General features: G+C 35.7%; 1 protein-coding gene across 1 annotated transcript; it reads right to left on the bottom strand.

The window, feature by feature from the left end:
- Window positions 1-17490: 17490 nt before the first annotated feature.
- Window positions 17491-99405, bottom strand: LOC145669698 (uncharacterized). Its single transcript, XM_081737991.1, has 9 exons — window positions 99270-99405; window positions 95396-95480; window positions 88209-88377; window positions 75697-75864; window positions 69198-69325; window positions 53678-53765; window positions 43300-43583; window positions 40710-40853; window positions 17491-17764 (listed from the first exon to the last, which is right to left on the bottom strand). The coding sequence occupies exons 1-9, from the start codon at window positions 99374-99376 to the stop codon at window positions 17546-17548; spliced, it is 1392 nt and encodes a 463-aa protein (XP_081594117.1). The 5' UTR covers window positions 99377-99405; the 3' UTR covers window positions 17491-17545.
- Window positions 99406-115160: the final 15755 nt, after the last annotated feature.

Below are 115160 nucleotides of genomic sequence, written 5' to 3'. Positions count from 1 at the left end.
TCATAATTCGAATCAGCAATGAAAACAAAGACGAAAGAGATGACACTCGCAGATCAGTGTTGCATACTTTTTGAGAAATATTGTAAAACATATGTCAAATTTAAACGCCTTTTACACACACAAGGAATGAAGTAGTAACTATTTGTGCACATTAAATGAAATACTGGGAAGAACTCTTTAAAATGACTTCAAGTTTAGAAGGATCAGTTAAACAGTGTTGCCACAACAGAAGAGAGAAAAATTGAGTTTGGAAATAGTGCAATAACTTGGAAAAGGTCCCTAGTACAGTATAGGTTTAAATGCATAGAAGAAATCAGTATGTCATAAGGAGCATTGTCATGTTTATTTGAGATCGATAAGTCAAGTACTTACCAAGATATTCGGTACTCTGTAAAAGCTGAGAATTTTGTGCTGTACAAGATGGTAACGCTGTTTCAAAATTCCCTTTTTTCCTTCAGCGTTGGAGAAATCGTGAAGAAATTATTAAAATGAAATAAAACATTAAGCAATGGACATACAATGAAATGAAACCCATTTGAGTCCTTGAAGGGACTAATTAAACGTAATGTGAATATAAATTGTTCTTGAGTTAGCAATACCAATTCAAATTTTAACAGGATGGTAGAAATACGTTTACGAGATTTACCTAATAGCTATTTCGTGCAGTGAATATACTTATTCTCGTGCAACTTTAGGGGAGTAATATCGAAACAATTCAACATTATCTGTAAATATTACCGACTTGTTATTATTTCTTTTTTAAACACGAATGAATGAAATAAGTAAGAGTGTTCCAATTGAAGTAATACAAAGGATGATTTGCGAGCACAATTTCTTTGGCTGTATTGTAGCTGTTAGGTGTAGCCAAGTGGTGTAATCAAGATAATTATTCACTTTCTTCGTTTGCACGTCTAAGAGGATCATTCCGAAGCATTGTTCAAGAAATTGTTCATACAAAAAATGCAAGAAGTCATTATAACTGTTATGCCGATGATCACTAACAAAATGCTAAATATTGCTTTGCGTTGACGTAACCCATATCGGAATAGTTCCCCAAGTCTTTGGCATCATCCATCAGGTCACGAAACAAATTTCTTTGTGTGGTATACTTTGTACAGATGAACTCTCACTAAAGTCATTGGCCCTAACTGAGTATTTTTTTTTATTTATTATTATTTTGCTACCATATTATAAATCGCTACAAAGGTTAGCTGTATGAGTTGTAGCCTATATGCACCAATGAAATAGGCATTTTTTTCTGGAAATACCTAATTATATGTACCATAAAATTCGTGTATTTTTTAAATTTCTACTTTGCCGCCGTTTCAAACTGCACGTTATCTTTTGTATTTGTCAGCTCATTTATTGAATGTTTAGTTACAAATCATCGAATAAGTTTGAAACGCGCTACTGCCTTTCATGTGAAGCTCGACATAATGTTTTAAGTACATTTTTAGGAAGATTTCTCGTGCAGCTTTACTTTTGCCGTACAACTCGAAATAATTGTTCAAACATTACAATTCTTTACAAATTCCTTCTTACTGTTTACTAAATGATTTGCGCTGGCCGACATGGAAACATGTCAAATGGAATAGTTAAATTTCAAGGGGACCATCATAATCAATTGTTGAAAAATTAAAATTCTTCTAGGATTTGCGTGTAAATACGGCGTCCAGATGTATGCATAAAAACTGCAATGCAAAAAACAAGAAACAACCTATGCTAGTAGGCCACTAAAAAGCACGAATACAATCTAACCGAGTCACGGCAGGGCGAAACTGAAGGGCATCTCTAGAGGGGGAGTTTCAATAATACTTGTCACGGTTTCATACTTGTAGCGTTCCACTTGTAAACATAAAATACAACTAATGTACACTGTGCACAAATACAGCACCGGTGTAAAATATTCATTCATTCATTCATTCATTGTTTATTCATTCGTGTCGTACATTATTAGTCAGAGACCAGTACATAGGACTTGTCAAATAATAATAAGACATTTCAATATAATTGATTTACATTATTTTACAAACTATCACCCAAGTATTCATTAATATGATAATACATTTTGTTACACAAAAAATTAAATAGTTCATTTTTGAAATTTCGTATGTTTTTGATATTCTTCAAATAACTTGGGAGCTTATTAAACAACTTAGCGGACATAGGAAGAACACTTCTTTTGGTGCACGCATAGTTTTGGTATGCTGTGAATATGTTATTCTTTTGTCGTGTGTTGTATGAATGTACATCGTCAACATGAAGAAAACTACTTTCATTTCTCTTTACATATATGATACTTTTGTATATGTACAGACAAGGCACAGTTAAAATTTTATTTGACTGAAAGACCCTTTTGCATGAGGACCTTGGTGATAGATTAAAAATAGATCTTATTGCCTTTTTCTGTAGACGAAAAGTAGTAACACTGGAATAGGAGGCTCCCCAGAAAATTATTCCGTAATTTAACAATGATTGAAACTTACCATAGTACAATAACAGCAAAGTTTCTTTTGACACTGAACCACGTAGTCTATAAATGACAAAACAGATACGACTTAATTTGCTGTTTAGCTCAGTAATATGTGCATCCCATGTAAGCCTATTGCTTATTGTTACACCTAAAAATTTAGTGGATTTTGAATAGTCTACATCAGTTGAATTTATCACAATGGGTGGTACTGTTCGAGGTGTACATGAATAATGAAAATTTAGTGCTTTTGTTTTCTTTGCATTTATCAGCAGTTGATTCTGAGATGTCCATTTTATCAAACGCTCCACAGTTTGTTTTAATTTACTTTCTAGTTCAAGTGTATTGTCCGCTGTTACTATGACATTTACATCGTCAGCATATAGTACAATATGTTGGGGATACATATATTGAACAAGATCATTTATGTAAAATAAAAAAAGAATTGGCCCAAGAATTGAGCCTTGAGGAACACCAGCAGAGATAGTAGCAGTTGTGGATGAAAATGTGACTTGTTTATTGTTAATTATTTTTTGTATTTTTACTACTTGTTTTCTGTTTGTCAGGTACGAGCAAAACCATTCATGTACTACACCCCTAATACCATATTTCTGGAGTTTTGCCAGTAGAAGAGAATGTTGAACACTGTCGAATGCCTTGGAGAAATCAACAAATAAACCTACTGCATATTTTCCCTTATCAAGTACTGTAGAAACCTCTTTAATAAAGTTAAACAACGCTGTATCAATTGATTTGTCTTTTTGGAATCCATGTTGAGAAGACGAGATTAGGTTATGGCAGGATATAAAATTTCTCAAGCGCGATAACATTAGTGATTCAAAAATCTTCGAGAAAACAGACAAAATAGAAACAGGCCTATAGTTTTGAACATCATAAGTATTTCCTTTTTTGTGCAAAGGTATAACTTTTGCAGTCTTCAATCTGTCGGGGAAAACGCCTGATTCAAATTATACATTTACAAGAAAGCATAGTTGTTTCACTATTAAATGCGCACTCTTTTTTATAATTAGGGATGGGACTTCATCTATACCTGCAGAACGGGTACTAGAAAGCCTTTTGATACAGTCCAACAATTCTTCTTCAGTTACCGGAGTTACATACATACTATGTTTGTTGCATGGAATATTTGACTCTACAGCGAGATCCAACTTTCCAAGTGGTAAATTAGTATTAAGAAAATACTGATTAAAGACTTCAGTAATGGCAGCAGGATCAGCAAAAGAATTATTTCTATAATTAACTTGTGATATTTCGCGCATTGGAACAGTCTTTGATGAATTGTTTATTACGTTCCACGCACCTTTCATTTTGTTTTTATATCCGTGTATTATAGTGTCATTGTGGATTCTTTTGGCTGTTCGAATAACATTCTGATATATTCTTTTGTATGTTTTTATATGGGAAATAACTTTAGCTGGTAAATTAACACAGGTTTTCTTAAGTTTATGATAATATATAAGCTTTTGCTTTGAAACTTTTATTCCTTGCGTGACCCACTTTTTCATGTTATTAAAATCTTTCCGTAACTGTAATGGAAATGCTATGTTAAAATTATGTAAGAAAACATCAACAAAATAATTGAATTTGTCATTAGCACTAGGTAAGTCGTACAAGGGATTCCAAGATTCACGAGATAATAGAAAACAAAAATAATTTATATTTTCCGTTGAAAATGATCTGGTTGTTCTCGTTATCGGTTTCGGACTTCCCTTCACTATTCTCTCGGTAGGTATTCTACAATAAATGGCTTCATGATCAGAAAATCCAAGTTCAGTAACTTCAAACAAACATTTAAGATTATTTTTTGGAATAATAATTTGGTCGATAGCTGTCTTTCCTTGACGAGTAGGTACGTTAATAATAGTTTGTAGTTCGTATAAATTTAACATATCTTGAAACTTAGATTTATCAGTTGAATTCTTTAACCAATCTATGTTTATATCCCCACAGATAACTACACTACTAAATTTTCTACGTAAGTTCGCTAGAAGTTTCTCAAAATTTTTAAAGAAAATTCCTAAATCACCAGAAGGGGTCCTATAGATACACACAATACAAATATTTAACTCTTGAAGTTTTGATGCGACTACCTCACAATGCATTTCGACGCAAAAATTCCGAACGTCAATCTCAGTTGCATGTATATAAGAGCGGGCAAAAATTGCGACACCACCTCGACTTTTTATTGTACGAGAGTAGTGAGTAATAATATTAAAACCGTTTAAACTAACCATATTAACGATATTTGCATCTAACCAGTGCTCACATATACAAAGAAGCTGTACATTTGAGAAGTCGCTTTCCAACAATACCTCCAGAAGATCAATTTTGTTCCCTAAACCTTGCACATTATGAAAAAGAAGGTGTAAAAAGTCAGTATTTCCTACCATAAAAAATCATCGGATAACATCTTACGCATTCTCTTCCGTCGTTCTATCTTTTGAGCATTTTCAGTTATGTTATTACAATCTTCTGCTTTATAGATTGAACTACTTGCCCTTTGTATTAAGCTAATCCTATCAATATGATCTACTCCTACACTACCACACTCTACGTTAATATTGGAGTATGTATCAAGTGTCTTGCATACGTTATTGCTACCGTCTCTTACTACAGGTGCTAGACTTTCATTATTGTTTCTAATACAACCATCATTTATATGCACTCACTTATTTTATCCCTAGTAAAGTACTCGTAAGAATTTTACACTATACTCTGCGCCACCCGAATTGGCGCGTGGCATCAACCAATAAACTCACAGTGCACTGTTACTAAACCTTCAGGGAGGAATCAAATCATTCATAATTAATTGTGTTCATATTTATCGACAATTATGAATGAATAGGTTCCTCCCTGAAGGTATAGTAACAGCGCACTGCGATCTTGTTGGCTGATGCCACACGACAATTCGAGGGACGCGAACTATAGTAATCTACACTTGTAAACATAAAATACAGGTGTATTACTTTGTATTTAACTCTATCGCTTCCAGAAACTAGTTTCTTATGTCTTTTCATGCAAAATACGGACTTTTACCTGTAAATCTTTCAAAATTTGTTGCGCCAAAAGTAAAAAAGCACCATATTTACTATAAATTCAAAGGTAAATAAATTGACCAAAATGCAAGTACTAGCAAGTAGTAAGACTGGCGTAATGTACTATACACTGGCTCACGCACAACAATGCGTGATATGTTTGTAATATAGTGCTGATGGGATTCACTAAAATTTTACTTAGGTGTTTTTCTCTTTCTTTTTGTCCTTGAACATAAAATATGAGTTAGGATACGTAGGTTGGCTTTGGTTAACTTAGTTTAGTATACATTTAGTAAACTCCTTGTATGATACTGCAGCAAACGCAAAAATTTGTGAATTTTTCATTAATATCACAAAAATCATTGGTTCAAGTTTTCTCTTACATACACAATTGCTAGGTCGTAATTACTGAATGTCTTAAAATGTTTTATACGGCATCATTCTGCAGTGAATTGTGTTAACGAAATTTAAAATATGGCTTTTTTTTCGATTATCGGTATGCAATAATAATAATTATTGCATCGTTTCTGCGTTCGTTTGCGATTGGCAAATTTTGCGAACATTATTACGAAATTAGACTCATATACTGTTATTTAGCGTGGCACATAGACTGTTATTTGTTATGATACGAATAGCTTCTAATGTTTGCAATTAGTATTTAGATGTACCGCTACGTACAACATTATGTCCTAGCAACTGTTCGGAAAATTTTTTGCAATATATTGTAGGACAGTCACTTCGAAAGTTCTGCACACTGAAAGATGTTATGCAAGCTAATAATTTATTGTACAAAATATCTTTACAGGCGTTCAATACAATCTTCATACTTGTTTATTACAACTTCCCAACATTTGGCAAATTCTGTATTCTGGATAGGGCACCTTAATTGTTGAGGTGTCTGAATACTCGGGTCACCTCACTGAAAGCTTCACCAATCGAATCAAAACGTTTTCCACAGAGTGTTTCTTTTAATTTGGGAAACAATTCAAAGTCCGGTGGACTCAAATCAGGACTATATTGGGAAGGAAAGTATTTCCCATCCATACTTGTTAAATGTCACTGTTACTTGTAGAGCAGTATGCGGCCTTGCATTATCGTTCAGAATACACCAGCTGCAAGAATGTCGGGCTTTCTTTCAATACTTTTCGGACGCAAAACATTTTGCAGAAACAGCTTGTAATATACGCCTGGTATAGACGTCCCCTATGTCACTCTATTGTAGCCATCTCTCCATTCGTATCATACGCGAAGATCATCGTAAGTATAACGTTTGATTGTTGCTAGCAGAATTTCTTCGGGTGTGAAGAGTCTGAACTCTTTTAATGTGACGACTGAAACTTCAGTTCTGGTTCAAACTCTCGTATCCAGGTTTCATCAATTGCAACAGTCGTTTGAAAAGCTGATCTCCTTCTGTTTGATAACGTTGAAGCAATTTTTCTGCGATTCTTTTGCAACATGCTTTCTGCTATTTACTCAGATCATGCGGAACCCATCTCGTCTTCATTTTCAGCTTTTCAGTAATAATTCTGTAAAGTGAAATGACATATTTTGGTCTCATATGCAATTTTCTTACATATTTTCGTCGACCCTCTATCAAAATGTCATTCACAATAATCTCAGGAATGTAGTCTGTTCCAGTTGATGGCGTTTCACATCTTGAGGTGTCCGCAATGATTACACGACCTTCACGGAAACGAGCTGAGCACCGAAATACAGTGCTATGATCCACTACACTATTTCGACAAACCTCCCGCAAAACATTGTAAATTTTAGTTGAATTCTTTCCACATAGAGTTTCGATGTTGATACAGGAACGCTTATCATCATGTGTAACCCAACCTCAGTCAGGTTCACCACTGAATTTCTCACAACACAGCTAAGCAAACCAGAAAACACAGAAACAATCATCAAGCCCAAACTCTGACCCACCACAAACCTAAAAGTGACTCAAACGGTCGTGCATAGGCTGTGTGCAAGACTTTTAAAATGACCCTCGTACTTATACCTGGACCCTCTCATTATGTAACGGTTTGCGTCAACACAAAGCGAAAATAAGCATTTCGGTTTTACTTTCACGTGGTGACATGTTTGTTTTCTACGGACACAGTTCCACGTTTGCTTATCCTGAACTCCAAAATATGTTACATCATAATGGCCACGTAGCACAGGATGGTGCTTGTCTCTCTCCCTTGTCTTCCTTTACGCGCATATACACTGTCGCTGAAATGCCTCCTCCATACGGACAAAAGCCCGTGTGAGTTTGCAACTTCGTTCAGTTCAAATAGATGAAATGATAGTTTCTAGTGACCACCATGCATGGGTTTGTACGTACTTTTCCGAGAATAATTGCTTTTCAGACATATCATTTTGCAGTATATCATAATTCTGTATTCAATTATTGTGAACCATTGTACAAAAAACAAAAGATTTTGATTGAGTTATAATAGGAAAATACTGTGGTTAAACCTTCTTAAAGTTAAACTGCGAGGGCACGGTTGCTCAGTAGTACAGCACTTACCTTTGGTGCGTGGGGTCCCTGATACGATTTCCGATCCAGTAAGTTTGCGGTGAATAACATCATGTCCATGGGGTTGTCGGGTACTCTCGCTTTCTCTCACATTCTCATCCCATTAATTCTTCTATCAGTCACTTGCCTTAATCATTGTCTCCCTTAGCCTAAATGGCATAAACGTGGGACGTTATACAGAAAGTTACGCTGCGCTAAGTAATACGATGTCATATATAATTTGCAGAAGAACTATGGGATATTCTTTACACAGTATGTTTACACTATTTTGTTTACAAGCATACCCACCTCTGCTAACGCGCCTGGTCCCTATAGACACCTTGATTTTCCACTACTTTGGCCCAGCCCTTACTTGGGTAAATACTTACTTGTTTTTTGTGGCCATCCAGCATAGATTTGATTTTTTTTAACACTCTATTCTTTTACTCGTCAACTCACTACGGATCCAACCGTTCATGGACCCACCAGGGGTAATAGTATACAACAGTGCCTCATGATCTGTGCGCGTGGATACTTCCTACTGTTGCACTACGTATAAAAATGATTTTATTACATTTAGAAGTAGTAAGAAGCATCCACGTGCACGTGACATGCGACATGTGTTTCAAATCCCCCACATGTACTCATACACTACGTACAAGGGCACATTATTATTCTTCGCATACCATAAAACACAACGAAACGCAACGCAAACCGACGTACATTTTATTTTATATTACTCAGTAATTAAATGAAAGTCGCATTTTTACCTCATTTTCAAGTTCCTATATCCTCAATGAATAATCCTTAAAAGACTGCACTTCGTGAGTCCTCGCTAAATGATGAGGCACTCTCGTATACTATATCCCCACCAGGTTCTCCGTTTCCGATCACATACATTTCCTGTTTTTAATGGACATCTAACAGGGGTTGTTTGGTGTTTGTTCCATTATAGCTTTTATGGCATATTTCTACGTGCTGTACTTTTACTCGTAACGTTTGGGTCCTCATAAGGGAATCGGCACCTATGAATCCATAAATGCAACTCACTTCTTAAAAGCAATTTATACATTATTTGTAGTTAATTTCGTGGTGAATGAAATACATAATAAGTTGTGTATGGTCCCCTAAAATTGGTCAGTATGTATAAATATTGGATGATCTGAAAAATTTTGCTACCATTTAAGAGAACTTAGCCTATGCATTTTCAATTCAAATTTTACAACTATTAATATCTACGTTTTATTGTCTTTTTCAACTTATATTCAGGAGAAAGAAATTAAATTAAAGAAATATATGTTTATGATGAATAAGAAACAATTATTTGTAACATACAATACAAAATTCATGAAACAGAAAAAAATATTCTGTTTCCTTATTTTAAATATTTTGCTTTAATTCAGCATGTCACAGAATATCTTGTTTCACAGATTAGTACTTTAATATTTCTTCAAGGCAGAGGGAAAAAAGGGAATTTTGAAACAGCGTTACCATCTTGTACAGCACAAAATTCTCAGCTTTTACAGAGTACCGAATATCTTGGTAAGTACTTGACTTATCGATCTCAAATAAACGTGACAATGCTCCTTATGACATACTGATTTCTTCTATGCATTTAAACCTATACTGTACTAGGGACCTTTTCCAAGTTATTGCACTAATTTCCAAACTCAATTTTTCTCTCTTCTGTTGTGGCAACACTGTTTAACTGATCCTTCTAATCTTGAAGTCATTTTAAAGAGTTCTTCCCAGTATTTCATTTAATGTGCACAAATGGTTACTACTTCATTCCTTGTGTGTATAAAAGGCGTTTAAATTTGACATATGATTTACAATATTTCTCAAAAAGTATGCAACACTGGTCTGCGAATGTCATCTCTTTCGTCTTTGTTTTCATTGCTGATTCGAATTATGATATTAAATTTAGGTCATTCCATTTAAAAAATCATAACTTTATATTGGGTTAGCAACACTGTTCACCTAGTGATGTTATCCAATACATGGATAGATGTCCCCCTTCCTGTAGTTGCTTTGTGCACAGTTTCGCTTCTCTCACTCTCTTAGTTCCTCTGTTATAAAGGTGGGACATTATAAATGGTGCACCCGGTATATATATATATATATATATATATATATATATATATATATATATATATATATATATATATAACAGTTTTATATATACCTAACACGGAGGTAATTTGAAATTAATACTAATTTGGCCACTTGTTAACGGTTCCAAGGTCAGGGTGCCTTCATGTCTCATATCCAGCACCGTAAGACGGGGGGGGGGGGGCACTTTGCACATCACGGGTTACTTTGCACAAAATATGAAGAGAGTTTCACAGAACTCCGCCGGCAAAACTATGAATAGTAAAGAGGAAGTTTCAACTGCCACCGTAAGATAGAACATCTAACTGTATTTTGGCTATAATGTTGCCGGTTAACATCAGTTCTAATTACATTGTTGTTGTAGAGGGTTCATTGTTGTAGAGCTGTGGAAAGCAGTCACTGTAAAGGCCGCCAAAAATTGAAAGATAACAAGTACAAAATTTTCCGTTAAAGTTAAATCAGTTTCGTAAAATACTACTGTGTATAATTTGACTATGATTCAATAGTTGAAATTGAAATGTGAAACGTTTTAAAGTCACAAAAAGTGAAAACTGGAAGAAGGTGGTTTCAGGATCTACTTTTGGTTACTATTCACCGTTCCCGAATACCGCTTAGATAGGAAATTTTTACTACTGGAACCTCCTGCATTCTAAATTTAGGTAAATTTCCTTTTTAGGAAGATGCTGGAATGAATTTATTGTTGGGAAATAAATTGTGAACAGTGGCGGATCCAGAAAAGTAGTTTGAGAGACTGCATTCACAAAGACTACTTTCGGGGTGCCTGCAGCTTATACGCATAGGATTGACTAACATTATATGTTTTTTTAGAAAAAGAAATCACGCAATTTGAATGGGACTTGAGCCTGAAAGTCCCAAATCCCGTACATCTTCTACTGATAGCGGTTGAGATGATATTCTTGGATATAAAGAGCAACCAAGGCAAATCAGTTCACAGAGATTCTTTCTGTTTTTGAGTTGCCATTTTTGTGAAAGATGCTAAACTATGAGAACGTAGCTCCTATGTCGGTACCAGAAAATATATAATTTTCTTTACAAATATCGATAATTCAAACTAAGTACTGATATCGGTACCATCATTCTAATATCAATGTTTGTAGACGCATGCAGTTTTGCCTAGAAAGTAAAATGTATAAATACTGAAGAGAAAACATTGCACAGAAAGGTTATGTTCGTATGCTGTACATTCTTTTGCACAGCAACCCCAGCTATGGGGTTACTTTGCACCAAAGTTTATATTCCAATAACAATGGTCATTCTGAATGTTTACTACTGCGCATACATAAATGTTTTCCTTATATATCTAGCTATTATATGTTTAAAACTCATTGTTCTAAATCATTACGTTTGTAAGTTACATGCGGTTTTCTTTAAAATTGCTTAAATCTAGTGCAGAGTAACTCCGTCTTACGGTATTTGTTTTTACATTCCCTCCATAATTTAGCCATTTACCATAGTATAGGAAATGATGTGAATTATCTGAAAGCAATGTGCCAATTTATGGTGTGCAACCATGCAAGTCTCCGAGGCATTCTTTTCTTCAGGCTAGCCATTTGACCCTAGCCATTGAATCTAAATACATGTCTCTGATTGGTTGCAGTTTACGATTGTGCAAACCTTTTGGTGTATGTATTGTGCATTATAGTAGTAGAAGAAAATTGTTATTTTGTTGAAATTGAAGAAGAAAATGGAAAAAGTACCTGAGGTTATATTTATATCAATCATGGAGGTCAAGGTGGAACGAAACATTCTTTCTCCTACTACTACTACTACTATTACTGCTACCGCTACTACTACTTATATTATTTATTCGTATAGCAAAACTGCATGCGTAATGTAAATAAATCACTTTTTTGAGTATTATTTTAATCTCATTTTAATGAAGAAGTGTTACGAAAATTAAAAATATGAACATTCATTTCGCCGGGTTTGAACCCACGCCAAAAGCGATCAATATTACTAGCCCTTTGCGCTATCATGCTTAGCCACAACAACCAACAGCAGCAGGCGTTTGATTTCTGCTATATGTCTGCTATGTACCTAGAAAAAATAACCAACTAATCAGAACCACAGATTTAGCTCCTATGGCTATGTTCGAGTGTTATTTAAAGATATACGTCTCCGAGAGTAGAGCAAATTATATTTCTGAAATATACTTAAGTAAACGTAAGAACCTTTTGTAACCTAGGAACACTAATAATGAAACAATGATAATATATTTTTATCTGACCTTTGACGATCATAATACCGTACAAATACATAATTCAACACATAAGGTGTGTATTATTTTGTCACAAATACCGTATTTTCCCGCTAGATTATTTATGTCTTTATTAACCGTCGCTGATGCGCCTTCTCCCTAAGGGACATCAGCGTGCAACTCCACTCCTGAGCTCCTACTCTCTAAATTTTAGCTAGCATTCTTGCTTTTGAGTTTAAATATGGTATCAAGTTGATTAAGTTCTTGCGTAACAAATTTTACGTAATATGTATACTTCAGCTCTCATGAAATGAGTCTAACGAAGGGCATAAAAAGTCTAAATCGCACTGAAAGAATTGTGGACAGGTGTTTTCAGAAAATAGCTAGAATATGCATAGAAATTGCTAAATTGGCTATTCCCTTGCAAAATAAAAGCTAAATCTATAGTTAACAGTACACTTGAGTACGAGAAACATTTCGTAGTTTTTTCTCTTTTTGTATATCGCAACGTACTGTAGTTTCCTCGTGATATTAATTAATAAAATAATTTCACCCTTAAGTGACACTTCAGCTAATGTAAATGTAACAATAGTTGAAATAATATTGGTTACTTTATTTATATCCTTAGCTTGGAAATATGGGGGTGACATTCATGAGCTAAAAAACGTGAACAACGTCTATGAGAAAATAGATAATAATATAAAATTGTTTTAAAATATCAATCCCAAATAAAAATGATTTTATCAAAGCAAAAAATAGGAAAAAAATAAAGTGAATAACACATGAAATCTTTAAAAAATAACATTAATTATAAACTAATTAAATTAGAAAGCTTTGCCCTACTAAGATGATTTTTTAAAACATGTATTAACAATATAATTATATGATATTGTTAATATTATTATCAGGAAACAGACAATCTGTCCACTTACAATTTCCAGTACACAAAGTTGCATTAAGTTATAAACGAACATACATAATATAAAAATGTAAATTAAATGACAAACCAAAGAACATAAAATAAATTAGACATGCAAAACATTAAAACCTGTCATAGATAAAGAGTTAACCGAAATATAAAAAATGATGTACAAAGAATTAATGCATTACATAATATACGAAATTCCAGGCAACACTGTGCTGTGCAATATGATATAATTGAACCTTCATATAACAGTACTTGATGGTAGATGTGGCTACCGTGGAACGGATTAACTATTTAAGATTAAAAAAAACACTTTTTCCATAATAGGAGCAGAGGGGAATGGTTTAAAAATACAAGCTGCATTTCCCCGCTGAATTGCTAAACTGAATCTCTGTATTAAAAATTGTTTGCTCCGCGGATCTCCTGTTTTCACAACAAGCTGTGAACCTATTTATTTCACTAGATTCTTTGTCTCTTTGCTGAAAACATGCATTGTTTCAACAGCAAAGGAAATGGAAAAAACGGTCCTCTTTTAAGCATTTATATTTTAAATGTTTTCGTCTGCACGCTGTTTCTGCCGCACTTCCAGCTTCCTTAGATGTTGATACGATATGAGAAGCTGCAAAAGTATCAACACAAGTGACATCCCATACTAGACATTGCCCATTTTCCCAGGGGATTAACGTGATGCCATCTGGTCTTTTCCCATCATCCCTTGATAAACCTGATGGTTCTAAAATTGAAGGCACGTCTATGCTGGCCAAAACACGCTTTAGGATATCATTTAATTCAGCGTGACGGGACACTCTGCCTGCGCTTTTGGGAAAGCTCAATGGATGCAAACACTTTTCATTGACTTGCTCCCGACAAATGCATGTAAATTTTTTTACGCATGTTCATGCCAAGGCGTAGAGCAACACAAAGACGAAAAGAATTGTTATCCATGAAAGTTCCAACATTCCTCGATGGAATTGATTGCAACCATGCGCCAGATTCTTTTTCTAGTAAGACCTTAAAGCGAACTATATCAAACACATTTTCCAAAAATAACTCTTGTTCAATAATTGATTTTAAGATTATTTTGTTCCAGCTTTTCTGTACTTCCAATGTGGATGGTATATCTTGTCCAAATAAGAACTAGGATGAATTAATTCAAGTATAAACAACAAAGAATGGTTATAAACATATTGAAGATAAAAAATTAAAATTATAGTAGTAGGAGGATTCTTCAGTCACACAATAAAGGAATATGGAAAATAATTAAAGAGCACAAAATACCAACGCATATTACCCTTATAAATAGCATAATCTATGAGGGCGTAAATATGACACATGCAAAGAACATAGCAATATAATTTAATAAATATTTCACAAATGTTGGTTAATCTCTTATTAAAAATAAATGAACTAGTAAAACTAAGTTAACGGAGTTAAAACTTTAAAAAATGTAAGTAATTGACATTCCTAAAACCGATAACAGAGAATTAAACAAAGATCTTAATAAAACAAATGAAAACTTGAAATTCGACTGGGACTGATGAAACATCTAACAACTTGGTGAATGATTGTTACGAATACTTAATTAAACGATTGTATTATATATCGAAGATTTCTTTCTCCATAGGCACGTTTCTTGATAAATTGAAAAATTTCAAAATTAAACCGCAAAGGCAATGAAACAGAAAACTATTGATTAATTACATTGCTACATAAAATAGCTTAAATTCTGGAGAAAACAATGTTGAATCAGGGTACTGTATTTCATTTACAGGCACTCTATTTTATCCAATGCATACCACGGTTTCTTAAAATGTAAATCCAGTTATGCAGCCATCTTCAACTTTCTTGAACTTTGTAGGAAGTTTCTGGATACGAAATAACTCTGTATTGGAATATCTTTAGATGTAATAAAAGCCTTAATCGTAACATATTACTAGAGAACTTTTTGCTGCTATGGTTATTAATGACCTAGTAAATAAATAATTTGATTCACACTTTAATGATCGGAGGCAAGTAACTGAAATACAGACATATTCAATAATATTTAATATTGAAAATCAAAATTGAGTATCAAGTGAATCGTTGGGTACAATATGGATAAATTCTAGGGTCACTTCTCTTTCTTCGTTACATGAACGATCTTTCTGAAAATTTTCACAGCTCATATGCGACTGTAGATGAACCTTAACATTTCATACAATAATACAACTACAACAATAGTAAGTATAGATATTTAAAAATTATACATGTAAAAGTTGCTACCCTTCTCGGAGTTTAAAATATCTAATAAATACAAATAGGAACCGCATATGGAATATGCAAGAAGTAGGGTGGAAAACTGTGTTATGTAATTAGATGTGTGGACACGTAAAACATATAAGTGTATATGTTACTAAAATTTTCATTCTATAAAAAATATAGCTTGGTGATCTGGAGAACTACGTCTACACCTAAAACCATCTTATTATCACTAGGCTACAGATGAAAGTGGTACAGATACTAGTAAGAATAGATCGGAACTCTTAATGCAGAAGAATTTTTAAAGTTTTTAAAATAATGGCTCTCGATGTGTTTGCTTGAAACACTAGCATATATATATATAATACTAACAGTGAATTTCTTGTCAACCAGTTTATTCATAAATGTCGTGCAAGAAGTAAAGGAAGCATGCCATCTATATACCTTATTATGTAACTCTTAAAGATATTCGACTAAATATCTTTCTACACTTTGAACAAATGAGTTTATACATCTATATGGATTACAAAACTTGACTTATGCCCGAATCCTTATTACACGTCTGATACACGGGATTCCCAACTATATGTGCTAACATATGCCTTCTTCTTATCTAATATTGTTTACGACATTTCTTTCAGTTCGAAAACCACACGTAAAGTTTCTCAATTTCAAACACTGCGTGTTTTCTCAAACTTGATGTATAACTGAATTCCCTTCCATAATCGTGAGTCTATAAGATTAAGTATCTATATGTACGGTACTAACATACTAAAACGAACAAATTTACCGTTAACACAGTTACTAGAGATGAAATGGTAACGTTATTAACTTTTATTCTAAATCTTGTAAATTTCATAACATAGAAAATTAGTATTACTTAATGACTCAATTCTAACAGGGGGCGCGGTGGCTCAGTGATAGAGCGTTCACCTCCGATGCTTGGTGTCGTTCGTTCGATCCCAGACCGCGCCGTGTGGACTTCGTGGTGGACAAAAACCGTGCTCGTGGTACTCCCGTTTCCTCCCACTTTCTTCATTTCACTCATTTCTCATCATCACCGTCTCCTTTAGCCTAACCGGCATAACCGTGGGACGTAAAACTTAAAGATTTCATTTCATTTCATTTTCAATGCTAACAGATTTACGATTCAACAAATGTTGCACTGTAGCGATGAATGCTGAATTGACAAATGTTGCACTGTAGCACTTTCTCCCTTGTTCGGATCCCCGTACCTGTTTCGTCTAACGAATGCGCTATCACTAGCAAGTGGATTGAAACCAGGCCAACGAAAGTAAGCTCCACTTAGTAGAACGATTTTTGGCCAATTGTTAATCGCGTACTTATCATCCGACTTATTCCGGATGATTCTTCTGGATCGAGGATCGGACAGTTCCATCTTACTCGTTTCTGTTTAGTGTGTGAAGCTAGCAGTCCGTATTGTGTAAAATAAATGTCCCACTAAATATTTGTCACATTCTTGTAGAATTTCTAGAATACTCAGACCTCAGGGAACATTTAGGGCTATATATAATTTTAATCAGGCTTCGAGGAATAATGCGGTTTCTAGCAAATGTGTTCTCACTTTCGTTCGTGAGATTGATATAGTTAAATACTCTGATGTTTCATCATTATACTTCTACAACTTTTTGTTATATGATCCTGTTATTCCTTTTTGACTTACTTCAAGATGTATACTTTATATTTTTATTTATTTTAAATTTTTCACCTTTCGTGAGAACTTTGTTCTATTTTTTATTTCTTTTAGCATCTTATATGTGATGTATTTACACATCGCTTTTACGTTTAATTTTTAATTTCGGAAGCACAGAATGTAATGCTCATTAGCCATTTCGTGACGGTGACAAATATGCCCCGTTACTGACATCCCCATTAAACAAATAGTAATCAATCAATCAACTGTACGTAAATCTCTTCCAACAAAATTACAGTAACAGCTACTAATCTCGAAATAATTTATTATTTTAATTACACAGAGAAGAGAAGAGATATTTGTATTTTAATAAATGCAAGTTCTGCTTTCTCCCGTACGGATCCTAGACATTTTCCTTAAAACACTTAATGTGACTGGCCAATGAGAGGATCTCTTACTAATCCAGGAAAGGTCACTCTTCGTACCAGCTTTCTCGATGCAAGAAAGTAACTCAAGATCTCTACAAGGACCTTTTCCTTTAGGGATTTTGTAATTATGTAATATTGTCTGCATCGTTAATGGAACCTGCAAGAAATATCATTATGAGTACATTTACAAAACATTAAAAGTAATTTAATTAATAGAACCATAATAAACAAAGATAGTAACCTAATAAAATAAACAAATAGGAGGTTCGCAAATTACTGAAAGGTTCGATTCACTAGGTAACTTATATGCAGGGGTGTAGCCAGCAGTTTTATGCAGGAGAGGCCCGTCGTTTTGATGGGGGCCAGCTACAATGTACAAAGTCCAAAACAATTGTGTTGAAGCTAATGTTTTTAAGGCCTGAAACAACCGGTAAATTCTGGTTTCCTTCCGAAAAAAATAAAAACAGATTATTAGCTTATTATTATTATTATTATTATTATTATTATTATTATTATTATTATTAGCAGTAGTAGTAGTAGTAGTAGTAGTAGTAGTAGTAGTAGTAGTAGTAGTAGTAGTAGTAGTAGTAGTAAATTATCTTGCAGTAAGTTTTTATTATATTTAACCAAGAACTACTGCCTCGCACCAAACGTTATACTTTTGTGCATAACTATTTCAATTTAAGCCCTTGTATTATGCACAGAACCTATCTATATAAGACTGATTTTCTTTGGAACTTCACTTAATTTCTTTAACATCTCCTGGCAAAAATGTTTATTTATTATTCGTGACTAAAAAATATAATTACTTTATTAACAACTGTATCTCACTTCCTGTTTCACACCAAGTAGGGAAAGAAAACGAATGAAATCCAAACTGAAAAATCGAATAAATATGGTGTTTTTCACCAAATTTTTCATCTTATAAAAATATGTTTTTGCCGTAATATACTTACAAATCAGTTTAATATCATTGTTTTATGGCAGTATTTATAGTACCTTGTTAAAACGTTTATCTTCAAACTGCCAAATAATAATAGCAGTAAATTCCGTAATCTGCTGTCATAAAAAATACACCATACTATTTTTCGATCGGTATGGTAAAACAATATTTTTCCATACTATTTTGCCGTAAATTATTAACTATATGTAAACTTTGTTATTTTTAAATGACTCAAGCGAGGTGATTTTATGATGTTTTAAAAGCTGGTCATTTGGAAGTAGGGCAGGAAATCATTTGGGCGCCTGGCCCCGATCGGACCCCGTGGCTACACCCCTGGTTTCATGATTCTGGTTTCATGATACACTTTAAGAGAAAGTCTTATATAACCTAACGGTATCTGCTGAAACCGTTTCTATACAATTCAAATATAGAAGATAAAGTAAACTAAAATATAATAGTTGAATTGTAGTTATGATTGCGAAAAGAACAAGGACGCCCATCAGGGAGGCAAGATGGGGCGCTTGCCCCCCTCTAGAGGAAATTGTACTTCGAAAGATTGAAAACCCAATAGATTTTTAGAATAGGTTCAGCGAAATTTGAGACTGCATTTGAAATGTCGCTTATACTTGACCCCCTGAAAACCACAACATGGGCGCCCTTGGAAAAGAAGGAAGAATGCTCGTATTATTCTGTGAAAAGTCTAAACTGTATAGATTTTCTTAACAAGGTGTCAGATCTGTCTGCTACGAAATATTTATTTCCTAGTCTCTATCATTACGTATATCTATATAATAACGTATTACATAATTATACATAATTATTATGTATATCTTTATAACTACAATATTAGCGTACAGAAATTTTACTTTGAGAGACTGCAGTCAATGTTTCTCTTTTTCTTTTAAAGTCATTTTATATCAAGGATTTCACACAGTTTTCTGTGGAAAATCACAAGCAATCTTTCTATTTGCCTTTAGGAAAGTTTCACACCATCATCAGATTACGGGGCATTAGGAGTTTGATTTAATTGGTTTTTCGGCATCTAAGGCCATGTTGGTTCGTCATGTATGAAGGATGACGTCTCTCGGCGATCACACTACCTGGGAAATCAGAAAGAAACAAAGGAATGTGAAAGAAAAGACACGGTCTGGGTTCATTGTTAGTTATTATTCCGCATTTGCTTGGTGTGAATAAAGTAAACCCAGTAAAACATTACTTAGAATGGATGATCAGAAGAAGCTTTTACATTTTAGCAATCGAGTGTTCCCACAGGAAATCGAACCTGGGACCGCTCCCTACAAAAACGAAAGGCATCCTACTCACAAAATAAACGACTTACACAAATTAGGAGTTACATAGTAAATCACGAAAATTACTACTACTAGCGCATATTAACAGGTTTCTTATTTCCGTCTTTGATATCGACTGCAGTATTCAATGACAATTATTATATATTTTCCCGTATAAATGTGAATATATACTAAAAATAATTTATAGTTAACCAGTATGTTTTCATACTTTTATACGTAGAGTCCTGCTCTGATTTACCTAGGTAAAATATCGCAACCGCAAATAATTGATAGCAGATACATATACAGCTTGTTAGTTCTTTGACAATTATGATTTCAATTATAGTAGTTAACGTAACACTTTTAATGCTTCTTTTAAATTCTTGTCAACATACGTATTATACCATATTATATGATATCAATCATATTGAAGTTAACTATAAAAGTTAATCGTTTTCTAAAGTGTTTCTTTCAGAAAAAATGTTCCGGGGGGGGGCACACTTAGTATTCGGAAGGAGACATCGGGGGGCACTCTCACAGCTCCGAGAGTAATGCCTCCCAAAACATGTCTGGAAGAAACACTGATTACAATGGTTCTATAATCATTAATTACTATATTTGCACGAGTATAAAAGCACTGTTCGAATGAAAACACCAGCTAAAAATTTGTGTCGGTTTTAAGAATCAATTTACGTATTACGTGAATGTATGTACCTTTTATAGGATCAGTATAGAAAACTCTATGCAGCTACCTAACCAAATATTCATTCGCTGCAACATCAGTGCCTTCTTACATGTAGTTTGCTTATTGGACTTCAGCATCGTTTGTCTACATCAAAGCTACGTGAGACTTGGATTTACTGTTATAGAAGACTCGGAACTTTCATAATGTATACAAATTTCAATGCTCTCTCACCCGAAATCTTACTGGGATCAGATGCACCAAAGGTGAACACGCTACCCACTAGAATGGGATAGGCGACTTGTTAAAAGTACCTTTGTAGATAGACTTATCGCTATTATTGATCAATCCAATAATAACAAATTAATCAAAACAAGGTTCTTTTTGGAATATTCCTTTTTGTTCAAATTTTTCATTACTTTACAGGTTCTTTTCTAATTACACGACGCGACGCTGCATCTGATATAATTGTCACGTGAAAGTAAACAATTCTAATACATAATTTGCCTTCCCTTCTGCTTAATTAGTTCAATTGGAGGACTTTATATAGATCTGCAAGTTTCAAAAATAGTTTTACACTCATTGTCATTAAACCCCACGAGATTCAAGCTATAGGGTTGCTGTGAACAGTTCAGTAATGCTATTCTTATTTTGCAAGTAGCCGACAAATTCTCGATAGCGTTAATTTCTCACGAATTGCCTCACCATTGCAGCACACGAATATTGTTCTCACGCATTGATTAGAATTCCCACACTTTTCTCAAAGTATAGCAAGTAGTCTAATGTTACTGAAGTAACCTATCATTATCTTGAAACTTCTTCTGTAGTCTAATATAAATAAAATAAAGAGTTTGTTTGTGTGCTTGTCTATCTGTGTGCGGCGTGGGACTAGACAAGTGAACCGAGAGTTACCAAAATTTGGTCGTGGGTACTTGGTCCAGGCCCCAGATCAAGACGAAGCGGTTTGTTTTTCAAATTTCGAACCAGGAGGTCTCAGGGGGGGCGTTTACCAGGACCGCCTGGGAACCAGCCTAGAGTTGCCAAATTTTGGTCACGGATACCTTGGTCCAGACGCCAGACCAAGGTGAAGGGTTTTCTTTTTTTAAATTCGAACCAGGGGGTCTCAGGGGGCTTTTACTGTGACATGTAAAAGTAATAGAAAATGACCGATATTAGTGTCGAATTCATACTTTTCGCGGTCGCTGAGATGAGTGGTGAAACTGCGATTGCATTAACTTCTAAATTTACCCTATTTGGCTGCGGGTCGGGGGTCATCGGGGAGGATATTAAGACATGTAAAAGTAATCCAAAATGACCGATATTAGTGTCAAATACATAGTTTTCGCGGTAGCTAAAATGAGTAGTAATACTCCCAAAGACGCTGACCTCCAAATACAGCCCCCTTGCGAAGAATGGGTATATTCAGCTAGCACACTAATAAGATCTGATATACACTATGAGTTAAATCCTAGGAAACATCTCACGATATTTCCTACACTCAAAATCTTTACGTATATGGCACAAACGTGTAGGATTTCCCACGAGATATGTCGTAATATTTTTTTTTCAAAGATAAATCCTAAGTTATTTCCTAGGATTTATCTCATAGTGTATAGCATGTCTTACTTTCCTTCTCAATGTCGATTTATTTGTTCCTGTTCATCATTGTATCAATGGCATTAATGGTCCCGGTCCTTAACGAGTGAAACATTCCAAAATCATCTTTAGATGTTTCACTATGTGGCGCAAATATGCTTACTTTATTGCTTCGTTGGACGATCAAGTGCACCTATTGAACTGCTTTCCCATGGATTTCAAAGGGCTTTCGTTAAAGAATACGATCATTCTCCAGCCCTCTACTGTCTACTTACCATGGGAAGGAGCCCAAACGAGACGGTTTTCCGCATGTGACCTGTGAGCAGGTGTTTCTTTCGAGATTTTCTACTTTTCCTTGGAACTGCAGTAAGCCTGCAGCATACATTTGATACATCTAGATTTAGTCCCTTTGGCCTCAATTTCCGACTTAAATCTATTAGTGCAAGAGTTAGGTTGGGTTTACTTTTAAGTTTTCCTGAAACGAATTCGGTTATCACGAGACAATATTGTTTTCGTACCACATCTTTTCAGATTGTGTGAAATACATTCAATCTGTTTGCACTGTTTAGTAATGCGATTTATCATGGATATATGAACAGAACGTTCTGCAGCAAATTTTCTTTACATAATGGAAGCGTTCTCCGTTAACATTACAATCGCATTGCGTCTCCTAGGACACGTGTTCATTTATGAATCTAAAACTGAAGAAGTAGAGAAGTGATTGTAGTCGTGTAGAATCAGTGTTGAATTCAGACATTTACACCCGGGGGGGAATGTCAACTGCTCGGGGGAGGGTTATTTTTCTGTATTTTTTTTCAAGAAAGCAGCATATTTAACAATTCCATTCACATACACATCTTACCTAATATTGAGACTAATTGCTGATAAATATTCAATGAGATTATAATTTTAAGAAAACAATCGTTTGATTTCATCTAAAACATTAAATAAAGACTGGCAAAAATAGTTTACACTAAACTTTAACTGCTATTTACAGTAACTATTTTTATTATTTCCTATATTCAGTAATTACTGTTTGTTACTAATATAAAAATTTTTAAAAAGATTTAAATTAACTGAAATATTTTTTCTCCTAAAACAAACATACTTAGGAATATCTTAATAAAAAGTTATCATTCTTTCTCACACTTCTGATTCTAAATCAAACATATTAGCCTTGGTTTTTTCAATGCATATACATCAATAGTTTAGTTGACGAAATCTTCAGTAGGATTAGTGCCGTGTCGTGGAAAATCAGCGCTTGGCGCGAGAGTATACGACGGCATCCCCGTATATATGAGTGAGGTCGACAGACCAGCCGCCAAAGGTGGGAAAATTTTAAAAAGTAAACCCTGCTTTTCCTTGATTTTGAGCACTTTTCATTACTTTTTTCCTTTCATTTTATATATGTCCACATGTATTTCATTCCTCTGTTTTTCTTTCCTTCTTTTCTTTTCTTTTTCCCTCCCGAATTTTTCATCCCTTACTTCGGCGCCCGGGGCCGTCGCCCCGCTTGCCCCTCCCCCATGGAACGGCACTGAGCAGGATCTTGGCCACCTTCAATAGCAATCTTTCACTTATATACCATTATCATATTGATAAATTCTATATAAGTCTCTAATCCAGGAGAGATAACTGTTCCTCCCTGATCCCTCTAAATGACGCCCACTGAATCTCACCCTTTAACTGAATTATTTTTAATTAAAGAAAGATGTGTTTACTTTAACAATCGTAAAACACATTTACGTCTGTTACTTCCGATGCGAGAAATGGGATTTAGGCGCCCTATTTCAAATAATGTAGGAACTGTATATTTTCAAGAACTGAAGTCTGCTGACATGAGAGATTATATGGAATGATCGAAAGATCTTCCCTATCTTTCCTTTCGTATCTCAACCTGTGCTAGTGCTACCTACTAATATATAATATAGGGCGAGAGTATAGTACCTACTAAAATACAAACCTTTCTTCAACAGTTAACAATTTCATGTTCTGCCAAACTCAGTCATAGCGTTAAGAAATACAAGTTTTATTCACTATTTGGTATTCTATCTTAGATGTTACATGTTAACATTTATATAGAATGGGTCTGCGTCATTTATATGTATATTGAGAGATCGGATTTCGTCTGCACGTACACGGAAAGAAAAGCAAATAATTGGGTGAAGTAATTTCTACATTTTGTGACTGAAATTTTGGGAGTTTCTCCGGGGGGGAATGAATTTTCTTCGGGGGGGAGATTCCCCCCCGGGCTACCCCCTGAATTCAACCCTGTGTAGAATCTACACAAAAGCAGCTTGCTCATCCAAGCAACAATCAAGAACTGAGCAAACAATGCACAGAAAAAGAGGAAGATAAGAAATGTTGTGTAATACATTGCTGCTGCCTATTGTAAAACTATGGAACAATAAATATAAAATGAACACTGTTTCTATCAATTCACAAGACACTGTACATCTATCCATTCTAAAAAATATATATTTTGCTTTAACTTACGTACAGTCTTATGAATCGAATAATTAAAAAAAAATCAGCAATAGAACCATACATTCCCATGATTCTCAAGTTACTGTTTTCGTTTTATCACCCTATTTTGACACCAAATAATCAAATAATGACTATACTTTGTAATTTAGTAATGATGTTATGTCAAACCTCATTCACCAACACTGATGTTTGACTTGTATTTTTGTACAAAAACGTAATATGCGGTTATAAACGACTGTCAAGAATTATGCCCTTACATTTCCAAAGAGGGCGCTTATATTCCAGTAAATACGGAAGTTTTTTTTTCTGACTTACAATTAAAATGTTTAAGTAATTTTAGTTCGTAAGTTCATTTTATATATCGGATGCCGTTTATTGAGAAATGAAATCTAAAAAAAAGAACTAATATTCTGCAACAAAATGAGTCTGCGTAAATATTTAAAAACTGGAAAAGGGTGCGTAGCTCAAGAAAATACCTTGGGTAAAATGAGAGGAAACGCAGGGGACACCGTTACCCCACTTCTAGAACTATCTATGGCGTCACCAAACTTTCTAAAAAAATTACAATGGGCAAAGATAATCGTTGAGGACGGCGTGACGTCATATTCCCCCTATCATTTCAGATCCACTTTTACGCCTGGAGAATATAATATATAGATAAAACTACCGATAATGATAGAGTGACAAGTAGATTCTACTTATGAACGTTAACCCAGTAATATTGATACAACTACCAGTGACTGCAAACGTAAGGAAAAATCCAGTCCAGGAAAACTAAATCATGAGTTTGAAATGCATATTGATTCGAAGTAATAGAATCTGGCTTTGACATATGTAAATAGTATGCGAATGTTCGCCGTCTTCGTCAGCAGGTGTTTTGCTTTTGTGCACGCAACACTTAATAGTAAAAAAAAAAAAAAAAATGGTTGTACCTCTACATATGTCTTATTATTATTATTATTATTATTATTATTATTATTATTATTATTATTATTATTATTATTATTATTATTATTATTATTATTATTATTATTATTAAAATTCACTTAATTTTATATTTTCATTTACGTTATTAAAATTATGATAGTATTGTATATCATTGCTATTAATGTGTGTTCTTTGCAGAGGAGTAGAGATGGAAAATTATGCTATTGAATGGGCGGCAAATAGACTAGGGATGGCCTTGATTCCAATATAATAGAAATTATCAACTGCATCAGATTCAAAACAAACGGCATACCTTTCACGCCATGACAACTCATTTTTAATCAATTTTATCGAGAATTTCCCATGGAGTTTTACTATCAACCATATCAACTTGTTCGGTTTGATGCACTCTAACGTTTGATACGTGTCTTATTTTTGGTAAGTTTTACTGTTAAATAACTATGAAAAAATAGTTAAGTATAATTTTGGTCTGTATCGTATTAACAACATCTTATACTGTCACGTTCCTAAAGCCATAATGTAAAGCTTGATAAGTGTAAAGCCATAACGTAAAGCTTTAGTATTAGTTTCAAGTTAATAGGTGGAATGATAATCGTGCAGCATTAATTTTTAGATTAGTATAAAACAACGTTTTCTCGAAAACGACGCATGAGGATTGACACACAGTCATATTTTTTAGATGAACAAGATATATTGATTGCATATTTCAATATGTGTTATTCTAATTATTAAATGCCCCATTTCAAGCCCTCCTTTTTCGGTAAATGCGAACAATATTGGAGAAATGTTTAAAGGAACATTAGTAGGATGGGGACACTTGCGGGTGTTTTTTTCCTACTGCGCATGCGCAAACCCTCGACGCTGATTGGCTGGCGCAGGTCACGTGACCCCGCCACGCCCCTTGACGCTGATTGGCTGGCCACGCCCCCGGCCACGCCCCTTGACGCTGATTGGCTGGCGTCGGCCACGCCCCCGGCCACGCCCCTTGACGCTGATTGGCTGGCGCAGTTACACCCCCTGACGTTGATTGGCCACGCTCTTTTATCACCTCCTATCTACTGCGCTGACTGGCTGGCAGCGGACCCCGCCCCGTTTACCCCGATTGGCTGGCGCAGGACCCCCACCGATTGGCTGGCACCGGACCCCGCCCACTTAACGGCGATTGGTCACGCTCTTTTATGACCGCCATTTTAGGAGTACCGCGCTGTTTGGTCGGCGCCGGGCCCCGCCCACTGGACTCACGTACCGCGCACATGCCACATTGCAGTGGAGAATACGAACACATAGCAGATTGATAACACAGCAGAGCTAAAGCAGATATTACACAGAGACTACGAACACATAGCAGAAATTACATAAGACTAGCAGAGCTAATAAAAGACTATGGCTTATTTAACATAACATAGCAAAGATTCGTTCCCTTTTATGAGCACTCTTTTTAAACATAGCAGAGAATAATGGGGGTGTATTCGCCCTCCATTTTGAGACCAATCTTTTGACCTACTGCGCATATGCGCCAAACTGTTCCGATTTCGCCGTTAAAAAATAACAACACACACACACACACACACACACACAGCAGACCGCAGATTGTTCCAGTTCAGGAGCAGATTACGGTTATGCGCAGAAACAAAAAATAAGACATAACACCCCCGTTCTCTTTTACGAGCACTTTATAGCAACATAATAGAGCAGAGAATAAAAAAATAACAACACACACACACACACACAGTTGATTGCTTATGCGCAGTAAAATTAAATTTCCAATTAATTACACATTGCACGCATGCGCAGAAAAATTGCACTAGACTACAGACTGTTCCAGTTGCAGTGCTGGTTCCGGTTATTCATTCCCTAAATAACATAGTATACACCCACGCTTGGTTGCGTATGCCAAATCCAATTTAGTAGAAATAACACGCATGCGCAGAAACATTTATATTTCCGATTCGACCATGCTGGTAAAGAATACCACACTTATTTCTACCTGGGTCTTATAGTTTATGTGAGATACGCCCTTTCTATGACAATTTTAACCGATTTGGATGAAACTCGGTATACAGGGGTTTTCGGCCATGCTGATTACGAATATTATATTTATTTCTACCTGGGTCTTATAGTTTATGTGGGATACCCCCTTTGTATGACACTTAAAAACCCAATCACTCGTAAACAAAGCCACATATCGAGGTCGTGTCTCCACATCTAGTAATTGGTCATTAGGTACTACAAGTTCCAAAATAATGACCATCGAGGTCAAAGTTCAAAATGCTAAAAACCTAATAACTCGAAAACCGAGCCAAATATTGAGATGGAGTTTCCAAATCTAGTAATTGGTCATTAGGTACTACAAGTTCCAAAATAATGACCATCGATGTCAAAGGTCAACATACTTAAAACCTAGTAACTCGAAAACGGAGCCACATATTGAGATGGTGTTTTCAAATCGTGTAATTGGCCGTCAGGTACTACAAGTTCCAAAATAATGACCATCGAGGTCAAAGGTCAACATGCTTAAAACCTAATAACTCGAAAACAGACCCACATATTGAGATGGTGTTTCCAAATCTGGTAATCGGTCATCAGGTACTACAAGTTCCAAAATAATGACCATCGATGTCAAAGGTAAAATACTTAAAACCTAATAACTCGAAAACGGATAAATATATTGAGATGGTGTTTCCAAATATAGTAATTGGTCATCAGGTACTACAAGTTACAAAATAATGACCATCGATGTCAAAGGTCAACATACTTAAAACCTAATAACACGAAAACGGATACATATATTGAGATGGTGTTTCCACATTTAGTAATTGGTCATCAGGTACTACAAGTTCCAAAATAATGACCATCGATGTCAAAGGTCAACATACTTAAAACCTAATAACTCGAAAACGGATAAATATATTGAGATGGTGTTTCCAAATATAGTAATTGGTCATCAGGTACTACAAGTTACAAAATAATGACCATCGATGTCAAAGGTCAACATACTTAAAACCTAATAACACGAAAACGGAGCCACATATTGAGATGGTGTTTCCACATTTAGTAATTGGTCATCAGGTACTACAAGATCCAAAACACTGACCATCGAGGTCAAAGGTCAACATACTTAAAACCTAATCACTCGAAAACGGACCCACATATTGAGGTCGTGTTTCCACGTTTAGTAATTGGTCATCAGGTACTACAAGATCCAAAACACTGACCATCGAGGTCAAAGGTCAACCTACTTAAAACCTAATAACTCGAAAACGGATCCATATATTGAGATGGTGTTTCCAAGTCTGGTAATTGTTCATCAGGTACTACAAGATCCAAAACACTGACCATCGAGGTCAAAGGTTAACATACTTAAAACCTAATTACACGAAAACGGAGCCACATATTGAGATGGTGTTTCCACGTTTAGTAATTGGTCATCAGGTACTACAAGTTCTAAAATAATGACCATCGAGGTCAAAGGTTAATATACTTAAAACCTAATAACTCGAAAACGGATCCACATACTGAGATGGTGTCTCCACATTTAGTAATCGGCCACCAACTACTACAAGTTCCAAAATAATGACTATCGAGGTCAAAGGTTAACATACTTAAAACCTAATAACTCGACAACTGAGACACATATTGAGATGTTGTTTCCAAATCTAGTAACCGGTCATCAACTACTACAAGTTCCAAAATAATGATCATCGAGGTCAAAGATCAACATACTTAAAACTTAATAACACGAAAACTGAGCCATATATTGAGGTGCTGTTTCCAAATCTAGTAATTGGTCATCAGGTACCACATGTCCCAAAATAATGTCCACCGAGGTCAAAGGTCAAAATACTTAGCAAAGATATGCCATTTTAGCTAGCTGAGAATTTAAAGAAACAGAGGGAACCTACTCAATTTTCTATCAACGAGAAATGCCATTTCATCTACCTCAGAATTTATGTGCCTTTTTGTGCTAAGGTGTGTTTTAACTCCTCCTGACTAATTAAATAAACGAAGGAATATTGTACCAATGAGAAATACCATTTTTTTCTAGACCATGTTCTAATATTTAAACAAACGAAGGGGTGGATTTGAGTGACCTATTCAATTTTGCACCAATGAGAAATAACGTCCTATTTTAAATAAACAAACAATCGGATAAATTTAACCGGCTCAGAAGTGTACTATTTAGACAAACGAAGGTCTCTTGAGCGAGATTTCCAATTTTGTAGCAAAAAGGACTATTTTCTAACTAACTCAGAATTTCATTTCATTTTGTAATACTCAAATTTGGATGGAGTGTTTAGTTTTGTACGAACCAGAAAAATTTGATTGGATTATTTCCTTATGTACCAACTGGGAAAAGTGAAGGGCCATTAATCAAATAAATGAAGGAATAAATGTGTGTGACCTATTCACTTTTGTACCAAGCAAAATAAGAAAAAGAAGTGAAGAACGAATAAAAATTGGAGCACCAGCGACAAAAAAGAAACCGAAGAAGGAATAAATTTGGGTGACCTATTCAGTTTGCAGAATCAGCATTCTATACTTTTTTCTGCCATTCATTGGGGCTGTCCTATTTCTTTTTGTGACAACGAGATCATTTTTAACCGACTTAGAATTTGTACCAAACAGAAAAGAGGAGCTACACGATTAAACAAAACAATCAATTTTTAACTAGCTCAGAATTTCTAAACCATGTTGTACTATTTAAACAAACGAAGAGATAAATGTGTGTGACCTATTCACTTTTGTAACAAGCAAAATAAGAAAAAGAAGTGAAGAAGGAATAAAAATTGGAGCACCAACGACAAAAAGGAAACCGAAGGAGGAATAAATTTGGGTGACCTAATCAGTTTTGTACTAAGCAGAAAAAGCGAAGAAGGTAAAATTTAAATCACTCAGTATTTATGTACATTTTAGTACTATTAAAATAAACGAAGGAATAAATTTGGGTGTTCTACAGAAGAAAACGGAGAAGGGCCATTTTATTTAATTTTGTAATACTCAAAATATACAAAGATATAAATTTGTGTGACACATTCAGTTTTGTACTAAGCAGAAAATTTGTTGGCTTTTTTAGAAAGACCATTTTATCTTTTGTATTCAGATTATCCGGCTACTTTTTGTGCTCTAAAATAAACAGAGGAAAAACAAAGAGAGACCATTTTATGTGCCTTTTGTAATGAAGAAACAAATTTGAAGGAGGTTCATTTTAACTAATCCTGCTGCGAGTAGATCAATCAGTACATAGTAAAAAAAATAAAACAATATGGCATTATTGCGACTTTCATTTTCGAATACATACGGATTAAGCCACTATGGCAAAAAATACTACTCTCTCCTTATGCTTATTTGGAGCAGACGTAAGAGCACCAAGCATTAGAAACCCACTAGTAGGGCGTCGATTCAGTAAACTCTACATCTAGTAAAAGAAAACGAACCGATAATTTTGAGACAGTTCCATATGGGTAAATACAGTATTAGTAGAAACGATAGTTTTTAATTAAGTAGAGATAAGGAGAGAGTGAAAAAAATGGAAAATTAAATTTTAAATCATTATTATTATTATTTTAGAGGTCAAAAGGAAGAATAAATGAATTTGAGTGACATATGTACGGAATTTAGTTTTGTACCGGGCAAAAAAATTGAATGGAATATTTTATTCTGTATAAGCTGGGAATTTAGTGTTGTACCATTGTATCAATTTAAGTATTTTGTACTATTTAGTACCACCGAGAAGGTGTAGAATATTTAGTTTTGTACCAAGCAGAAATTTGTTGGCTTCTTTATTTTGTATTAACGACTAAAACCTTTAACACATACATGGTTGTGTGCATTACAATGGCCGAAGTTTTTCATTTCCCTGTGGTACAACGTAATGGTCGCCCAGCTTATTCTAGGTCTACAGTTAGATATTTTCGATTGGATAATGGTATACACCCACGTTTTGTTGAGCACAATGCCCACTATAACGATGTGGTAGACAATTATTTGATGGATAGATATTTGTTTAATAGTCGATATAACAAATGGTATATGATAGAATTTGTTAAGCATTTATCGCAGGTAGATATTAAGATAGACTTTTTGTCGTTGGTTACTCGTTTAACCGCACACAGTTCTCTTTTCCAATCAGCTACCTTTTTTGCCATGAAAACTAAGGGTAATAGTTATACTGTGACAGCTTTCTTTCGCTATGGGGGAACGCAGGACACTTTGGATGAGTTATTAAAGTTTTGGAATCATGTGTGCGAGTTCAGGCCAAGTATCCAGATTGCGGATTTACTTGGTTGCTTTACACGATGTGGTAAAACTGGCCTTTTTGCGGTATCTCCTGATACCTATCTGTTGGACCTCGCGGTATTTGGAAAGTTGGTGAAAAAGAATAACAAATGTTTTTTCTCACAATAAAGCTATACATACAGAATAATCCATTATGGCAAAAAATACTACTTTCCCCTTATGCTTAGTTGGAGTAGACTTCGATAACAAGAACGATACATTGTGTAAGAATTTCCAATTAATAGCGGTATTGCACTGTACTTATAATAGTCTGTAATAGTGCAGTTTATTTTTCGAGTGAGAGTAGGTTTAAAGGTGTATTTTAGTCTACCAGCAATAATGATCTCTAAGAGAGTTATTAGGTAAAGATAACAATTACACCGCCATTCTTCGAACACATTTATACGATCCAATTTCTCAGATTTAAACAAAGAATGACCATATTCTGCTACTCAAACAAACGAAGGAATAAGCTCAGAATTTCTATACCTTTTGTGCTATTCAAATAAACGAAGGAGTAAACCTATTCACTTTTATACCACCTTTTAGTTTTGTACCATCCACAAAAAAGGGAAGAAGGATCATTATAACAAGCTCACTATTTTTAAACCATTTTGTATTATTCTATTTCATTTTTGTAACAACCAGAAGAAGTGAAGATGATACATTTTATACCCTTGTGGTGTTACATTTTGTATATGTTTGTAATATTACAATACTACAGATTGATCCATTTAACAGTTCAAGTTCTTCTATTTTTACACAATCAAATGCATATGCTACAGTGGGCTCAGTGTTCATTTACAGAATTAAATAATTGTTTATCTTTCTCTAAAAACATTTCTACTATTTTGTTGATATAATAATCACACTCTGTAATGTATTCATATACCAGATTAAATTTTTTCTCCAAAGTATAAGTGTTCTTAATATTACAACCCTTAAAATGCTTCTTTATATAAAGTTTATAGATTTTTTCTTTCATTTCACGTTTAATTAAGATCGTCCACACCTTTTGCAATAATTCGTAATCATGCTGCAGCAAACAGTTGTGATCTTTTTCATTCTCGTTATGTTTAGAACATGCTTCACATAATAATACTGAATTTGGTGTATACTCATTAAATAATTGTATAACACATGTATGACTAATACTTTCACTAGTACACTCGCACTCATTAGCTTCCAGTTCAAAACAGGTAATATTTGAAACACTGTCATCATCACTTTCCGGGAGTATTTCATCATTATATCTATTATAGCGTCTAAAATAATACACTTCTTCTATTTCTTGTGTTGGATATATAATTCTCACTTTATCACATAATTCATCTGGCAAATCGGGGTCAGACGGCTGGATTAACAGTATAGGTTTCTCGTTTTCACGCTGAATTTCTTTTTCTCTAGGTGAAACATAAACAATCTCCATGCTAGTCATTTTTCTGCTCTTCAGCAAAAAACAAATCAAATAAATAATTTTATATATCTACAATACAAGCATTCTATGCATTCTCCATGTTTAATAATATGTTTCAAGCAATATAATGTATGTTATGTAAGCATCATAATGTATGTTCTATTATTTCCAAATATACCCCATAAATTTATATTCCATTATAATAAAATACATAAATTCAAAAATATATATTTGCCTTTTTTTGACTTAGACGAGGAAGGAAAGTCTATAAATAATTGAATCGTTGAACAATAGGCAGTACCTTAGCAATACAAATGTTAGGTAACGCGTTCGTAACGTTGTTTAAATATCTGCAGCAACATGGAACTTTTAAAACTTATCTTACTTTGATATGATCTCTTCTTCTGCTGTGATCAAAAATGGCCATGCATGATGTTTCTTCTCTTTTTCTTTAGTACGTAAATAACTATGGAGTCTGTTCTACACAATTATGACGCAATTCAGGTTTGTTAAATCTTACGTTGAAATATTTTATAAGCCTTACTTAGTGACGGGAGAGGCAATTTAAATTGTTCTCTGGAAGACACAAAAATAATACAAAATGTAGCATCACAAAGGTATAACATACTGAGCTTTTCTTCTGATTGTTACAAAAATGAAATAGACCACCCGTAATACAAAATGGTATAAAAATACCTAGCTTGTTATAATGAACCTTCTTCCCTTTTTTTCGTGCTTTTTCTGCTTGCTATAAAAGTGAATAGGTCAAACAAATTTGTTTTTCTATGACTGGTACAGAAAGTAGACCTTCTCCGCTTTTTTAATTGCAAACAAAATTTATTCATTCTTCAATAGGCTAGTTACCATTGATCTTCTGTGCTTAAGCCACTCAAATTTTTCTTTCCTTTTTCTGCTTGCTATAAAAGTGAATAGGTCACACAAATTTATTCCTTTGTTTGTTTAAATAGTACAACATGGTCAAGAAATTGGGTAGACCAAAAACACAAAAAGCTATAACATGCTGAGCTATTTAAAATGGTATTTCCTTGCTTTTTCGATTTGATACAAATTTTACAAAAGGCATAAAATTCTAAGCCAGTTAAAAATGGTTCTCGTTGGTACAAAAGGAAATAGGACACCCCAATAAATGGCACGAAAAGTATAGAATGCTGATCCTTCTTCTCCTTTTCTGGTTAGTACAAAGTGTTAATTCTTTCCTTTTTTCTGCTTGGCTAGTTAAAATGACCCTTATTTGATTTTCTTCTGATTGGTACAAAAAGTAGTACAAAATGGTATAAAGATCTGAGTTAGTTAAAATGGTTCTTCTTTGCTTTTTTCTGGTTCATACAAAGCTAAATACTCCATCCAAGTTTGAGTAAAATGGCTCATGTTCGCTTTCTCAAATTTAGCCCTTCGTTTTGTTTAAATAATACAACATACTTAAAACCTAATCACTCGAATGCTGATTCTGCAAACTGAATAGGTCACCCAAATTTATTCCTTCTTCGGTTTCTTTTTTGTCGCTGGTGCTCCAATTTTTAATCGTTCTTCACTTCTTTTTCTTATTTTGCTTGGTACAAAAGTGAATAGGTCACACACATTTATTCCTTCATTTATTTGATTAATGGCCATTCACTTTTCCCAGTTGGTACATAAGGAAATAATCCAATCAAATTTTTCTGGTTCGTACAAAACTAAACACTCCATCCAAATTTGAGTATTACAAAAAGAAATGAAATTCTGAGTTAGTTAGAAAATAGTCCCTTTTGCTACAAAATTGGAAATCTCGCTCAAGAGACATTCGTTTGTTTAAATAGTACACTTCTGAGCCGGTTAAATTTATCCGATTGTTTGTTTATTTAAAATAGGACGTTATTTCTCATTGGTGCAAAATTGAATAGGTCACTCAAATCCACCCCTTCGTTTGTTTAAATATTAGAACATGGTCTAGAAAAAATGGTATTTCTCATTGGTACAATATTCCTTCGTTTATTTAATTAGTCAGGAGGAGTTAAAACACACCTTAGCACAAAAAGGCACATAAATTCTGAGGTAGATGAAATGGCATTTCTCGTTGATAGAAAATTGAGTAGGTTCCCTCTGTTTCTTTAAATTCTCAGCTAGCTAAAATGGCATATCTTTGCTAAGTATTTTGACCTTTGACCTCAGTGGACATTATTTTGGGACATGTGGTACCTGATGACCAATTACTAGATTTGGAAACAGCACCTCAATATATGGCTCAGTTTTCGTGTTATTAGGTTTTAAGTATGTTGACCTTTGACCTCGATGATCATTATTTTGGAACTTGTAGTAGTTGATGACCGGTTACTAGATTTGGAAACAACATCTCAATATGTGTCTCAGTTGTTTAGTTATTAGGTTTTAAGTATGTTAACCTTTGACCTCGATAGTCACTATTTTGGAACTTGTAGTAGTTGGTGGCCGATTACTAAATGTGGAGACACCATCTCAATATGTGGATCCGTTTTCGAGTTATTAGGTTTTAAGTATATTAACCTTTGACCTCGATGGTCATTATTTTAGAACTTGTAGTACCTGATGACCAATTACTAAACGTGGAAACATCATCTCAATATGTGGCTCCGTTTTCGTGTTATTAGGTTTTAAGTATGTTAACCTTTGACCTCGATGGTCAGTGTTTTGGATCTTGTAGTACCTGATGACCAATTACCAGACCTGGAAACACCATCTCAATATATGGATCCGTTTTCGAGTTATTAGGTTTTAAGTAGGTTGACCTTTGACCTCGATGGTCAGTGTTTTGGATCTTGTAGTACTTGATGACCAATTACTAAACGTGGAAACACGACCTCAATATGTGGGTCCGTTTTCGAGTGATTAGGTTTTAAGTATGTTGACCTTTAACCTCGATGGTCATTATTTTGGATCTTGTAGTACCTGATGACCAATTACTAAATGTGGAAACACCATCTCAATATGTGGCTCCGTTTTCGTGTTATTAGGTTTTAAGTATGTTGACCTTTGACATCGATGATAATTATTTTGGAACTTGTTGTACCTGATGACCAATTACTATATTTGGAAACACCATCTCAATATGTGGGTCTGTTTTCGAGTTATTAGGTTTTAAGTATGTTGACCTTTGACATCGATGGTCATTATTTTGGAACTTGTAGTACCTGATGACCAATTACTAAATGTGGAAACACCATCTCAATATGTGTATCCGTTTTTGTGTTATTAGGTTTTAAGTATGTTGACCTTTGACATCGATTGTCATTATTTTGGAACTTGTAGTACCTGATGACCAATTACTAGATTTGGAAACACCATCTCAATATGTGGGTCTGTTTTCGAGTTATTAGGTTTTAAGTATGTTGACCTTTGACATCGATGGTCATTATTTTGGAACTTGTAGCACCTGATAACCGATTACTAGTTTTGGAAACACCATCTCAATATGTGGGTCTGTTTTCGATGTTGACCTTTGACATTGATGGTCGTTATTTTGGAACTTGTAGTACCTGACGGCCAATTACTAGATTTGGAAACACCATCTCAATATGTGGTGCCGTTTTCGAGTTATTAGGTTTTAAGTATTTTGACCTTTGACATCGATGGTCATTATTTTGGAACTTGTAGTACCTGATGACAGATTACCAGATTTGGAAACACCATCTCAATATGTGGGTCTGTTTTCGAGTTATTAGGTTTTAAGTATGTTGACCTTTGACCTCGATGGTCATTATTTTGGAACTTGTAGTACCTGACGCCCAATTACACGATTTGAGAACACCATCTCAATATGTGGCTCCGTTTTCGAGTTATTAGGTTTTTAGCATTTTGAACTTTGACCTCGATGGTCATTATTTTGGAACTTGTAGTACCTAATGACCAATTACTAGATGTGGAGACACGACCTCGATATGTTGCTTTGTTTACGAGTGATTGGGTTTTTAAGTGTCATACAAAGGGCGTATCCCACCTAAACTATAAGACCCAGGTAGAAATAAATATAATATTCGTAATCAGCATGGCCGAAAACCCCTGTATACCGAGTTTCATCCAAATCGGTTAAAATTGTCATAGAAAGGGCGTATCCCACATAAACTATAAGACCCAGGTAGAAATAAGTGTGGTATTCTTTACCAGCATGGTCGAATCGGAAATATAAATGTTTCTGCGCATGCGTGTTATTTCTACTAAATTGGATTTGGCATACGCAACCAAGCGTGGGTGTATACTATGTTATTTAGGGAATGAATAACCGGAACCAGCACTGCAACTGGAACAGTCTGTAGTCTAGTGCAATTTTTCTGCGCATGCGTGCAATGTGTAATTAATTGGAAATTTAATTTTACTGCGCATAAGCAATCAACTGTGTGTGTGTGTGTGTGTTGTTATTTTTTTATTCTCTGCTCTATTATGTTGCTATAAAGTGCTCGTAAAAGAGAACGGGGGTGTTATGTCTTATTTTATGTTTCTGCGCATATGCGCAGTTGGTCAAAAATTGGTCTCAAAATGGAAGGCGAATACACCCCCATTATTCTCTGCTATGTTTAAAAAGAGTGCTCATAAAAGGGAACGAATCTTTGCTATGTTATGTTAAATAAGCCATAGTCTTTTATTAGCTCTGCTAGTCTTGTGTAATTTCTGCTATGTGTTCGTAGTCTCTGTGTAATATCTGCTTTAGCTCTGCTGTGTTATCGATCTGCTATGTGTTCGTAAAGTGCTCATAAAAGGGAACGGATCTTATGTGGCATGTGCGTGGACGGTGATCCGGCGCAGGCCGATCTGCGCGGACCGTGCGCGTGGCCGGCCAATCAGCGTCAAGGGAGGCGAGGTCCGACGCCAGCCAATCGGCGTTAAGGGGGTGGGGTCCGGTGCCAGCCAATCGGGGTGAGTCCGGTGCCAGCCAATCAGCGGGGGTCCGCTGCCAGCCAGTCAGCGCAGTAGATACTCCTAAAATGGAGGTCGTAAAAGAGCGTGACTAATCGGCGTCAAGGGGCGTGGCCGGCACCGACCAATCAGCGTCAGGGGGCGTGGTCGGGGCGTGGCCGACGCCAGCCAATCAGCGTGAGGGGGCGTGGCCGGGAGCGTGGCCAGCCAATCAGCGTCAAGGGGCGTGGCGGGGTCACGTGACCTGCGCCAGCCAATCAGCGTCGAGGGTTTGCGCATGCGCAGTAGGAAAAAGAACTCCCCCAAGTGTCCCCTATCTACTACATTACTAAGATGACCTTACTAACATGAACAGTGAGAACTATTGAAAAATAAAAAGTGGCTTAAAGATTTTAAAAGCGGGATTTCTCTCCTCCTAACGGAAACTTGTAAAAATTGCTGACCTCAATATATTTGGTCTAGGATATAATTCGTGCGGGTGGACAAGAGATGGCGCAACGAACGGAGCGTCCCACAGTTCCGTGTATCCACACATGTGTTGCAAACCCCTGTCATCGCGTATCGTTCGTAGTATAGGGCAGTGGATTAAAGCGTCAACAACACCAGTTTGTAGTTAAGTGAACATGGCGCAATTTGTGCCTGATAAAGTGTTTTTGCGGGGTGTCCTGCTGCATTACTTTAACATGCAGAAAAGTGCGACTGAAAGTCATCGTATTTTGGTGGAAGTGTATGGTGACCATGCTCTAGCTGAGCGAACGTGTCAGAAGTGGTTTGCACGGTTTAGAAGTGGTGATTTCGGCTTGGCAGACCAAGAGCGAGCTGGACAGCCAAAAAAATTTCAAGACGAAGAATTGACAGCATTGCTCGAGCAGGATTCGTGTCAAACGCAGGAACAACTTGCAGCAGCATTAGGCGTTGATCAAACAACAGTCTCCAAACGCTTGAAAGCCATGGGAATGATTCAAAAGATGTCACATTGGGTTCCACATGAATTGAAAGACAGACGTTGAAAGACGAAAAACCATTTGCGAATTGCTGCTTCAACGACAGAGCAGAAAGGGGTTTCTGCATCGAATTATTACGGGTGATGAGAAGTGGATCCATTACGAGAACCCTAAACGAAAAAAGGCCTGGGTGAAACCAGATGAACCAGGTCCATCACAACCAAAACGAGATATTCACTGTGCAAAGGTTATGCTGTGCATATGGTGGGATATGAAAGGTGTGGTGTACTATGAGCTGCTGCAACCGGGTGAAACTATGAATGGAGAACGTTATCGACGACAATTAATGCGTTTGAAGCAAGCTCTGGCCAGAACACGACCAGAATGGGAGAACAGACATGATAAACTTATTGTTCAACATGATAACGCTCGCCCACATGTCGCAAAACCGGTCAAAATCTATTTAGAAAATGTCGGATGGGAAGTTTTACCCCACCCGCCGTATTCACCAGACGTTGCTCCTTCGGACTACCACTTGTTCGATTGCATGAACAACGATTTGATTGGACAGCGGTTTACTTCTTCAGAAGATATCGAAACATGGGTCTCTGACTGGATCGCTTCCAAGGATGAGGACTTCTTTCGCCACGGAATCCGTACATTGCCTGACAGATGGGCGAAAGTGGTGGCTAGCGATGGACAATATTTTTCTTAAGGTATTTATGTATTTTGTGTTTGTACTACAGCTTCAATGTGTGCGTACCAACCGCACGAATTAATTCCTAGACCAAATAGGAAGTAACTATTCTTTTAAGTATGGTCGGTATTTTCTACTAACAACTTTATCAAACTTTATTATCTTCTATTATACTACCCTTTAACATTTTATCTATATATTAAAATGCTAGAAAAGCTTTGTATGTTTGTGCCAAATCCTTTTGACAATGAGATCTCGAAAACCACAAAAAAAAAAAAAAAAAAAAAAAACGTGCCGTTTTCACTGGTGGATTCCAAATTTTGTGTAGGTTTGCCAGTTCTCATTGAAATTTTCAAAGAACTTATTTTCATTCTTCTATTCCATATTTAAGGTGTCGTTCTGGCTCTATTAGTTTAATATTGCAACTAGGTTGATATTCTTGTGAAGGCAACCAGCAGAGTTCCTACGTGTAGCGGGTTGATGGACCTTTCAGGCGCTTTGTTTTAATCTGAACGAAAAAAAGAACTATTAGAAGCTGGCAACTTCGAAGGCTTGTAGATCCACAATGAGACGTACTCGGATATGGAATTACAAGAAATGAATATTTACATTTGGTATCATCTATTACTTATCCAAGTTTACCACAAACTCATTCCAATATTCTATATATTAAAATACTATATTTATATGTTTGTCAATAGCAATCCATTCCCTTTGAGAGTCTTCTTGTCCTTTACTTGTGCTCTTAAAGGTACTTGCAAAGATATAGTGAGAAGTCGGAATGAGATTCATGTTCTTATTAGAACTGTACGCTTGTAAATAGCGCGTGTTCAGCTAGTAGATTATACTAAAGAAAATTTCAATATTATATAATAACTTATTGTGAAACCATATTCGAAACTTAATAATTTTTAATTTCAATATTATATAATAACTTACTTTGAAGCCATACTCGAAACTTAATAACTTTTGGGTTGTAGAAGTCTTATCTACATATGCGATTTGAGGAGGACGGATCCTAAAAGCTTCGTGTATTTCCGGCTTATGTGCTTCAGAGAAGGTGACTTGCATATTTTCAAAAAACTGAAATGAACAACAAAATAGAATCAGTAATTTCAAGCTTTAGATATTTTTCAAGATGGTATCGTAGTTTTTAATTAACATATTGTTTCAAATTAGATGGGTCCAGCGATGCTATTGCCCCGGATACCGCCTTCTAAAAGGGTGCCACTAGTAGCTAAGGTAAATGATCAATTGTTCGTTATTCATTATAGCATCACGATATAACAAGTATGATCGTATGCTTAACTGACAGAGGAAACGTGAATGAACTCCGAGTCGAATAGAGTGGGGTCTATTCGAGAACCAACTCGTAGTAATCGCACTGAACAGTTTGTAAGTGACCATCAGACAGTTTCAAAACCCTGACAACGCTGAAGATTAGCAGGATGCTCGTACATCGGACCATAAACCGATACAGTGAATCAGAGCTATTTGAGGAGTGCCCAAGAGAAAGAGGACTTTCCAACGTAAGAAGCCAATGCTGTGTCGGCGCTAATTTGGCAAAATTCTGTGAAAAACAATCTGGCTCATGAGTTAAACGTATCGAGAATGTCGATGTTGTGTGGGGTCAAATGTAACCTAGGACTCAGACTTGATCGGCGAATTCCTCACTCCGTCACTAGTCACTTCCTAATTCCACAGCTGAAGCTCCAGTGAGAGCAAAAACCAAAATGACTCCTTCAGCTTTGCGCAAATGCTGACCATTATATATATGGTTTAACAAGAGTATAGTGTCCAATTTCTTTCTCCTCTTCCTTTAATGATAAGGGAGCCGCAAATGTTTTTGGTTCCGGTACAGGAAATAAAATAAACATTTTAATTTAGATGTGCTATGGAAAGAGAAAAACATATTGGTTCTCCTCACAATACAGAAAACCATAACTACGTTTTGAGAGGAGAACCGAAAGACATTCTCATATTGTAATTTATAAACATTATGAGCTCGAAATCGTTACAGGCTGCAAACGCTGAGCAATTATAAAATGAAAATTCGAGGATATACACCTGCAGCGGTTTTCTTACAAAATCATTTTGTATCTTCTCTGTAATTCGTTTCAACTTGAATATCGCTTTCGGGTCCCTCAACTAGAACTGATTTCATTGAAAAATCTACTTCGATTCTGCTCTTGGATTATTATTATTATTATTATTATTATTATTATTATTATTATTATTATTATTATTATTATTATTATTATCTGGAAAATGGTTTCCGGTTCCAGAACCGAAACCCTTTTACACGTATCAATTTGTTTTTGAAGTTTAGCGTCCTTTTTCAGCACTGAGATTAGGTGAAACGTGGACCTTCAGTTTAAGGTGCAATTCAAATCACCGCAAGGTGTTGAAATTTTAACCTCTTTCCTCCATAACTCGAACTCGGAACGAAATGCACCGAAAGTACATGCGCTAGTCACTAAAGCATTGGGGTGGGCTGCAATAAGAGATGCCATATTTAATACCCTGTATACAGGATTTTTTTTTTAACTTATGGATTTCAATTGGGTCTAGAATTTCTAACTGAAGACCGATTTTCATGTGCTTTGTGGCAAATGATCAAGGAAGGATGGAAGATTTATGGGACTATGTTTACTGGTTTAAATTCATCAGAAATAATATTGACCACGCTTTAAGAAAAACCAGCAAATATTCACCAGTGTACGTTACAATTGGAATTAGATTTTGGATTTTGAAACGAAATTGCCGAATACAAATTAAGTGTTAGTGAGAATATAAAACAGTGTTAGCGTTAATGCAAATAAATCACATGTTGAATAACTATAGCCGGTTTCTTCCGATATACGGTTTAGAGGTTTCTTAGGCATCCTAAGGAGTACATAACTGACATCTTCCCCAACACCAGCCTGCGAGGTCCTATACTTCCCTGTCTCACTCACTGTCAGAAGCGATCCTTTTTCTTCTAATTTATTCACTAGCGACCACATTATGTTCCTGTCTGGAGCAGAACGTGAGGAAAATTTGTTTCTTAATGTCTTTTGCTTAGCAACAACAGATTCTGTTCCTCAAAAAACTTTTAACAATAAACTCACTTTGCTCCAAAGGCTACACTATTCTCACTGTGTCCTGATCATACTCACACAGTAGCACAGAACTGTACAACACAATTCCCAATACAATGGCCTAGCTCCCTGTTTCTTATTGACCTTAGTGAGGTTGTCATGTAACGAAGAAAACTCAAATCTCCACACTGCACCGCACCTCATTCCAATTGTAAGGTACACTGGCGAGTATTTGCTGTTTTTCTTGATTTGTGGCTGCTTTACCTGGGATGAATTTAAACCAGTAAACATAGTCCCATAAATCTCTTATTCGTCCTTGATCATTTGCCACAAACCGCATGAAATCGGATTTCACTTAGAAATTCTAGATCCAAATAAAATTCGTGAGTTTTCAAATAATCATCCTGTATTACGTGAAGAAATGGGTTTCTTCACAGTATTATACTTACTGGACTCTCAATCACATTCTGTTTATTGTTTTCGTAGTCACAAGCACTTGCTGTGTAATTAATAACAGCAGTATCCGTTAGTGTCTCAGCGTCTTTGGTTGGAGGTATCACAAGATATGGGTCGATGGGTACTCTTGAAAACAACACCAAATCAGTGGGTGCAAATTCGTTGGAAACATCTTGCTTCTTCAGACGGGAGCTTGTCCACCGAGGTACTGGTATTAAATTGAATTGAATATTTTTATATATTGACATAATTGTTTTCAATGTTTTTATTTGAGTACCTAAAAAAAGGAAATATACTGTATGTGTAAAAACAAATATGTCGCTAAAAATAAAATATACACATCTATGTTTATAAATATAATAGAAATAATTGAGGGAAATTAGCACAATCTCACAAAGGTAAACATTTTCTATTTTCTGGTAAATGAACACATAAATTTCCGTGATATATATGCTGGTAAAATCACTGGTTCTTTTCTTGTTAGTGGGTACACTGGTCACATAACCAGGCCGAAAGGAGAAAGAAAACATTGAAAAACTGCTTCAATTTAAAAAAGAACACTTAAAAATTACTGAAGTTAAAGTAAATACGAAGAATGCGAAAGGCGTTCCATTGGGAATTGTACTTGTTTCTGAACTACTCATAACATTGTACTAAAATCAATAGCGATCGCAACGGCTGGTAGGCGTACAGTATGTTCTGTCTTTGCGTAGCCTGAGTTCGGACAGCTTAACCTCACGAGTGATCAGTGTATAACGTTATTCATCATAGAAGGGATGGCATAGGCTTGCTCCCCTCCAAAATGTCCCAACACCACCTGCTGCTTTCATGTCAAAGAGGTCTATGATGTCGTAAAAAGTAATTTATATTCTCGCTATAATTACGTCAACACAGTGTTGGGTAAGTTATTTGTAAAAGTGTAACGTGTAACAAGTTACTTTACTTTCCCTTAAAATGTAACGCGTTACTAGCTCCCAAAAAGTAACTGTTACCCTACTTTGAAAGTAACGCTTATTTTTAGGTCCGAAACTTTGAATATGTAAAAAAAAAAAAAATAATAATAATAATAAATAAATAAATAAATATTTTTATTCAATTTAATTTTCTCTACTACTACTACCATTATTATTATTATTATTATTATTATTATTATTATTATTATTATTATTATTATTATTATTATTCCACATTCTGATTTTTCCCAATCATTGTAAATGTATAGAAGTGCAGGTTGATAATAGTAGCTCTGCTATATCCTTTCATGCAGACAGTTACTTTATTGGAAATTTTATGTGCTTCGCTAACTTTATAAACGTAATATTGCACGTTCTGAATCGCTTTATGTAGATGCAAGAACAAATTCTTACTTGACAGCTATATGAACATTTTCATATAATGTAACACTGACTAAAATGCCATACTGTATTAGAAACAATGGCTGCTTATTATTATTCTAAAATAATTATATGATAATAATGTTCTTATATAAAATTAAATACAGAATATAGAGAAGCATTACACTACAAGTAATAAAATGAGAACACATGCACTAGGACTGAATCCAAACTTGCCAGTAACTCTAAAATCCATACATTCTTTTTAAAGCTACGTTCCAAATTCTACAGGGTGCGGCACGTAAAACCGGCCCGTCGTAATATTCTGGTATATTGTGTTTTTGGCAACACTTAAATAATCTACCTTCCTACCAAGAGATGGCGTGTCGAGGTCGGGTCGACTTAAGTGATCTGCAGCAGTCACATGCAGCCGCAGCCAGTGAAACTTGTCGAAACCAGTTGAGAAAAAGGTCTCGTTGTGTTAAGCCGGGTGAGTGTCAGTGTGTGATAATGCCGTATTCGATACCCGAGCGTGTTGCCATTGTTGAAGGGTTCATTCTCACTGGATCTTTTGTGAAAACAAAGAATTTGTTTCGGGAGAAATTTCCAGGGTGTTCTGTGCCAGCAAAAAGCACCATTCAGGAATTGATTGAAAAATGGCAGCGTACAGGATCGGTTCAAAATGCTCCCAGGAACAGACGACCATCTGTCTGCACACCTGAATTAAAGATGCAGGTGGAGGAGATAATGACAAGAAGTCTCCGAAAGTCAACCAGGAGATTGAGTCAACAGGTTCATGCGAGTGAGAGAAGTTGCAGACGTGTTTTAAGGGGACTGAAGTTAAAACCGTACCGGATAAGTGTTGTGCAAGAACTGAAGGAGCCTGACCTGCAGAAGAGGGTGCATTTCTGTTCATGGCTGTTGAGCAATGTTGCCAGTGGTTTCTTGGATCCACTAATGCTCATCATGAGTGACGAGGCGTGGTTCCACCTGTCTGGGTACGTAAATTCCCAAAACAACCGGTATTGGTCGACAGAAAATCCACACGCAATCCACCAGGTACCCTTGCATGATGAGAAGATTGGTGTTTGGTGTGCCATTTCCGCCACACGCGTTATTGGGCCCATATTCTTTGAGACGACAGTGAACAGTGACGTGTATATGGGAATCCTGGAGGAGTTTTATACACACTTGACCGAAGAGGAGCGTCAGTTATGTTACTTTCCGCAGGACGGTCCAACATACCACATATCAGCTGCATCATTGTCCCTTGTGCATAAGATGTTTACACCAGAGAGGACAATCAGCAAAGGCTTGTGGCCTCCTCGGTCACCAGACTTGTCCATTTGTGACTTTTACTTATGGGGACTGTTAAAGGGAAGAGTATACGAAACAAATCCACACACAATTGAAGAACTCAAGACCAGGATCCAGGATGTCACCAATAGCATTACAACACAAGAACTGACAAGGGTATATATGAATCTCCTCAATCGTGCTCACATGTGTGTTGAAGTAGGCGGAGGACACTTTCAGCACCTGCTGTGAAGGCTGCTGTGAAGGTGAGTAGTCATATTCAATACATTACATTCCATTTATGTGTTGTAGTTAATCATATTCAATACATTACATTTCATTTTATGTGTTCACTTTACGGGCCGGTTTTACGTGCCGCACCCTGTATAATCAACGGGACTCTAGGATACGCAAACTGATATGAAAGAACTTCAAATTACATGCCATAGACAAACTATTTTCTAGTAATAAAGTATGCCTGGTCATCAAAACCCTGATTATTCATATTAGCCCTTTAACGTATATCGTTAATTATGACACCCTACCTGTTGAGAAATAATATTTCCCGCCGAGGTTCTTCAGACACTACTTTTAAATTCTGTCCACCAACATCCTCAGCTTTTAAGAAAAAGTATTCTTTCAAATGTTCGAACGGTAAAATATTTTCGTTCTCCATCTTTGTAAAAACAACACCAATCAAAGTAAAATAGACTACCCTTGCACTCGTAGTTCACTCACTGTATGTATTGATTTGGAACTGTCAAAATCTATGAAAAATCTTCCAAGTGCTTGCAATCAGTACATGTGATTTCCCTGATGCTGTACTCATCTTTCAAAAACAGCAAGTGTCACTAAGATATTACCTGTTTCTCTATGTATCAGTGACTGACTGTCGGTCACTGACATATATAGTTTATGCTCCATTGTTCCATTCTGAGAAATCCACTTACGGGAAAGAAACATCTGTTTCCGAAAGAAATATATATACAGGGGATTGAGAAAAAAAACTAAAAACACTTCATATAGGACATGTAAGTTTGGCCCTCCACTGTACAACACATTTCGCGGTTGCCGATCGTTTTTTTGTTTTCAATGTGTCATGTGGACCTTCCTCTTCCGTCAGCAGTAACCAGTTCACCTCTGAGTGTCGTGGTGTGAAAGTGCTGCGGTAAAATGGGCGACCTGACAGAATTCCAAAGAGGCACGATCGTTGGTGCCCGTCTGTTGGAGCTTCAGTGGCAACAGTGGCGAACATTGTGGGGGTATCGAAAGGCACTGTGTCCAATGTCACGAGGGCACACACGATTCACGGGCAAACGACGTCTGCAAAGCACAACAGTGGTCGAAAGATAATCCTGTCAGATAGGGACCGGAGGGCATTAAAACGGATTGTAGCAGCTAAAAAGAAGACCGCTGCAATGAAAATTATGTCTGAACTCAATTCCGGCCCATGGAACAGCTTTCATCAAAAACATTGCGACGGGAACTTCATAAAATGAAAATTCATGACAGGGCCGCTATCGCCAAACCCCTGGTCACAGCAGTAAATGCGAAGAGGCGTATCCAGTGGCGCAAGGACCACAAGGCGTGGACTCATGAGCAGTGGAAACATGTAATGTGGTCCGATTAATCGACCTTCACCTTGTTTCCAACAACCGGTCGTGTTTACGTATGGAGAACACCGTCGCAGGTCTATGATACAGACTGTCTGTTCCCAACTGTAAAGCATGGGGGTGGTTCTTGAAAAGCGCGCTTGCATAGCATTGTGTGTTATGAACATATATCAGTAGTTATAAATAAACCACTAGAGGCCCAATATGCAGTGCAAACGCATTGCTCTTTCTACTGCATTGTTGTATGGCAAAAGCACGCTGGTATGGCGTTGTATGTTATGAATGATATTTGTTTGGAGGTAGAAAATTTCAGTTTGTTCTGTTGTTTATCGCTGTATAGAGAAATTTAAAAGAGGAAATGGTACACCGTTTCACGCTTTACTTACACATATCTGTAGATATTAGAAACTTATTTATCTGTAAATGTATTTAAATGTGTAAAACCAAAGTTATTGACGTGACCCACTTAGTGGTTAATCGAAATTCAGCAATCTTCTTCAATTCTCTGAATAACTGAAATTCGTATTTTTTAAAATCACATAGGGCTATTAGGGGGTTATCATTCGAAAGTTCAAAGCAGTTGATAACTTATCTACTGAAAAATAATGGCAATCAGGGATGAATCCTGGAGGTTTGGTCCCCCAAATCCCGATTTAGTCTAATTTCAGAGTTTACAAATTTTAATATGATTTATCCTCATATTGAATTTGAACACCCGAAAAGCTATGGATCTCCCAAAATAAATTCCGGTGTACATACATGACGACTAGCCACATTAAGATGACAAGAAGTGTACGAAAGTCCACAAGTTGAATGTATGGTTGCTGAACGGAATAAACATGTTTAATATAGTGATTGTTAATTAAACTATTTAGTGCGTTTTTTGATATTCTCAAGACACCACAAAGAGATTAAAACAATAATATGACACATCGATGTGCTACAGTTTTGTTATTTTCATTTTCTATCTTGCTCCAGGTGATCTAGATAAAACCGAGAAGTAGCACAAGATTTTATTAAGATGTTATATATAACTAAAATATATCTATGCATTAATCATGCTGCATAAAATAATATACACTAAAAATATACATCAATAAGCGTCTTTGATATGTATGTTTTTAATTGATTGGCTAATTGGACTTCAAGGGGTCGCGGAGGCTCAGTGATAGAGCGTTCCCCTGCGGTGCATGGGGTCCTTGGTTCGATCCCAGCTCGCGCCAGGTGAATTTTGTGGTGGACAAACACTGTGTGCGTGGCTTTCCTCGGAGTTCTCCTGTTTCCTCCCTCTTTCTTCATTCCACCATTTCATTCATTTCTCATCATCACCGTCTCCTTTAGCCAACCCGGTATAATCATGGGACGTAAAACTCAAAGATTTCCATTAATCCGACTTCATTCTTTTCAGCTCCGATGCTATGTGAGACTGGACCACTTGCTAACCAACATAGATTACAGTCGTAGCTAAACTCAGAACTCTCTCATGGCTATATTATTAATATACGCGTCCTTAGCATGGGAGACCCGGGGTTCGATTGCTGGTAAGAGCTCATGTGATTCCGATCCTACGTTAAGCAATAGATCTACGGTTCATATAGCCTTACTACTGACACGGACGCGTAACTCAAATCCAATCGTAAGCAAATACGTTAACTGCCTGACTCCAAAGTTGAATATATCCAAGTGTCATGAATGCTTTAATGAATTGCTGTATGTTGTCCAACGTTTTCAGTGCATTAATTCTTGATTTTACTAAAATAATCTGATACTGGAATCAAAACTTGATTTATAGATTGGTTTTGTGTCTGTCAACAATATTGATCTCGACATTAATTTCTTTCAAGTGAAAATGTAACCTTGGAAATTAATGTACACTTATGTGCAAAATTATTGTCGCATGTCTATAAATATGTTGTTGTAGGAATATGTTTTGATAACGAATTCGCCCGGGTCGGCAAAGACATGTATGTGGCAAAATTCATGTCAAAAGAGCAGTAAATAAGAACAATAAAACGAAAATAAAACTTCCTTGTCCATTTAGCAACATTTTGTTTTACTCAATCTAATTTTAGTATTTATAATTCTTTTCCTATGATATTTACCACAAATAAAGATTTCCCGATTATAAGTACACATAGTATCAGTATTAAAAGTCACCCTGCAAAATCATTATCAAATTATATTCTTACAAGAAGACAATTATAGATATGCGACAATAATTTTGGACATGAGTGTACAATTACCAACCACTTATTTATTTAAACTATATCGTGTAAGTAATAATCCTAAACAGTGATAATTTCAAGATGTGGCCCTGAAGAAAACGTTGCCCCGGAGCAAAAAATTCCCTCGAGTATTTCTCATTTCGGGCTTAACCAAGGACACCAACATTTTCGCAGTACTAGTTTCCTCCACTGTTTATTTCGAGTCTCCTTTTGGTTCCAATTCTGAAATCATCACTGATTCAATGTGCTAAAGAAATAATAATAATAATAATAATAATAATAATAATAATAATAATAATAATAATAATAATAATAATAATAATAATAATAATAATAATAATAATAATAATAATAGTTTCCATCCGATCAAGAATTTGAACACCAAAATTCTAATTAATGCTTTGAAAAACATAAACAGCACCATTTCTTTTACTCTAAATGACCATGCATTTGATAGTTAGATTCCTAAAAATCATTTATCTTCATTAATCAACCTTGTAGTTAAGGACCATTCATGTATCCTAATCAAACTCGGCATTAATCCCTACAACCAATCAAACCACAAGAGTTCTTCCTTTATGAACTCCTGTCTTAAATTTATTTTCAGATGACAACCTAAATGCTAAAATACTGATTTGGTTTGGTTAACAAGGTATCAAGGTATTTTTTTTTCTCGGTATTGGTAATAATTATATTACCAGTAAGTACATTAAAATTTTTGTGTGTTACTTGCGCTTATTTCAACAACGTAATTCATTTTCTAAACAAAATATAATTAGCTACTATTTAAGAGCGGAAACATTGTTAATTTACAGAACTCTTTTGGGAATTATATTGTATAATAGAAATCAATATTATTAATTACGAAGAAGGATTATCCTCTTTCTACAGGTAACTTTTATATTGTGCTCAGAACATTCGTGACAGGCATAATCAGTGGCGTATTTACGATTTTGTTTCGGGAGGGGCTTTGCTAACTTTCGGGGGGTCTTTGCCTGAAAATGTGAAAATTCAGCAAGATATTTCATATACTTTACTATAGTAAGTAAGATTTCGGGGGGGCTTAAGCCCGGAAGCCTTCCCCCTAAATACGCCAATGGGCATAATATACGGTATTAACATATTTCGCATAGACACAATTAAATACATCAAGGGCGCCCATCAGGGGGCAAGATGGAGCTCTCGCCCCCCTTAGAGGAAATTGTAGTTGGGAATATCGAAAACCCAATAGAATTTTTACGCTAGTTACAGCAAAATTTCAAACTATATTTCAAACGTTGCTTACACTTGCCCCCCTTGGAAACCACAACATGGGCGCCCTTGTATATTATTTCTTTGTTTTATCAAGATTATCTGTACAATTGAAATTAAATCTGAACAATTAATTTTAATATCCACGTAGCAGCGTGTATCGTATTACGTGTACAGACCGAAATATTTATATAATTTGTATTCTATGTTCATAGCTTTTCTTATTACACTACACAGCTGTTCGAGTGAATTTATAAAAACAATAAAATCACTACATTATTACACGCTCCGAATATGATGCTCTTTTAATTCATTAGTAATTTAGTGTTTTTAAATCATTGATATGTTTAAAGAGAGTTTTAGTCAGAAATCCTGTATGAATCGTCACTTGATAACATCGCTTACACATTGAAATAAATAACAGGTGACTGCTTCTTGTCACACAAGTGCAAAACAAATGACTGTTGAGTAGGTAACGTGCAGGTAATATCCGTTTCTCGCCACGTAGCCTGCATATAGCAGAAATCATATGCTTGCTACTGTCGGTCTTCATGGTCCAGCGCAGTGAAGCCATATCTAGCATCTTGGTGCTAGATCTAGCATAATTCACATACATTTAGCATCTAGCATCTTGACTTTAGCATCTTGGCCAAATCTAGCATAATTTCATTCTTCCCTCTGATGAACAGAAAAAGAACGAAAATTTAGATGGTTCAAGTACTGTCTGGAATTATTCTTCTTAGTTGAAGCGATGGTTGGAGCAATGAAACCAGTCTATTTTCGCGGTTATAATTTATTGTTGAATTCAGAGAAATGTTCAAAAATAGCAAAACGTGACTCTACAAAACATTTACTTACCCATAGTTTTATTACTGTCAACTCAAACCTGAATGTGTGGTTATCTGGAATGTTTCTGTCCCTTTCAATTTACAACTTGAGAGGGGAGGGATATGAGCGTCAGGAGATAGCTAGTAATATACTAAAAGAAATGCTTCAGGGCTGTGTCGGAAGCGGAATGTTGTGTATATGTTTCTTAAAATGTTATACATTCATAAAATATAAATTCGACCTTCCTCCCCTATAATGTGCTATTTACCAATTTGTTTCATTATCAGTCCTGACAGCGTCATATTAGCTTTGAACATGAATACAGTTGAAACACTTCATTAAAATAATGAAGAAAAGTAGGGGCGGGTCTTTAAAATTAGTTAGGAAAGAAAATTTGAAAATCTGGCATAATTTACAAAAATCTAGCATAATTCAGACCCGTGTTTGGAATCATCGCGAGTCTCGAGTGTGGCAACCCTGGTCCAGCGTGATAGCGCAATGAGCTAGTAATAAAAATTAGCTTGGACGAGATATCAAACCCGGCCCAAGGGAAGTGTTTTTCATTTTTTTAAACTTTCATAACAGTATTATCATTAAAATAAGATAAAAATAATACTCATTGGCCCTTGCACCTAATATATAATGCATAAAAAGCGTTATTTACGTTACAAAACATAGCTGTTAATCTTTTAGGAATTTGTAGCAGAATAGTTAGATAATATACTGTGTTGTTCAAAATACTTGGGCACTGTTCTTGCTTTTAAAGGACATCATACATAGGAAACTAGAATAGTTTCTTTCTAACGAAAGATCTCAATTACTAACACTTCTAAAACAAGTTCATAGTTATTTGATTTCATTTTGGGACTGTAGATAAGAGTACCGGAGTTTTCAGAGACAGTTGGATGCCTAGGAGTTTATTAAAAAAAAAAAAAAAAAAAAACTGTAGCTCTGGTATTCAGAGAATGATCCTAGTTCAGACCTGAATTTAGGTTTGGTAGGACCCTAAGCTTCTGAAAATAATAGTGCCATTTGTGTCCAGATGAACGTAAGCACCCTGCATATTACTTACATCATAGGAGCCTACACAAAATGAAGCACCGTTGCTATATATAGGCCTACATTTTATTTAATTTCCTTTTTTTCCTTATATTTTGGAAATGTATTGTACATCTAGTTTCTTCTTTTAAACTTTTGATGTCATCAGGACTTAGTGGAGCGCTACGCTATAGCTTGTTCAGCTTATACGTAAATAGGGTACTGTCCTGGTTCCAATTTGTTTGTTGTGACCAGTGGCGTACGGAAGGGGGGGCCCAGAGGGGCCGCCCCCCCAAAGAGGTCCGACAATGTACTTTGGTACTTTGATGTTTGTAATTTTTTATATATTTTTATGTTTATATATTTTTTGGTTTGTAATTTTCCTATATGTACCTATAACAGCACTTGGGCCCCTCCCAAACACACATCCTGGCGACGCTACTGGTTTTGACGCATAACTTTCAGTGTTACCCTAAGATTCTGAGCCAATTGAGGAGACATTTACATTAGACTAAGTTCTTGTCTAAAAAGGGGGAATTAACAACAATTCGTACTGACAGCACAACATCTAATGAAACCTATCATTGCCGTTTGAACCATTCGGCAGACTAGAAGCCTTTATGAGCTGGAACATAAGGAGCTCTACTCTCAGAACTGACACTGGTAATTTAAAAATTACTGTTGAGCTTCAGACAAACAAATTCGTACTCGATAACTCTATTTTTTATCATAGTTGAAACAAAAAGCTATTGTTCATATGATAAACGTTAGTCTTATCAAGCTTACTTAATTTTCCAATTTCAGTTGTAAGAGTCTCAAGTTGACCACTGTGTAGACCTAACTCGTTTCTAAGCTTCTGCCGCATCGCAAGCACCTAAAATTAAAATGAAAAGAAATCACATTGTATTAATTTTTATCTACGGTACTTAACCTAAGTATGATTTCTGAATATGCAAGCTTATAAATTACATGTTCAGTATCGATCTGCAAATTACACTGTCCTAAATAAGTAGAAACCTGAAGAGCAACAAAATGCTGTAGAAACACCGAAAAAATGCAAACGGCTAGCTGTACAATCTATTTGGTGGTCTGATCATGCTGTATATGAAATGACACCATAGTGCACCGACATGGATGTAAGTAGGAGACAGACTTTATCCGAGATCACAAATTTTGGGCATTAAAAGTGATATCGAAGTTAGCACTTCATCATTGTTGTGATTCATGTAACGTTAGAAATTGTATACAGTCTTATAGTGCACTTCAAATCAGTAGAAAGTCGTGCATGGACACATTATTGGCTATACCGGTAGCAACTTCATAACTCAACCATACCGTTGTCCGGAATGCAAGAACCCAGCTATCTAAATCTGTCAATGACATTGCAAGATAATCAAGAACTAGCCCAGATTGCAAGATAATCAAGAACTAACAGAATAACAATTGCATTTTTACAGTTCGAAAATATCACCAAAAGCCCGCCTTTGCTTACAACATTAGAAAGGACATGACACACAATTCAGCCAACCTAATATACAACAAGATTCAACAATTTTAGTACTATGTTTCACTTTTCGAAGGAACCCTTGTATTTTGCCAATTCTGGGACAGCGGTTCATAGTGAGTGTGGAAGCGATCGACACACCACGGTTGAATGAAGCTCCAATATCGTGAAGTATGGCAGCGTGCCAAGGTTCGTGTTGAAATTTATAAAGATAGAATTGGCTAATTTTTTGTTATAAGAAAATTAATGCTGCCAACTACATTGAGATATTACCTCAATGCCTTTTTTCAAACAGACAAATTATAGCAGAACTTCACTTAATTCATGGATTTCAGACCATCATGTGATAGGGAAATGCTGACTGTGTGGTGGAAGAGTCAAAATAGCGTTCAAACTCTGTTGCGGCCTGGATAATGTTCAAACTTGAACCATATAGAAAATATTTATCACCTCCTACAGTTAGAAATGCGCAAACTACCACACAGACACGCACGAAAACTCCATACTTGCTACAATCTATAATATAAGAATGGTACGACATATCACAGGATGTCGTTGATAATGTATTGGATACCCCACTACATCCACCAACTTCCACCAAGTGTTAACTTCAGTGTTAAGTAATGGCTTTCGCCGTTTACTGGTATGTAGCAACAGCTGTAAGCTTTTTTTTTATCGTTTTTCAATTATGCTAGGGTTGAATGTTCTTGCAAAGAATACTAGATCATTTTTATAACATTCAAATATACTATAAGCCCAAGTTAAGTTTATAGTAATAAATTTATTTCCTGTAGTAGACATATTTTCTTTGTTTTCTCTAACTCCACCTTCACTCTATTAAGTTCTGAAGTTTATGTGTATCCAATGAACAAAATAGTGGCGTGATCTCTTGGAACCTGTACCGAAATCACTGTTGTTCGAAGACTTCCTCTACTGCCATTTTGGCTAGCGTATGCACCTTCGGCGCGAAAGACCCGAGTTCCTTTGCGAATGGGAGCTGAAGTGGTTCGGATCTCGCCTCAAACAATATGTCTACACCATCGCCTAAACTCCAGTCCAACCGACCAAACTATTTCCATTTGTTTCAGCTTAAGTTGAAATATTCTCGTGCTTTGTGAAGATTTGAAATTAAACTACTAATGAAACACGGATAAGAATAATCATCTCGGTATGGTAGGAAGTATTTAGAAACAAGAAAAACTTATTTTGTAAGCTATTAAGTGAAGAGTTACAGAAAAGAATAAATACATTTTATCGTGCTGGAACATTTGTATTGTACTGACTATGAATGCTTCCCAACTATAAAATGGGTTTGTCCTTAATCTGAAAACAGATTGATACTCACTGTAAAGGTATAACGTATCCAAATGATGTACAGGCCACTGGGCATGAATGAATTATGGCACAATAAAGATATGAGGAAAGTGAATTCAGACAATAGTAACATTTTAAGAAATAGTTAATACTGTAACTTCAAATGTGTTTAACCCTTTCGGACCCAAATCATTTTTAGCGTTCCTACATTATCAGTTAGTAGCTTATTGTTCAAAAACTATTTACATGATTGATATGGTTAAGGTCTTGTTTCTTAGAAGAAGGATGAGACTATTAGTTGGTGTAAGTTACATTGCACTGTTGAAAATGAGGGGGATTTTATTGACGGGAAATTATTTAGAGGTACATGAGTCCAAGTCACCTAAAAAATCTTTCTCATGTGTTTATAAGGTACAGTGAAAATCTGAGCTCGCTGGCTGCCATACAAAGAGAGAAAGAAAAAAATTCCTTGTCATCATACACATGAAATTTTGACACCTTTCACGCCTCAGAAGCAAAAATTAATACATATGCCGGGGCTACAGCTTTCCTAATTACCCTACTGAAACTTTCTATGGTGCGTTCTATAGGCGAAATAGGAGGCTTGCAGATAGCGATACGTTTGTTTCAATGCAGCCAGCAAGAGGGAAATAATAGAGGACAAAATGTGAAAGTTTAATAATTTTTCAATAAAAATATTTTTTGGCTATAAACACTGCCACCAGACAGACGGAAACTATCCGAAAATAAACCTTGGTACCCCACTAATATATCTACAAGTATCATGGCGATATCTAACAAACTAAACATAAAATTAAAAAAAAAAAAATCTCATTCTACCTCAGAAATTCACTTTTTTTTTTTTTTTACCATTTACAGAACACGGTTTATTATAAACGTCAACTGCACTTCCCCTAATTATTCTACTGAAACTTTTTATGGTGCGTTGTGTAGGACAAGGACGAGGCTTACAGACAATGGTACGTTTGTTCGAATGTAGCAAACAAGAGGGAAATAATAGAGACAGAAACGGATTTTTCCAAAATATTCCAAACAGACGCAAACTATCTTAAAATAAACATTGATATACTACGAATATATCCTACAAGTGCATTGGCGATATTTAAGAAACGAAGGTCCTAATGAAAAAAAATGGATTACGGTAAACAGAAAAGTAAGGTAAAACTAGAAAAAACAAGAGTTAAAACCTATATACGAATTTTTCATGCGCCCGTAATTACCCCATTGTAGCGATCTGTACCCGCTTTGGTTTCAGTAAGGACAAATGTTCAACTCGCGTAAGTTGACTTTTGCATGGATGTATAGGAACGGATTTATAAACAAAAATTCCGAATATTTCGAATTATTTTGCCCAAATTTAGGGAAATTTTAATTTGCCCAGTTCGCAACACTGCGCGGTCCGGTCCAATTGATATCAACAATTAGGTGTCCATCCATGGTATATAGCTGATAAGTCTTAAGGAGATCTCCCTACAACGAGGATAGCTACAAGGAAAAAGAAAAAAAAGAAAATTCGGAATTCGAAAATTCTCGATTTTTTTTACTTTGGGCTGAAATTTGTGAAGGAAGTTCGACATCCAGAAGAAAAATAAACTAATATGATAAACTATGGTCCAACCATATTTGGCGAAATCAAACATCCTGGTATCTTAATTAGTGTCCACTGAGGAACGGACTTTAAAAAATGACACATCCGTGGAGCTCCTCCGTGGCTAAGCGGTTAGCGTACGCGCCTTTGGCGTGGGAGACCCGGGTTCGATTCCCGGCGGGAGCTCATGTGGTTCGGATTCCACGTTAATCAGTAGGTCCACGTCTCATATAGCCTCGCTGCTGAAAGGGACGCTAAACTAAAAATCAATCAATCAATCAATGACACATCCGTGTGTGCTACTTTGGCCACCTGTGTCCGAAAAGGTTAAGGAATCTATAATAAATTTTACTCACATTTTATATATCATAGAGGGTATCTAAAAGCATTGTCAACAATGCTGTAAATAATTCAATGTTGCCAAACCAGTGTACACTTTTTTCAAATGGCATTACATCATTATATTAAGTATATAATGCTTAAAAAAAGCGTATCTAACAAATGACAGTTTTGCAAATTTTAAGTTAGGTGAGGAGGCTACAGTTTTGATGAATAAACGGCAAAAATACACGAAAAAGTAATGGATTTTCATTAAAGTAGTTCCAAAAAGTTCTTTTTAACCTCAAGTACAAAAATATGTAGACACACTCAGAATATTGTCAGAATGTAAAGGAGGTTATCTTTAAGTACCGTCAAGAATATTACAAACGAAATATTTTCTAAACTTAAATAAATAATTTCTCAATAAAAATATTTCAAACATACTAATTATAGAAAATTACAGTGAATTAAACAAAACAATCATCAAAGAAACAAGCCAGGAGAATAGTGAGGTGAAAGTCACTTACCAGTTCTCGACATGGTCTGTGACAGGGACGTATACAGGGAGTGGGTCCTGGGGGTCCGCACCCCTCTCCCTCCGAAATTTTGACTTTTGTGTAAGTTTAACCTAATTTTAGGGGCAATTTTAGGAATTTTAATATAAAATACTCTCATATTGAGTTTGGACCCTTCCCTAAATAAATTCATGTGTACGCTACTGGTCTGTGATTAGCGTATTAAATTCCTTTAACATATTTATGTTTAAATTTTGAGCAAAGTACATAACAAAATTTCATTCTCACAGTGAGATATACAAATCAGCGTTCAAATGGAAAAATAAAAAAAATCCAGGAACTTGGATAGGCGTAAAATAGCGAAGCAATTTACTAATGTCAAGTGTGGATTCATACGGGTAAGTAACTTAAAAGCAGAAGATTCGATGTAATTCAAAGCAACAACTTTCTCGTACGATGACACCCTTTATATGATTTCGTTTATGGCAAAGTAGCAGATAATGCTTTTCAGTATATTTTATACCATATTGAAAGCCATGTCTTATAGCTTGTATGATAGGAGTGGAACTCTCAGGGAGTTTCAGTTGTTATATCTTCTTATTCATTGTCCAATCCATGAGTCAAAAAGAGACACTCTTATGCTTTCCGTTGATGCAAGAAATGGAGAAATCATTCTACTCGGACAATTCAAAGAATGATGAATGTGTTGCGAATAAGTTTTATGTTTCGAAACTGAGCCTCTTCTTACTTAAATTTCTTTGTTATGATGTGCCCGAATATTTCAGTTGGTTTCTTTAGACACATAAGAAACGTGACTAGATAATAGTGAACAATAATATGTGTATAATACATTGAAGTGTCACGAACTTAAGAGTAAATTCAAGAGACAATTTGCTCCTGCTTGCTCTTCGATCGGAATGAACCACATCGAGTTTTTTTTTTTTTTTTTTTAACAAATTCTCCCACAATTCGTCGACAGCGTCACAAAGTGTCGTATGTAAAAAAAATCGAAGTTTGAGATATTTTACTATAGTTGCATATACTGACTTCTACAATTTTACAAAACGACATATCTGTAATATGCGTTATTTTGACGGTAGTGATGACGTCACTGTGTTGCATCTCAAGATGAAGCATATAAACCATTTTCACAAACAGTCGTATCTTAAGTTACGACTGTTTGTGAGCAACAAATCTTTCGCAACTGGACAGATACTCTATATTCAAAGCAATTTGTTTATATATACAAGGTAGCCCAAAATAGGTGTACAGTCCCATACTGATCAACTCATTGCCTTTTACATCATTTCCTATTGTTATCTATCAGGTAGACTTAGTTTCTTTATCATTTGTTCTTAATGTATTTGTACATATATCTTAAGCTCGGAACAGCCGAAGCAAATAAACATATAAGCTAGAATGCTTGATCAATGCAGGAGTGTATACCTACTTTTGGGCCACATTGTATATATATTTGCACGGCATGGGGCGTCCTCATATTGCGAATCGAGAAGAAGGCCTCTAGATATAGAGGTTAACTGCGAAAATACTGAATAAGCAGTCGCGGACAGACAAGGAGTTGCCCTCCAGCTTGGTAGTTTGGGCGAGGCTAATAATCTCATCCTGTAAAAAAAGACACTGGTTCAGAAACATTCACAGAAGCCTCGGACCAGGACTGATGACTTGGCATGACCTCAGCAAAAGAAAATGGACATGAGATTTGGGACATGGAATATTAGAAGTCTCTATAGGGCAGGCTCGTTAAAATCCGCAACGAATGAGTTAGAGAAATACAGGATGGACCTAGTACGAGTTCAGGTTGTTTGCTATGATGCAGTATGCGGTGTAAACACAATAACATCAGAAAAATTTCTCTCCGATTCTTTGAATCTCGGCATGGACAAAATGAGAGAGATTCAGTCCATAGTGCTATAAGCACATCTATTAAGCACTATGGCAGTATTTTTGTACCTTCTCAACTTGAACCGATTGTTAAACTGGCAAGAAAAAAGAACCCAGTTTACGTTCATTGTGTTGACAGAAGCTACTTACAAGGTTTTAGATCTCTGTCGCAATGTCTTCGTATTCTGTCAGTTAGACGTGACAAAAATGGAGATCCAATCAATTGGATGGAAATGCGCGAAGTGAAAGTGCACAAAGACTCTCCAAACAGCATTCAATTTAAGACAAGACATTTGGAGGACACTTACAGAACTATTCCTCTGAAAAGAACGCAGATTGAATCCACCAGATAGAAGTTCCTACTTTGCAGACTTGTCAAACATTATCTCCAGAGAAGTACGAGGACTCGTTATCATTGATTCCGGGAACAACTCCAATCATTTGAAACCCTGAACATGGTCAATTTTACAGAAACGTACCACATTAGCCGTCTTTGTCAAGTGCTATATCAAAGCATGCAATTTGCAATTACTTTGCAAGTTTTTATATTCTGGCAATGAGAGTTTGATAGCATTATTTTGTGTTATGGTTAGTACGCTCTCAATGTTGTGTTTCTTGTGTGTTTTCAAGAATTTCATTTTACCCTAAAAAATCTCAGGAAAGGTTTGTTAAATTATTTTGTGTAATAAACACGAAGTTTTTCAATAAAAGTGCAATATATTCCGATTGTTCATCTATTAATGTAGTTCTTAGTATAAAAATATGCATCGTATCTTTCATACAAGAGAGGACTATAATCGTCACAAACTGTCGTCGTATGTATTTCCTGCCAGATTTTCCTCAAGGTCTTAGAGACAAAGTTCACAATACTTTCTACAGTGATTTCTTATGATGTAAGTTATAACTTGATAAATTTTCACTCCTTCCGGTAAAATAGATTTTGGGTTATGGCTGTTCAAAGTTGTGTAAAAGCCTAAAAATCGCTCTCCTGAAAGGTTTAGAAAACTGAGATACAACAGTTTGTGACGCTGTCGATGAATTGTGTTATGTAGGCTATAGGAGACAGTGATAATGAGATATAATTGCAATAATGGAATGAGCAAAGTAGGAGGAACCGGGATAATTCCGAGAAAACCCACCTATATGGTGTTTCTTCATCACAAAGACCACTTGGCGCAAACTGGGATCGAGATAAAAGTCCAGAGGGGAACATTCTGCCGCTATGATTCCCCGGAAGTCTTTACAAATTCGCAGAAATATAATTCTGTGCTCATATTATAACACCTCAGTAAGTAAGCATGTCTTCATGTCTAGGGTAAGTCTAAGTTTGTCCTTAATTTCCATTCACAGACTTAATCTTGTATGTCTACGGTAAGTCTAAGTTTGTCCTTAATTTCCATTCACAGACTTAATCTTGCATGTCTACGGTAAGTCTAAGTTTGTCCTTAATTTCCATTCATGGACTTAATCGTGCATGCCTATGGTAAGTCTAAGTTTGTCCTTAATTTCCCTTCATAGACTTAATCTTAAAAATTCACTTTTAAATGTATGACTTTGCCACACGTGTTTTGTCATGTTTTGAGTCCACATAGCTCCAACGTATTAACCTGTATACGCTCAGACCAGACGTAAGAACGAAGGCTGCGCAAGAACTCGTATGTGATAAACTTAGCCTTAGAGAATGTCTCTATGTATGACTTTCCAAAATGCAAATTTTATATAATGCTTGACAGGTGTGTTAATTTAAAGCAATTTGAAGACTAAGCTTATAATACATATTAACTGGCAAAATCTGAAGCTAACTTGCAACCGAGAAACTACCAAGTTTCCTATAGTATTCGTTAGGTCAACAGCTATGTAAATGTAAGCTTGTGAAAACCTACGGACATAGCCTGAAGGCTTGAGTGAGGCTATTATAAGTTCGGGATACTATTAGGGATATTTCGTTATCCTACATATTTTGGTACTTGAAGTGACGATAGTCCTCTTAAAAACTACTTTAAAAGGAAACTCATTTTTTTTTTCTAATATATTAATTGCGGTTGTAGCAATGAGTCTTATGTAAAACCGTTACTTCCATAGCGACGCACCAAAGCCATTACTTTGACTATATTTGTTTGGTGTTAACATTTAATGATATTTTGCATGTACATGAAGTTTCATAGTGTTCTTCAATACTTCTCCCAAATGACAAAGGTAAACATTAAAAAAAATTTAAAATATTTTGGAGTGGGTAAATTCTGAACCACATTCATTGTAAGGGTAAATTCTGAACCACATAACATGCGGTAACCATGTGTACTAACACGTGCTAATAGTAAATAAAAACAAGCAGACGACGATCCCGAAGAGGAGTCGCCCACCATCGCCAACAGTCGGAAGGACGAGGATCACCGAAAGAAGCCGACACTACAGGATAAAAGGGAGCTGCACGTCTCGACCAGTATCAATTTGCCCAGGTTGATCAAACCACCTGAAACCCCTCTCAAGACGCTTGGTCACCGGGAGGTACCTTTCCTTAAGCCCACGACGCACAGTGCGTCGACCAATGGACAAAAATTAGAAAAGAAACAATTTTCTTCGGACTTACAAATAGCACAGAATGAAGCACAAATGATTCAAAAGACAGAAATCCCTAGCCACAAAATGATGACAACCTGTCAGCCAACAGAGGGCGCGCGCAAAGTTATCACATTAGACCGACCCGAGTCGAGATGACACTCTTGCAGATAACTATTAGCATGCAAACTACTATATTAGACCGACCTGAGTCAATTTCTACATAGTGATCGCACTGGTGTTTCAGACCAAAGCGAAAGTTGAGACTTTTTGTCACTAGTGTGAAGTTATAGCACAAGTACGTTCTTTCCTTTACGACGAACGATTGGTAATCATTTTTTCACTGGTATATTTGGAATATCTCAAAAAAGCCTAAACATGTCTTGAGATCTCTGCAGAAATATCTTCCTTCAATGATTTCCTTTGGATTCAGAAATAGTGTATGTGCAAGTGTCCGCAATATTGCCAGTAATTAGTGAAATTGCGAAAGAAGACGCCATGAAAAACAAGGACATTTTTGAAAGATGGATAACAACCACCAGTGCTAGTCGGAAGAAAGCGGAATCTATGCAGGCTATTTGTAGTCGTTATAAACTTGAATACGCCACGGAAGGTGTTACAACAGTTTAGAGAAATTTAGTAAGTTATTAATATGACCTTGAGCAATAAAACTGGAGGATGTCACACAGAGTTTGGTCGGTTTTCCTAGCTAAAAATAAAGAGTGGTTTGATCGTGCATGTACACTTCCGGACTATGTCTCAACAGTGATAAGTGCTCGGTATCACACTAACGGGAAGACCGATGTAGCTTGATGTACTCACGGTAGAACCAGTAAACAGTCCGCAGAGTGTTCAGTAAAAACAAAGAAAAGGCGCTTAGATCCTCTTGTACCGACTAAATCGGCAGAGGAGCTTGCCTTTGCTGCCAAAGAAGCAGCAGCGAAATTAAATACACCAAGAAATGACGAATAGTCCAAAGGATTGCCGGTTATGCGAAAGAAGCTTTAGAAGTCTCTATAAAGTCTTCCGTCACACTAGGCTACACTTTATACGGAAAACTTCTCCCTTCAATACTTATTTAGAACTGATGAAGCATATGCTTATTCTATCTGACCCTATTTTCCCCTCCAAGATACAGATTCACGAAAGAAAAGGAGGACAGATACGGATCTGGAAAACTGATGCTGTCCAGCTTCATAATTCTGTCGCTATGGAATTTGATAACTTAGACAGTGATGGTACTGACTGATCTAAAAAAAGAAGAAAAAAAGAAAGAAAGAAAAAACTCTAGAACTGTTTCAGTCATTTCATGCACTGCTTTTCATTATATTTTAGTGTTGTGTAGTTTTGAGTTATATGGGTTGGTGTTTACGAGTGCCGTAAACAGTAAGGGCCTTATGCAGAGTCGTTGTGACGTATGTTTAGCGTCATACTAAAGGCCTTACTAGTGCAGGAAACATATGTTAGTCGAACTCTTTAGTATGACACTAATCACGCGTCAGAACTACTCTGCATAAAATCTTATATGTCTAACATAGTTTTTTGACGTCCCTGAACGGGATATTATTTTCTATATAAGTACAGTTGTCAAGTTCGATAACTTCAAGAACAACTTTGCTTCAGTCTAAGTGATCAAAGAGCGCCTTGCGACACAATAAACATGTGATAAAAGCTTCAGTATTATTTCTTTTATTTTTGTCCATTACTCCCATATGCTCGACGCACTGTGCGACGCTTTGTCACCAGGTTCCTATCCTTTCTCACGACGCCTGGTCACCGAGAGAGAGACCTCGTCTTAACTCCTTTCATGACGCTTGGTCACCGAGAGAAACCTCACCAGCAAAAGCCCACAACGCTTGGTCACTGGGTTCCTATCTTAATCTAACCCAATATATTAGAGAAACTACTTATAATTGGTGCCAATTTTAAATTTAATTAAGGCTACTTCCTTCAAAGTTAGAACTTTGATAGCAATGCCCTTGATACGAGTTTGAAATGGTATTAGCGTACATTTTGAAGGTACATCTCGCCTGGACCATAGACTAAGACTAGATCCCATATCTATTATAACTGGTAGAATGCTTGAATTTACACTAATATTAAGCAATAGTTTATTTTCTGTTCCCAACTTAACATGTTCTCGGTGTTAATTATAGATCGTCTGGGTGAAGAAACTGCCGTCCGTATCCTTAAAAGTTTCCGCAGTTGCCTGCTCTTCTTGAATGTTATTACCTTTTGATTTTGGTGGTGTCTGTGTGGTCCGCGCCAACTTTTCTGGTATGGCCCGCGAGGCTTGGCTTTGGACTTCGAGCCCAGTTATGCGTTTCCCTGGTTGGAATTTTTAGGATTATTCCAACACGTGGATGCTCCGTGGTTCTTCTTACAACAAATTGAGCATACTGATATTTTATCGCCTTTTACATTTTTTTTTATTTTTTCTGCCACCGCTATTCCCTTTGTTGGTATTCTGACGATGTCTTGCCCCGTTATTTTCTGGAACTGGTTTTCATGGAATTCTGTGTCACTATTAATGATAGCTCAGCCATTTGATTAGCCAGTTTGGTGATGTCCGTATGGGGATGTTGTGAGGGCGGGTTTTGACTTTGGTGGGGGTGCGGATTTGAAACTTCATGTAGAGAGGAAGTTGATTATGGAGGGGAATTATTCTACGATGGCGGTGCAGAAGGTAACGATTATGAATAACAAGTAGCAGGTTTGGTGTGATGCACAGTAGAAGTTGGCTGTTGTATATAGGTTTGCAAGTATGAAATAGGATTCGTATGGCTATGAAAGTCGTTCACAGGAAATATTGAGGAGCGGTTAGGTTGGCCGATTAAAGAGTGAATTGCCTGTGACAATTCCACATAATTCCTCTTCTGCATGAGGTTCTGTGCTTTTTCCAATTTATGAAGTCGATCCTGCAGCCGCTGGACTGTTGGAAAGGATTGTAACGCTATCTTTTGTAGTAAATTCCTTTGTGACCCCAATGAAAGAAAATGGATCTTCTGTTCCTCCGAAGCCTCCGGCATTAGCTGTCTAATGGCTCTTAATTTCCTTAAGAAATATGAATAAACTGACTCATTTTCGTTTTATTGTATTTGGAAAATTTCTAATTCCGCCTTATATGCTGGTAAATTTGGACAAGACAAAGAGATTAATTAGGCTTTAAGTAGATTATAATTTAAGGTGTCAAATTGATTCTGATTTTGCAATTGTAAAACAAAGTCGAGAGCTTCGACCTGCTCATACGTTAGGAGAATTTCTTTCTTCTTTTCTGGGGTCCGTGCCTGGAGTAAAGCCAAATGATCGAACACCACGAAAAATCGATCCGGGTCGTCTGTACCGTGACCAGAATATCTAGTTAGATGAGGAATATTAACAGGTATACGGGAGCCTGATTCTGCCATATTATTATCACCTTCTTTATAGGTATTTTTTCCAGATCTAGTTGTTGGCATAAATATCTGCCAGCCTATAACGAATCAACTTGCCGTTAAGAGCAATGAGAGTGCATATAACAATACAGAAACTATGTTTATATGATCCTGCCTTAGTGACACTAACACTAATACACTGTACTTTCTAAAACTTTCTAAGCCCGTTTTCGTTAATAAAAAGAGCGTCCCGTAGGAAAGTTCTTTTAATGTCTGTAAATAGACGCCGACGCATCTACCATGTAAAATTTCTTGGATAGAGCAATAAAATGTACTCGGGATTTTGACTTTCCCCTCACCTTTTATTATAAAAAGTCTTCTTAAATATAAAGATTATAATAAGTAGTTTCTCTAATATATTGGGTTAGATTAAGATAGGAACCTGGGGACCAAGCGTCCTGGGCTTTTGCTGGTGAAGTTTCTCTCGGTGACCAAGCCTCGTGAGAGAGGTTAAGATGAGATCTCTCTCTCGGTGGCCAGGCGTCGTGAGAGAGGGTAGGAACCCGTTGACCAAGCGTCGTGGCCTTAAGGAAAGGTACCTCCCGGTGACCAAGCGTCATGAGAGGGGTTTCAGGTGGTTTGATTAACCTGGGCAGATTGATACTGGTCGAGGCGTGCAGCTCCCTTTTATCCTGTAGTGTCGGCTTCTTTCGGTGATCCTCGTCCTTCCGACTGTTGGCGATCATGGGCGACTCCTCTTTGGGACCTTCGTCTGCTTGTTTTTATTTACTATTTGCATGTGTTAGTACACATGATTATCGCATGTTATGGGGACATGCGGAACCTTACAATATTCTGTAGTGTAAATTCAGTACACTTACCACAAGGCCACAATAAGAACTCTTAAAGAAAATTTATTTAATTGAATTTCACCTCAGTGTCCTTCAAATCTGATTATTTGATGATTGTTTTCTTTAGTTCACTACGACATTCTTAATCACTTAGTCACTACGACATTCTTAGTTCGCTACGACACTTTAGTCACGACTGCGACATGATTCATACAAAATGTGTATCATTAAGTTGGAAACTATTCCGTTCGTAATATTTTTAACAGAATTACATAAATATAATGTTCTTATGTTCTAACAACACTGTTGAGTCAGTATACATATTTATGCACTACAGATTAGGATAGACTTCTTTGGAATTGATTTCATCAAAAATTATTAGCTTTTTCGTGTGTTTTACAAACTGGCTCTAAAAACTGTAGCAATAAATCTCCTAAAATAACCGTAAAAGCTTGTAAAACTGATACTTTTTAGACATGTGTTTTTCTTCAGATTTCTACAGTCATCTTATGTACGAATAACATGACGTAATGTTATTTAAAAAGAAAATAATACATATCTAGTTCCCAACATTGCATTACTTATAATATGAATGATAGTACTTTCGAAACTCTCTATCATATATGAAGTGTTAGTAAAATTTCATATAGATTGCTCAAACATGTTTAAAATTATTTATCTTAAATTTTTCCAACGTGTGGTTTCACTTTCCTCAAATCCTTATTGGACCATAAATTCGTTATTAATTCCCATTAGCACCTACAACTCTGGAATGTGTTACATCTTCGAAGGGCCTATTTAAGTCTGTTTCTGAGATTATGGGAAACCCATTTTTCAGGTGGGAATTATTCTTGGTGAACACAGATATGGAAATTACGGAGAACCTAAGAAAATAAACTAGAAACTTCCCACATAGCTCAGAGAGGTCCAAACGACGTTAGTCTTTGGATATTGGGATGGACACAGAACGTCCCATTTTCCTCAGTAGATATTCCTTGGACATACTGTGGAAATTTAGATATTCCGAATATGATATCTGGATATTTGCGTTTTGTGTGCCAGCTGACATGTCCGTTCTTGACTAAATTTGGGTTTAAATGTCATCCAGATTGATATCTAATAGCTTAGCGACCCCCAAGACTAAGAGTTTGACAATAATATCGGTCATCCCAGACATTTTAGTTTATATGTTTCTCATTTTCTGTCGATGGGAGCAGAGTTTTGGTCTTAGCAGCGGGAGTCTTACTATTCATTTCAGTGACCCCAAAAACTATAGATACCGACACTAATATCGGTCGTCCTTGATTATTTTTCCATATCACTCCCTTCCACACTTCTAGAGCACTACTGATGTTTAAACATGGTCTTAAAAGGCATCAACAGTGTCACTATTCATCTCATCAACAACCGAAAACTATGGACTCGACATTCATTTCGATAATTACTATTATTTTTTTACACATCTTCCCTTCTCACACTATATTAAGGTTACCAGATGTCCGCGTTTCCCGAGGAAAACCTTCGGATTTCACAGGATTTTAAAGCAAAATCCGTATATTCAGTGACTGAAGTTGAAAAGCATCACCTGATTTACTGACAAAGTCTGGTAGCCTTATACTATATAAGACGAGGTCGACTGTGTTTAAAGTAGGAACCGAACCACTCCTCTGTTTAGTATCCGAGACAAGTATCGAGAATTGAACCTGGGGTCTAAAATACAGAGAGCACACATTAAAAACTACAGCTATAAAGAAGCACAATTATGTTATAAATAACTAAGGAAAACTATAGATAAAGAACATATTTGTGTTGATTGAAGTAGAGAAGTACAGCGTTTTATGGAATTATAAGACAGAGTCAAGGGCGCCGATTTATCCGTAAATTTGAGGGCCCATTCAGATGCAGAAGGTATATATATATATATATATATATATATATATATATATATATATATATATATATATATATATATGAGGATTTTAAGACAAATTGCATTCAAATTATGCCAAATATTGTATATTCATAAATACAATAGGGGGCCCCATATGAGCTTTTTTGGGGGGGGGCGTGTTCCCCGGCCCCCCAGGATCGGCGCCCTTGAACAGAGTGATGGTGTGATGTTAAGATTATGTGAAATTGGGGGAGAAGGACCACCTCTGATCCCTTATGTAGTTGAGGATGCTAGCAGTTGCTTTGAAAGTCCACGTACCATATCAGATAACAGAATAAAATATCACGGGGTCATGCTCATAGAGAGAGACAGGAAAGAAATACTACTGTTATGTTAAGAGAGGAAACTCACCCTGAACTTATTTTTTAATATACAAAAGTTATACATACATATGCTACTACTCTACCTTGACCTGGCTCTCTGGAATTGTCTCAACTCCAAAATCCAATGTGATAGTCTGTATTTCCCTTCTGGTGTCTTTTAACTTTTTAACTATCATCGTCCTACTTCTCAGTGTTGCAGTTTCGAGGAATTCTGGTGGAAATTAAAAGAAAAAGAATAAATTTACAATTATAGACATTTTTGTTAGCATAGTTCTCATCTATAATTAGACAACCACATCATTACCAAAACGAGAGAAGTAAATAAGACTAAAGAATTCAGAAAAAACGGAAGATATTAAAAGTTTAACATCATCTCGATATCAAATCTAACGATTAGTAGTTTCAATTTCGTTTTCTTCTGGACTCCTCAAAATCTTGAATACTATTAATCGAGAGTTTGCCTAGAACCGTTTCCGTTGGAAATACATGAGATAGAATTACTGTAGGAGGGAAACATCTGAGATCAGGACAAAGAAGAAAGATGATAGTAGAAGAAAACAAAAGTTGTATGACTGTTTCTGGGAGAAATGTGATAAAATATAAATGCTCACATCACATTACTTATCGCTATCTTCATAGAAATTCTGACAGAGCACTTCACTCCAACAACAGTTGTACCGAAAATCATGGTCAATACATATGATTAGCTCCCAATATTGTCATAAACAGAATTTTACTATGTCCATTAGTTTGCAATGTCGATTTTAGCGAGAGAAAGGTACTCTCTGTTAAAAAGGTGCATTTTCAAATTTCTATTTATTCTTTGGAGTTTGGACACCTTTCTCGATTTCCAGCCCTTGATTACGAGTATTCGATTCTCAGCTCTGGAGCCAGATACTCAATTCTGTTCTGGAACCGGGTAACACGGATTCGAAATTTTCTGGCCATATTATAGGAAGCATTAGCTGAAAAGAATTGTAGATAAGGGCTAAATGTCAAACTTTATCAAGATCAAAGGTAATAAGAAAGGATGGTTGAATTGAGTTATAATGATTATTAATAAGTGTCTAAAGACAGAGTAATTAATCATTTATAAAATACGAAGGCTGAAATCCAGCCTGAATAGAGGGAATGATGATTTGATCTGTTAAGTATGGACCTCAGCATTTAACGACATTTTTTTCGAAGATATTGCTGAAGAGGGAGGTAAACTGAATTGGTCTGTGGAACAAAATTTTAGAGGGTGGTTTATTAGCCTTAGGAGTCATAAAAACTTTCCAGTCTATCGGTAAAAAGACAGTTGCGAAGTTTAAAGGTGTACATCAGGAAATAAGTCTGAGGGGTCTTTCCTTGTAACTTAGTAGATGATACGATTGAAACCTGTAGCAGTGATGCGTTTTCGGTGAATAAAAAATAATTACATCTACTTCAATTGGAGCATGAGATCATGAACAGATAGTAGTAATGGAAAGTTTAGAGGTATTTAGACTGAATATTGATTGTACCAGCAGGATTAGTGTGGCAACTGTGATCTGATGGTGGTGTAAAAATATCGTGAAGATGACTGACGAAAGCATTTGTTTTATACCGATAAGAATGGGTCGCTGCATTATTCAGAAAAAGTGAAAATAGGGTGTCTTAGTGTTTCCTTCATGCAGAGAATTAAAACAATTTCACTATGACGAAGGATGTAATGTTTCAACAAAGTGGCTGCAAGTCTTAATCCATTGACAGTGGTTGTTAATAGGCTGTAATATAGTTGAGGACGGTTCTCTATAGTTATTTATGCAGAAGTAATGCAAAAGAGTTTCACTGTGCAGATATTTGTGGTAATACTGATGAGAACCTCGTGTCATAGCAAGATATTGAGGCAGTAATTTACGCTGATAATGTGTGGATTCAGTTTGCGGAATATATTAAGTGGAAGCTTGCTGAATAGTAGTAGTTATATCAGTAACTTCTGGACTTCTGGACCACTTCTGGTTCCACGCTCATCAGAAGTGATAGTTGAAAGATAATATTCGATTGTACAGATTAAGTAAGTGGTATAATTTGCTCAGTCTCCTTTATCATTCCGTAATGAGAGATGGGTTGATAATGCTGTGATGAATCGACGAGATCAGAATAACATGTAAATTTACCGGAAGCGTGGTCACTACCAACTAAATCAAGGATTGTAACGGTATGACTATTGTATGTGGACAATTGTGATATCGGTTTTCGTATTGGAAAATGGACGAGTGGGTCAAGGAATCTGACAAAGAACTCCTGCTGTGTGGGATATATGAATTCTGTGTGTTCATCAGCAGAGCGACTGCGAATATTAATGTCAAGGATGATGATAAAATGCTCGTAAGTACTGGAAATATGAGACAAGAAATCGAATGGTGTGAGTGAGCCGGGTATAATGCAGTTCATGGCAAGAGCAATAACAATAGGTTTTTAAAATATAGAGTAGCGATTATGTATACTGGTAAAGGCAATGAAGGCAATTATGCCGTCTAAATTGTATATTATGAAGACAACATATGAAAGTTTCACCGTCGGTGACAAGTTATTATGTCGAAGCAGCGTGTAATATAGAATTCTGGAATGTATGGAGTTACTGAGAAAAGTTACGTTCAAATGAAATGCACTGATGTGTTCTTATAAGAGTACTTGGAAAAGAACTTTCTTTTCGGGAGAGAACGATTATTCAGAAACATAAGACCCAAATCTATGATGATCAAGAGTCAACGAGTGTTACAAGTCCGGTAGAAAAATAATGAATGTAATTGTTGGAATTTCTGGCGTAGAAAGCTGTACTAAACGTCGATTTGGCGGCTAAAGATGTATGACCAATAGAAAGGATAAATGTTTTGCAGTGAAAGTGCGAGAAATTCTAATGATTTGCCGGCCGTTACTCGATCATTAACTGAAATCTCTGTGTTGGAGGAGGTAGACTGACTAGGGAAGGTCGCGGGAAGTTACTCTGTCTTCATATCGATATTATGCTCAATCGATTCCTTTTAATATATGAAACAATTAGGCAATCGGGCAAATCCTCAATCGCAAGCGTGTTCGAATTACGAGCGTTAAAAGTTCGAAATTGAACAGGTTTTGATAAGAGTTTGAAGTAACCCATTTTCTGATAGAGCTTCAGTTTTGGTATCATAGGGTTTTGTTGAGTGCCGAACACAGTGGTGAAGTCGGAACGTACGCATTTTGCAAAATAACGGCACTTACTGAGAAAAACTAAAGAGTAATTCCGTCCTACAACTTGCAAATTGTTTTCGTTTCACACACCGGGTCGTTAGGCTAATAAAAATGTAATTATTACCCATAATGGACTGTATTGTCATTCAAATATCACTTTTTTGTATGGCAACTTTCAAATTGAAGAATGACGTTTGTCTCTGAAACGCTTTGTCAGACGTGCCAAGTTCAATGGAGAACTATTTATTATTTATTATTTATCTTGTCATAATTATTTATCTTGTCATTATTTATCTTGTCATGATATACGTTGTCGACCAAAGGTATAATAGCAATAGAAAAAGTAATTATCAAAAAGCATCGAACAATCGCCATTTTGTCCTATGTTACTGTATAGAAATTCTATACTGTAAACAGCCGACTGTTATTACAAGCAATTTCATAAAACATACAATATATATAAAGGGAAGATCTATTGAAGAATTTCCACTACATCAGTCTTGATTAAATAAAAAATATCATACTATGAACATTTACGTTTCGGTAAAAAAGACAAAAATCATTTCTTTAAAATACAGAACAAAATATCTGAAATATTGAACAATTAGTTCATTAATCAACCAGTCATGAATCAGGGGCGGATCCAGGGGGGCGATCGGGGCGATCGCCCCCCCCCCCCCCGAAGGGTAAAATTTTTATATAAATAAAACCCATTCCAAAGTTTGGAGCACTTAAAAGTAACAGTATGACAACCCACCGCCCCCCCCCCAGAAGTCGGTCCTGGATCCGCCCCTGTCATGAATCCCAAGAAATGTTAATTCTTAAATGTTAGGAAATTTTCAACTGTTCTGTTGTTCTGAGAAACGATGTATAAACATATAAAACGACGATATAAAAGAACATTTACGTTAGAAGAACTAATACATTCTTTGTACCTGTTATGCTTAAAACAGGAAACTTTCTAGAAAGCGTGATATTTGAGTGATACTTGAGAGACAGTACAGTCAAATAGGGGTGGCCAATACATTTTATAAGCCTAACGACCCAATGTGACTAACAGGAGGCAATTTGCAAGTTGTAAAACGGCATTACCCTTCTCTCCCTTCCCAATAAGTGCCCTTATCTTGCAAAATGCGTACATTTTGACCTCACCACTGTATTCGGCACTCAAGAAAACCTTCTGTTACCAAACATGAAGCGCCTATCTAGAAAGAAATGGTCACTTCAAACTTTTCGCGAAATTTGTTCAATTCCGAACATTGAGCGCTCGTAATTCGAACACGCTTGCGATTGAGGATTTCTCCGATTTCCTAATTATTTCATACGTAAAAACAAATCGATTGAGCATAATATCTATGTGAAGTCAGAGTAACACCCCCCGACCTTCCCTAGTGAGTGCATAATGAAACCACTAATTCTATATGTTCTTCGTCAGGTGATTGTAAGAATTTACGTTTATAACTCTAAATAGCGCTTTGTGTAAGTAGAACAGTGGTAGTTTAAGTTTCATACTGAGAAAAGGATCAGTTAAATGTGGTCCAGAGCAATACCTACGAACTGTGGGGTTAGGGCAATGTTCTGTTGCGTGACTGTTGTATATGTTGGCCACTATGCGCATCGCAGAGGCAATGGTACAGGTGAATGTGAAGGTTCAACGCGGTGTTTGTGGTTGTGCCTGTAAATGAAGGCACTATGAGCAGATGTTGATCAGATTTTGCGACGTAGTGAGTACTTGTGAAATAAAGGATGTACGCAGAAATTTATTTCGGAGAGTACAATTTAAATATGAGGATAAGTTATATTAAAATTTGTAAAATAACCCCTAAAATTAGACTAAATTTGCAGAAAATTCGGTAAGAGTCCGGATTCTTAGGACCCAGAACTCCTGTGCCATAGAAGTGGGGTTATCGTTATTAAGGATGCGAAAAACTTTGCCTCGTTCTTTAATTTGTAGAGCACTTCTTCATCAGGATACGATGGATCAGCTCCTGAAAAGACAACAGATAACACAAGAGAATGTTTGGGAAAGGAGGTTGCTTATGACGAGTTGTGTTCAGAGATATGTATGTGGAAACACTGCCGACAGATCTTACACAAGTCCTTATTTACGCATATTGGTTAAGGGCTTGACATCGGTGGATTTAGAGATGAATTCATTTCGGGTTTAGATAACTTCAATGAGTGACACGTTCGACAGTTATTTACAAAAATGAGGAACGATGGATTTTCGTTAGTGAACTTAACGTCAAACTTCTGAAGCAACGAACAATGATGTAATGGAGTAACAGGATGAATAAATATTGATGATCGGCGTGCAGGTAGTGAAACGTTTCCTTGTCTGATCAATCTGAAGTGTTATCAATATGATGTTTCTTAGCAGGACGCCAATTTTCGACCCCATCAGAATAACTAAGTTCGGTTCCGTGGAGATCTAGACTTGGACCTACTAGAAGCAGCAGACGTAATAGAGATAGTACACATCTTTAGGATCACCATCCGCTCCTCATCGATATAATAACAGTCCCGCATTTCTCCTCTATTCCCCTTACACCTTTAACATTTCTCTTTATATTTTATCATTACATTCTAGCACCAAATAGCCGCTATCTACCCTTAGTTATGGAATTGTAGTTCGATTATACTCTACCTTCGTCTGTCTATTGTTCGCACAGTAACTCCTTTTGTCTCTAATTCAGGTTTGGAGCATTCCCAAGCGAGAAAAATAGCCCGCATCTTTTCACCAATATAACCCTTTCATACATTTGTTGTGTATCACATTTCGCTACATCATGTCATCATTTCCCACAACCACATAATTGTGATCCAAAGATCTCAATGTTCTACTCAGAAACCTGAACAATTAATAAATAAAAAAATCGCTACAATTTCAATCATTCCATATCTGTTTCCTGACTTTCTTAATCACACTAAACTTTATATTCATTAATATAACAAAGTGTCGAAATACTCAATTGGTCAACTTCCATAATCCTTTCTGTAGCCCATTCCACACCTACTTTTATATACAGGGTAAAGTAAATGACACTTCTGGATGGTACTCCCATATGGAAATTTACGGCAAAAGTGTACCATCCAGAAGTGTCCCTTACTGTACAACCGTTAAGCAGATTGCTATCCACGGTCTAGCAAAAGTAGAGTTGAGTTGAGTTGATTTAGAGTTTAACGTCCCGTTCAACAGCGAGGCTATAAGAGACGTGGACCTACTGATTAACGTAGAGTTCGAACCACATGAGGTCCCGCCGGGAATCGATAGCAAAAATAGATAGCACAACTTTGTGATAATCTGAAGGAGTTGTTTTAACATCTTAATGTTCAATTATTTTTACAGTGCACATGTAGAAAAGAAGAAATTAGACTGAACATTACCTTTATTTTCTTCAAAATCATTGATCATATTTTGCAGTATAGCTGTTAGCTCATCTATCCTGGCTTGAAGTTCATATTGTCCAACAGCGGCAAATTCTTGCAAATATGATATAGTGGCATCTCGTTCATCAACCGTTGCTTGGAGGTCATCCACAACTTTCTGTACCTCTGTAAATAAATAAAGCATAATATTCTTTAAACGAAACTCTAAAGTCGTTCCTTTTGCATTTGTTTACTATTATTAGTTGGACTTCAATCAAATTAGGATATCTTATGTGTTCATAGTTCTAGATGTAGTTTATGGTGGATATGCAACCAGTTTAGATTTCGCATAAATGAGATTATCATCACACATTCATCAACATCTTAACACGACACTCAAAATGTCTACTTGGACTCTAAGGGTGGTATTCAGAAAGAATTCGTTAATCAAGCGTTTGTCGTGCTATTAGTTAGTATCGTATTAGCTCAATATTAAGTAGGTTGTAATATTCAGATTCTGCTCGGAGTTCAGCTCATAAGTCGAATTGGGCATGATTAGCTAATATATCCCCAATACCTCGAGTGAGAAACACAAATATGGCACCCACAGGAATCTAGACGTGCGCATGCGTAGTCTGTAAAAATGAAAATGTGTGAAATATAAAATTCGAAATGTTTTCTTCGTGCAGTTTTATTATACGGATCCATAGTATAAGTAGTAGTAGAAGTAGGAGTAGAAGTAGGGGTAAAATTAGGAGTAGGAACGGGTTAAAAGCCCCGCAGGGGTTCGTTGGAGTCTGTTCTCGACATAAAATGGGCAAATTAAAGACGTCCCTACATTTATTCATGCATTTTACAATCTGTGGATCCGTATACTAAAACTGCACCGCTTTCTTTGTGGTTTGACATCGTAACTACAAATAGTTATGAAATCGAATTATAATTAACTATTTTTTTCTGAGTGTTGTATTTACGAGGTGAATACGCGGAAGTCAATTAATATTAGCGACAATAGAAAGATTATGTTGTAATTATAAGGGAAGAATATTTATCGATCAGTGTTATACGTCCCTCTGAAAACAAACTTTTCTACTCATCTTTCACTGTTCACCTTAGGAAACAGTTGTGATATTGTAGAGAATTGACTTAATAGCTGATTCATAGTTAATTCACTCGATAAGGTGAAAAGAAAGAAAGACAGGTAATTAATTGCTTTGTATTCTCATGATGTGAGTTTAATGTGGCTCTCTTTTCTAACTTAACTAGTCACATATGATTAATTTAGTCAACTACTACGTGCTAATTAGAGATTCTGAATACACTGCTTATAGTCATTCGTTAGTCTGTCCCTTAGTATGGCGCTAATCATACGCATAAGGCCCTAAATGTCTCGAATTTCCTAAATTTCTCACCAGATAACTTTCATCACAATGGTAAAGGTGGAGTAAATGTAAGAAGTAACAGAGCCTGTAGTTTATTGGTACGAAAGACGAAAGTAAAACTAGGTGGACTACTGTGTATTCAGAAACAATTTAACTTGTGATTAGTGTCCTACTAAGGAACTGACTAAGACATGATTATACTTTCTGTATTTAGTGGAACGTTTCTGATATTATTCGTGATTTTAACGGAAGATTTCGTGGGGTTGTCCAAAATCATTATAAGGAAAAAGGTAGAATAGAGGTATATTCTCTCTTACTTCATTCTTGTTAACATGTTTTGACAGCCCTGTGGAATGGTCGACCCTTGCCTCTATCGATATACGTATAATCCTGAATAACATAATGAAAGTCACCTCAATACGGAAGTTACAATTACACGTTACACTAATCCTTAGTGAGACGCAAATAATACGTAAAATTGTTTGTGAATCTGGTCCGGTATGTTTAGTCCATTTTTAGTGTAGTTAGTCCAGGCTGATAGATTCGTCTTTTATATTATATAATGTTCATATATTCTTTTCGGATACTGAAGTCTTGAATAGTTTTAATTCGAGATACTTTCCTTTTAAGTCATTCCTTTGGCAATTAATTTTTAGATACATTTCTTGGTTTTATAATATGAGAGAGAGAGAGATTGCACCTACAGTTGCAATATCCTGAGCAATTCTAAAAATAAATTTTAAGTACATTTTCCCACATTTTCGCATAAAGCTAACCATATAGTTATTGTTATCACTATCCAGTTTCAGAACCTTCCCAATATAATAAATGTCCTTTGTGCAGATAAATTCTTATCCTCATTTGTTTCCATGGTAGTCTTTAAAATCATCTGGGCCAATTTAGAGTAATAATTCAATTTCTTATCTGATGAGGAAAATTCGACCAATTCTTTCTCTAGATCTGGATCGACTTCATAGTTAAAAGGTGTCTTTCTTATTTTGTATTCGTTTCCTCTTTGTTGTTTTCTTGATGTTTCTTTTCTCAGTCAATAATTTCTTCTCTGGACACATCTTTATTCAGTTTGAAGGAAGCGTCTCACTGTACCCCAATAAGATATTATCAATGTCAATCGTACGAGTATTTAAACGGAACCACAAAAAAGTTAACTATTAAAAATATTGTGATAAATATCGACAAATAATAAAGCATCTCATGTTTTGAAATTAATCTCCAATTATTTGATTTACTTTGATATCTTCAGACGTAAAGGAAATACAGAAAATTTACTTCGCTTAATTGAAAATCACTGAACTCTCTCTCAGCCTGTATCCTTCGCGTCAGCCATTTACCTACTGAGATGACACAGGAAGGTCAACAGCTGCATGTCTGTACATCCGTCATTTTCAACTTTATGCAACAAATAATCAAGAAAAGCTCTTGTCTCACTCTACCTCACTGTCTCACTGTACTCCACTTTCCCCTATGTAATTCGATGCAATACTTATCTAAACACTATTTCGAAATTAAGTTTTTCTTTTCAAATTTTTAATTAAAAGTCAAAGTTTTAATTCATTGTAATTTTGTTTTTACTTCTTCGAAATATGCCATATAATGACCATAGTGTTCTACATCAAGTTACTTTAGATGTGAATTACCCCTCCTTCTCAACTCGCATCGATTACTGCTTGAGAACACTACAAAATTTGTTTCTCTCTAGATGTTTGTAATACTGTAGCATCCTTAGTTTGTAATGCTCGACAACAAATGTGGTCTTGTTTTGTTATTATTTTACATATAGATTTGAAATATATAATAATCTGACTTACCGCCATTTGAAAAATACAACTCTATGCTTGGTTGGCAACTCTGTTAACCTTCAAATGTCAAAAATATGTCAAACAATATCCCCCGGGCGATATTTGCATGGTACAAGATTTCAGCTCCTTTTGTCCAATAGTTTAAAAGTTACAAGGTTTTATCATTGTAAATGGTCCATTCTGTCTATACACAGTATACATCATGTTGATTTTGTTTTTTTGGCGGCCTCTCTGAGTTCTCAAGTCGTGGTCAACTTGCCTTGTTTGGGGAGTTGAAAATTCGACGTTATATATCAAAGAGGCATTTATATTTGAAGGAAAGAAGAGTTGAGTTGATTTTGAGTTTAACGACCCATTCAGCAGCATAGGCGCCTAACACATGTAAATAGTAGGGGGGCAAAATTGGCCAATAAAGATTAAGTGAATTTTATAATAATAATAATAATAATAATAATAATAATAATAATAATAATAATAATAATAATAATAATAATAATAATTATTATTATTATTATTATTATTATTATTATTATTATTATTATTATTATTATTATTATTATTATTAAAATAATCATTCTTTGTGTCATTGGCTTTGAGGATAAGCATAGCTTCAATTTTTATTTTTATTTGTGGTCTACAGCAATCATGATTGCTGTTCGTACGACAAGATGATCACTGTTGAGCGCCCTATCGGGAAGGAAGACTATTGGTGGAACAGGAAAAACCCAGAAAAATCTATCAGTATATTTTCTCACATTTTAGACCGATTGTACCCTCTAAATATTGAAAGTGGATTCGCTTGAGCGGAAACCAAGATCATTACCAAATTGCGCTACGTAAGATCCCAACGAAGAAAACACACTATTGTAATATAAATGCTCTGATAATAATGACATTAAATTGTGCAATCAACAAATAAATTGCGCTAACCTCAATTACTAGTGGTTTTTGGTTGATTAAAATTTTCAGCACCTTAATGGGAACATTATCCGAAAACATTGGGAGATTTCACCGAAAAAAAAAAAAAAAACTCCTCACGGAACTCTTACCACACAAGGCATCGATAATTCGATGAATTTCACAACAAAAAATACTCGCCCAGAAGTCAAAACAATTTTTCACTATGAACAACCGTTGCTATCGAATTAGGAATGAATTTTGCCTTTTGCAAGCATTATACAAGAACGAACTAATTATATACTAAATTACTGCATTGCTCTACCATGGTAAAAAAGTAATATGTTTACTACTTACTTAAATTTAAGGCTTCTTTCTTGAAAATGATCATTTCCTGAGCTTGTAAAAATATATATAAACACCAAATGTTCGAAATGTTTAAGATACAGTAGAAGCTGTTTATACATAAAAAAAAGTCACAAACTATATCACTATCACTCGCAGTTCCCAACACACCACATATACACAATAGTTTTGGCTTCAGAAACAACCAAATGTTTTTCTGCGGATTTCTGTCCTTGATACGAATTCATTTGCTATATCACGCAGATTTAATTTGTCAACTCTTTCCTGGTGAATCTGAAGAACAGCAACATGATTAAGTCTACTCTGAGTCATAGTGCTTCTAAGATAGGTCTTTAATCGACGTAGAGCTGAAAACGTTCTTTCAGCAGTAGCCGTTGTAGCGGGTAAAAGTAAATGTAGTTGCAGCAAAGTTTTAATTTCAGAGAAAAGGTATGACATATTCCCCATGTTACTTAGGATATCTACGACGTCTTGCACTGAAACAACATCTCTGGCATCATTTATAACGACATCACGGAACATTCTTAGCTGAACTCGAAGTCTACTTTCGTTCAAATCGTCGTTATATGTATCAAGTACATATCTCAGTTCTTCTTCATATTGTATGTCACATGCGGCTTTCACAATAAGTTTCTCTGTGTGTAAGGCTGTATTCACGTCCTGTTGGTCAAAGCGTCTTTCGATCTCACCACAAACTATATCCAATAGTCTATACCAGATTTCTACTTTATACAAGTGTTTCACATCATTAAAAGTGTGGTTTGGAGAGCCATCGTCCAGTCGTCTCGGAATTTTTCGCTGACGCGGCAGAGTTGGTTCTTCCACGCCTAACAGCTCTCTTTTTGTCGTAGCATTAGTCCAAACCCTGTCAAAATGTTCATCTGTTCGAAGATTGGTGAGAGTATCTCTTGTTCGTTTCGCTGCGTCAATAGCCTCAGAAAGAGACAAAGCAGGATGTTGTAAAAGTTTACACAGTTCTTCACAAAGCTCAAATATAATCTTCGCGGCCTCCATGGAGAAAAATGTTTTAAAATCCTTCATGTTACGCATCAAGCCACCAGCGACAGACCCACCTGTACTTGTATCATCATCATGTATATTTTTCAGGGTTTCAAATAACGGCGCGTAGTTCTTCAGAACACTGTCAAATGACAGAGCTTTTACAGTCCATTTGTTCGGACATAAAGGTCTCAACGAGACACTTGAAGAACAACTGTAATTAGTTTCCGATAAGCCCTTCTGAATATTCGTAAAATTAGCTAAACGCTTCGGTGAGTCACGTATTAAATTTACAAGCGCACGCACGAATTCAAGAACATCTCTAATACAAGGAATTTGTCGTGATGCCCACTGTAAAGCTAAATGTAAAGAGTGGGCAGTACAGTGAATATAGAGTGCCTTTGGTTGCACTTCTTTTATTTTAGCTTGGACTCCAGAGTAACAACCGGACATATTACTAGCTCCATCATAACACTGTCCCCTGCAGTTTTGTAATGATAGATCCATTCGTACAAGCACATCTGTAATCACTGCTGTTAATGTAGATGCATCCATTCCTTCTACTTTATAGAAACCGATGAAATCCTCTTATACTTCGAATGCTTCACTTACATAACGAATACACAAGCTCACTTGCTCCTGACGCAAAATGTCTGAAGCAGCCCTGCCCACGGCGAGCAGATAGTGGAAACTCTCCTCGTGAACGCTCACGAGCATTCTACGAGCAAATACCATTGTTCGTGCTTCGTGGATCTTCGGGTTTTGTCCTTAGAGGAGCGGAAGTGTTGTCAACCTTGGCGGTAATCACTAGCTTACCAAAAAAAAAAAAAAAAGTATGTATGGTAACTGATTGCCATTTAGTGTAAAGTGTTTTTTACAATGTGGTAACCGTTAACTATAGACAATACAAACTTGTAACAGCAATCAAATGATAAACTATGTACGTTCCTTTTCTTCTTTTTTCTTTCCTTTTGTTAAAGAGGGATGTGGGTTTGTTATATCCGAGTGTGGGTTTGTTATATTATGTTGTTTCGCTTTTTAGGAAAAGAGATAATCTGTTGATAAGAAAAAACTGTAGCACTTGTTTGTAATTATCTAAGTATATCTCCAGAAAATTAGCTTATGCATGTATGTGTGTACGAATAGGCTTAGCAAGGGGTTGGTTGTGGAGATTAGAAGCCACTATTACACTATCAATACGAAGAATAGTATTTCTTACTCCACTTTTAAAGTTACTTTGATCGCAAAGAATCAAACAAAATATTAAGAGAGCCAAAGAGATTTTCCATTTTTAAGTGTGACCGTTAGTGACTGCAATTAGTTTTTTTTTTTTTTTTTTTTTAACAAGGAGTGTCTTTTTAATAAGGAAAAATATATTGTCCCTGGCTGGTTGCTTGCCGGTGGCTTGTTAAAAGTGAAAAAGAATGTTAAATCATTTCAACGACTGAAGCTACACGCTTGTCTTTCTTCGATAGTTACTGACTGATTTTGAAAGTCACAATGTTGTAGGCCTACTGTAATAGCGTAGGCCTACTGTAATAGCGTAGGTCTACTGTAATAGCGTAAATTCGAAAGGAAACGTTCCAACTGAATGATACGAACAATTATTCCCAATGTCTTGAACATGAAACGTGGGTTGCACGGATAACGCTTAAAGTAGGCTGGACTGCACTGGAATTTCCTTCCGGCAAATTAGTGTTTGGTCGAAACTCGGTTCTTCTGTGTAATTGTCTCTTAACAACATTTGAACATTTCTTTTAGATAATAATAACTAACTAACTCTATGGTCTATGGAACCCGAAGGTTCAATGCCGCGTTTAAAAAATATTTCCACTAACTTATGTCCTTAGCCAACTGGATCCAGTTTCTACTCTGTACTCTTATTTCTGCAAGATCCATCTTAATATTGTCTTCCCATCTACGCCTAGGTCTTCCTAGTGGTCTTCTTCCAATTGGGTTTTCAGTTAAAATTATGAAAGCGTTTCTAATTTCTTCCATTCTGGCTACATGGCCTGCCCACCTGAGCCTTCTACACTTCATAACCCTAATAATGTTAGGTGAGCGGTATAAACTATGCAATTCCTAGTTATGAATTTCCTCCAATCCCCATTTTCATCCCTCTTTGGTCCGAATAATAATAATAATAATAATAATAATAATAATAATAATAATAATAATAATAATAATAATAATAATAATAATAATAATAATAATAATAATAATAATAATAATAATGCGTATTATTATTATTATTATTATTATTATTATTATTATTATTATTATTATTATTATTATTATTATTATTATTATTTTCAACCTTCCGTCGTTCTCCTATCAATCTAGCAACGAAAGGCGTTTACAACTTAGCAAACGTGAAGCGAATGACAAATTACAGACCGAGTGCTAATGTAATACAACGTCACGAATTGTGTAAGCAAGCTAAAAAGGTCTGAAACAATTCGTTTCCGATTTTTGCAGTCGTTTTTACGTCTGTAAGATGACATGTTTAATATTAGTTTCTTTCTTTCTTTCTTTCTTGTTCATTTGTTAGTTACTTCAACGCTAACTGTAACCTCTATCATGCGTCTTCCTCAACCAAAAAACGTACCAATTTTATTTCCTGCAGTGTTTTCGCGTCACTGCTTTCGAAATGGGGAGGGGGAGAGCAGACCTGCACATTTCACGCTTGCGTCTGCTCAATGCATATCATCGTGCGAATTTCTGGCCAGGCTTGGCCATAGGTTTTTTGCCATCATGTGTGGTTGGCAACACTTATCGGATGCAGTGGAAGAAGCGAAGCTAGCAGCACCTGTGCTCACCTGTTCTTATCTTCGCTCGTGCCCGCTCACGCTTTGGCTCCGGGAGCCAATTCATGGACAGGCCTGGTCTGAAGTTTCGTCAACAATAAGAGAAAAATACTTTTGCCGTTTAATATCAGATGCTATGCCACGAAGAACGAATTGCGCAAGAAGTTCTAAAATTTCATTTTGAATGTCATGGCCGAGCCATTTATCTCGACGATGAAGCCACTTGCTTAAATCTTCGGAATCCTCTGCTCTCAACTGCAGAAGCTGGTATAAGTTTCCTGCTTCCTTAGAATGTCCACGTAAAGCACATCCCTGTCTCGCCAGGTAGCGAATTGAGGAAATCACCTTAAGAAGAGCATTTTGCGCAAACACCACATTTTCGGCTATTTGTTTGTTCAATTTACTGGTCACGTTCACTTTTTCACTAAGGACTAATTTTAATGCTGCTTCCCGGTGAACATGAGAATTTTCGTGACAAGAAAATTTTTCAAGTGCTTTTTTCCAGTTCTTGAAACCATTTTTAGTAAACCCTTCGTCCATATTTTTTGAAAACGAAATAAGATTTTTCTCCGTAACTTTAATGCAAGTGAAACAAAACACTCGCTCTGACAATGGATCCCAATGAAGCCAAGAGTAGTTATCGAACCAACAAGCCCGAAAGCATCGGCGTACTTTACCGAAATACACTTGAGGGAAAGAAATATCGCGTGGTTGATTGGGAGCACTAATATCTTGCAATTTTATAGGATCATTGTCTACGTGCGATGTGTTAAACAGCTGTTGTTTGTCAGACACATTATCGACATTTGAACTTCCCGGTCTCGATTCCACACTTACACTAGAAATGCTATCTTCACTGTTGACACAAGATGACTCACCAGTTTCGAGTGTACTCTGCGCAGCACTCATACGTGAGGAGTTCTCTCCACTTCTTTTTGAACTGACACTACTACTGCCACTGATTTTTTTAAAATACTTCAAGAGAGACATTTTGTCTCGACTCAAACACATACCACAGTTTAAGATACGATATTAAAGAGCACCAGCCGGACCCGCATGATACAGAAATACAGACATACTGTCCCAAAACTATGACAACTCTCTTGCATTCTTTCTTGTCTAAATTTTTAGAAAACTATAAAGATACTTCTTTCACGTGATTGTCCTAAGGGGAGATAAAAGAGAAGGAGGGAAGTGAGAATGATGCCTTGCCATCTTACCATCCACATTTGCAATTGTATGAATACAATCCAAGGCAACAAGATGTTACTGGTTCTTTTACCATATATTTGCTTTGTTCGGAAGTTAAAAGATAAACAGGTCAACATGGACTGTCACTTGATAGCAGAAGTGCCCACCCTCCTCCTACACATTTTTTTTTTTTTTGGCTTCACAAGACACCGGCAGAAGTTGATCTTAGCTCGCGTTTCTACCATGTTCTTTCTTCTACTGCGGCACGGGACACCCTGAGGATGTGATTGACAGGTTATTGTACCAACTGTTCCATCTGTAGTTGTTTTAATCCTCCACATTGTTTTGGACATGCGCATTTTAAAACTGACCTAGCATTAAAAGAATGCTGGAATCTGGCTCTTTGTATCGATGGTTTACCAAAATCTGAGAATCTTGAATTTTTCTTTTCCAGCTGTTGCCTATGTATGGTTCACTAACTTTGACCCAAGCATATGCATTTTGAATATTATAGATGAAAACCTGACACCATTAAAACACACACACACACACACATATATATATATATATATATATATATATATATATATATATATATAGAGAGAGAGAGAGAGAGAGAGAGAGAGAGAGAGAGAGAGAGAATTAAATACGATAAACACTTAGCAATTTATTTCAGTGCTTTGTATTTGAGAGGTAGTTTTCCCTGAAAGACAAGACTTTTTGGATATTGTTTGGTGCCCCGAAAGTGGGGGGGCAAAATGCTATGTTTGCCCCCCCAGTCTGGGAAGTGGGGGGCAAGTGACCCCTTTTGCCCCATGGCTCAGGCGCCTATGTTCAGCAGCAAGGCTATATGAGAAGTCAACCTACTGGTGAACGTGTAATTCGAACCAGGTGAGCTTCCGCTGGAAATCGAACACGGATTTCCTACGCCAAAGGTGCGTACGCTAAAAGCGTAACTACGAAGGAACTCATTAAGGCAAGAAGAATAGACATACCAAAAAGATTTAATACATTATTCGAGCTTAACATCAAGGAATAAAATTCCGTTTTTTTTTTTTTTTTTTTTTTTTTTTTTTTTTTTTTTTTTATCAAAGTGACTTTTCTTTGGGGAACTCAGAAGCCACTTACGTTCATTATCGTTATTAACCATCGAAGATATGATATTATCTTTGAATAATTCAAATATTGCATTTGATCAAAATGAATTTCAAATGAACTAATCTTAAAACCTGTTTTAAAAAACTTTAATGAACAAAAAATTGGTTATCGATATATAACCATGTTTGATTTATTAATACCTACAGTTACTCATTGTGGGCCTTATTCAGAAACGATTTTACGTATGATTAGTATATGATTAATAATGTGATTAATGCGTGATTACAATTTTCGAATTAAGGAACATTTTGATTATATCATCCACGACTGATGCGGATACCTATAAAGGCAAACCACAACATTCCCACAGAGCTGTCGAAACACATTAGCTGAAAAAGTTAAGACAAAATATGTATTTAACACATTCCTGTGTTATCTTTTCCAGTTAATGTATTTGAACAACCCTGCGGAAAAGTTGTGGATTGTATCTTCTGGTAAAAGTCGTGGATATTATCACAAACGTTCTTTTCAATATGGAAATTATAACCATGTGTTACCTAAATTCTTAGAAAAAAAAAAGACTGAAGATTTACATAAAATATAATCTACACCATTCCAAAGAAAGAAATTAATGTGTTTATTATTATTATTATTATTATTATTATTATTATTATTATTATTATTTTGTTGTTGTTGTTGTTGTTGTTGCTGCTGATGATGATGATGTTATTGTTGTAAGTTTGCGACGAATTGTTTGTTTTCAGTTTCTTTAATTGATGTAGAGTAAACGAACTACATTTCAAGTACCTCCCTCCTGTTAAGAAATTGCATTTCAAATGTTAGTAGATTTAGACTAAAGTCATATGTGTATATGTGTAAGTACGTACATACATAATTTTTTGTAAGTGTAAGTATGTACACAGTATTCGAAAACAGCACCAAAAACGTCGGAAATTAAAATCTTCACGCGAAAACAGGAGAAAATGATTGCATAAAACAACGTGGCTTCTCTAGTGCGTCACTTCGAAGTTAGATCCAGTTGAAAATTGCACGGAAGGATATAAAATGGGTCAAAACTCGAAAAGAAAATCTGGAGCAAAGTTAAAGTGAAGGAAGGTAGTGATTATTTTAAGTATAGATTCTATTTATGTCCCTCGGTTAGCGTACGCACCTTTGGCGTGGGAGACCCGGGTTCGATTCCCGGCGGGAGCTCATATGGTTCGAATTTCACGTTAATCAGTAGGTCCACGTCTCATATAGCCTCGCTGCTGAACGGGACGTTAAACTCAAACTCAACTCTATTAATGTCCCAGATATTTAAGTATAGATTTTTGATTTTCAGCTCAGCGTCGCTTTCAACAGTGAGGCTATATGACTTATGGACTTACAACTTAACATAGGATCCAAACCACATGAGTTCCCACCAGGAACAGAACCTGAGTCTCCCAGAGCTTAAGCTAATTACTAGGGCAAGAGTGAGTTCTAACGTGCCAGTGGGTATTAAATGTATAGCACCTTGCAGTTCCTGATCTACCATTTTTCATTTCAGCAGACTTCTTGAGTTCCCTTTTATGCTTCGAATCTAACTTCGTTACTGCTCCAGTTTTACATCTTCCAACACATTCATGGAGTCTAGGTTTAAAGTAACCTCTATGGTCTTTTATCCGATCTTGATTCGATATTTCAATCTCGAGTTCTGAAACTTCATTTTGTCGTTCTAATCAATTTTAAGTAGGCTATAGCTCCAAAATGACTCATTTGATGGCTTTGTTGATCTATGATTGTTTCCGTATTTACATCTGAGGATTCATTTCCCATATTTTTCGGTTTGTTTCCAAACTCTGTATACCCAAGCTTGATAAATTGAAGTATAGATTTTGTTACGTTAATTATTATTAGCCTCTTTATACTGTATAAGATATATATGACTAATTAATTATATTAACTCAATAAATGAAGTAATGTGTACTCACTTTCCACTGCTTTGAGGGCTTTATCTATTTCCAGGTTCATCCTTTCCTTTAGAGCTTTTGCTTCAACCTTGACCGCTTCCAGTTCTGCAACACACACAGCATCAAAATGCATCCATTTTTTCTTTGCGTGTGAAACAGTTTCCAGCAGGGCATCATGAGCTTGTTCATGCTATGATTAAAAGTATTAAATGTATCTTATTAATAGAAATAAATACAGTTTCAGTTAAATAAAACTTCGTAGACAATGGCAAAATTTGCCCGTTTTACCTCAGATTGTAATAACGTAACACGAGAAAAAATAGATTAATAACTGCTCTGTTATACATTAACATATGTCAAGGAAAGCATATTATGTATATAAGAGTTAGGTTCGTTGATTTGGTTTACATCAATTTTATCACCAAGGCTATATAAGATGTTGACCTACAGCTTAACGTGGGATCCTAACCGCATGATCTCCCACCGAGTATATGAAAGAAGGAGAATGGGTTCCAATAATAAAAGTGAACAATGTAATAGCAATTTCTGTATAACTAAATATCCAATTCCATTATCTTTGTGTATTTTGGGAAATGAAGGTCTTCAAATGTCGTTCATGTATGTTTCAAATGCCGGATACAAACATCTTTTTTGTAACCAACAGTATCTCACAAGTAAACCTTACGTTTCGGTGAATCGAGTTGCTGATTGAGACACATATGAGAAAGTAGTACTAAATGTGGTCAGTATTTCAGTGAAGTTGTAGGTGCGAAGCTCCAGGGGTTTAGGAGATACAGCTACCAGAACATCACATGGAAGTACAGAATAGTCTTCATACAGTTGGAGGTAAAAGCCCTGTAAGACCTCGTGTAACGACAAAAGGTGAATAACAAATATATGGGTACATATTAGGACTAGGGAGAAGTCATATAGTAAGGGTATACCTGACGGCGGCCATCTTGAAATCCGCCATTTTGAATGAAGGTTAAGTTTTTAAAATAGGAATAGGGTCATGTGATACATGATTTAAGGCGCAAATTTAATCAGAAGAACAATGATGACGTTAATTTTGATTTACGCGCAATTGGTAAAAAGTTACAGGGAAATTAAATATTGTTGCAGCGAGAAATAGATGTGAACAGGATACAAGTAAAACAACGAAATGGCGTGCAAGTAAAGCATCAAACAACTAACATTGTAACGCCACCATTGTATTTCTGATTAACTTCTAGCCCAAAGTCATCTATTGCATTACTCTATTCCCATTTAATTTTGTGCTGGTTAATGATAAAGCAAAAATGGTTATACCGCTGGATTTAAGGTAAAATTTGCTATTAATAAGGTGTTACTGTTATGCGTTTTGTTTAAAACTTTTGTCTCATTCAAAATGACGGATTTGAACATGGCCGCCATCAAGGCAACTCTTACCATATACCTAATATTTATCCACCTGCTTTTTTATTTAATTATTATCATTAACACAAAATTTACAAGGTGGGGTAAAGGACTAATACATATGCTGCAACAATATTTAATTTCCCTGTAACTTTTTACTAATTGCGCGTAAATCAAAATTAACGTCACCATTGTTCTTCTGATTAAATTTGCGCCTTAAATCATGTATCACATGACCCTATTCCTATTTTAAAAACTTAACCTTCATTCAAAATGGCGGATTTCAAGATGGCCGCCTTCAGATATACCCTTACTATATGACTTCCCCCTAGTCCTAATATATACCCATATATTTGTTATTCACCTTTTGTCGTTACAAGAGGTCTTACAGAGCTTTTACCTCCAACTGTATGAAGACTATTCTGTACTTGCATGTGATGTTCGGGTAGCTGTATCTCCTAAACCCCTGGAGCTTCGCACCTACAACTTCACTGAAATACTGACCACATTTAGTACTACTTTCTTATATGTGTCTCAATCAGCAACTCGATTCACCCAAACGTAAGGTTTACTTGTCAGTGTGAATGTACTTTTCACGCTTTCCCAGAAAACTTCATGACAGTCTGACGTTCCAATATTTCTGATTCAAGCCCGAAAATAGAAAATAATTACGCTACAAATGCAGGTTTTCAGTGGACCATTATCTAGTGTTCTCTGAGATAACATGACCAGTCAAATCTAATCTGACCTGAAATAAACCTATCAAGTACAGAAACACTGTTGAGTATGAATTGTTGGAAACATTGATAACACCCCATTCAATTGCCATTGTCACGTGGGCGCAATTTTTGTACCTCTTTCACGAGATATGGGCGTAATATGCGGGTCTCGTTGCCTCTTGGATTGAGCTATATAATAGTCATATCTGCTGCAATATCTGCCAAAATCCTTTCCGTGGCTGTTGTAATCTTCCTACAATGTTGTTCAAAACATCATTCATGAAAACAGTCCGCGTGCCACTTGGAGATTTATCCCGCACGTTGTCGAGTTCATGAAATCTGTTGAATATGAATAGTTGATTTACGCACTTCCTTACCGAAATGATTCTGAAATTAATCGTTTGCTACATTGTATAATTTCGTTTCGAAATACGCATCTAACAAAACCACACGCATCTCCAGTGAAAAACTCATCGTTTTAACTGATGTGATTGAAACTATCGTTACACGCAAAAAAATGTTCTCTTTGCCATGAACACTAGCTCCAATCTACAGTATCACCTACTGTGTAAGTCTGAAGTCAAGACCCTACAAAACATCTTTCGGTCTATTGCGTTATGGCACATCGTGCTGCAAATAAACAGAATACAAAGTTCGGGTTCGGGCACCTTTCGACCGCTATGTAGCCAAACTACTCCATTACTGAAACTCTTGAGTACTGCCTATTACAAAACTGAACAAAATACTATCATTAAGGACCAGGGGCGTCATTTAGGGGGTAGGGAGGGGCATTTGCCCCCCCCCTGAGTTTGAGATGTATATAGATTTTATCAATAGAATAGTAGTAAATCAGTGAAAAACGCGAAATTTTACTTATATCAAGGGGCCTTGCCCCCCCCCCCAAGCAAAATCTGAAATGACGCTCCTGTTAAGGACTTTTAAAGTAAGCCTTCTGCCATGAAAAGCTAAAAATTTCCACAATCTTAGTAATAAATGTTTTGACCAAGAAAGTCAGAAGAGGTCCTCTTCTCAGTCTCCTCGATTTGTGTGATATTCCATGTTTATTAATAAAGGAGAAAAATTCTGTTACCTGTTTTGCAATCCATTGGTCAACATGAGATTTCAAAATAGCATCCTATTTTCGATACTAATAATACTAAATCAACGAAATTTTCTTGGTCTTTACCGAATTAATGGAATATACTACTTCACCCCTATAAGTCAATCATTCTCTACCAATAAAGAATGATTCCCTTTCTTTCGCTTGATTCACTTTGAGAAACAAGAGAGAATCAGCGCATGTATTTATTCATAAGAGCTTTTAAAATAATAAAAGTGAAATCTTTCAGATTTACTTCCTACGGTTATGCAGTGCAGGTTAAAAGATACTGTGATTATGAGAAATGAATGAAATGGTGGAATGAAGAAAATGGGAAGAAACTTGAGAACCCCGAGAAAGCCTACGCACACGGTGTTTGTCGACCACAAAGCCCACTTAGCGCAAGCTGGGATCGAACCAGGGACTCCACGCACCAGATGTGAATTCTCTACCTCTAAGCTACCGTATCCCCCTTAAATTCATGAAACCTCATTAGTTGGGTTATATTACGTTTCAAAAAACTCCTACATTTGATTAGTGTGACAATTTTTTAGTCATAGAAGAAGACGAGTTGAACTACGTAAACCATCAGAGGTATATACCATGACCTCATACTCCCTTATCAAATTAGTAATTTTGACGATTTCCAAATTTACGAGGTTGTCTTACGGTCTTATGCACACTATCCCAAAATTTGGTTAGTGAACTAAGTGAGTGGACTAAGATACTCATATCTAAATAAAGAGGGTTGATCCTGTGTACCTGTGAACCAGGAACCATGGCTTATCGTTCAGGAGCTCACAAAATTTTTAGAGACTAATTTTCGAGGTAGAGAGTTGATATTTCTTACAAGGAAGGGTCACGCAGTGCCTCCGCTAAGATCCGAACGAGACAACTGTGTTTACATTTGATATGTTATAACTAGATGAATCCCAAAGTTATACGTGCCACCGGGCGGAATATCGTGAGTTACAACATATTTTGTAACGTAAGAAATAAAAAAAAAAAAAATAAATAAAAAAAAATACCTGGCAGAAAAGTTTGAACCGAGTCATTTGTTCGGAAACGGTTGGGTAAATGGAAAACTCGGACAATACGTTTCCCATCATTTTCAATTGCACGCTTTTTTGGATTAAAAAAGTTTGCCCCAGGGTCCTCGCAGGGTCCCAGATGGGGTCCAACTCAAAATTTTCAAATAGCAAGAGGGGTTAAGTAGCATATCGTTTGAAAGCTGTTGTAAAACGAAAGAAAATGCAACAAGTCTCGACTCTCTAAGACACCCGTGTGCAAAATGGCGACGGGTCAAAGTGTAAACAAAAACTTAAATGCAAAGTCCATGGTCACCCCTATAAATCGGAAACGGTGAGACAAATGTGAAAATAGAAAAGGAAGTGTGGCATTATTTTCAAAGCACAACAATTTAAGCTAAACGTCTAGTCCCAGGGTCCCCACAGGGTCCCAGGTGGGGTCCAACTAAAAAGTTTCAAATGGCAAGAGAGGTAGCACATCGTTTGAAAGATCTTGTTAAATGAAAGTAGATGGAGCAAGTCTCGACTTTCTACGACAACCCTGTCCAAAATTGCGGCGGGTCAAAATGTAAACAAAAGCTTAATTGAAAATCTATGGCCACCTTGAATGCAAGATGGCCGCTTAAAACCTATATCGAAAGGATAAGCATACCAAGCTGCTGAAGCTAGGAAAACCAAATTTGGCATTAATGTTGATTAGTAGGTGACGAAAATATGCGAAATGTTCAAAAACGCGACATCTTGAGTTCAAAATGCCGCCCTATGTATCGAACGCATGCCCAGCTCACAACATTGGCGTTGGAAAAGCGAAATGTGGTATTTACGTTTATGGTTCATAGTAGATATCCACAAATCAAAGAATATAATCTATAATCCAATATGGCTGCCAGTGTGAAAAATGAGTTTGTATATAAATATGTTATTTCCTGGAATACTGTGACCAAACCAACAAAGTTTGACGCAACTAGATGTACTGAAATGACTTACATATAGTTTGGTACTACTCGCCAATCTTGCAAATTATTATTATTATTATTATTATTTTGCATATTTGGTATTGCGATCAAACCAACGAATGACATACAAATGTAACCATCACGAATCCGTTACAATAGAGCCCCCAACCTCCTGGTACAGCTAGTCCTTTATGCACGAACTACTGTATGACAAAATTAGAAAAATATCCGAAGATATTCAACTTTTGTTTACCAGTATGAGGAGGAAGTCAGAGTTGTGTGTTCATCGCATATTCGTTATATTCAAGCAAATTACGTTGAGATAACCGTGACGAATGTGCATGAAGAACAAAACATATGTGTGTTGTTACCGATTGAAATAATAGTTGAAGTAAATCGAAACTCAATTGTTCTTTCGTTGTCCTATTTTTTTCTAAATACATAATAGAGAAAAATAGAGATTTAGATTTGTACTGTTATGAATGACATAGGCTTTAAGAGGCCATCTTGGGTTCAAGGCGGCCATAGTTTTTCAATTAAGCTTTTGTTTATATTTTGACCCGCCGCAATTTTGGACAGGGTTGTCGTAGAAAGTCGAGACTTGCTCCATCTACTTTCATTTAACAAGATCTTTCAAACGATGTGCTACCTCTCTTGCCATTTGAAACTTTTTAGTTGGACCCCACCTGGGACCCTGTGGGGACCCTGGGACTAGACGTTTAGCTTAAATTGTTGTGCTTTGAAAATAATGCCACACTTCCTTTCCTATTTTCACATTTGTCTCACCGTTTCCGATTTATAGAGGTGACCATGGACTTTGCAATTAAGTTTTTGTTTACACTTTGACCCGTCGCCATTTTGCACAGGGGTGTCTTAGAGAGTCGAGACTTGTTGCATTTTCTTTCATTTTACAACAGCTTTCAAACGATATGCTACTTAACCCCTCTTGCTATTTGAAAATTTTGAGTTGGACCCCGTCTGGTACCCTGCGAGGACCCTGGGGCAAACTTTTTTAATCCAAAAAAGCGTGCAATTGAAAATGATGGATACGTATTGTAAGAGTTTTTCATTTACACAACCGTTTCCGAACAAATGACTCGTTTCAAACTTTTCTGCCAGCTTTGTAGCTTTTATATTACAAAATATGTTGTAACTCACGACATTCCGCCCGGTGGCACGTATAACTTTGGGATTCATCTAGTTATAACATATCAAATGAAAACACAGTTGTCTCGTTCGGATCTCAGCGGAGCCACTGCGTGACCCTTCCTTGTTAAATGTTATAACTTGAAGCATAGAGGCAAAGTCAGTTGCTCAATATAGGTTTTAAGTGTCCCCTTATTTTGAATTCAATGCAATTGAATGTAATCAGTGACATTCAATAATGGCATTTCTTATCCGATATTTTGATCTCTTAAATCTTAAATCCTCATACGGTGTGTAAAAGAAGGTTTTATAAGTTATTTTTAAAATGGAAATTCACACCCTTTCTCCAAATAAATAAATAAATATCTAAAAGATTTTCCTATATTTATTTTCTTTTCTTTAGCCGTTAAGCTGATCCTTAATGATAAAACTATTTGAAAATTTACTATAATGAAGTCGTTATATTCTTTTAAGCCAAAGCTACATTATTATTGCATAAGTTATCAGCTATTTTCGCTAGTCGGTCATTAACTCTCATGTCATTAGACAAGAGGAGTAACTCGCTGAAAAGGCAATACTGCTAAGGAATTTTGCTTTAGAATTGCATTTAATTAACTTTTGTACTGTTGAATGATAGCATTGTTGTTTTACGTCCTATTTATCCTCGAAAGTTATTTGCACGACATTGAGGATGAACAAAGTTAAAACAAGGTAGATTTAGAAAATAACTGTGCAATGGATGATGAAATTTCCGAAAGATTGATATAGAAATATATGATAGAGTGTTAAACATATAAATAATTACATCAATTTATATACAAATATCTAATTTTGCAGCACAATCTCAATGATAAAATTAACATACCCTCATCACAATGTCATTGTGGATGACTCGTAAATTTATAAGCTCCGTTTCCAATTTTGCCATTTCCTCTTGTCGCCATCTTATTCTGTAAAATATCAAATAATTATGTTTTATTTTTAAATTATGATATTAATATTAGTTACGACTTACAATACAGTAAGACTTAAATTGATTAAATAATACATTTTTAGGTTGCTGATAATTTATTCATAAATTTATTTACTTTTATACTTATTTATTTATTAAGTATTATTTTACATACAGAAATCAAGGCATTCTGCCTTGTCTCACATTTAATAATTTAATATAGCATTTATGAGCGTATGGTCTGCGGCGTCTATGACATTTGGGCGCGAGACGTTTGGGCGCAAAACCTTTTATCCAAATAGGTTTACCTACCTATTTCATAACTAGAACCCGGATGTTTAGGCACTGGAAATTTCGAAACACTTCTACAAATAATTTTGCAAAAACTAAAAAATAATATTTTAAACGCATCACAGTCTCTACACATCATGCACAACTTGTCTCTACCAGTTGAAAAGAAATAGGAAAGAACTGCAGCAGACTCTTCACTATCCGGGTCGCAATATCCGTACTCCGTACTATGTGGCTTAGTTTTAAAAGAATATTTCTCTTTAATAAAATAAAACCGAAGAATTCGATATGTAATAAGGAAATGTAATTTGTGTAAAAAAAAAAACGCACTTTTTCGTTAATTATTTTAAAGATGTAATTATATATATTCATACTGCACTGTTATTTGATTTTTTTTTTTTTTTTTTTTTTTTTAGTCAGACATAGAATTTATCTTAAAATGCGTACAATACTGTACATATTTTAATTTTTGAACTTTCACAATCTATAATGAATTATTTAAACGCATGGTACTAGAAGAACACCATTATTCCCAATAAGGATGTGGAATCTGTGTGTCAGAGTTCTATATGACCATAGTCAAGAACGAACACTACGACGAAGCTGCTCATCGTGAACTGCAATCAGAACTTCAAATGGGCCATCCGTCGATTTGTCGCTTTTTTGATGCACTTTGGAAGACACAAGAAAGGCGGGACTTAGTGTACGATGCAAGAGTCGCCCAACAAAAGAAGAAAATATATTCATGCAGATGAAAGAATTCGCTATTTGTACAGAATTTTAAAACTGTTAACATCGTAGAATACTTGTGGGGTTTGGCGCGTAATTCTGTCAAGAAATGATAATGTCATGATAAATGTAACATAAGACAAAAATAGATTATTCAATATCTGTATTATATTTCACTGTTATATCCTTTTCAATTATCTCTGCAAATATAGTAATAAAAGTAATACATTGTTATGAATAGCTATAAAAGTTATGAATGTCCAAAATGCCTATTCCTTTATGTTAGAGATGATATAAAGGTGACTTCACAGAAGTTTATTTTCGGGTGTCATAGGACGCCTACAGCAAATTTTAAGTTCAATACAGATTCATACTGAAAAAAGAAAACCTGCGGGTCATGGTTTCCGATTTTCTTGAAATTAGGGTATATCATTCTAGAAACAAAGTAATTAAACTCGTATATTTTTTCTTTCTTTCTGCGTTATACAAAAATTTACTAGAACTAAACCAAGCATTTAATGCAACTGAGACTTTCAGTGACTGTTTACCATAGGACATGCCACAACGTAACGAAAATTTAGGGTATTTGAAGATAGCTTTTTAAGAAACTTGGGATCAAATTTCACCTTTCTGATTTGTTAAATTTTAAGTTGTACAGTTATTTGTTTATGTTTGTGATATTAGTGCCTATTTTCAAGGCTTTTAGTGCATAGACATGCGGGTTCTAGTTTATGAAATATTTTAAACCCATTTAAGTAGATTAACCTATTCAGATATATGGCTTTGCGTCCAAATGTCTAGCGCCCAAACGGCCGCGTCTAAACGTCTGCGCACAACTGGCCGCGCCCAAATGTCCTGCTCCGTGGTCTGCGGACCACCAGTGATCCGTGAAGATAATGCAGGTGGTCCGCAGACAGAATTAAAAATTTTATAAGAAAACAAGTTGAAAATAAATGAGTAAAAATTTTCGTATCAAATGGATATATTGAGCCAGTATTTTTTAAGAAAAATAAACTTTCAATATTTCACTCACTATTACTATCATACCCATTTTAAATTTTAAAATTATGGAACATAGTTCAATGATCAGGCAAAAATCTGGTATTTCCAGGAAACAAGTAGGGATACATAACTGCGCACGTCACCAACTGGAAAAGGACCATGTTACGTTCCGATAACGATTAACAATGCAGAGGGAGGGAAATACAAAGGGTGGTGTTGGTTCTACTTCCCCTTGGTGTTTGAAGATAAATGTGATAAGATGATATTGTTATCATAGAAAGATGACAGAATACAATATAGTAGATGAAACATTGCAAAATATGATTGACTGTTAACCTTTTTTTAGTTTAATTATAACTTTTTACAAAGAAGAGATATATGTCTACAAACAATCCTTTACAACAAAATGAAATTAGTGAAATTTCTAATTTGTATGGACATTGTGTGCGTAAGAAAAATAGACTGATTCACATTGTATCTAATATTCTTTGTCTTATCCCAACGTTGACACACACACACACACACACACACACACTTCTAATACTGACACACAAACTCTTAAACGAGACCCATTTACTACTTCTAATTGATTAGTTATAAATAAATACAATTCGAAATAAATTGTACCAATAATGTACGATACCTGTCGATACTTACGGTATATAAGGTAAATACCGTTTTGAAAAAAATACTAAAATAGGTTTGTTCAAACTAAATTTATTTTTACATGAAAGAGCACACGTTCAACTATTTTTTGACATAGTTTCCATCAATGTGCAAACACTTGTCATAATGACTAACTAACATGTCCAAATCTTCTTCAAAGAAACATCACGCCAACGAAGACAACCATAACTACACAGCATTTTTTTTTTTTTTTTTTTTTTTTTTTTTTTTTTACGATAATCTAAACTGTCGATATCAATCTCATGCAAAACACTTCTCGAAAATTGAAGTAACTCATCTGCATTATCATTGTCCACTGTCTATTCTCACGAATTTTCTCAACCATTTTCCTCACTAACTCATCAGTCACAACAAAAGGCCGACCATTTCGTTTGTAAGTCGTGGGCATTTGTTTACCCTTCATAGAAATACCTTACCCACTTTTGCACCATTCCCTCACTCCCTCACTTGCGTTTTCACCGTTAAGTCTGTACAATTTGACGATAAATTTCGGCCGGCTTCACGTTCCTTCCATTCAAAAACCGGATAACAGAAAGAATCTCACAGTCATCCTACTTGCCGGACACTGGCGGGATGTTTCATTCAGGAAGGTTTGGACGAGTTAGTAACCCACTCTGACAAGTTTTTTGAACACTGGTAAAAAAATATGTCGAAAAATAATTTAAGAGGTGCTTCTTCATGTGAAAATAAATTTGGATTGAACAAACCTGTTTTAGTGCCTTTTTTTCAAAACTGTACTTACTGCCCAGGCACGTCTCGTACAGACAAGACCTATCAGTACGAAAATTTATAACTCTAAAAAATATATTATTTTGGACCAGGGGCGTCATTTCAGACTTCGCTTGAAGGGGGTAAGTTCACCACCGACATGAGACTTTCGCGTTTTTTCACTAGTATACATATTAGTAGACAATCTATTAAAGTATATTTATTCCTCAAACTCTTGGGGAGGGGGTAATTGCCCCTCCTGCCCCCCTAAATGACGCCCCTATTTTGGACGTGTACCAATATACGTGAATAATAAGAAAGGACTTATGAGTATAATTATAATTATTATTAAAATTTAATAACTACTTACTGATATTTCAACATTATTTCATCTGGAATGAATTCTTCGAGATCTTTTGGCAGTTTTTCTTTAGGTGGCTCCTTTTTAGCCTTTTCTTTCTTTTTCTTTGGTCCCATGGTTCTCTGTAGAGTCTGTAGCAGGTACCTTTATTTCTCCTCAACAAGCGACACTGTAATGATCTACATTATACGTGGTATTTAAATAATCTAGCACGTAAAAAAATATTACAAAACATATAACTTAGATCTATCTTTCATGCTATCAACAAGCGTTGTTGTTTATATGCAACTTTACGATAAAGCTACCTCGTTTACACAATGCACAGAAGTTCATTATTGACACTAGAACGGGAAAGGTGGATTTCAATACTTCGGGATTTTTCAAAGTGAATTTTTAAAATATTTAGACTTCGACGATTAAACTCCGGGAAGTGATTCCTTATATCAAATAAAAAAAGAAAAACTTTTAATAAAATGGGTCGAGCATCTCCTTTCAAAGTTACAAATCGACGGAAACGCGAAACTACATTTTAAAACTCCCTGGCTTGGTAAGTATAGAACCTATCCGAAGCGGTTCAGAGAATTACGCGGGGACTAGTATGCGAGCTATCTAAATATCCTTGTTTTACAATAATCTAGTACCGACGAAACAAATTGTATAAATGAAGCTGTTGTACGGTGATATACTTTCAAATGAAAATTTGTTTCGCCAGTACCGGAAAATTTCTGAACACACAATCTACTGATAGAGTGCACTAGTTCCTGTGTAACTCTTCGAACCACTGATATTTAGTCTCATAATTTTCATATCAGAGCACAGATTACTGAAATATCATGAATTGCAACATTATTTTTACACTGTAAAAGCGTCAGATTTTTTTTTTCTTTTCAACCACGGTTAGTTAATCTTTGTATTGAACAAAGGTCCAATTAAATATTGATATTTTGTTTTACTGATTCTAATATGTACTCTATGGGGCAGAAATATGGGTATTACGCAAAAGTGGTGGAAAAAATGGAGGCTTTTGAAACGTGGGCATGGAGAGAATTAGCTGGGTTAAACGGAAAACGAATGAGGTGTTAGGAATAGTAGTAGTAGGGGAGAAAAGAAGAATTTTAGATATTGTTAAGAGGAGGCAAAGGAACTCGTTGGGATATTGCCTGAGGAGGAACTGTATTATGAGGGACGTGATAGAAAGTATGGAGGAAGGGAAGAGAGGGAGGGGCGTCAAGACGAAGAGACCAGCTGAGGTCCACCGTACATCAAAGCTTCTCAGTTGCAACTAGTGACCTACCAATAATGGCAGAATAACTATGATGATGATGATGATATGTTTAGCAATATTGGCCAAAAAGAGAGAAAATTTAAAATAATAATTATTATAATCAGACCTCTTAATATTTTAGAATACTATAATTCGAGTGAAAACTGAAAACGACCCAACTGTGTCTGTCTTCTGTGTAAAATCGATTTATATAAAGACTTTTGACCTACATTAGAAAAACCAAATAACGGTATCAAACTTGAAGTTATTTGAAATAACTGAACAAAATCACTCACTTCTGAATATAAATTAGTTATTGTTGTATAAAGTTATATCGCTCAATCCTCGATGTGCCGTATACGTAAGGAGGCTAAAGTTTATATTGATAAACAATTATTCAACGTATAAGCATCCGCTCATGAAATCAAACTTGCGGTCACATATGCACTAAGTTTTTGTCAATGTTATGAAAATGGTATTTCGATATTAATTTTATGAGCACAAATTAAAAATTTCCAATGGATGCTTGAGCCTCGGGGCCAATGCCATACTCATGTAGTCGGAACCTATGGTATATGGAATTACTGATGTTCAATACTACATTTCTCTTTAGTTTCGGAAGAAGAACACCACTAATATGTTTTGAAATTAAATGAAATATCTAGTTTAACGTCCCACGACTATGCACCAAGGCTGAGGGAGACGGTGATGATGGGAAATGACTGAAATGGTGGAATAAAGAAAGTAGGAGGAAACGAAAAGAAAACCAGAAAACTCACGCACACGATGTTTGTCCTCCCAAAAGCTCACATGGCACAAGATGACACCTGTGTGACTTGAAAACGAGTAATAACTACAGAAAACGCAAACAACCGATTCAGAAAAGTACAAACTGTAGCCATATGGTACAGCAGAGCAACTCACACGGATTACATAAACTACTGGGAACTCCAGCGGAATTTTTACTGAAGCCAAGAAATTCAAGTGAAAGATGTAATAACTTTCCCCTTTCCTTTTCACATTCTATAAAAAAATTCAAGTAGTACCGGTACTTGTGCAAGACTCTTGCGCAAGAGTCTTGGTCTTGGTCTTGGACTTGCACCCTTTTGGTCTTGACCTTGGTCTTGGTCTTGCACATCTTTTGTCTTGGTCTTGCATCGGGATTCCTGGTCTTGGTCTTGGTCTAGCGTGCAAGAGTCTTGCAAAAACTGCAAGATCAGGACTCTTATGCTCATCACCTGTGAGAAACACATCGCTTTTATATCGCAGGAGCAACAGCAGATTTCAAAAGGCTTATTTCTTTGGTGTTTGTTCAATTTATTCATCTTTTCAGCTTTTCCAGTTCCTTAAAATGGTGGAATGATCGACCTGAGTTCCTCTGTAACCTCTCGTGACATTTTCCGCGAACTTGCTTCGGTGTTGTGGCGGTGACAGCCTTCCGAGCCGCCACTGAAATGCATTTCCATCAGTGTTCTCTGTCGAGATATCCAGAGGACTAGAGGATTTTGAAGAACAGCTGGAATTGGATAATAAAATAATAAAAAGAAAGATTAAATGGCGTGTTGTAAAAGCATGATTAAAAGGACTTTTTTAAAAAGAAAGAAATTCAGGAAGAAAAGAAAAGAATAAAAATGTATGGTTGATTACTTTTTCATTGGAAACTTGTGTTCAACAAAAATGTTTTTTTTTTTTTACTTTTGTGTGTGTAAAGAGCAATGAGTGTAAAGTCAAGGTCTTCTCCTCTGGGCACGCAGCCGCGAGCCGCGTGACGTATGACGTAACGCCTGTTGTTTTCGTTTCTGCCGGCTCGCTGTTGCTGCTTTGAGTTGAAGCCTTGGATTGACGGAGCTAAGATCTAATTGCGGAAATGGAGTACTGAAGTTCCTTATTGTCTACAGTCCGTGTATTCGTTTCTTTTTTTTTAAACCTACGATACTCGAAGTTTCCTAGGATATGGGAGTTGGATGGAAATTGCTTTTGCCATTGAAGTATTTCTTGAAGAATTTGTCCATTGAAAACTGAATTGGTTCCTTTGAGCTAGGGTTTGATGAGAGGTGAAGGTTTTTGGCCCAGCTGTTACTTTCTTGGGTAAGTACACGTTTCGTAATTCTCTTGAGTTTGTTGGTTACGTTTTTATTTGCCTTCAATTTCTACTTGTTAATTAATTTTGTCCATAGGATCGACTTAGGCAGCCGATAATTTTTGGTTAAATTGTTAGTCTTTCTTTCATTAGATTTTTTGACTGGTTAAATTTCGTTTTGCTATTTAATTACATTTCATATTTTCGTAAGTTATTGAATCCACCTCGAGTAGTATCAGTAGCATTTGGAAACGAATTCGACTAACGATTTAATTTGCCATTTGTTTTTGGGAACTTTGATCATTGCGTAAATTACGGGAATTTGACCGAAGAATTTTGTTTCGTAATTATATAGGAAGAGCAGTACTCCATTTGCAGGTATTCAACTAAATGAAATTTGAGTAAAATCCTATTTTGTGAAAGAATTTTGTGTATAATAGCTCTAATGAAACTGTGTAATTAGTCAAGTGATTATTAATTATCAGACAGTAATTATCAGAACTTGCTAGTCATTTTATTTTTCAAGTTTGTGCTAAAAATTGTTGCTGTTAAAGTCATTAAAATTATTGTTATTGAGTGATATTTTTTCTCTAAAATTTGTTAAATAAATTGATTATTCATTGGAACTATTAATTTTTCTGAATTTTCAAATATCTTTAGTAATAATCGTCGTCTGGAATATATATATTAGTGTTTAGAATAAGATTATTTACTGACTTCAAGTGTATAACATTCAAGGAATCTTAGCGAATTGCGCTCTGCAACACCGAATTTTCACGACGGGATTTTTTGCCTTATTGGAAGTTAAATTTCCGCTTGTTGATTAACGGCTGTAAGGTGCGCTACAAGATCCAAGGCTTCAACTCCATTAACCTACTACATTCGTTGTTTTCAAGCTGGTAGTATTTGAAAAGTAGGTTTGTATTAAGAATTTGGATTCTAGACGAGGTCAGTAAATTATAGTTAATTAAAAATTGTTCAATGTATTGAAATTATTACGGTGCTTTTTGAAAAAAAAAAATTTGGTTTTCGGGAGTCACTTGTTGGCGGTTGATTACGAGCGGGGAGGAGTTCTTAATTGCTGTAAGCAGGTCTATTGTAATTGCTATTAGATTCAAACAGTGGTTTTTGTGAGAATTATAGTGTTTTGTAGTTGGTTTTTTGTTTATAATTTTTGTAGTTAGTGTAGTTAGAAATTCTTATTTATATAGTTTATGTATTTTTGTATAATATTAATAGTATTAATCATGTCTTCCAATAATGATGTTTATATTGAAATGCCTGAAGAAAGTTTAAGCGAAAACTTAATTACGTTAGATCAAACCGGAATGGTTGACATTAATAGAAGTGTGATGAATATGAGTTTAACGCCGCCAAATCGTGATTCTTTACTTTTTGTTAATCGAAACAGCTTTAGCTCAGAAAGTAATAGAGATTTCGGAAATGGGTCTGGATTAGGAATTAATTATTACTCAAATAGTAGTAGTTTGAGTTTAGAGAATCCTCCAGTAAATAATATTAGCAGAATGGCTCAACCTCCTACCCCAATTAATAGTTTGTTTGATGGAATCAGGTTTGAACCCGAGATGCCTTCCATGAGAGGGATATTAAGAGCTAGTATAATTGAGCCGAGAGAGTCTGTAGGAATAAATCCTCAGGCGGGAATCGAATATAGAAGCAATTATCCTATAAGAAACACTTCGGGAGTGGAATGTTTGGAAAATATGTCATCTAGGCAAGTTGATTTTGACTTGACTAATGTTAGTAGTACTCAGGGTGCGAGTCCATCAAAGGTTACAAATTATCAGAGAATAGGAAATTATTATAAACGAGTAGCTGCAATAAAGAATTCTACTCCAGTCGGAAATTGTCGTTTGGGATTAATTGGAAATGTGTGTGAAAACCCTCGAGGTGAAGGTAGTCTAACGAGGAAAGAGCAATCGAGCTCCAATGAGTATTTTCCCGGAAATTTTCCGAAGCATTTGTGTGATCAATATCTTTTTACAAAAACAACTGAGCTGTTAGATTCTAAATTAAAAAACTTTAAAAACATAGACGGCAAGAACAGTTTAATAGTTTTTGAAATTTTGTTGGCAATTGAAGAATTTAATGAAAACTCGAATTATTCAATGAGTCTGGTGTATTGTTCCTTATTGAGTAAATGTGAGGGAGAATTTCTGATTGAAGTTCAGCGGGCTATTCAACTTAACGTTCCTTGAAAGTTGTTTAGAGCTAGGATTTTTGATAAATTTATTTCAAAAACAGTTAAACATTCTTTGATTGCTGATAGATTATATAGAAAACAGAGATTAAATGAGGCGGTTGAACACTTTGTTAATGATATTTACTTCACTTCATTAGTGTTGGATTGTAATCGTGAAGAGTTACAGCTTATTAATATTATTATTGACGGAATGAATCCAGCTATCAGATTTAAAATGCTAAACTTTCATATTCCTGGAAGTATTATAGAACTTAGAGAGCGAGCTGAAGAATATTCTAAAATATTTCGAAATCAACTTGAATATTATAGGAAAATAGGAATAAAATCCAATACGTTTAATGCTAATTTAGTTTCAGCTGCTTCATCGAAAATTTTTGGGAGGAATAATCATGAAAAGAAAGTTGAAAATAATGTAAAAAGTAATTATACTTCTGAAAGGAAAGAATCTGATTCACTGATAAAATCCAATACTCGGTATGATAGTTTAAATCGATCGGGAGTGGTTCCGGCACAGATGGATAATGTGGTGGCAACCTTCGTTAAGGCTTTAATTAATAATAAACTCGTTAATGTCTGCATTGATAGTGGATCTTCATATAATCTTATTACTAAGAGATTAATTGAACGTTGTGGGTTGGCGCACTATCGTGTTGAAACCAAACCATTAAATATTCGTGCACCTCTTGGATTGACTTACATAAGTGAAAGTGAAATAACTGTTACCATTAATTTATCAGGATGGTTTGAGCGTGTAAGATTTTTAGTGGTTTCGGAGTTACCATGTGACTGCTTACTAGGTACACCCTTTTTAAAAAATACTTCGTCTTTAGTGGATTTTGCTAAAAAGAGATTACTATTACGCAATGGTAGGAAATCGGTTCTATTGCAATTTGGTGATTTTCCTTTGAAAGAAAGTGAAAGATCTTCGTCGACCTCTACGGGATTTAAATCAGGACATAGTGCCGGCCACCGAAAGGAGATTGAAGGAAGTGATGTAAATGATTTTAGGAAAAATACCTTATTATTTTTTCGAGACATTTCTGGTATGAAAGGGTTTACATCAGGAAGTCGTGCAGGCCATTTGAACAATTTCGATGATTTATCTGAAGATTTTAGGCGTGAGTTAAAATCAGTTAACATGAAATGCGAGATTGGTGTTCAGTGTCAGATCGAATTAGCGGAAATCGAACGACATCTTTTGGAGATTACTGTACCATCTCAAGATCAGTTAAGGGGACTTAAACAATTCATCGAATGTAAAGACAATGAAGATGTACCAAAGAATTATGAGGGTACTAAAGAACTGTGTCATTTAGATAATCCGAGTTTTTCTTCGGCTGATCCAATAACACTTTGGGAACAAGGTGGTGCGAATGCAATGTCATCTAATGGAAATGAGGAGGAACGACCAGTGGTTAATCCTATAGTTAATATGGGATATTTGGTTGATGATAGACAGGATATTAAGTCGGATTCAAAGGTTGAGGAAAAGGTTGTCTCTTGTCATAAGGATCCTATTGTAGAAAGGGATTGTGTTCAATCATCAAGCCAGAAAAAGATGAGGAAGAAGAGGAAAAAGAAGTCAAAGCAGACACTAAAGGAAGATGGTTCACAAATGATGGAATGTATTGCGGCGGTCCAAAAGGATGTAGTTGATAGTGACTCTACTACTTCAGATATTGATTTGGAACAATCAAAGAACTTTCTGGATTTGATAAAGAAAAATGAAAAACAGTTTTCGGTTCCGGATAATATTGAAGTTTCGAAAGTTAGTTCCGGGAATAATAATAATAATAGTAGTGTAGGGAATTCGAATTACTTGGATTGTTGTGATGATCCAGAAATTTTGGAGTTTGTCAGTGAATTGCGTTCAAGCTTTTCAGATGTTATAAATGATAAAATTGGTTGTATTAAAGACTTTGAAGCTAAATTATACCTTAAAGAAAACAAACCTTTCAAAGAATCTCCTTTTCCGGTTGCAAAAAATAAGGAAAAATTTTTTTATGATTGTATTAAAGATCTTGTATCACAAGGTATTCTAGTGGAGGTGGACCACTCAAATTATGGTAGCAGCTGTTTCCTGGTAAAAAATAAGAATGGTACACATCGTATTGTTGGGAATTTTTGTAATGCTAACAAGCTTATAAGTGACGATGTGTTTCCTTCGCCTAATTTGGGGGAATGCTTGGCTAGTTTAGCGGGAAAGCGTTGGTTTTCATCGATTGACTGGACCAAGGCATATTTCCAAATCCCCCTTCATAAAAGCTCTAGAGAGATAACTACAATTGTTACTCCTCGTGGAAGTTATCAGTTTACTCGAGTACCAGTTGGTATAAAGACTGGTAGTTGCATTTTGGCTCGAGCAATGGAGAAAATATTGGGTGATTTAAAAGATCAAGGCGTGAGGATTTATTTTGATGATTTACTGGTAACGACAGATACCTTAGAAGAACATAAGAGGGTACTTAAATTAGTGCTAGAAAGATTAAGGAAACATGGAGTTACTATTTCCCCAGATAAAAGTTTTTTCTTTAGGAAAAAGATTAAATATCTGGGTTTCATAGCTGATGGGGAGACAATTGAGCTCGATCCATCTAGAGTTACAGCAATTAAGAATATCCCTCCTCCTCGTAATAGACGTGGGGTTCAAAAAATTTGTGGACTTTTTTCATATTACGCGAGGTTTGTTAGTGGGTTGCAAGAAATAATGGCACCTATTAGTGAATTGAAATCGCCTAAAAAACCTTTTGTTTGGACACATGAACACCAGAAAATTTTGAATAAATTGAAGGAGTTATTGATTGAAAATGTCGTGTTGAAGACTCCTGATCTATCAAAGAAGTTTTTTGTCCATGTTGATGGGTCAGGGAGAGCGATCGGAGGCCTAGTGTCACAATTGGATCAGCATAATAACTTGGCCCCAATCGCGTTCTATAGTAAAAAATTAACGGAAGCGGACCGTCATAGAAGTATCTATGAAATAGAATTTATTAGTTTGGTAAAAACTATTTATAGATTCCGCCACTATCTTGTCAATGACTTCGTGGTGTTCACAGATAATAAGGCTCTTTCCTGGATACTCGGAAATTCGAAGAGACTCCTTAAATATGGACCTTTAGTTGAAACTCTTTGCCAATTTAATTTCACGATTAAGCATATTAGATCCCACGAGAACATAGTTGCCGATTTCCTGACACGTTGTTATGATCCCTATGAGTTTGTGCAAGTAGACGGTCCAGTTGGTCTTGCTATTATGAGAAAAAATTTAAAAATTGCAAATAGTTGGAATCTTCCTCTTGTGAAAGAACCAATTGAGGTTTTGCAGAGAGAAGACGAAGAATTAAGAAATATTATGGAAAGAATTGAATATGGGGAGAACGTTAGAAATTATATTATGAATAAAGGAATTTTGATGAAGAAAAGTAAAGCCTTAACCTTTCCATATAAAATAGTAATACCTCAACATTTGCAGAAATTGATTATTGAATATTTTCATGACCAACATTTGACCGGGGGACACTCAGGGATTTTCCGGACGCTAAAAAAGGTGATGCGCCGTTATACATGGGGAACTATGGTAGAAGATGTGAAAGAATACGTAAAAACATGTCCTAAATGTCAGCTAGTAAAAGATAATAATCAAAAGAAAATGGGACCTTTAATTTCTAAATTTGCAAAGAGAGTTTTTGAGAACACAATGATTGATATAATTGGTCCTCTACCTACCTCCAATGGATATAAGTTTATCCTGATTGGAGTGGATAATGCTTCACGGTATGTCTTTCTTGAGAAATTAAGGAAATTAAGTTCTCAAACAATTTGTAATCACCTTCTTGAAGTTTTCAGTAGACTTGGCCTCCCTGAGTCACTTTCTACTGATAACGCTTCTGTCTTTGTATCAAACCATTTTAAATCTTTCCTTTTTGGCTTGGGTATCGAGCATATTAGAATAAGCCCATACCACGCTGAGGCAAACATTTCGGAGAGATTCGTGAAAACCTTAAAGAATTCTCTTCGTGCTTATTGTTATGATAAGCAAGTCAGCTGGTCGCGGTTTATTCCCGAGCTGCAGTTCACTCTTAATCTATGTGAGCATTCTGGGTTAAAGTCTATACCATACGAGCTATTTTATGGACGTCCAATTAACACCCCACTTGAATCTCGATGGAAGATTAATAATCCAGAAATTATAAACTTTAATAATACCGACATTTGGAATCGAGCTCTGGTCAATATGGAAAAGTCTTGGATGAATAGAAGAAAATTATTTTCAAGGATAAGAGGTCCAGTTGTTGTTAAGGTTGATGATCAGATTTTGATCAAATCTCACATTAAATCCTCTTTGTCTGAGAAGGTAACGAGGTCATTGAGTGTGAAGTGGGAAGGTCCATTTATTATTAGAAAATTTTTAACTCCTAACACTGTGTTGGTGTCTGATTTGGAGAATTCGAGAGACTCCTTCAGAAGAGTTCATGTCTCTGAACTTAAGAAATATTTTCCTAGAAGAAATGAAAGTGCAGGTAACAACTGACTTCCGGAAAGCTATTGATCTGTAGTAGAATTGTGAAGTAAAGTAAATTAAGTATTATGCTTGAATTATAACGGATTTTAAAGTGTAATTGTATTTTATTAATTGTAAAGTTTGGAAAAACTTTTTTTAAATCTGTTTGAAAAGTTTGAACCTTAATAATTTGTGAAAGATAATATTAAATATAAAATTTTAGAAGAATTTTAAATTGTTTTGCGCAAAACAATAAAGAAAAATTTAATTGAAAATTCAAATTAATAGAGTAAATAAAACTGAAAGAATTCTAAAGTTTTAAAGTGTAAAAATTTTTTTTAATTGTTATGTCCAAATTCATTTGTAAAAATTATAACTGAAAAAAAATGAAATTGAAAAACATTTATGTGAATGAAAAATTATGATAAATTATCACTAATGCGTCTTTATGTTGTAATTTTTTTGTGAGTTTTCCAGCTTATAGATTTTCCAGTCCAGATTGTGACAGAAAAATTCTACAGGAATTTTTCCTTCGAGGGTGGGAGATCTGTGGCGGTGACAGCCTTCCGAGCCGCCACTGAAATGCATTTCCATCAGTGTTCTCTGTCGAGATATCCAGAGGACTAGAGGATTTTGAAGAACAGCTGGAATTGGATAATAAAATAATAAAAAGAAAGATTAAATGGCGTGTTGTAAAAGCATGATTAAAAGGACTTTTTTAAAAAGAAAGAAATTCAGGAAGAAAAGAAAAGAATAAAAATGTATGGTTGATTACTTTTTCATTGGAAACTTGTGTTCAACAAAAATGTTTTGTTTTTTTTTACTTTTGTGTGTGTAAAGAGCAATGAGTGTAAAGTCAAGGTCTTCTCCTCTGGGCACGCAGCCGCGAGCCGCGTGACGTATGACGTAACGCCTGTTGTTTTCGTTTCTGCCGGCTCGCTGTTGCTGCTTTGAGTTGAAGCCTTGGATTGACGGAGCTAAGATCTAATTGCGGAAATGGAGTACTGAAGTTCCTTATTGTCTACAGTCCGTGTATTCGTTTCTTTTTTTTTAAACCTACGATACTCGAAGTTTCCTAGGATATAGGAGTTGGATGGAAATTGCTTTTGCCATTGAAGTATTTCTTGAAGAATTTGTCCATTGAAAACTGAATTGGTTCCTTTGAGCTAGGGTTTGATGAGAGGTGAAGGTTTTTGGCCCAGCTGTTACTTTCTTGGGTAAGTACACGTTTCGTAATTCTCTTGAGTTTGTTGGTTACGTTTTTATTTGCCTTCAATTTCTACTTGTTAATTAATTTTGTCCATAGGATCGACTTAGGCAGCCGATAATTTTTGGTTAAATTGTTAGTCTTTCTTTCATTAGATTTTTTGACTGGTTAAATTTCGTTTTGCTATTTAATTACATTTCATATTTTCGTAAGTTATTGAATCCACCTCGAGTAGTATCAGTAGCATTTGGAAACGAATTCGACTAACGATTTAATTTGCCATTTGTTTTTGGGAACTTTGATCATTGCGTAAATTACGGGAATTTGACCGAAGAATTTTGTTTCGTAATTATATAGGAAGAGCAGTACTCCATTTGCAGGTATTCAACTAAATGAAATTTGAGTAAAATCCTATTTTGTGAAAGAATTTTGTGTATAATAGCTCTAATGAAACTGTGTAATTAGTCAAGTGATTATTAATTATCAGACAGTAATTATCAGAACTTGCTAGTCATTTTATTTTTCAAGTTTGTGCTAAAAATTGTTGCTGTTAAAGTCATTAAAATTATTGTTATTGAGTGATATTTTTTCTCTAAAATTTGTTAAATAAATTGATTATTCATTGGAACTATTAATTTTTCTGAATTTTCAAATATCTTTAGTAATAATCGTCGTCTGGAATATATATATTAGTGTTTAGAATAAGATTATTTACTGACTTCAAGTGTATAACATTCAAGGAATCTTAGCGAATTGCGCTCTGCAACACCGAATTTTCACGACGGGATTTTTTGCCTTATTGGAAGTTAAATTTCCGCTTGTTGATTAACGGCTGTAAGGTGCGCTACAGTGTTTACCTTGAAGTAGTCGTCAAGAACAGAGTGAGACCGTGATACTTCTTATCTTTAAAGCATACGATTAAACTCAACAATTTTGAGAACGACTTTACGTATATTCAGTCACACTGTCTTAAAATATTCCCCATATTCGTTAATATCTCAAACTGTTTCGCATCTCTGAGACCGAGTTTAAATACATTGAAGTACACCTTGCGAATATCATGTTTTGATATCCTATTTTCTTAGACCTGACAATAGACTAAAGTACACAGATATTTCTTATCATATATTACGTGTCAAACGTAAGATGCTAACAAGGTATGAGACATGTTTCATGACTACATTTATGAATTAAAATGAAAGCACCCAAATTTTTGCATAAAATTTTGCAACCCAACCCAGTAGGACACAAAAATATATTATTAGTTATGCAGTCAGTCAGCAGAACAAAACCTTGTATGCCTCAAGGGAAACGGTCCTTTTATTTTTGTGCCGCGCGAGTTGTGCTGGATTTAATCACGGTCCGCCACTGTACTCATTATGAAATTATATTGCCCTGTGAGACTGAAAGGTATTGAAACAAAAGAAAATGTACTTCTTTGCTTAAAATCCCGCTTTGATACTTTGTAGGACAAAGTAGATATATTTTAACTGTATGTACATAAGTTAATAACAAAAGTATTGGTGTAATGGAAATAATGGGTGGAAACAAATAGAACAAGAGGAACCCGCTAAAAATTTGTCGGTGGGAAGTTACAGAGTCTAACACATCCTCCTAATTAACTGTATTGTAATTCAGAAAGCAGTAGAATCTTAATTTCAGTTGGATCTCAATAATGCAAATTAGTATTGTTTTGTCTTATTATTAAAATAGAAACCATGTGTACCGTAAGTGAAGACGGTTAACATAAAAGAAAACAAGCAGTTTGTAACGAAATGTGTTAACTCAACGTCTAATGTTAAGAAAACTTCTAGTTCATGTTTAGTTTCTCATAATTAAAAATAAATGCCTATACTATTACAGGTTTGCAGTAGGGGGACAACAAATTTATTATCTTGTCCCATCTGTTCGATACATGGATCACTCTATCTCCTATTTTTTCAGGACAAGTAATATATATATATATATAATAATGGCCTGCTCAAGGGAGTGAAAACCGAAATGGTATTCTTGCGTACGCCACTAGACGCAACCATCTGTTATAATAACTGACAGAGAACAGTATTTCACCGCACGATATCAGTGATTTCCACTTACTTTAGATTTGTGGATCCCCTATTCAACTTTGAGACAAGTTACGGACCCCATATTTAGGACAAAGTACGGAGACAAGGTATAAAGACATATTAACAAGAATTAAATTAACATGCTTTATTCAAATTATAAGCATATATATCGGAATTACACTAAAATTTACATGACTTCTTTGTGGCTAAACGGCATAGCGTACATGCCTTTGGAGTGGGAGACGTGGGTTCGATTCCCGGCGGAAGCTCATGTGATTTTGGTTCCACGTTAATCAGTAGGTCCACGTCTCATATAGCCCCGCTGCTGAAAGGGACATTCAACGCAAAATCAACACAACCAGAACTTACATAGATGTTATGGAAAAATTCATGACTCTTTTTGTTTAGAAGAACTTATAAAATACTGCTATTGCTGAATTAAGTGCGGTATAAGTTATAAGATTAAATAATGCCACAGACCTTCTAAATTGAATCCATGAATCTCACAAAATGAGAAAGAGTGCACTACGTGATACCTCCAGTAGCTGGCATCAACACAGTTTAATCACATAAACAAAAGCACAATCAAACCTAGTACTTTTATATTACGAGATAACAACCACACTACTTACAGTCAGCCTACAGTGTGGCCTGATGTTCTCTTCACTACACCACTTACCTAATAAGGCATTGATTGTATAAATACTGGTCTATAATTTAATAATATTTGTTTCTTAATGCAAGACATAACTTGGTTGCGTAGAACCAAACTGACAATTTATTAACAATTACATACACGACTATCATAGTGATACAGAACCTAGAAGTTTCGTTCACATAGAATCTAGTTTGATTAAGTACTTTTTGTGTGAAATATTTTGCTGTAATCTCACATGTCTTTGGTAGCACTGTACATGTCCGGATGGAGCCACCAATACGGCAGTGGACAACTTACCATGAGGGTATCAGTCGCGCATTCACACACACAAAGTCATAGACTAAAAATAATAACACATCGAAGCACGTAACTAAGCTTAAGAGAGAGCAAAAGACTATATACAGCTAATAGAGTTCAGTGATCCCCAACCTTTTTGGACTGAATACACAATTTGCTGAACGCCTACAACATTGCAACATTTGTTTGATATTTGTTAATAATAGCATAAATTCTAATAATGTAAGATTATAAGCTTGTAGGCTATAATTAGTAACTGTATGTAGTACTAAGCATTTTTGTTACCGCTGGAGGCATTTACTAGTACAGACTGTCTCAACATTGATTCTAAATAATTATAAATTGATGCATAATTTTTAAATTCTAAAATTTCGCGACTCACCCTTTGAGACCGCGCAACACGCTAGTTCGGAATCACTTGTATAGATTTAAAGTGTCAATTTAACTTAAGTCATAAATACTTTATATATATATATATATATATATATATATATATATATATATATATATATATATATATATATATATAGAGAGAGAGAGAGAGAGAGAGAGAGAGAGACCGATAGCCCCCCCCCCCAAGAGAGAAAACTTTCTTATTTTATATATATAAATAAAACCGATCCCACAGTTTGGAACTCTTAAAAGTAGCTCTAATTAGCAGTATTATAACCCAACGCCCCCCCCCCCCCGAAGTCCGTCCTGGATCCGCCCCTGATATGCACTGTAGGGAGAAGTGTTCTACTAGTTTAAGAACTAGTGCCCTCAAAAGCGTGAATAAACGATATTTCAACACGCTTTATTTTCGAACTCGAAAAGCCGTGGAATGCAGGTCCATTCAGAATAAAGAAAGCACACATCGTCATCCGGAAATGCATATTTCAGCATTACGCAATGGGTGTATAAGGGATTCTTGACAGACCATGATTTTCAGACATGCTCCCAACAGAGTTATGAGATATGCCCTGATCTCAAGGTGAACTCAAAGGAGGCAGAAGTTAAGCTTTGACAGCGATGGACATGGGATGCTTCGGTGGAAAGTAAGAAATGTTGAAGAGCGCCCGCTCCACAATCCTTTCTGTTTGGAACAACACATGTTGTGGTGTATTCAGTCACTGTATATTTCATGTATTTTTCACGTATAAGTGTGAAACAAAACATCGTCGTATGCGTTTCTTTCTCCAAGCACTATAGAGACAGTGGTACTGATAGTCTTTAACATTTTGAACTTCACGCCAAAATTTCTGTGATCACTACTTCCGAGCTTTATTTTGCCTACTTTGAATCCACCTTACAGTCAGAGGATATCTGAGAATTTTGCTGGAAACGTTTGGGGAATCACACCCTGTAGGAAATCCCTTAAGTGCCTACTGCACATTACAGTGGAGTTTCCGTAATCCGAACATCCAGTTAATCCAAACAGGTTCGAAATTAAAATTTTATTTATTTATTTATTGTGGTGAAAATACGCAGTTTTAGGAAATTCGATGAAATTGAATGCATTTTTAGAAAAAAAGGATGAAATTGGATGCATTTTTTGAAGAAAACAAAGTAAACTTTCGTTAAATACAGTTTTTTCTTTAATACCTGTATTTAGGCCTTAAGT

The sequence above is a fragment of the Thermobia domestica genome, chromosome 14 (genome assembly GCF_964235325.1).
Source record: "Thermobia domestica chromosome 14, izTheDome1.hap1.1, whole genome shotgun sequence".
In the NCBI taxonomy this organism is placed as follows: domain Eukaryota; kingdom Metazoa; phylum Arthropoda; class Insecta; order Zygentoma; family Lepismatidae; genus Thermobia; species Thermobia domestica.
Note: the sequence above shows the minus strand (reverse complement) of the source record. Positions and strands in the feature narration are given on the sequence as shown.

Bases quoted from the DNA above. Each gene is read 5' to 3' on its own strand.
- LOC145669698 (XM_081737991.1), bottom strand. From the start codon at position 99,376: ATGGGACCAAAGAAAAAGAAAGAAAAGGCTAAAAAGGAGCCACCTAAA. The intron at 95,481-99,269 runs GTAAGTAGTTAT...GATATTTTACAG, and splicing joins GAAATAATGTTGAAATATCA to AATAAGATGGCGACAAGAGG. The intron at 43,584-53,677 runs GTAAGCTTGATA...TCCTTTTTTTAG, and splicing joins AACTGAAATTGGAAAATTAA to GTACTCAAATAAAAACATTG.